Consider the following 132,270-nt stretch of genomic DNA (forward strand, 5'->3'; position numbering starts at 1 on the left):
CGAACACGGTATGTTTGTAAACAGCGAACAGGTCTATAGGTTAGTTTACCTTTTTGGGCAGAGAACCTTGACAGTGGAACCTTGTCCAACTATCTGCATAGGAGTGTGATCAAAACCGTCCCCGTCCCCCCCATGTATGCCGTCATTCGGTCCTCCCCGTCAATCCCATATGCAAAGTTGTCCAGTAAACTCATAACACGTTTGACAACGTCGGGTCTGATGCTTGGTAACGGTAGAATCTTTTCTAACATTAGCTCTAATGTTCGGTAGCTAACGAGATGTTGAGGTGCTTTGCACTGTGGGTAGATGAGCTGAATGACATCACGTGCGGGGGAAGACATTTTTAATACTGTTAATTGGAAACGCTTTACTTGAAGTGTGGCTCAGAAGGCATAAGCATAATAATGTATAATATATTATGATCACAGATCAATGGTGATCAGAACATGATATAGTTAATGATATATTGCCAAGTACAAACATGCTACTGGGTTAATAGTTTCTGGGTAACTACTGTACATAGCAGTCATGACAGTCATAATGTCCTATTATTATGCATGGGTTTTTCTGAAGTGATTATAAGGTAAGAGCAGTACATGCTTATACACAATGCCTCAAGATGCAACTCAAGTAAAGTGCTGGAAGGGTCGTCAAGGTTATGAAGGACTAGTAGTTTCCTGTTGAAATGGTTGTCATGGTTGTAATGGTGATGAACGATGCTCTGAGTGCCCAGTTGCAGCAATGCACATTGATGCTATCGGGCGATGTTACTTTCAATGGAGAATGAGATTATGTCGAAATATATTTTTGTGTGCACTGTGAAGTATCAGGTTTATACTGTAGGTCTTGTTTCAATCAGGTTTATACTGTAGATCCAGTGTGGTGCCAAATCCTTTCAGCTTGCAAAATGTGTTCATACATACTTCCAGGTTGAAGATGACATTGGAAACTAACACTGTATATAAAGTTCATATTTGCATTTAAAAAATGTCAATCTGTTGTTGTGTGTACAATCAGTTTCCACTGTGTTTAGAAAAACAGACTGCCTTGATAGAAAAGCTAACGTCGGCTACCTAGCTAACAATTTGCTAATGCACACCGGCCACCTTTGACTAGCTAGCCGTGTACAGTGCTAAGCTAACATCATGTACTGTAGGTCCGTCAAGCTAACATCATGTAGGCCCGTCAAGCTGACAAACTGAAACTATATGCAGTGGAAATGGTTGTATATGTTCATGTTTAAGTTCAACTGTATTTGTCCCCGAAGGGCAATATAAAAACAAATCACATTAACTCATTCAGCGCCAATCACGAGTAAAGTCAGGTTAACTCGCCAACCGTTCAGCGCCAATCATGAGTTTAGTCGGGTTTTAATCGTTATTTCTTTCATTAGCTATATCCATTCATTTTTCATCCATCCAGCCTGATGTTATCATTGGGAATGGGTCTGAGCTCGCAAAAGGGCAAATACCGCCACCTACGCCTTCCAGCCGGTATTGCACTCTATTGGAAATGGTGTAGTTTCTTTTCTGGGCCGATCTGAGCTGTGCGGGCGGGGTTGAAATACTCCGGCAGGATTAGCGTTTACAACATTTCATATGCAATGCCGGGCAATGTGGGACGGACCTCCATGAGCAGTATTTGGAATGGCGATCAGATAATTGGATTCGTTCTTTTGCATTACATCAGAGACCAGGTAAGGACTCTATATATAAAATCTTGTGTTGATTTGATATTTCTTTCTACCACGATCGAAGCCGTCTGTGTGTGTGTGGCTGTTTACCGTTGAGTGCAGGAGGTGGCGTGCATTTCATGTATGCACGAGGAAGGATAATGATAATCTAGCGTTGATTTCAGGAAGATTCCATAATCAGGCGAAAAATTACTGTTTAGTGTATTCCACTAAAGGGCTATTGCGTCTTTTCCTGGGATTAGTAAGAATCACAAACTATACTCGTATTCAAAACGGTATAAAACGGAAATGTACGGATGAAAAAACAATCTGTTTTGTGCATGTTGACTGGAAGCAACTCACTGACAATCGACGGGTGTATTAGACCCATAGCTATAATATAAAACATATTTTAAGCACTTGCAAATCTCGCAGTCTCCCCATTGATTACAGCGATGGCGTTCTAGCGCCCCCTGGCTCATTAAGCGATGGCGCTGAATGAGTTAAGAGTAACATACTCTGCAGCACTGCATCAATGAACAAACATAACCATCAGAACAGCAATAACAACAATACAATGGATATGTCAATGATTATGTCATGAGCTGATTATTTTCAATTAATTTCAAACCTTTATTTAAAATCTAAAGGAAACTTGAGGTTTCCCTCATTTACAGTCATGTCGAGTGTACATACTAGGGCTGTCCCCGACTAAGGATTTGTATAGTCGACTTGTAGTAGACTAAATTAGCCGATAGTAGACTATTAGTCGACTATGAAAAAATAAATAAAAAGTATAATATATATATATATTTTTTTATCATTCCATTTTGGCTGTGGGGGTGCTTAATGTCTGAAGGAGTCGACGGAAGGCTTCTTGTTCTCTGCGAAAGCATGCAATTGGTCCACTGATGGGTACATCTTGATATTCGTCTAGTCTATAGTGTTCATTAGATGGGTGAAATCCTCTTTCAGTGCCTCTGTGCCTGTTTTCTTAGGCAGTTAGCCTCTGGTATGTGTGCCATTAGCGTTAGCCACGCTTCTAGGCCTCTTTTCTTTTGGAAAGAATGATACAAAAAATATATATATATATTTTTTTGCATTCGACTAAGAGGTTGGCAGTCGACTACGGCTCCTTTCGATCGATTAGTCGACTATTAGACTAATGGGGTCAGCCCTAGTACATACAGAGTTAAGCAAAAAAAGGCATAAAATCACAACAATAAGACAAGTAAGGATAACAATAATTTAAAACATGTACAACTTCATTGACAGGTTGGAGATCAAGGTTTTAAACTCTGCAACAGAGGGGAGAATCTCGAGCTTTAGGGACTGTTGGAGTTCATTCCATGAGCTAGAGGGATAGCAAAATGCACAATGCCCTGTTCCGAGCAAACTCAACATTAAGGACCAGTCCGTCACTAGAACCTGTTTCCATAGGTACCAAAATTTCATTCCAATAATGATGTAGAATAAGGAGGTAGCTTACCAATAAGGCCCTTAAAAATTAACAAATACCAGTGTTTGTTGCGCCTCTCCATCAGCGAGGACCAACCAACCTTCTCATAAAGGACAGTGATGTGTGTCATATCTATCATTAGTGATGAATCTGAGGGCAGTGATATACAGAGTCAAGGATTTAACAATTTCACTGCCACACTACCAAATGGTTAACCCTTGCACTGCGACAATACAGAAGGTTAACCCTTTACTATCTATTAACCTGTAGTGTGGTAGTGAAAGGGTTGAGGCCACAACAGGCCTATAAATTACGTCACCATAGTCCAGGACTGCTTTGACAACTCTCTTCCTACCAATCAAAGGAAAGCTGGTTCTGTTTCTATACATGAGAGATTGATGTTACTGTTATGAAATGCATATAGGAACTTTATAGAGAGTCAGTATATAACCTGGAAGTAGGTGGCAACCAAGTTTAGAGGTGGAACAGATTTGGCACCACGCCAGATACAAACTGCCATTTTCTGCCTTAGATGAAATCATGTTGTCTAGCTGTACAGAGATCAATAAAGTTTGTTTAAATGGTTTAATTGACTGATTCTTGGCTTTCTGAGGAGTCCAGGCAGTTTTAATAGTTTCTCTAATGACTTAAACGGGTGGCGAAGCAGGATTGTGTGTAATACGTGGGTTTGAACCCAGGCCCCCTGAGGAGCCAAACGTCCACCGCTCGGGGCAGTTCCACCTAGACAACTGCAGACAGTCAACCCTAGGAGCAGGTGTGGCATAAGATAGGGTCCTAGAGCAGATGTGGCATACGATAGGGTCCTAGAGCAGGGGTGGCATAATATAGGGTCCTAGAGCAGGGGTGGCATAAGATAGGGTCCTAGAGCAGGGGTGACATACGATATGGTTCAGAACAGCCCAAATAGAAGCTTGTACAACCCTCTAAAAAAAAGAAAAAAAAAAGTATCTAACCCTAACTAACCATACTGTCATGCACTTGTCCTAATAAACTAACCTACACTGTAGCACTCAACACTTTGACGAACATTGTTACTCAGCTGATAGAGTTGTGCCCTTCCTGATGGCTTGTCGTACAGAACTTGTAAGTCGCTTTGGATAAAAGCGTCAGCTAAATGACTAAATGTAAAATGTCTGATCACTGACATTCTTTAGAGGGCCAAAAGTAGCCCAGTCCCTCCTGTAAGGTTTGGGTTCAATTTATAAAGCCTTGTAGCAACTGTAGGTCAACAAGTGACAAACATCTACTCTCTCTGCCTTTCATTTCCTCCCTGCTGTCTTTACAAACAACACTACTGCCCCCTGCTGATACTGAACACTCAACACAGGATGGGGGACAGCGTTTGACTGTTATAAAGTAATGTAATGAGTCATATATATTTATATTGTCATAAAGTAATGTAGTGTGCTATATATGTATATTGTTATAAAGTAATGTAGTGTGCTATGTGTATATTGTTATAAAGTAATGTAGTGTGCTATATATATTTACATTATTTTATAAAGTAATGTGCCATATGTATTTATATTATAATGTAATGTGCCATATGTATTTATATTGTTATAAAGTAATGTAGAGTGCCATATATATTTATATTGTTATAAAGTAATGTACTGTGCTATACATAATATATTATTTTATAAAGTAATGTTCCATATGTATTTCTATTATAAAGTAATGCAATGTTCCATATGTATTTATATTGTTATAAAGTAATCTAGTGCGTCATATATATTTATACTGTTATTAAGTATTGTATTGTGTCACATATTTATATGCAGTCAGGCCATCATTGTAAATAGGTTTGTTCTTAATTAACCTGCCTGGTTAAATAAAGGTTAGATAAATAAAATATGATGTGCTGTGAATAGAGCAAATGACAACTAGGGAAAGTCCATGTAATGGCTTGGAAAGACAGCTGACGGGAGGGAATAGGCCCCATCGAGGCTGGCATGAGTTAGCACCCCATTACAGTGGACTGTAAAACAGTTGCAATGCACCCAAAAAAGTCTGTAATAGGGGTGGAAAATGACTCGGGCAGATTGCACGGTTATAGACCACTATGCGTTGGATGAGCGATTCAATGAAGGACAGGGTCTCCTCTAGAACTACAACTATAGATAACAGCACTAAGAGTAGGATGGATGTATTAATGGAGGGCAGGGGTGGAGCAGTAGAGGGAAAGAAGCACCAGATCTCTCCTTGAGGCAGAAAGTAACAACAGTAAACGGTCTCTGGATACGAATGATTAGTACTTAAGAAGTCAGTCAAGTCCAGCAACGGGTAGAAAACCACAGTTCACAGGATATCAGGAACCTTATCGCTGAGGAAGAGGTGGAAAGCGCTGTAGGAGGGGATGTAGATGGTACCAGCCTGCCGCCAGTCAGAGAGAAAAAGCTAAAAGTTAAATGGCCTAGGTTCAAATGCAAGGGAAGAATGGGAGCCGGTTAACAAGGAACAATGGTAATACATTTGAGAAGGTGGGAGACATGAGTGTGATGCTGAAATATTTGGAATCATTTAGAGAAAGATGGTGGAGAGATTTCAGTCAGTTAGGTTCAGACGACTGAACTCAAACTAGAAAGAAACAGACTAAGAAATGACGTAAACTCCATGATCAAAACTGCTAAAAAAAATTTCATCAATGACAAAACCGAGGAAAACAAAAATAAACCACGTGAACTTTGGAAATTACTCAACAATCAACTAGGCTGCAGTAAAAAACTTAAAACCAGGTTCTCAAACATAAACATAAAGACGGACAACACGCTCATCACAGACAAGCTGGATGTAGCCAATTACTTAAACACTTTCTTCACAAACATAGCCACAACACTGGTAAACAAACTACCCTCCCACTCAGGGCAGTATGGGGTAGAACACATAGTAGCATACTACAAGAACCTAGGCGTCCACAAAGACGACTTCAAACTGGAAATGGTAACTACAGATGAGGTACTCAAAAAACTGAGCGCCCTCCAACCAAACAAGGCCACTGGCCATGACAACATCCCCTCCAAATTCCTCAGAGACTCAGCAGCAGCCATCACCCCAGTCATCACACACATAATAAACCTCTCCATAAAACAGGGACACGTCCCCAAGGACTTCAAAATTGCGAGAGTAACACCCCTGCACAAAAAGGGCAGCAAATTAGACCCGGGTAACTACCGCCCTGTTTCTATCCTTACATCCATCTCGAAAGTCATGGAAAAAATAGTATACGAACAGATCGAAAAGTACCTCGCGGAAAAAAATCTAATCTACGAATTCCAATCTGGCTTCAGAACATCCCACTCCACTGACACATGCCTTCTCTACTTGAACGACCACATCAAACAAGAGGTGGACGCGGGCAAATACTGCGGCATGGTCATGCTGGACCTACAAAAGGCCTTCGACACTGTCAATCACACCATTCTGATTGACAAGCTAAAAGCAATTGGTTTTGATAGTTTGATCAGTGAGCTGGATACAATCCTACCTGGAGGGGAGGGAACAGATGGTGGAAGTAAACGGTACCCTATCCCCCCCCCTCACAGTGAGCTGTGGTGTTCCACAAGGAAGCATACTAGGGACCGCTACTATTCCTAATTTATGCAAATGACATGTCGTCAGCTTGTGACTGCAACTTGTTCCTGTTTGCGGACGACTCAGCCCTGCTGGTCTCTGACAAGAACAAGTTACAGGTTGAAAAAGCCCTCAGCTCGGAACTAGGCAAAATCTGCATATGACTCGCCGACAACAAACTATCATTACACATGGGCAAAACGGAGTCCATTCTCTTCGGTTCAAATAACAAACTCAGCAAGACCGACGGCTTCTCGGTTACAGTGGGTGACAATATTATCACAAGGAAAGATGAAATTACCTACCTGGGTTCCATCCTAGAGGCTAATCTTTCCTGTGACAAAATGGCATCCAATGTAATAAAAAAAGTCAACCAACGAACGCGTTTCTTGTACCGGATCTCCTCTCTGGTAAACAAGAATACCCTGAAGACTCTAGCAGGAGCACTCATTCAAGGGTACTACGACTATGCTTGCACCTCATGGTACCAAAGCACCTCAAAGGCACTAAAAAACAAATTACAAACATCTCAAAACAAGCTAGTCAGACTACTACTTGACCTGACTCCTAGAACCCACCTCACCCCTGCCCACTTTGACAACCTAGGATGGCTTAGAGTAGATGACAGAGTACAGCAACTTGCAATGGGCCTGGTCTACAAGATACACTACGCGACCAAGGTACCCATGTACATGTCAAAATACTTCCCAAAGGTCAGTGAATACCACGATCACAACACCAGAGGGAGCTCCACAAATCATGTAAAACCCAGATTCGGCTCAAACAAGGGACTAAACACGTTTCGCAATTATGCCACATCAATGTGGAACGCCCTACCTAAAGCTGTAAAGGAATGTGAATCACTACCCACTTTCAAAAACACTGTCAAAAAACACCTACGTGAGACTGCAATTCGAAACTGGCCCCTACAAATGTCCTAACCTAGTTGTACAGTAAATTACCAAGTAAGGCTTTGTCAGTATTCCAATGTACAGTGTAAAATGTGTGTGTCCCCTACTCAACCCCCCCCCCCCCCCCCCACCTCCAATGTACAGCCCTCACCCAACCCCACCCCACCCATCCAACCTCCTCCAATGTACAGTTTCTACGCCAAATGTATATACACTCCTTTTCTGGACACTTTTGTATCACAAACAGTACTGTATTTGCAAATCTGATATGTCATAAATGTATAGATGTAGCAGTACTGTCTATCTGTATGTCATGTATGTCATATATGTTATGATGAATTGAAAATGGGGGACCCTGATGTAAACAAGACGAAAGTCTTTCTCTGGTCTGCATCCCCTTAACAATTGTATGTATTGAGCTGTACTGTACTGTACCCATTCTGCAATCTGTTAATAAACTTTTCAATCAATCAATCAATCACAGAAGGAAATAGAGAAATGAGTGGAGAGGAGACGGCTAAAGTGGATGAGAGAGGGAATTCATGTTTTGCAGGAAGAGCTAAGAAATCGATTAGCAGTACTCAGGGGGGCAGAACTTAGGAGGAAGAGAAAGAAGGAGTGAGTCAGTCAGGACAGTATTTTATAGGGATCCATACACGTTTGTTAAAGGAATGTTGAGCCAAGGAAAGGGAGGACAACTCAAAGCATCAAAGCAAGAGGCAGAGGAATATTTAAGAAAGACTTACTCGGATACAGGAAAGAAGAGAAATGGGCCTTCCTCCAAATATACCACCGTTAGGAGAGATAGAGTATACGGTAAGGCGTGCAAAGGCTTCTTCAGTCCCAGAGCCGAATGGAGTCCCCTACTGGGTTTATAAAAGTATGCCTGATAGGGCGGCTGGGTGGCGCAGCGGACATTGCGCTCGTCACAAACGCAAGAGACACCGGGTTCAACTCCGGCTGTTGGTGCTGCCTCCGGCTTGGGCCAGCCGTCATACTAACTCAATTGGCAGTTAGAGGGTGGAAGTCGATGGGTAGTAATCTGGACGTTGTGGACAGCGACTCCTACAGGTCGGTTGGGGACGCCTGCACAGCAGAGACAGGAAATAGCGGGGGTAGTGTGAGCCTCCCACACGTTACACCTCGCCAATGAGAGTCCGCGCTGGCAGGTGAAAAGATGTGACAGGCTGCCTCCTCGTGTACCGGAGGGGACACGTGATGCAAGGCTTCTATCCTCCCTACAACCGGCCTGTGGGGGGCATATGCGAGCAACGTTCAAGACTGGAGGGAAGAATTGGCACAATGGAATTGGGATGGGAGAAAAATAGAAAAAGGAGAACAAGTGGATCAAAAAATAAAAGTATGCCTGATGTAAATGGTAAATGCCATGGTTAGTTAGTTTCTTGTGGAGGTTGATAGTATGGGATAAACAGGTTATACCAAGAGCTTAGTGTAAAGCAATCCTAATTCCCAAGGAGAAAGAGACCTCAGTTTTAAGCCAGTTTCATAAACATCATTCAGCCCAGGTGAGGACTGCTTCTCCTATAATTATACGACATAATTTCTGAAACTCAACAGCAAAAAGACAGAGCTCATGGTTGTGGCCCCCAAGGCACTGCTCGGGAAGGTTGGAGATCTCGTCCTCCACGTTGACGGCTGTTCCATCTCCCCGTCTCTCGAAGTCCGTAACCTGGGCGTCACCCTTGACTCCACACTTTCATTTCACTCCCACATCAAATCCGTCACCAAGTCTGCCTTCTACCACCTCAAAAACATCTCCCGTCTCCGACCCTCACTCTCAGACTCTGTGGCTGAGACCCTGATCCACTCATTCATCACCTCCCGGTTGGACTACTGTAATGGAGTCCTGTTCGGGGTACCCAGCAAAGCCCTGGACAGGCTCCAGTATGTTCAGAACTCAGCTGCCAGGGTTCTCACTCACACCAAGCCCTGGCAGCACATCACCCCCACCCTCACCTCCACTGGCTTCCAGTCAAGTTCCGCATCACCTTCAAGCTCCTGCTCCTCACCTACAAATCCCTCCATGCCCTCGCCCCCCGATACCTGTCTGATCTCCTCCACCAGTACACTCCATCCCGGAACCCACGATCCTCTGATCTGGGTCCATCCCTCGCACCAGGTTACGGACTTTTGGGGACAGAGCCTTCAGCGTGGCGTCCCCTACCCTCTGGAACTCTCTCCCCCCCGAAATCCGCAACACCCCAACCTTGGACACCTTCAAATCCACTCTAAAAACACACCTCTTCACCAAGGCTTTTCCCCATCAGTTAGTTTAGATTAGATTAGGTCCATTATCCCTTACCTTCCCTCATCCCCCCCCCCTATTTTTTTTCCTTGCCATATTTTTTGTCCTGATTGTGAAGCGACCTTGAGTTCTATGAAAGGCGCTATATAAATTTGATTTATTATTATATCCAGTTGGTGTAGTTTACATTACACAAGTTTTTCCTGTAAAAAAATAAATCCAGTTTAAGTAGTATTCTTTACAGTACAGACAACTTCCTCTGAAAATCAGAACATTTGTGATGTCATCAAGAAGCAATTTCTGGAGTTGGTCCACTGACGCTGACAATTAATTATTGGCCGACTTTGTGGCTCATAGAAAAGTAGTTTGAACTATTAACATCCAAACAAGTTTTAATTAAATGCATGGCTTATAAATGTACCCATATCTCAGTAAGTCACCATGGTTACCATCATAGTGTCCTAGGAGATGTTCTATTATTCACTGTCTATGGAGCAGCTCCAGGATTTATCTCTTGATGACATCATCACTAAAATCTGGTGTTCAGCTTAAAAGAACACGCCAACATTTTGGGAAATTAGCTTATCTTCTCCAGGGAGAGACAAGAAGATATATACCAGTTTCCTCTCTGCGTTCAGTAGAAAGCTATCTGGCTGCATGTTAGCCTAGCTTAGCACAATGAATGGAAGCGGAGTGACGGGTTCGGGAGAGGTGTTAGTTGGACAATGCCTAGGCTACCGGTGACATGGTAACAGTAATATATATTTTAAGATGTCAACAGTAATATATATTGTAACATGGTAAGTCTAATAACTATCTTAACATGGTAACAGTCTAATAAATATTTTAAGATGTCAACAGTCTAATATATATTGTAACATGGTAACAGTCTAATAAATATTATAACATGGAGGTAAGAGTCTAATAACAGCAGGAAAGTGTGTGGTCATCACATCTTTTATTTTATTCTTGTGACTGATGACCCGCACCTTTTTGGGTGTGCACTCTTTATTCCATGTGTAATAAAAACAAAGGAACCCACTCTTCAAAGAACAAACCAGTCCATATGTTATATGTTTAGGGACATATAAAATAAATTTTATTATCCATTTTGTTTCATCTCTACAGTGTAGTTGCATTTCTAGACAGTCATGAAAGAGAACGCAGCTACAGGTGATCATTCCCACAGGCGGGGCCTGCATAGATTAATGTACAGAAACAAGGAAAAGGGAACCCAATATCTTTTCTTCTCATGTCGACTTCATTTCTTAATATAATCAACATAAAACGGTTGGTGTACCAGGATGGGTTCTACTCCCGTCTCCCGGGCCTGAACCCAGACCCAGAGCACATACAGGCACAACCACTGTACCTCGAGAGTGAACTGACATTAAGTCCACTATGCTGTTGGTTCGTCTACAGGAATACAAGATCTCAAATAAAAAATATAATAAGAGGCAGAAGTAGTGACGGTCCGCTTTAAGGCGCCAGTATACTCATGACGAAACAGCTTTTAACAAAAAGACGTGTTTCGAATAAGAAACTAACAAAAAGACTGTTTTTAGCTAAGTTATTAGCTGATCTTTCAAACCAACTGGGGCTCATTTGATTCATTAGTCGATATTACTTTTAAAAAGTGACTAAAGGTGGTGCTGTCTTTTAGCCTGTTGCTATGTTTACATTCATTCAAACCTTTATTTAAAAGTCGAAGAACCATTGAGGTTGCCCTCATTTACAATGACGTTGAGTGTACAGACAAGTTAAAATAAATAAGACAAACGCAGATGAAGATAAAGAAAGATAGATTAAAACAGTTACACATTGAAGCAGGATGGTTTGTGATCATGGTTTTAAACTGTCCATGGGTTAGGGCAGTATTGATCTTTAGTTAAAGATCGTTTCCAACAATTTGGAGCACTAAAACAAGTTTACTCATTCAGCCCATGCTCTGGGGACCTTAAGCATAAACCAATCATTTGAGCAAGTCCAAAGTTCTAATCCAGCATTATTGTGATAGTAAGGTGGTATCTTTCCAATACTCGTTTGTGCCAAAGAAGCCCAGCCCACCTCATCATACAGGATACAAAGATGAGTACAGTAGCGATCACCAGTAACAAATCTGAGGGCAGAATGATAAGACCGCCTAGGGGTTTAAGAGTGGAAGGAGCAACACTTCTATAAATTACATTCCCATAATCCAAAACTGATAAGAAAACTGCTTCAACAATCCTTTCTAGCTGATTGTTTATGTAAAAAGGGCAATTTGTTGTTGCAGTTTGCTGACAAAGTTGTCAATTGTTTAAATGTAAATTTCTCATTAAGCCAGATGCAAAGACATTCATATTCAGTAACTCTCCCAATGTTTCTGTTCCTTTCGCAGTGGATATATGCATACTATTATAATAATTGTGTCTGGCTTTAGTGCAGTATGAATTTGGTTTGTTTGCATTAGGTACAGTACCAGTATAAGAATAATAAGTGCATCTTGTAGAGCACTGAAGGAAAGTTGCACATTATCAATGGCTAGTTGTACAGAATCAGCATTACAATATGCAATAGTCATCAGCATAAAGAAGAATTTGACAGCCCCCCAATGAAGAGACTATATCATTAATATAAAAAGTGGACAGAGAGGACAGGACCCAAAATGTATCCTTGGGGAACACCTTTTGTTATCAGCAAGAACTCAGACTGACTTCACACTTAAGTCTCTCAAACAAATACTTCTGAAACCAGTGGCAAGCATTTCTTATCTTAAAGTATTCTTTTTCAAATAAATGACCAGCATCAGCAAAGTGTTCATTAAAAGTTAGGCCAATCTCTTTCTGTTCAGAAAGTCACCACATGTAACATGTGTGGGTAGATACATTGTGGTTTTGTTTTTGTTCGAGTTCACTGCCTTCCAAAATTTAGCAAGATTTGAGTCGGCGCTAATAATTAAGTCTAAATAATATTTTTATTTGCCGTTTCTCACAGAGGATGTGCATTCATTTCTAAGGTGTCTAAATGTAGAACAATGGGATGGACCCCCAGTGCATCTAGCAAGAGACCCGGCTCCATTAATTTCCCTAAACAGAGCCAATAGGGCAAGGATTGTATCTCTTTTATTCTAAGCTTTTTGAAGGGTTCATTTTTATCAACGATTGGTCATTTCTAGCATAGGCTATTGAACAATGATTGTTTATCCCCAAAATCAAAAACACCAGAGGAAGTAATTTTATCATTTCTATTATAATTGTTATAATTTACTTTGTATGGTCTTTTAGATTAGGCCTGTGTGGGGGGGGGGGTTGGTAAGTGGTTTGAGTGTCCATGTGGGAGGAGGGGTGTGGTTTGAGTGTCCATGTGGGATGAGGGGTGTGGTTTGAGTGTCCATGTGGGAGGAGGGGTGTGGTTTGAGTGTCTATGTGGGAGGAGGGGTGTGTCCATGTGGGAGGGGTGTGGTTCGAGTGTCCATGTGGGAGGAGGGGTGTGGTTTGAGTGTCCATGTGAGAGGAGGGGTGTGGTTCGAGTGTCTATGTGGGAGGGGTGTGGTTCGAGTGTCTATGTGGGAGGAGTCAGGAGTGACTCACTGAAGCAGCAGTAGGTGTTGGTTAATTGACACAGGTGCAGCTGGTCTGTGTAATTAACTTTCTCTCATATATCACAGTGTGACTAGAGCAATAAACTCCAAGCATGTTGGCACGGTGATAGTGTGCAGAACCATGACAGAGAAACTTGATTTTATATTATATATTCTGGACACATTGTAACCATTTAAAGCTACATCAGAATCACTGATACTATTTTTTCACCTAGCACCAAGATATCAGGGTCCGTTTGTGAAACCAATATATTTACCAACTTCTGTTGCTGAAGCAGACCTCTGCTTTCATTTGAATGAATAATCCCTCATATGAACCACAGTTGGATGTGGCTCTGGTAATAGCTGCTTCGTAATCATTTTGTGCCCCATGGAGTGACAGAAAACGAAGCACATTGAGTTGTGATCGAGTATCCAGAGTAACGTAGACTAACTGTGTTCCGTACACTGCAGCGCACGGCAGAGACCGATCCTCCGCTCCTCCTCCATTCCTCCAGACAAGTGTGTTTGTGTGCTCGTTCTCCGGGGGGAAAAGCCCATTCTGCCATCTACACTTTGATGTATTGTGAACCCATGGTATTCGAGAAAAGTGGGAAAAACTACCTCCATCGTCGGTGTACGGAAATACAAGTAAGACAGGAATTGACCAACAATCTTCTGTACAGTGCAAAAATAACTGAATTTTACGCTGTGAAACTGTATATACATTTTTTCTTTTAATAATCCAAAACATTTGTATTACTCGTAAATTGTTAATTTATGTAAAAGTTTTTTTGGATGATGAGCAAACAATGTTTCATATTCTCTCATCCTCAGTCAGACAGTGGAGCAAGATCAATCATCTTGATTGATATTTAATTAAAAAAAATCTGATTGAAATTATTGAATAAAAGCGGACATATTTAACAAATGATGACCACTTAATAATGGTTTCATACAGGCTAAAACACTGTGAGAAGCAACATTTAATATAAATGTACCACTTTGCTACAGTCGCCCTCTCCCCCCCGGTCCCCTCTGTCAGTTTTGGGAGCACCTCGCAAAAAACTCACAGTGGTGGAAGAAGTACACAGTTCCTTTACTTAAGTAAAAGTAGAAAAACTCATAAATAAGTACTCTGGTAAAGGTCCTCCATTCAAATTCTACTTAAGTACAATATCAAATACTTCTCTACTTTTACTTAAGTATCTAAAGTAAAAGTACACATTCTACATGACGTTTGTGTATCCATTGACCTCTATAGGTTATGTTAAAGCGGTATGTGGTCCAGTTATGCTGCTCTGATTAAAGGTTATGTTAAAGCGGTATGTGGTCCAGTTATGCTGCTCTGATTAAAGGTTATATTAAAGCGGTATGTGGTCCAGTTATGCTGCTCTGATTAAAGGTTATGTTAAAGCGGTATGTGGTCCAGTTATGCTGCTCTGATTAAAGGATATGTTAAAGCGGTATGTGGTCAAGTTATGCTGCTCTGGTTACATCATCTTGAAGTCGACAGGCTTCAAATGTGAAAGTATATAATCTTCATACATTTTCTATTTTGTATATATTGTGTTTTCTATGCAAAATCCTTTTCTTCAAAATAACTAGTAACTGATGGGTTCAGATAAATGTAGTGGAGTAAAAGTATAAAGATCCCTAAAATGAAAATAATAACGTAAAGTACAAGTAGCTCGAAATTGTACTTGAGTAAAAAATACTTAGTTACTTTCCACCACTGCAAACTCATCAACTCTTGATGAGACAAATGCCTCGTATGTCTTGTCCTTGGTTGGGAATGAAAGAGGAGGGAATGAACACAGATATATATTTTAATCCACAACCCATACGCTTTCCTTTAACAAGCAGCGGGGAAACTGTAGTATACGGAACAGTTAGTCTACGGTTAGTCTTCTTGCTCCGTCTACGTGACGTAGTTGGTATAAAGTGTGCTGGTAATTTGACGGTGGTTCCGTTTCATGAAGTCGTTTCTTGGTTTGCAGTCTACTGCCTACTTTAGACTCTGGGTCGATACTGGCCTCCGTATCAATGACATCAGCAATAACAGCTTCTTCAGTTCAGACACTGCAGCCTGTTTCGCCCCCCCAGCCTCTCAGAACAGGAGCCTGATTTAGTCAGCTTTGCTTTCCGAGGTCATTGTGAAATGAGAAAGTCCAGAGGTGTGGGAACTGATCCTAGATCAGTGTTCCTCCGCTGGGATGTTCCAACAGACCCAGAGCCACGTATTATACCAGAGTTGGACGACGAAACAAGTAATTTCGACACTGAATTACAGAGGAGTGGACGTTCCGTGGATCAGTAGGGCAGAGGGCGCACGCAGTGTGCTCACAATGCTGTGAGTTTGAGTCTGACTCACGATTCGCTGTTGCGTGCCACCCTCTCTCTTTCTGACTACTACTGTTTGCATTCTACCGCCAATGTCCGTACGCTGTCAAATAAAAACACAAAAAGCCAACAACAACAACTGATGTTCTAGAATAGGGTGTATTGCATGTATATAAAACAGAAATGCATAATCCATGATTGTTGTAAGAGGCTCATCAATATAAAATCCTGTCCATGTGTTGATCAAACTCTAGTATAATTTAAGACTCTGCCCTGACCTGAGGTCAGTTCCACCCCCCCTCCCTCCAGACACACGGGGCCTTTAACCCTTTCAAGTGTACTGTCAGACCAGCGTGATTAAAATAGTTTTGAGAATTGCACATTCCAATGATGATGTCACAATGGCAGCATGGCTACTGGCCGTTGAAAGCTATAGTGTGGTAGAATTCTAAGATATGATTCTGAGATTCTTTTTTTTTTGTACACCTGAAAGGTTTTAAACATGTAGAGACCAGTAGGATCTCAACCCAGAAAGCCAGAAACCAGCTGTGTGTGTCTGGAGAGGGACGTAGAGGAGTGTGGGTATGTGTGGTGTGTGTATGTGTGTGCGTGCGTGTGCGTGTGCGTGTGTGTGTGTGTGTGTGCGTGTGTGTGTGTGTGTGTGCATGTGCGCGTCTCAAGGCTGGGCTCCAGTAGTGGCAGGAGGGACCTGTGTATTGATGGTGGTGGGAGGAGAGATGACAGGAGAGCCTGAGGGGACATTAGCCAATGGCTGGCTGGACGACATGGAGCTAATACCTAGAGGACAGGAAAGAGGAGAGAGGAGAGATGAGAGAAGGAGAGAAAAGAGGAGAGAAGAGAGAGAGGAGAGAAGAGAGGTGGGGAGAGAGAGGCGAGGAGAGAGAGGCAAGAGAATAGAGAGGGAAGCGGGAGGAGAGGAGAGGCGAGGAGAGAGGAGATAAGATTAAAAAAAAAAGAGGAAAGAGATGAGGAGAGAATATGAGAGAGGAGAGGAGGGAGGAGAGAGAAGAAAGAAGAGGAGAGAGGGAGAGAGAAGAGGAGAGTAAAAAGAAGAGAGGACGGAGGAAGAGAGAGGAAAGAGGGAGGAGATGAGAGGAGAGAATAGGAGAGAGGAGAGTAAATGAGAAGTGAAGAGGAGGAATGAGGAGAGGAGAGGGAATGAGGAGGGGAGAAGGGGAGGAGTTAGATTGGTTGATTTGCAATAAACATCAGCTTAACACCACAACACCATCACTGAACTACAAGGCGATACATTATAATACACACAATATCACAGCAGGGAGAGGAGATAGGATACATTATAATACATACAATATCACAGCAGGGAAGGGAGGGGAGAGAAGAGAGAGGAGGACAAGGTTGGGAGGGAGAGAAGAAAAAGGTGAGAATAAAGGAGAAGGGAAAGAGAGGAGAAAATAAAACCCCAGTACAGTAACATATAAGTGTATATTATATATATATATATTAGTTATATATTATGAGGTGTATATTATATATATAAGGTTATGCATTATGATATATATATATATATAAGGTGATTATTATGAAGTGTATATTATATATAAGTTAAATAGTATGAGGTGTATATTATACTGTATATATAAGTTAGATATTATGAGGTGTATATTATATATATAATTATAAATAATATATTATGAGGTGTAAACAGTTCCGTTACCAGTCATGATGTTAGTACAGTGTGTGTGTATGTATATATATAAATAAGGTAATTATCATATATATTAGTTGTAAATGATGAGGTGTAAACAGTTCTGTTACCAGTCATGATGTTGGAGGAGCTGACAGGAGTCGAACCAGGATTTAATCCTGATGTAGAACCCATCCTGGGCTGGTCCTTCACTATGGGGTCTGTCACAGAGACAGAGAGACAGACAGAGGGATAGAGAGAGCGAGAGAGAGAGCGAGAGAGAGAGACAGAGAAACAGAGAGAGAGAGACAGAGAAACAGAGAGAGACAGGGGGAGAGAGAGGTGGAGAGAAACAGAGACAGAGAAAGACGGAGAGAGAGAAACAGAGAGACAGGGGGAGAGAGAGACAGAGATATAGGGACAGAGACAGATAGAGAGACAGAGAAGGAGATTTAAGTGAGGTCAGTCACTTGATTTAAAGACCAGATGTAGTGGGTAGTGTAGTATGTGCACTGTGTTCTTACAGAAGTAAGGGTGGTCCATGGCCTCTCTAGCAGTCAGCCTGGCGTGGTGGTCGTAACGCAGCAGTTTGTCCAGAAAGTCCAGGGCCTCGGTGCTGACTAGATGCTGGTTCTCACTGTGCACGAAGCGCTCCCATCGCTTACGGGAATGTCTGGAGGAGACATGAGGACACACACACACGGCTGAGAGGTGTCTACTGGTGTTTATTCTGAGATGTGTCTACTGGTGTTTATTCTGAGATGTGTTTACTGGTGTTTATTCTGAGATGTGTTTACTGGTGTTTATGAGATGTGTTTACTGGTGTTTATTCTGAGATGTGTTTACTGGTGTTTATTCTGAGATGTGTTTACTGGTGTTTATGAGATGTGTTTACTGGTGTTTATGAGATGTGTTTACTGGTGTTTATGAGATGTGTTTATTGGTGTTTATTACATTATTATATATTATAACATTCACCAAAATGCTTGATTGTGATTGGTCAATAGCGCTCCGTTGCCCCTAGCAGCGGTCAATTATTTCTCGATAATTCACCGCTGCTAGGGGCAACGCGCAATAATGACCACTGCTAGGGGCAACAGAGCGATATTGACCAATCACAATCAAGTATTTTGATCGCAGTCACGAAAGCTAAGCTTTACCATATGGCACTACATCAGGTGCAATCAAACTAACTACATCAGGTGCAATCAAGTCCACACACCTGCCGATGACAGAGGAGCAACAGAACAACTGCGTCTGCATTTGATCTCGTCTTGTCGATGGTGTAAAATGAATTACGTATATTGTTAGTAAGTTAGCCCTGTAATAAGCGGGATAATGTATAGCTATACTCGGTCATTGTCGCAAAATAATTGACCTTAACTGCGTTTAGAACACCTCGGCTGCACCTCTGTGTTCCAGAACGCAGTCTCTGTCAATTTTTTTTCCGACAATGACCTCGTAGCTATACATTATTCCTTACTTATGAGATGTGTTTACTGGTGTTTATGAGATGTGTTTACTGGTGTTTATGAGATGTGTTTACTGGTGTTTATGAGATGGTCAGCCTACCTTCCCAGTATGTCATTGAACCGCGGGTCCAGTTCGATGTTGTATTTGTCGATGTAGTCGTACAGATCCTCTGTGCCCAACACCTTGGCTATACGCACCAACTAAACACACACAAGAGTTGTAGATTATATTACCGTTATTACAGATGTACCATGTACGATTAAAAGCATCAACAAATGTCTAAAATGCTGTAAAGTCATAACATAAAAGGCATTTTAAGAATTTATATGTTCTTCCTGTGCCCCAGGACAGTTCAGTCAGTATGTTCTTCCTGTGCCCCAGGACAATGTAGTGGAAAATGTATGGTTACTATACCATAAAATCATAATTACAATTAATCTACAATTCTGTGATATTGAAGTCATGTAAAGACACTACCCTTCCCTCAAGCTCTATAGTAACCATACATTTTCCACTACATTAGTTCAGTCAGTATGTTCTTCCTGTGCCCCAGGACAGTTCAGTCAGTATGTTTTTTCCTGTGTCCCAGGACAGTTCAGTCAGTATGTTCTTCCTGTGTCCCAGGACAGTTCAGTCAGTATGTTCTTCCTGTGCCCCAGGACAGTTCAGTCAGTATGTTCTAAATATAAAACTATGTTTAGGATGACATGTATGACATGTAACAACATTCCATCATAAAGCTATGTTTATGTGGCTGAAACCATCACTGTGGTCCAACCCTGTCGTGACAGCAGTTGGCCACTTGAGGGCAGCAGTTGATACAGAAAAACTATGAACTGGTGAGACCTTCTACACTGCTACTGCGCCATTAGAGACAAATTCAGAGAACTTCAACTGTTTTCAACACTGCTTCTTCCTCATTTGAGATCGAGTGGTGGTTGGAACACTGAACTTTACTCTTTACTTCTGTAGTGGTTAACACTGTCGCATTCAACAGCAAGAAGGTCCTGGGTTCAATTCCCGCTTGGGGACCAGGTTGCCGGGTTGCCAGGTACCCAGGTGGGGTATCTCCCGGCCCTTCTGTGTGAAGTTAGCATATTCTCCCCGTGCTCGCAAGGGTTTCCCCCTTAAAAGAAAACAATGGAAAAACATGCAGAACAGATCACTAATGCGGTCGTGTCCCTGACGAAGACAGACAGGAGCACTTGGATTGGTCCCTGGGTGTGGTCCCACACCGCAACCCATGTCTGCTCCCGGCTGCCCTTGAGGGGAAGGACGACGCAATGGGTCAAGTGCAGAGATGACATTTCAACAGTGACCCAATAAATAAAAATGTGTGTGTGTGTCCTATGTGCTGCCCATCTTGCATGCGTTTGTACGCTGCATGACGATGTAGCAATGTCGTACAAATAAAGACTTCTTCAAAGTCCAGTTTCATTACTGCTACTTAGTGGAAAGAGTGATGGGGAAACCAAAGCTAACCAGGCCTTAGCCATTAGATAAAACACTGACCCTAGATCAGATACAATTTAAACCAAAGCTAATTAGGCCTCAGCCATTGTGTGTGTGTGTGTGTGTATATATATATATGTGTGTATATGTACGACTGCTCTACCTCCTGAGCCACTGTTGCCACATATACAGGTGCAGCTCGATAAATTAGAATATCGTGGAAAAGTTTTTTTATTTCAGTAATTCAATTCAAAAAGCGAAACTCTTGTAGATTATAGATTCATTACACACAAAGTGAAATATTTAAAGCCTTTATTTGTTTTAATTTGGATGATTATGTCTTACAGCTCATGAAAGCCCAAACTTCTGTATCACCAATAAAATTTTTAAAATAGATGTATTTTTCTGTTGTATATAGAAATGTCAGCCTTCTGAAAAGTATGTCCATGTATGTTCACTCAGTACTTGCTTGGGGCTCCTTTTGCACAAATTACTGCATCAATACATCTAAATATATAGACTTTTCCACAATATTCTAATTTATTGAGCTGCACCTGTATATATGTACAGTATGTGTGTGTGTGTGTATATATCTCTACCTGGTCGTAGTTGTCGTGTCCATGGAAGAAGGGTTCCTTTCTGAAGATCATACTGGCCAGCATACAACCTAAACTCCACATGTCTAGACTGTAATCATACATCTACATCACACACACGCACACACACACAGAGTATATTAGTAATATTTCAGAAGGTCATACTGGCCGCATACAAACTGGACTCCACATTAACTCAATCTGCGCCAACAACGTTTATATAATTATGTGTTTGCTCGCCAACTGTTAAACGCCAACCGTATATACCTTAATTCCTCTAATAGTAACCCCGGCTTGTATTTGTTTCAACTGTAGCGGATACCAGGCTTGTATTAGGAGGAGGCATGTATAAGAGAGAGGCCTATATTTCTAATTTTCAAACAGATCATAATGAATAAATCAACATTTTGTGTCAGTTTGAACCCAGTAAAATGTACTGGGTTCATTTATTGAAACCAAGTACTGTATGAAATACGGTAGTAAACAGTGCAATTACAGGTGGTCAAAAAAAGTAAAATAAAGTAAAATAGTGCAATCACAATACTGGTATAATAATAATAATAATAATAATAATAATAATAATAATAATAATAATAATAATAATAATAATAATAATAATAATAATAATAATAATAATATTATTATTATTATTATTATTAATAATAATAATAATAATAATAATAATAATAACTTCGTTTTATACAATTCTGAGGTAGGCTTACTCTCTTGGTAAACATTAACACCATACCATTATATGGTATTTACTGCACAGCCAGGCCAGCATATAACAACAATAACAAAATATATTGCCTATGGTAAATCCGTTGAGGGAAATACCGTAATTCCTCTAATATACATGAAACCCGGCTTGTATTAGGAGGCCGGCTTATAATTGCTTAGCTCAACAGCGCACCCGGTCATTAATAGAGACCTGTTTTTAATTGAATACCGGTTACTATTAGAGGAATTACGGTATACGTTATTTGGTCCGTTTTCCTTTTTTTAAATGTTTATATTCTATTCAATGTCACAGACCTGCATGTTGCCGTTAACCTGTTCCACCCGTGCGGTCCATCGGCGGACCGCAAATGACATCTGGTCATAAATCAATATTTTGTATACAAGTAGCGATTTTAATTTCAAACATATTCAAGTATTAACATCATAAACATGTCACAACAGCATGTAGAATGTATATTATCATCAATACGTTAGTTTAACAATAGGTTAAAAGTGTCATTAGATAGATTTAACGTTTCGATTTGGTAAATTCTATCCGCGATGGCGACCATTTTGGATATTTTGAACTATTTTGAATTGGGAATTGTAGTCTTTTTGCGGCCATTTTGTAGCAGAGTTCCACAGATATGGTTCTGCGTTGAACGTTTTTAAAACTACACTTCCTGGATGATTCTATGGGGTTCAAGGTTCAGAGTTCTGTATGAATTATTTCAATAACTGTTATTATTCGGGATAATAAGCCACAAAAGGTAAAGTTTTTGACAAATATTGAAAGGCTTTCAAGTTTCTCTTCCCTATTGTTAACATGTAGGAACAATTAGATCTGAAATTAGTTTCCAAACGGTTGCACTGTGGGGAAAATAAAAAAGTACAGTAGATTACAGTAGATTTCATTATCTGTTCTATGCACGCCTGGTGATACTAAATCCAAATTGAACTCGGGCATTTGAAAGATAATATATGTATATATATTAGTGCTGTCAGGCGATTAAAAAAATGTATCTAATTAATTACAGGATTTGTAATTAATTAATCTAATTAATCGCATTTTAATCGCATAACCATTTTAGGCCTGATATTCTATAATCATATTTCAAATTGCATGTGTCCGGCTGGATGACGTTGGCTTCATTTGCAAACGTTATAACGTTCGCTATCTATATGGCGTTGGCAGGCGGAGCTGGCGTTGTCCAGTTGACATTACAGATCATGATGCTATGATAGCTTTAGCTAAAGCTATTGCCTGCATGTTATGGCTCTGGACTCAGGTAGAGTCGAGAAGGGAAGGTACCACACGCTAAATTGTCCGTGCGGGCCCCGCAACCTAGTATAGACAGTTCCAACTTCAGTGTGTGAATTACATTAATCCACCACAGTTTCACAATTACTCAACTGCACTCAATATTTAAATACCAATGCTAGTCTAAATAAATGTAGACAGACAATGTACGTATTAAAAAATAGAATGGATTATGTCCATGTGTAATTCTTTTTTAATTAAGGCCTGCCTCTTATATAAGCCTCTCTCTAATAAAGGCCTGGTGCTCTTTGAAGCTGAGGTAAATACAAGACCCGTCCAATATTAGAGGATTTAAATTGTAAAACAATTTATTAAACACAAGTACATTATTTTGATATTTCATTACCAATTATCATAGCAAAACAGCTTTTTCAAACAGTCTGTAATGCATTTTGGAAACGGGAGATGGGCTCATGGTGTAATGGGCCACCTGGCCTGAGAAACGTAAGGAGGAAAGAAAAAGTAAGGACTTACTTCTGGTCATTATTTGGGTAGAACACACATATTTTGAATGCCTTCGGCAGACTTCAAATGAGCCATTTTAATCTAGATTAATCTAGATTAACTTCAGGATTGCAGATAGATTAATCTAGATTAAAAATAATTATCTACGCCCACCTCTAATTAGTATTATACCATGGCCTGACCAGTAGCTCTGGGGTGTATGTATTAGTATTATACCATGGCCTATTGGCCTGACCAGTAGCTCTGGGGTGTATGTAATAGTATTATACCATGGCCTGACCAGTAGCTCTGGGGTGTATGTATTAGTATTATACCATGGCCTGACCAGTAGCTCTGGGGTGTATGTATTAGTATTATACCATGGCCTATTGGCCTGACCAGTAGCTCTGGGGTGTATGTACCGTAATTCCTCTAATAGTAACCGGGTCTCAAATACAAGCCGGGTCTCTATTAATGGCCGGGTGCGCTCTTGAGCTAAGCAATTATAAGCCGGCCTCCTAATACAAGCCGGGTTAGTTCAAGTTCAAGTTCAAGTTCTTTAATAGTTGTCATACAGAAGTACAGAATACTTTCATACAAAATGCTTCTTACTGTTACGCTCCAGAGACTGTGCTAGACAAGATAGTATCAATAACATAATAACATAATATAGCATGAATTTAGAAGAAGAAAATGAGGTCACAGTGTTCGGTATAGACATATGTACAATGTTCTGAGTTACCATATAATATACAATACACAATACTATGCAGTGTACTAATGTACAGTACTATCTAGTGCAAAGCAGAAATGGGATGAGGTACAATTTTAGGTACAATTTACAGTAAGGTGTACGAGTTGTAGTGCAATCCTTCATCCATAAATATAAAGTGTGGGGAGTGGGTGCTACAGTGTGTTTGTTTAAAGTGGGTGTGTGCTATAAAGTGTGTGGAGTGGGTGCTACAGTGTGTTTGTTTAAAGTGAGTGTGTGCGTGTGGATGTGTGTGCTATGTGTGTTTGGTGGTTGTTGTTGTGTAGTGTTCATTCATTGTTCGTTTAGCAGCCTGATGGCCTGGGGATAGAAGCTACTTCTGAGTCTTTCTGTGCTCGCCTTGAGACTCCTGTATCGCTTGCCTGACGGCAGCAGTTCAAAGAGGCAGTTGTTCGGGTGGCTCGAGTCCTTAATAATTCTCTTAGCCTTCCCCTTGCAACGCTTGTAGTAAATGTTCTGGAGGGTGGGGAGCCCCCCTCCAATTGTGCGTTCGGCTGAACGTGTCACTCTTTGTAGTCTGCTTTGGTCTTTTGCAGTGCTATTCCCAAACCAGGAGGTGATGTTGCCGGTCAAGATGCTCTCTATTGTACATGAGTAGAAGTTCTTAAGGATCTTCTGGCTGACTTGGAACTTCCTTAGGCGCCTGAGGAAGTAGAGGTTACTAATATACTGAGCTGCATACTGAGCTAGTTACTTGATTTCACTTTGAAAACGTTGAAATGACCAGTGACCACCTGTAATTGCACTGTTTACTATTTCATACAGTACTTGGTTTCAATAAATGAACCCAGTACATTTTACTGGGTTCAAACCGACACAAAACGTTGATTTATTCATTATGATCCGTTTGAAAATTTGAAATATAGGCCTCCCTCTTATACAGGCCTCCTCCTAATACAAGCCTGGTACCCGCTACAGTTGAAACAAATACAAGCCGGGGTTACTATTAGAGGAATTACGGTATTAGTATTATACCATGGCCTGAGCAGCAGTTCTGGTCCTTTGAAGTAGCGTGATGCCACTCTGACATTGTACTTTTGAGGAGTATATTAGTAGTGTATTATATAGGGGTGGGGAAAAAATCGATACGTAGTAGTATCGCGATACTTTGCGTGGCGATACAGTATCGATATTTAATTATTCATTAAACATTTTTAGTTTTTCAAATATATATATTTTTTTGTATAAGGAAGTTGCATTGTTAATTTCAATACCTGTAATAGTACAGTAGTCCACACACACACACACACATGTGCATTCAGTTAAGTTGGAATATGACTGTAATACAAACAGTTCAGTTGGTCAGGTACATGCAACACAGATTACAGTGTTTACATCTGTCTGCTTGAGAAAATACCATGTTCTGCAATAAAAATGATTGAAGTGAGATGAACAGACTGAACTTTATTTTATTAGATAAAACATGTTGACAAAGTTTTACTTTGCAGTTGAGAAAAAGGTAATAAATGAAATGTGATAAAAAAAAGAAAAAAAATTATTACACAATACTCAGCGTATCGCGATATATTTAGTATCGCAATACTATCGTATCATGACGCAAGTATCGCGATAGTATCGTATCGTGAGGTCTCTGGTGATTCCCACCCCTAGTATTATATACCTGGTAGTCGACCAGCAGCTCTGGTCCTTTGAAGTAGCGTGATGCCACTCTGACATTGTACTCTTGAGCAGGATGGTAGAACTCTGCCAGGCCCCAGTCTATAAGACGAAGCTGGGAGAGAAAAATAAACAGTTAGGAGGAGGCTGGGTGGCGTTATGTCTCGCATCAAAACGTCACAAGGAAAGGATGATAAGGACAATGTGCTGCTTTTACAACATTAGTTTCTGTCATTTCTGTTCATCAGGTTTAGTTTAGGGATGTCCGATATTATCGGCCTACCGATATTGGCATTAAAATGTGATATCGGAAAATATCGGTATCGGTTTAAAAAAAAAATATATATATATATATATATATATTTTTTTTTTTACATTTCTATAACCTTTATTTACCCAGGCAAGCAAGTAAGAACAAATTCTGATTTTATTTATTGTCAAAAGTATGCATAATGTTAATTCCACAACAAGAGATATGTAAGGGATAATGTATAGCTACGAGGTCATTGTCGCAAAATAATTGACCGACAGAGTTTAAAATACCGAGCCGCCTCGGCGAGGTGTTTTAAACATCAGTGAAGGTCAATTATTTTGCGACAATGATAGAGTATAGCTATACATTATCCTGCTTATTACATGGCTAACTTACTAACGATATACCTAATTCATTTTACATCGACACTGGTTCTGGCTCCGCTCGTCGCTCCGCCCCCTGTCATCGCCGGCAGCTTCCCCGGCAGCAGAACACCGGCAGTGTCTGATTGCACTGATGTCAGTGGGCTTGATTGCGAACAGCTGCGCACGCTACGCTGACGCGCGCTATTGACCAATCACAAGCAAGCATTTCGGCGAATGTGAAAACGCCATGTAATAAGTAATGTTAATTACCTGAAATTATTCCATTTTGGGGGGGGGAACCCTGCATATATCGGTATCGGTTGATATTGGTATATGAAATTTAGAGTTGGACAATATCGGTATATCGGTATCGGTAAAAAAGCCAATATGGAGCATCCCTAGTTTAGTTGGTAGGTAGTTTAGTTTAGGGTAGCAAGTAGCAGGTTTAGTAGTTGGTAGGTAGTTTAGTTTAAGGTAGCAAGTAGCAGGTTTAGTTGGTAGGTAGTTTATTGAGGGCAGTAAGTAGCAGTTTTAGTTGGTAGATAGTTTAGATCAAGGTAGCAGGTTTAGTTGGTACAGTAGGTAGTTTAATTTAGGGTAGTGAGTAGGTTTAGTTGGTAGGTAGTTTAGGTCAAGGTAGCAGGTTTAGTTGGTAGGTAGTTTAGTTTAAGGTAGCAAGCAGCAGGTTTAGTTGGTAGGTAGTTTATTGAGGGTAGTAAGTAGGTTTAGTTGGTAAGTAGTTTATTGGGGTAGTAATTAGGTTTAGTTGGTAGGTAGTTTAGTTTAAGGTAGCAAGTAGCAGGTTTAGTTGGTAGGTAGTTTAGGGTAGTAAGCAGGTTTAGTTGGTTGGTAGTTTATTGAGGGTAGTAAGTAGGTTTAGTTGGCAAGTAGTTTATTGGGGTAGTAATTAGGTTTAGTTGGTAGGTAGTTTAGGTCAAGGTAGCATGTTTAGTTGGTAGGTAGTTTAATTTATACAATGGCATGCACATTTCTTGATTCTGATTGGCTGAAACAGTCAAGTTCTGTATCGTATCGCTCTCGCTCGGCATCGCTCTCTGCACTATCTCGCATACGTGCACGCGCACTGAATAAAGACCACAATGTACCTTTAATCCCAATATTCGTCTGACCACACCCCTATCAGTTTACCCATATAAGCAGGGGTGGGGCCACCCACTCTCCTCCTTCTCGCTTTCACCACAAGGAAGAAGTGCCTCGGTAGATCCCCACACTTGACACCATGATGGAAGAAAGGTTTAGGAGCAGCTTTGGGAAACAAGGATACGTTGACATTATATCTTTATTTTCTCTCTCACTATTTTCGAGAAAATACGGCGATATTGTCTTCGTACTGGAGTGTCTGGAAGATGATGATCATTCTAAAAACCCTCCACCGGTTTTCGTATTGGGAGCACGCCGCTGCATGCTTCTCAACTGCAGTTCCTTGCTGTGTTTGTTGGGGTGAAACCTGTCAGGCCACAGCTGAACTGTCGGACATGCCGCTGTTGTGAGAAGCGGTGCGTTCCAGGTTGGGTGAGTAGTGTTTGCTGGCGGGCTCCACTTGTCTGTTAGTGCTATGGGGGCTACTTGACAAAGTTTATGGAAACCGGCCCCAGGCTAGGGTCCTTTGTTCAGCCACCTAGGCGACAGAAGGCCTTGGTCTGAAGACCATTATAATTTTAACTAGTGGGCCGCGACCATTGACACTGGTGATCCCTGTGTGTTCTGGACGAGTGGATTCTCTCTGTCACCGTGTTAAGGCCCCATCTTTCATATCCAAATGAGAGTATTCCTTCACGAGGGGATATGTGCATGTAATGTGCGATAGCGGCAGATTCATGTTCAAAGTCAGCTACACAGGCCAGTTGGTACTGTGCTGATTCCGTCAGATGTGGTAAAGTCACCGTTGTGAAGCGGTGTTGACATCTTGTTTTCTCTTTTCTCTTAAAAAGTGAGGAGAGGTTCAGAACGGCGGCCTGTCTGGGTGAGTGTTATGTCATTGTTTACATGTTCATAGCTTACGGTTAGCCAGTCAGCTGTTAACTGCTGCGTTAGCCTGCTGGATCGCTGCATGGCCTGCTTGGGGCCTACTATTAGCCAGTCAGCTGTTAGCTGCGGGGCTAGCATGTCGTGGTCGCTAGGTAACGTTAGCTTGCTGCTATGGCCATGGCCTGGCGCGGGGTAGCTTAGCTTCTCGCGCGCCGCCGTGAGCTCGCTTCTGATCGCGTGCGTCGTTAGATCGGCGTCTCGCGAGCAGAAGCAGTAGCACCCGAACGGTTGGAGCGGCCGTTAGCTTGATGCTAGTCTGTTGAACGTGCTTTGATTTTAACATGTTTTACACTCTTGACCACGACGTCATCCTTGACAGGGGATGTTTTCGTCGACCCTGCCCTGAGCCAGGACGGCAAGGTTGCATCAACAGGGGACTGTAGTGCGGGTTGGGGCGGTGACGCTGCCCAGTTCGGACAACACAGGAGCGGCTGTGTTTCCTACGGTGTCTGTGACTGCACTTCGCTGATCTGCGTTCCGGGTAGGAACGGGGTTGACCAGACCTCATAACACGTCTTCTGGTTTTACTTTGCTAAATGTATTGTGAATAACGGTGTTTTTCCCAAAACGTGTGTTGCTACAATGCATTTAGGATACGTTGCGGGTTATGTGTGAGCTGTTTTTGTCACTGGCAGTTAGCTTCTCCGTGCAAACGGGATGTAATGATCTGGTTGTTGTGTGAGAAACACGGCCGTGTACTCACAACTAAGGTAACTAACCTATGAAGCTATGCTTGGTGACAAGTGAGTAAAAGAATGTTCTTTCTCAGACTGTAATGACAATGAACAGTGTGTTCACACATTAACAGGTTTTCCTGTTTTAACTGGCCGTATTGAGGGTAAAATAGGAGGATTGTGTTTCCCCCCCGGTTCCCTGGGGACTTTTTCATCCTCCTATCAGACATGTTGTGCATTAATTGTGTCTTTTGTGTGGTAGGGATACGATGTAACTCTTAGCTTGATTGCTGAGGTTGTGCTAAATCTGCTGGAGAAACTTATTTCCTAAAGGGAAATTGGTTTGGTTGCTGTCATGTGTGCTTAGCAAGGCCTGTGGTCGATACTAATCAAGAATGATGTATTCTCTCATTGTGAAAAAAACGGCGTTCCTCTGTTGAGTGTTTTTGCCATTTTTTGTAGGTGATGATGGGTTGTGTGTGTCATGTGACCTACAACTGGGTTGTACTGGCCACAGAAGCACATGTGTATGTTGGACCGGGGTTCTTAGAGCCCTCTCTATTCTGTGTTTTTCCTTAGTAAAAATCAGATAGCAGGTTAGCTCATGCGCTGTGTGGAGCTGTGAAACGCTTCATAGAGCTGACTATGACTGTGTCATATTCTCTTTTTGTCGTTACATCGTATCATGGGTGTGGGGTCGTAAAGGGGTGAACTGGTAACCTTTCCTCTCCCCATTGTTCTGTCGGTCAGGGGTACACCCCCTGTCCTTCAAGGTTCCCGTCACGTGGCGGTTCGGCACGTTACGGGGGGGGGGGGGGGGGAGGGAGTTCCTGGTCCCACGGCCTGGTATATTGGGCGTGTGCACCGCAGGAATTCCCCCGCCATAGAGTACGTCACCGTGCGCGTCTCTGTTGGTAGGACTTCCGTGTGCTGTTCAGGTCCATGTGATGGATCTGTTTTCAGGGGGGGTGATCAGGGCTCCTCCTCACCAAGCGCCTATTCAGGCCTTCTGTGAGTTCGGACTCCTTCTTCCATGTGAGGAAGCCTCCATCAGAGTACAGAGCCTTCCTCCTCAGATTGTCAAAGTGAGTGGACCCTCTAGAAGGGTCCTTTTCTATTGTATGTATATTCGATTCAATTCGTTTATTGAGTGTGTATGGGTTCAGTGCCTCTTCCCCGGAGGCCCTAAAACCAGTTTTTTACATGGCTCAAGGTGCAATATATTCTTTTCAATCTGTACAGCTCGCGTGGGAAGTCTCTCTGGGGATCCCCGTCTCTTTCCTATGGGAGGGTGGTGGGATGTAAAAATGTGAACATTTTTTACCCCGGCTGTGTAGACTGGGATACATACTGTTGATGCTTCCTTCTTTCTATTCCAGAAGTGTTGGAGTTAGGGAGTGTCACACCCCTCTTGTCGTTCCCCTGGGCGCCTTGGGGATTCAATGACAGGTCTAAATAGCCTGTTCATTGATGGGGGTGTGTCCCGACGCACGTATAGTGCTAGCTCGCTGTAAACAGGCGATTGACTGGCACGCCTTGGTTGCTTGTGGTTGAAACAGCGTTTTTATAAAGCAACTGAGATGGGGGTTTTTCCTCTTCCGACGACCACATCCCATGACCTGGGTGGGTTGTCGACGGATTCTCGTTCATGTCTGGGGGATGATGACGGGATGGATCTGAACATATGTGGTGGGGTCTCACGCCCTTGGGGTGGGCCACCAGGCGCGGTTCGTCCGAACGTCTGGGTGGCGCCTTCTTTTCATGTTAAGATCAACACGCATATCTGCCCTTCTCCTGGAGTAGGCATGTCGGCGTGGTTAGGGCACGGGACTGGTTCTGGTCACGCTGGTCCAGATCAGTTGAACCCGTTGTCCGCCGGGGATGCAGATCTGCTGTTCTGGTACCCTGAGGGACTTGGGCTTTTTTCAGGGGGAAAAATGCCAGGTCGGTCTGGGTGTCACAGGGTTAAGCGCTATGGAGACCCTGGTTGGGTATGTTTTTACTCAGCACTGTCGTCATGGCTTACAGCCATGCCATTCTGTACGCGCTCGATCTCGTCGGATCTCGGCCGCTACACAGGTTGGTCCTGGTTAGTACTTGGTTGGGAGACCGCCGGGGAATACCAGGTACGGTGTGCTTAGGGGCTGGTTCTCCATTATTTTTCGCTCCTCTCTCACGCATGGCGAAGAGGGGCCTGTGGGGGTGGTTTTTTGACCTCCTCTGGTGACCCTGTGCTTCCCGTACCGCCAGGCCCGGTCCGAAGTGATGTTTGCGACCCGTAGGCCTGGGTTAACCCTTTTTGGAAACTGAAACACTTGTACTGCGGTATAGCCGGTGTATACCCGCAGGTGTGTTTGAGTTTTTTCTTGAGGGGTTATAGGAACAACCACCGCATTGGGTAACACCGAGGTGGTTGATTCCCTGGTGTGTTGGAGCAGTGTCAACTCCCGGGTTCACCGTTGAGGGTGCCCCTGCACGTTCATGACGTCTGCCAATCGTGTCAGCCTTCTCTGCCTCGACCCCTCTGGGTGGGGGTTTTTAAATGGAGGCTTGGTCATGCAACACCGCCAGCTTACGCTCCTTCCGCCGGGGCGGCTGTGTTCAGCTGTCCCCTCTGGCGCCTGTCTCGTCCGCAGTCTCCAGGCTAGGGTTAACAGCCTGTTGCCTGGTTTTTCCCCGGTGCGCTGCCTGCTTCCGTTGGTTAACCTTTTTTGTGTGCTTACGGCCATGCTGACTGCCTGTTCTGCAGGGTCAGTGTGCCAGGCGGTGTACTATTGGGGGGACAGGGCCCGCTCGGCTTACGGCCATACCAACCTGAACACGCCCGATCTCGTCCGATCTCGGAAGCTAAGCAGGTTCTGGCCTGGTTAGTACTTGGATGGGATTCCGCCTGGGAATACCAGGTGCAGTAACTGAGGGGCCTTTGTCCGAATACGCTGGCGATGTGGGGGGCGGGGCACTACGTGCCCACCTGGTGGGGTCTTGATGCTGGCATCATGGACTTCTCCGGGCCCCCATTCTAGGGAGTCCAGTCCTTTTGGTGGGTCTGGGTCTTCCTTCGTGCTCCGCTGCTACGGCCTTGCCACGGGGTTGGGTTTGCCCTTGACCCCGTGATTCTGGGGGCAGTAACGAGGTTGTTCCTCCGTTCGTTCCCGGGTGGCATGCGGGTTGTGCGTGTGTGTAGTCGTGGGGTCAAGCCACGGTCTGCTCACCCTGTGCGTTGAGTTGCTTGAGTGCCTCTTCGCACGGTCGGGTCCGTCGCCCTCCCGTGAAGCCCCTAATAGGGGGGGTGCCCGCCATTAGGGTGGGTCGGGGGGGCTCGGCCCTCCCTGTTCTGATGGTTTGTGGGGGGCTGTCAGCGGGGTGTATTTGTCGGCCGTTGGCTCTCGCTCGGCCTCCCTTGTGCAGAGAGCGATGCCGAGCGAGAGCGATACGATACAGAACGTTAGGTTATGACTATAACCAAGTTCTGTTAGTATAGCGACGCTCGGCATCCGACGCCGCTGCAGCCTTTGACCTCGCCTTGTGGCGAAAGCTTGGGAAGGAGGAGAGTGGGTGGCCCCACCCCTGCTTATATGGGTAAGCTGATAGGGGTGTGGTCAGACGAATATTGGGATTAAAGGTACATTGTGGTCTTTATTCAGTGCGCGTGCACGTATGCGAGATAGTGCAGAGAGCGATGCCGAGCGTCGCTATACTAACAGAACTTGGTTATAGTCATAACCTAACGTTACCGGTGGTTATTTCGTATAACGCACTCCACGTGACCCCAGATCCCTCCCACAACCGAATTACTTTTTTTTTCTGTCTGAATCAATCTGCCATAGATAGAAAAATGGAAGTATGAATAGCTTTTGAACGAGGGGTGGGGGGTAACTGTACATTGGATTATCGGCGAAACCTTACTTGGTCCCAAGAAAAGAAAAGGGTCTTGTGTATTATTGGGTTAGGACATTTACTGTACATTGGAGGGGGTTGGGTTAGGACATTTACAGGGGCCAGTTTAGAATTGCAGTCTCCCGTAGGTGCTCTCTTTTGGTTTTGAAAGTGGGTAGTGATTCAAATTCCTTTACAGCTGTGGGTAGGGTGTTTAGTCCCTTGTTTGAGCCGAATCTGGGTTTAACATGGTTTGTGGAGCTCCCTCTGGTGTCTACTAGTGGATCTACTATTGGATCTACTTTCTCTGTGGATGGTTTTGTGAATAAATCTCCATTATGCTTCAATTACTGTGTTTATTGTATAGCAATAAGGTTGGGTGAATTCGGTCATTGTATAAACGCATTACATCACTTGAAGTCGTGTGTTATACAAATGAGATCACGCATATGGGGGTCTAACGACCCTCGGCTGCGCCTCGGGCCTAACAACCACCCATAGGCGTGATCTCATTTGTATAACACACTCCGTCGCGTGATGTAATGCTTAATTAGGGTAGTAAGTAGGCTTAGTTGCTAGGTAGTTTAATTTAGGGTTGTAAGTAGGTTTAGTTGGTAGGTAGTTTAATTTAGGGTAGTAAGTAGGTTTAGTTGGTAGGTAGTATGGGTAGGTTTAGTTGGTACAGTAGGTAGTTTAGGTCAAGGTAGCAGGTTTAGTTGGTAGGTAGTTTAATTTAGGGTAATTAGGTGTAGTTGGTAGGTAGTTTAAGTTCTAGTTAAATACCTTTTTGTGTTCATGGTCGATCATCACGTTGTGTGGTTTGACGTCTCTGTGCATGATGCCCATACTGTGGCAGTAGTCCAAAGCCTGGAGGAAAGAGAACCATGTTTACAACAGAACAATAGAACCATGTTTAAAACAGAATATAACCATCTTTACAACAGAACCATATTTACAACTAGGGCTGCAACTAACGATTATTTTATTATTGATTAACTCATTGGACGCCAGACCCGAGGTCAGGATAGTCGGGTTATCTCGCCATGCGTTGAGCGCCAGGACCCCCGAAAACCTGAGTATACTCGGGTTTTCATCGTTATTTGTTTTATTTTTTATTTTTTTTATCGCCCACCCTTTTAAACCTTTTCTTCACACCCGGTCAGGGGAGGAAATTAGGCCACTTTACTCGCCAAATGCGAGTATTTTTTACGTTTGGCGAGTAATTCATGAAGAGCACTCGCCAGTCTGGCGAGTACTAGTAATTACAAAACAAAACAAAAAAATCATTCTGCAATCTGCTGATTCGCTCACTGGCACAAGCCGAACTCTGACTCCCCCCTTGATTCCTCCCATTTGCGCCTCATAATAATCCAACCATAACCAATGAACATCATCGTTGTACAGATGCGCTCTAAGCTCCTCCAATGAACACTCATTTTCTAGAAGATGCCGCCCATCTAGGGGAAGTGGACAGATCACTGTGCGCGGACCTACAGACTCCTGCCACCGGCTTGACAACGTAGACAAACTTAGACAAAAACACATCAGTGGATGAAAATAATTGCATGTAGAGTCGTCGCTTTCGGATATCAGTGCGGTCTGACATGGGGGCGAACAACAGCATGCGACGCGTCTCCTTCGAGTCGGATGAGAATGACAAGTCAACCAGCATTAGCCGGCTAGCTACTTAGCATGTAACAAGCTACCATAACGCGCGTTCAACATAGTGGACTATACTGAGCGGCTTTGCTTAAATGCAGCCGAGTGACATTTTATTATTACCGGGTTTCCCCCCATATCACCACTCGCCCATATGCCCTTCACAACGGTGATGTTGTCATACTTGGCATTCAGAATACACCTGCTGAACCCCTAGCGTTGTCGATTCGGTTCCAATGTATTGTCATCTTACAGCACAAGTACAGTACAACCAGAATACATTTGGCATACAACCAGAGTGCAAATGTAACAAGTCAAGTTGTTTTATTTAGCTATTACATTACAGTGAAATGCTTGGTTCTTTCACTGCCCAACTCAGTCCAACCTAGACCAGCCCAGCCCAGCATCTTTCACTGCCTAGTTCAGCCCAACCCAGTCCAGAATATTTCCCTCTTTCATGTTAATATGTGATATCCTAATATTTTGAAGAGTAGAGACAGTGTGATTAATACATGTTGTATGCTAATATTGTGAAGAGTAGAGACTGTTATTAATGTTTTATGCTAATAAATATTTTAAAGAGTAGAGACACGGTGTGATTTTTACTATGATTGAAAATCAATTTTGACGAAGACATACAAAGAAGTAATTATCACAATTAGCGATTTTTTTTTGGCTGGTAAAAAATCAGTTTGTCTGGTAAAAAAAATCAGATACTCGCCAGTTGGCTGGTAAGCCAAAAAGTTAGTTTCCTCCCCTGCACCCGGTGTTACATTTAATTCCCTCCGGGCGCAGTATTTTGGGTCAGGCAAGTCTAGCGGTTCACCCGATCACATTGAAACGCGTCCAATGCCCCCGATGCATTTGTTGTGCCGGATTATGTTGGGGACACGATGGACACCAATACTGGAAATCAGAGCACTGAACACTGAACTCTCCACCCACAAGTACACATAAACACACACACAAACACACATGCTGCAATCGCTTTAAACAAAATGTCACTTTAAACAAAATGGAAAAGTCACTTTAACACATTCATGGCCAACTACGTATAATAATACGTGATTCGACGCCATGCTTAAAGGGCCAACCACGTATATATACGTGATAAGCTTGTTTTTGCTTTTATTGCATTTTAATAACCTACTCAATGTCACGGAGCGGCACTGCAGATATACCCTACTCTTGGGATTCGGAAAAGTGCATTACCGGCCAGATCCTGGTAGTGGCGCTGTCTCGAGAATGGAGTACTCCTTGTTTTCAGACCGGATGTTATTTGTTTTTCATTCTGGCCTACTTTTTCTGTTAGCCTGAAGCTATGCCTTCATCAGATCGCATGGAATAGTTTTTGCTACAGCGAATTCAGTATGCAGTAAAGGAATATAGCATCAGCCAATGTACATATCGATCTACCAGATGGCGATCAATAACTGGGAAATCCTTTTTGGGATCCAACCGGCCACAGGTAAGAGCTATTTGACTTCAATTACAGCCCGATCGGGCCTTGCTATCATAGCCAAGCCTCTCATCAGTGTATGAGGCTTCAATAACGAATGCCGTTATTGGTAATCAATAATTAGAAACAACCCCCCCCCCCCTTTCATGCATTCATGGTGGAACATGATATCGATCATATGCATTTTGTTTTATCTCTAGCTTGTGTATGGCCGAAACGCCAATCGATTTAACGTTATTAGCTTAGCGCCCTGTAACTCGTTTTGCAGGAATTTGCCTAGACCAATCGATATAACGTTCATATTCACGATGCTATAAAATGGGAACGTATTGATGAAAAAAATAATTCTTTATGGCATATTGAAGGGAAGGTTTATAGTGTCAATTGACAATGACAATAGACACATAGCAATAATTTTAAATATAGATTTAGCTCTACAAACAACCTCACGCATAGTTAAACCTTGTTATGAGAAGCTGGCCTTATAGAGTGGGGCCCGTCTAATCCCAGTGGCCGTCAATGTTTTAAAGGAATGAGGAATATAAAAGTCACTTTAAGGAAGAACAGATGTGGTTCTTGTATAGTATAGTTTAGATATAGTAAGTATAGCAGAATGACGGAGTTAAAATTGTATATTGTATAGTAGTGTGCATAGGAACCAGTGCCTTCTCAGGAATTTAGCATGTATATTTTATCATGCACATCTTATGCACATCTTACCTGTTTTTTATGTCTATTTTAATATTGTATTATTGCACAATCGATGCGGGCATGACCACCCGCATTTCACTATATGCCCTGGTATGTATGTGACAAATAAACCTCTTGAATCTTTTTTTTTTATCTACTTTTTCTCCTCCTTTTTCTGTGATTTTTCTCCCCATCCCAATTTACCTCTCGTGCCAATTCTCCCTCCCCTGTCCTGATCGTTGCTCGCATATGCCCCCCACTGGCCGGTTGTAGGGAGGATAGAAGCCTTGCATCACATGTCCCCTCCGATACATGTGGAGGCAACCTGTCACATCTTTCCACCTGCCAGCGCGGACTCTCATTTGGCGAGGAGTAACGTGTAGGAGGCTCACACTGCCCCCGCCATTTTCCTGACTTTGCTGTGCAGGCGCCCCAACCGACCTGTAGGAGTCGCTGTTCACAACGACCAGACTACCACCCTTCGACTTCCCACCGCTAACTCTGCCAATTGAGTTAGTATGACGGCCGGCCCAAGCCGGAGGCAACGCCGACAGCCGGATTCGAACCCGGTGTCTCTTGCGTTGGTGACAAGCACAATGTCCGCTGCGCCACCCAGCCGCCCCTTGAATCTTGAATCCATTCCTTACAGCTGGAGCAGATGGCAAAATCTAAACTTAAGTCGCGATTGAAACGTTCACACTGACGAGTCCTGGCTTCAAGCTGAATCTCGAATAGTGATTCATTCATCACTGCACACTAGTTAGATGACATGTTGCACATGTTATGACTTTGAACGTCTGCCATTTCCACTCCAAGGCACATGTTAGGCATGTTAACAATTAATCGAAGATCGATTGATTGCTCGCTAAGGATTTACTCGAACACGTGACATTTGCTCTATCTACCATCAAACAATGATATGTTACAATGTTGTCTGTCTCTTATTACATTGTAGCTGTCAGTAGAATGGTGTATTTTCAAAGCATGTTTCAATGAACAGATAGAGGGTGCAATATAACTGACGAGGAGGCAACTACATCTGCGTCTGGAAAATAAGCGAGGGAAAAAAACACGAGCGACAGCTAGGCCTGTCGTGATAAGCAATAAATCAATTTATCGCGCGATAATGAAAATTAATGCAATGATTTTGACGGGCGCGATTAATTGATTTTTGTGTGTTTGTTTTAATGAGGCGGGAACCAGAACCTGCGGGATGCAGTGGGCACGAAGAGGATTTATTTGGAAAATGTCAACTGCGCCGACTGTCAGTGCACATATCACTGCACTGGCAAACGGTGCGCGTCTTCTGAGTGCTCGCTTTGTTGACAGTGCCACGAGAGCACTGCACAAGACCCGCGGACATATAGAATGTTTAATAAAAGTTCCTGCGGTACTGGCCAAACCACGAACATATAGAATGTTTAATAAAAATTCCTGCGGTACTGGCCAACCCACAAACATATAGAATGTTTAATAAAAGTTCCTGCGGTACTAGCCATCAGTCAAGGGAGCACTCACAAACAGATAACGTTAAACACAGCAGAAGATGGAAAACAGACAGACCGACCAACGGGGAACTGCATCCAACCCTAGTACAACCCTCGAGTATAAGTTACTAAGGACACATTTAAATCACAGAGGTGTATGTTAGTCTATTGGAACTCTATACAGTAGTTAGCTTCTAGTTAGCGTTTTAGCTATATAGCTGCTTGCTAGCTAACGTTAGTCCTGTGTGTGTGTGTGTGTGTGTGCGTGTGCTCAAAGCAGCCCGCCCCAATGGCGCCCCATGTTAGCTAGGTGTATCTGTTATATTGACGAGGCTTGACAACCGAGGTTCAAAGTTAACTTCACATTTATTGGCTGTTGGTTTACATGTCTGACTCTAGCTCATATCTATGCTCTAGCTTACAACTGTGTGTCTTGACTTCCTGGTGTGACAAAACACAACTATGTAATCCCAGAGGCTCAAATGTCTGTTGTAATGACTATGCTGCCACCGAAGATGTTCAGTTTGGAATACATTTGTATTCCTTACAGTATCCATGGAATTGGACACTTTGACTCCCTTAGATATGTCAGATGATTTTAGTTTTATTACTTCTTAAACTATCCTATCAGTCCTTAAAATAATAGTTACAAATATCCATAATAATCTACAAGACATCATTAACACTAACAATATATATATATATTTTCTCTTTCTCTACAGAAACAAAGACTGAGGCAACTGAGACTGAGATTTCATGCTTGCTCATTCATTACACTCTCTCACACACACCGACAATAAAATAAGAAAGGTCTTTCAATATTGTTATTGCTTTGGTTGTTGTTTTGTTGTTACCTGTTGATATAACGTGCCTATTGTTCAAATAAATAATTATTTCAAATAAAAAATTATTTATTTCCTAATCATTTGAATGGTGTCTTTATGGCAATAACAACTATAGACGGAAAAACCAAAGTAAAGATACGACATTTAGATTTTTGGGACGGTTTACATTCACTTTGGGACGGTAACAATTGTATTTCGGGACGGTGGTAAAAAAAGTTAGTCTGGAGCCCTGGTAAGTATACTTGCCCTGATGCCTCAGTGTATATGTGTAAAAAGGTCATGGTGCAAGATGAGGAGATATACAGTATGCCCTCTCAGTTATATTTGCCCTATATATGAAATGCTTCAGTTTAATTAAATTCATGATATACCATCCGTTGCCAGCTCTATTTAACATGGAGAAGTTCCCCTTCTTTGCAGGGCTATAACTTTTTAAATTCTATTGCTAGATTGCCATTATTAGGGCCCATTCAAGGTCCTATATGTATTGTTCATGGTGTAGCAACGTTAAACTTTTTCATTCACATATTCATACTAAAATATGATCTAAAGTATAAGTATGTTTTCATCTCTTTCTGCAGCTTTCTCCAGAACGTGATTTATAGCCCCAAATGCATTATATTGATGATGAAATACAGTTTGATAGCAATCAGCGCGATATAAAAAATTCCAACTGGAAGTACTTCTGGAAGTTACTACACGTCATCTGATGTTGACCGGATGGGCGAGGGGGCGTTTATAATTCCGTGGGCAGCGTTATACCATTCATCTAATGTGGGACATATGTTCATCAGATCAGTTAGTATCGAACACGGAAATATTACACGCCAAAACTCACCCCAGTCTCCGCGGGCCGTTGGGCGATCAGCGTGGGGTAGACAGTTTTCCATTATGGGATGTAAAAATACCCGGTCCATTTACAGGTTGTATAATGGTATATACGTCCAAATCATGTTGTTTATCGAGTTATTGGCAACGGATCGCTATGTATTGTGTCAAGATGGAGTCGCGGGAGCTATAGAGAGTGGCCGGAAGTAATATGGGTGAACAGCACTTCAGCCACATCACTTCCTGTTTGGCGCCTCTGCCGATCGGCCACCAGATGGCGCTCTTGAACCGCTAGAGGATTGAGAGGAGCTCTGAACTGTGTGTGAAGGCTGCGGATGGAAAATATGATTCCGATCACAGATTTTTGAAATATTGATATCAAAGACGAGTTACGGCGTCTTCGGCAACTTGAGCATGGCGGGGAAGGACGCCTAAACTCGTCCTCTGGCAACTAAAGTGTTAACACATTGAGTGCCACGGACACGTTTTGTCGTTAGTTCATGCCGACCTTTGAGTGCCCCCGACGCTATATAGCGTTTGTTTGTCGTTTTTCTTTTTATTGGCAATTTGAATTCATATTTCATCAATCGAGCCTCACGCTAGTGTTGCAGACTCTCTCTGAGCTCAATTGGGAAGATACCGCCCCCTATCGTCTCTCCCTGTGTAACTGCACCCCATTACTTTACACTGACGAAGGGGGGGTGGCCAGTTTCCTCATTTTACTTTTCCCTCAAGCCAACTGAAGAATCCATTGTGCTCGCCGGCCCGGAAAACGCGTGGATTATGTATTTACAGTACCCAACACTGTAATCAATAAGCGTGATCGATATTTGGAATGGCGATCAGGAATTGGAATAATCTTTTTGGATAACATCTGATCTCAGGTAAGGAATTTATTTTACCAGTCTTAGGATAATCAGAGCTATTTTCACAGAGATATAAGCGTTTGCCCTATGCGTGTGTGTGTCTGTGTGTGTGCGATTAGGAAATGAGAGAATCGATATTTCAGCCCGCCTCTATAGCGTGCATAAGTACACATATACTATCGATAATCTAGCGTTTATTTGAAAACTATTCATAAATAGGCAGAAAAATTACAAACGTGTTTGTGTATTCCAGAATATTCCAGTAAATGCCTTTTATCACGGAATCTATATATTTTCCTTGAAAACGAGGGCTTTTCAAAATGCTATAAAACGGAAATGAACCGATTAAAAAACAATCCGTTTCGACAATGTTGACTGCAAACAAGTCATTGATAAGCGACAGGCAGATTAGACACATAGCCATAATTTAAGACAGAGATTATGCGTTTACAACGCTATCATTGAAGTGGGTGGTGGCATTTAACCATGCTTTACCATGTTAATGGCCGGTAATCAAAGTGTTAAAGTCATGCATGGCAACTATGACTTATCAACAACAACTACCCACAGCGCCCCCAGCTGGATATTTGCTGTAGATGAATTGCCACTGCTGTATTACTGCACTGTGTGTGTGTGTGTACCTTTAGGATCTCGTACATGTAGAACCGTATGTCGTAGTCTGATAACGTCTGATACAGTTGCTGAGGAGCGAACACACACACAAATACACAATTCATGACTATTAAAGTAAAGTAAACTTTATTAACACAGACATCTTCCCATCAGCAGCACTGGGTGAAAGATAATCTGTTGATTATAATTACTGGTTACATTATCTATGAAAAGTTATTTGCTACTGATCCTGGCCTGACTACAGTTGCTGCATGGTTGTAATCCCATTATATTAAATCAAATCAAATCAAAGCAAAATCAAATCAAATCAAAATGATCAAATTATTTGATTTATGGTTGTAATCCCATTATATTAATGTCAATACATTAGCTAGGTATTACATCATCAACAAATCTTGAAAATGCTAACCTCATTTTCGATTGTGTTGAGTTTACGGCAAAATAAATAAAGGTGAGGAAAAAAGGCGATTATAAGGATATGAGAAAAAAGATTATAAAAGTTCATACAAGTAAAACAATTTATAACATTAAAATGGGCATTGATAAAAGGACAATAGAAACAATACAAATAGATTTAAAAGTTAGTTAAAACAATTACAGGGAGTACCAGGAAGGTTTAAAAGACATGGCCGTGAACTGACCATAGGGCAGCAGAGAATTGATCTTCAGCTTAAAGGTATAATGAGTAGAATTATCCATAAAATACAATGTATAGACATATACACATAGTACCTCATAATCATCATTACAAACATAATCCCTCTCAATCTCACTACAGGTGTATGGAGGTGTGTGTTTAGCTGCAGAGACCCCTCCCTTTACCTGGATTTTCATTCTTTCTATTTTGCTGTTCTGGATGTCTCTGGGTGTCATGCGTGATGTATCCCCTTCCTACTTGGCATTTCCCCATGTGGAATGCACCGGATTGGATAAACACACTGCTAGTATGCAGTCTCCGGTTCTCTGCTCCCATTTTCAAAAAGAAAATGGTGGCTTGTTCGCTTGTCAAACCATCTCTCTTTCAACCTAAAGTTGAACCTAAAATATGTTTCGGACAACTTTGTTAGTGGTAAGTTTGATATGATATTGCTAGATCTTGAATGGTATTTGATCTGCAATGACTAGTTTGAAAGCCTGTCAAGTCTATATAAAGCCACATTGTTTTGGTGGCGATTTAGTGGCACCTAGTGGCTGAAACGACTTATTATTGCCTTTAAACTGAAGCTCATTCCACGAAGTTGGAGCATCAGACTGTACATGTACATTTCACTACCAAAGGGTTAACCCTTTCACTGCGACAATACAGAAGGTTAACCCTTTCACTGCCACATGACAAAGGGTTAACCCTTTCACAACCACACTACAGAAGGTTAACCCTTTCACTACCACACTACAGATGGTTAACCGTCTGTAGTGTGGTAGTGAAAGGTTAACCTTCTGTAGTGTCGTAGTGAAAGGGTTAAGCATAAGCCAATAGCCAAGTGTGACAAATGCGCTTACCTCCCAACGCAGCTTATTATACAATAGAGAGAATAATGTTTTAATTACCTTGAAGTCTGTGTTGTTGACATGTTCAAATACCAAGGCTGGGGTTCGTGACTGAAACAAAGAAAGACTTATTAGATCTGATCACTCAAATCACCCATCATAATATTAACATATCATAATAAGCTAATCAAGGCAAGAAGAGCCCCCCCCCCCCCCCCCCCCCATCACCATCCGAGGGGAGGAGGTGGAGGAGTCATATAAGTTCCTTGGGGTACACCTGAACAATAAACTGGACTGGTCGGACAACACAGAGGCCCTCTATGGAAGGGGAGCAGGCTGTTCTACCAGTCTGTAGTGGCCAGCGTCCTCTTCTATGCTGTGGCATGCTGGGGGGGCTACATCAACTCGAGGGACACCAACAAACTGAACAAGCTGGTGAGGAAGGCTAGCTCCGTGGTGGGAGTCGAGCTGGTCAGACTAGAGGTGGTGGCAGAGAGGGGGATGAGAAGGAAGCTAGCTGCTATCCTGGAGAATCCCTCCCACCCCCTCTACGACGAGCTAGTCAAGATGAGAAGCACGTTCAGTCACAGACTCATACCACCCCCCCGACACTCAATTAACCGCCTCGGCCAGTTCTTCATACCAGTGGCCATCAGGCTCCACAACAGTGGGCAGGGACTGCTGCCAGACATCCAACTACAACTACTAGGAACCTAAAAAGGACAATAACACTACCATATGCATACTGCACCTTATGTGAATACTGTATATTTCAGTGAGTTAGTTAGTTAATTGTATTAACTTGTCATATTGTTTACATTTCTTGTTTTTACTACCTGTACCTCCCCTCCCCATCCGCCATGCTATTATGATGCCTGAATTTCCCCAAGGGGATCAATAAAGGAATATCTTATTTTATCTAAAGTGTTAACTTCAACTTAACAGATAATGAAGCAAACCACTTTTGAACGTTTGTCTACAGGCTTACTACATGAAGGCAAAAAGACAAATGCATCTGATCTTCCTCTTCCTCACTACAATATCTGCATAGAGGAAATTGTTTAATATGAAAATCTATAGAGAATACCTTTTTTTGTTGTTGCTGTAAGTCTATAAATATTTTCAGTCGAATATTTCTTGAATAGGTATCATTTGTCATTTTATATATCATTAGAATATTGAATTCATCTTCCCAATAGGAAGGTGGATACATTTCTGCTCTTAAATATGTAAATGAGTCAAATTGCATGGTCTGTGTGTGATGTCTGTGGATTGGTCCATCTGTAATGCATAGTGAGCACTTGCCTTGATGCAAGCTGTCTGTTTGATGTCATTGGACATTTCTTCAAATCGACCTAACTTATGGTATCATTGGACAGTGGTATGGTCTCCAGCTTAACTGCTACAGGGTGATCCAGCACCTTTCTGACCATGTCAACGGCTGTAGGTAAGACATGGTCTTCTGCAATGGGTGCAGGTAAGATAAGGTCTTCCACAATGGCTGCAGGTAAGATAAGGTGTTCTGCAACGGCTGCAGGTAAGATGAGGTCTTCCTCAACCGTAACAGCTGCAGGTAAGATAAGGTTTTCTGCAACGGCTGCAGGTAAGATGAGGTCTTCCTCAACCGTAACAGCTGCAGGTAAGATAAGGTTTTCTGCAAAGGCTGTAGGTAAGATAAGGTCCTCCGCAAAGGCTGCAGGTAAGATAAGGTCCTCCGCAAAGGCTGCAGGTAAGATAAGGTCCTCCGCAAAGGCTGTAGGTAAGATAAGGTCCTCCGCAAAGGCTGCAGGTAAGATAAGGTCCTCTGCAAAGGCTGTAGGTAAGATAAGGTCCTCCGCAAAGGCTGCAGGTTAAGATAAGGTCTTCCTCAAAGGCTGTAGGTAAGATAAGGTCCTCCGCAAAGGCTGCAGGTAAGATAAGGTCTTCCTCAATGGCTGCAGGTAAGATAAGGTCCTCCGCAAAGGCTGCAGGTAAGATAAGGTCTTCTGCAATGGTGTGGGGCTTCTCAGACTTTGCAGTATGGTGAGCTACATGGTAGGATGAACAGAGTGCCTGCTCTTGCTTTGAACACGAAGATGTTTAACGATGGCACTTTTGTGATGCCCTCAGCTCCTGGAGTCGTCTTTTGAAAGTACTCAACAGGTTTGTCTTTATAAGTGAGTGTTTTGTTCCTAAATGGTATTTCATTTTTGACGACGTGATGCGTTCATGTGCCAGACTGCACTTCACACAACATAGTGAGCTCCCTCTCTTTTGTCCTCAATGCAAGAAAACACATATTTAACCTCTTAAGCCCGAGCGGTCCGGTGGTGGACAGCAAATGACATCAAGCCATAAATCCATCTCTACAGACTGTATGAATTAATGTTGCGTTTTTTCTTCTTCAAATGTAGCCAAGAGTAAAGACCCTAACCCTGTCAAAACAGCAATCAACGTGTATATTTTCAGCAATATGTTTGTTTACCAATAGGTTAACACTTTAATCGCCGAAGACGCTGGGCAGCGTCTTTCCCCGCCATGCTTATTCTGCTGAAGACGCTGGACAGCGTCTTTGATATCAATATTTAAAAAATCTGTGATCGAAATCATATTTCATTATATGTACTGGTGAGCCCCTCTCAACTCTCCAACGGTTCAAGAGCGCCATCTGGTGGCCGATCGGCCGATCGCCCAAACAGGAAGTGATGCGGATGAAGTGGTGCTCACCCATATTTCGTCCGGGCACTCGCTATCGTTAGCAGGACTCCATCTTGACACACTGGATGTCGATCGGTTGCAAATAACTCGATAAACAACATGATTTGGACGTATATACTATTATACAACCTGGAAATGGATAGAATATTTCTACATCCCATAATAGGAATATTTCAGTTCCACGCTCATCGTCCAACGGCGCGAGGAAGATACGGTAAGATCCAGCGTTATTTTTCAACGTGTTCTTTACTAACTGCTCTAATGATCATATCACCCACACTAGATGAATGATATAACGTTGCCCACGGAATTATAAACGACCCCCCGCCCATCCGGTCAACATCAGATCATACTTAGTAACTCCTAGAAGCACGTCCAGTTGACATTTTTTATCTCGCACAGATTCCTATCAAACTGTATTTCATCATCAATATAATGCATTTGGGGCTATAAATCAAGTTCTGGAGAAAGCTGCAGAAAACGATAAAAACATACTTATACTTTAGACCGTATTTTAGTATGAATATGTGAATGAAAAAGTATAACGTTGCTACACCCTGAACAATAGATATAAGACGTTGAATGGGCCATAGTAATGTCAATTTAGCAATACAATTCAAAAAGTTATAGCCCTGCAAAGAAGGGGAACTTCTCCATGTTAAATAGGGCTGGCGAGGGATGGTAAATTATGAATTTAACCCCGGCGATCAAAGTGTTAAAGTGTTATTAGTGAAATATGAGTTTTGGAAATCTAGTCGGAAACAGGAGAATATAAACACTAGGAAATGCGCTTCGCCATTTTGTTTGTAGTCATATGAGGAGAGGAGACCCAGGGCTTTTGGACTTTGGAATTTCGAAAAACTACACTACCCAGCTCAAGTCAATCATCTGACTTGTGGATTTACTTTTTTATTTATCTTAATTTTCGGGATCATCTCCCACAAACCTGAATGCTATTGGCATAAATTAGAACGCAGTTAGTTTCTCTACCTTTCTATGAACGTCTAGCAAAAAACAGCGTTGCAATCTGATGAAAAAATCTGATGAGAAATTTCCATACTTTTTTTTGCTAGTTTTTGCTGCATGCCTAGTGATACTAAATCCAGATTGAACTCTGCCATTGGAAAGGGGATATTTGGCCCAATCCATAGATGTGCGACTTGGCTATAATAAGGTCATTTATAGGCCTGATATTCTATATTCTATAATCATATTTCAAATTGCATGTGTCCGGATGGCAGAATTCCGTACTGTATCTACAAAACCTTCTGTTTACTCATCTTCCCTTTATTAATTTGCTTAGGTTTTTGTACACGTGATCTCAAGAAGGTGCTGAATGAGCTCAAATGAGGCAATCTTTCATGTCTGGTAAAATTTAGCATGGCATTCACCGTCAAAGATGAAAAAAAAGGAAAGTTTATATTGTCCTTGGGTTCATTACAATTTACTCAAGCCTAGTAACAGACACAGTATTTATGACACTGGGAATACATTCCCTGAGGTACATAGATGTCCCTAGATACCAAGAACATGCAAAAGGCCTTGTAGAAGTGGACCACTAATGATCATAGATTATGCTAATTACTCAATTAGATCAGATTATTATACGAGATATATTAGATTAACACAGGTGTTTTTTGATATTGTGAGTGGTGATAAACAATTTTGTTGTCTAAATTGACAATAGAAATATAAACATTAAGTCAAATTAGGTAGTGTGTGTAAAAATTGGGATATGGGACATAATGATGGTACATACCACAGGGTCTTTGACGATGTCGAGCAGTGAGATGATGTTAGGTCCTCCTCTCAAGTTTTCAAGAATTTTTATCTCGCGCTTAATTTTTTTCTTTTTCACTGGCTAGAAGAAACAAGGGGTAGCAGTATTAAAACCAGACAACAGTACAGACATGAACCAGTATTCAAATCAAACGGGACAGACATGAACCAGTATTAAAACCAGACAACAGGACAGACATGAACCAGTATTAAAACCAGACAACAGGACAGACATGAACCAGTATTAAAACCAGACAACAGGACAGACATGAACCAGTATTAAAACCAGACAACAGGACAGACATGAACCAGTATTAAACCAGACAACAGGACAGACATGAACCAGTATTAAAACCACACAACAGGACAGACATGAACCAGTATTAAAACCACACAACAGGACAGACATGAACCAGTATTAAAACCAGACAACAGGACAGATATATGAACCAGTATTAAAACCAGACAACAGGACAGATATATGAACCAGTATTAAAACCAGACAACAGGACAGACATTAACCAGTATTAAAACCAGACAACAAGACAGATATAAGAGACCCATTTTTGTTTAATATTTGTAAAGTTGGTAAACCAAGTCTTTGTGGTCAGAAGAACTACAACCCACCAATACTAGACATGGCTATATCACCAGACACGCCTTGGGTCTTAATTTTACTCTACCTCTACCAAGAACAAATGCACTTAAGAGAACTGTAATGTATAGAGCTGAATTGTATACCTGTGGATATAATTATTATCAGCAACAAATTTACTTTCAAGAAAAAGTTGAAAAACGCTATTATGAATAATGAAATACAGTTGAGTTATTGATTTATTTAGTTAGTATTGTATTTGGAGCCTTTTTGTGTTGTGATTTTGCAGATATTGAGAATGTACTTAACACATTCGTGGCCAACCACCATGCTTCCCCAAATATATATATATATATATATATACACGTGGTAAACTCGTCCCCAATATATATATATATATATATATACACGTGGTAAACTCGTATTTGCTTTTATTGCATTTTAATATCCTACTCAATGTCACAGAGGAGCACTGCAGATGTACCCTACTCTTGGAATTCGGAAAAGTGCATTACCGGCCAGATCCTGGTAGTGGCGCTGTCTCGAGAATGGAGTACTCCTTGTTTTCAGACCGGATGTAATTTTTTTTCATTCAGGCCTACTTTCTCTGTTAGCCTGAAGCTATGCCTTCATCAGATCGCATGGAATACCTTTTGCGACGCCGAATTCAGTATGCAGTAAAGGAATATAGCATCAGCCAATGGACATATCGATCTACCAGATGGGGATCAATAACTGGGAAATCCTTTTTGGGATCCAACCGGCCACAGGTAAGAACGATTTCACGTAGATTTCATGCTGATCAGGCCTTGTTAGCATAGCCAACCAGCCTATCAGTGAATGAGGCTACAATAACGAATGCCGTTATTGGTAATCAATAATCAGAAACAACGTCCCCCGAAACGGCAATCGATTTAACGTTATTAGCTTAGCGCCCTGTAACTCGTTTTGCAGGAATTATACCAGACCAATCCCATATAATGCTTATATTCACGACGCTATAAAATGGGAACGTATGATGAAAAAATTATTTCTTTAAGGCATATTGAAGGGAAGGTTTATAGTGTCAATTGACAATGAGAATGGACACATAGCAATCATTTAAAATATAGATTTAGCTCTACAAACACCCTCACGCAGATAAACCGTGTTATGATAAGCTGGCCTTATAGAGTGGGGCCCGTCTAATCCCAGTGGACGTCAATGTGTTAACACTTTCTATGCCACTCACAAGTTTTCTCGGAATTATTAATATCTCGTTGAAAGCCACTCACGAGATTTCTCTGAATTTTTTATTTATTTATTTTTAGCGATCTGAAATCATATTGAATCACGCGAGCCTACCCTAGTCTACCCGAGCGCCGCCGGCGATCAGATGTGGAAAAAAGCGCCCCCTATCGTCTCCCAGATGACATAAGGGATTTTGGAATGGACTCAATGAAAATGGATGGGGGAAAAAATCCTGTACTCCACATTTTCAAGTCCACTGATACAGCCGGGGTTATCAGAGTTCATTCTGATCCTCTGAGCCCCGCGGAATCATGTGTACTACTGTATCACGTTGGATCTATACACTTATCGATTTTTTCGAATGGTGATCAGGAATTGGAATATACCAGTTGGATACCATCTGATGTCAGGTAAGGAATCTATGTTATCAGTGTTAGGATAATCAGACTCATTTTGATGAAGATATAAGCTGTTTTGTGAAATGGGCTCTATCGGTTTCACTGTAAAAATCCAAGAGGAAATGAACACGGCGATTATCCGTGCGAGGCTCGAATGTGCGTGCGTGCACGTATAATATTGATCATCTAGCGTTTATTTGAAAACGATTCATAAATAGGCCGACAAATATCAACGTTCTGGAATATTCCAGTAAAAGACGATTATCATAGAATGGTCCAGAATGGACAGTTTTTACCTCAAACGGGTGCTTTTCAAAATGCTCTCAAACGGAAATGAAGCGATAAAAAACCAATCTGCCTTGACAGCACTGACTGGAAAAGGATTCTTTGATAAGCGACGGGCAGATTAGACACATAGCCATAATTTAAAACATAGATTAGGCGATATTAAGCGTAACATTGGCGCCGATGGTGGCATTCAAGAGCTAACTCTGGCGCCACCTCGTGGCACTGAAAGTGTTAAGCTAAAGTGTTTTTTATGTTTTTATTGTTTTGTTATTACTCCAATGTTTTAAGTTACGTATGTGTTCGGACCCCAGGAAGAATAGTCTTTCACCCATGGGTGTGTACTAATGGGGATCCATATAATAAACAAATAAGTGGCCCATATTTATGTTTAGGTTATATAAAATGCCTCTTGGTTTGAGTGTTGTGTGGTTGTGTGTATGTTAGTGTGTGAGTGTTAGTGTGTGTTAGTGTACATATACTAGTGTACCTTTAGTATTTTGACGACTACTTTCTCATTGTTTGTGATGTTGATGGCCTCAAACACCTCGCTGTATTTCCCTCTGCCGAGCTTCCTCACCAACTGGTAATCGTCTTGGTTACTGTACACACGCACACACACGCACACACACCACAAGTGTCAAGAGATCTGTATGAAGTTCCAGTCCGTTTAGAATAAATATACAACATTGGAATCGCTTCATTTGAATCTAATCAAATTGATTCTTAAATCTTTTTTGAATGTGTGAAGATTTTCTCTATAAACGCTATTTTTAGCACGGCCGTCTTGCAGGTATCTCTAGTTTGCTTTGCGCTGAGTTTCTGCTGAACTACTATGGAAACTCAGTTGACATCAATGGCAGGTACCGACCTCCTGAAACCAAGGCTAATTCAATCAATATCGCTACCCAACCCTAACTACATGGGATTTGTAGTTCTAGTATTCTTACCCTACTCTACTATGTGGTAGTCTATTAGTCTATAGTCTACTATTTGTAGTCCTAGTATTCATAGTTCATACCCCACTCTACTACATGGGATTTGTAGTCCTAGTATTCTTACCCCCACTCTACAACATGGGATTCGTAGTCCCAGTATTCTCTGGGTCTCTGTGTGTTGACGTCAGGGTAGACTCTGGAGCGGCTGGTGACTGGACCAGACATGGTGATGGAAAACTACTGGGCCTGGGAGGTGGGAGGGGGAAGAGAGGGAGAGAGAAATAGGGAGACAGACAGACAAGACATTTATTTAGTAAAAGCCGGCCCCCAGACTGCGACCAATTTGGTCACATTTGCCACCGTAAATCTGTCCAGTGCTACTAAAAATATGTATTGGTCATGGCGTTGCGACTTTACTTTCATTGCGACTTGACTTTCGTTGTTGTGTGTTTAGTTTAAAAAAATGTATTATCATTATTCAAATATTAAAGTCAGACTTGGTCAAACAGTTGGCAGATTATTTATTATCCTCCTTTGAACTGCCCAGAGTCCACTGGCGCCGTGTCTTTCTGTCTCTCGAGCGCAAAGCAGCACCTAGAGCATTCAGGCTGGAGATCATCATTCATTGCCCGTCATGAACACTGTGTCATGATTCACGAAACAATGTAAAATAATGAAGCGTATCAACTTGAATACGAAAAAGGTTAGACCAGACCCAGCAGAAACAGATTCCGACCCAGAACAACCGTCATACATGGCTATGGTCTGACAAAACACCAAACAACATGTACTATGGTATGTAGGGATGCCCCGATCGATCGGCCACCGATCGTTATCGGCCGATACTCAGTATAAATATGCAATCTGTGAATTCCGATAATTAGTCATATTCGCTGTCTGTCACGTGGCGTCGCGGGGAGGCTTTACGTCTGTGACTCTATTGGAGGGTAAGAAACTGGACTGAAAAGAAAGTCCTACTTTAGTAGCGCAGTATATATACGCACTATGAACAAATAGTCCCATTAGTGGTGCGGTAGCCAGATTCCTACGCGGAACTAGGACTTGTTCGTACATGTGGAGCGGTACGTTTGAACTGGGTCTGAGGGGTATGGCAGCCTGGCACCAAGGTCTCGACCAATAGTAGAATGGAGACTATTATGGGATGTTCAGTAGGCTAGAATGGATATTCAATGCATATTGTACAAGGAATATACAAGGGATATCAGGGAATATTAGAGAATATACAAATACAATTAAATATATATATATAAATAAATATATATATTCGGTTTAATCTGGCCCTTCACAACAGCCACCCCCTGAATAGGTCCCAGACCTAATCAGTTAAACAGAGACAGATTAATCGCGTTGTCTATTTACACATAAGGGTTTGCTGTAGGGGTCAGTCAACTTCACAAAGTCATAGGGTTGTAGGGTCATGGTCATCATCGATTGTGTCTGGGAGTCGAGGCAGTTCTATGAGCCTTGCCACGGGACGGGTGTAAGTGCGACCCTGGACGAGCACTTCAGCTGCTCGGACCTTGCCGTCGGCACCGGTGATCACTTTGCTTACGCGGCCGGCCGGCCACATAGCTCTGGGCAGTGATTGATCAATAATCATGACGACTGTTCCTTCTGTCAAATTGTCTCTCTCCTTTACCCACTTCTGGCGGGTCTGTAGAGACGGTAGGTAGTGCAGTAGGAAACTGTTCCAAAACTTGTCGGCTAATACTTGGCTGTACCTCCACATTCGTCGGCCGTTCGCTTCTTCAGGCCGGTACATTGTCTGGGGTAATGCAGGATCTAGCCGCCCCATCAGGAGTGTGTTGGGGGTAACTGGGTCGATATCCGCCACATCACTGGAGACATATCCGAGGGGCTTCGAGTTAAGTACTCCCTCAATCTCCGTGAGGACTGTCATTAGGACTTCTTCCGCCACAGTCTGGGCCCCAAGTACTGCGTACAGGGCTGTCTTTATGGAGCGCACTTCTCGTTCCCAAGTGCCACCGAAGTGGGGTGCGTTTGGGGGGTTGAATTGGAAATCAACCTGTGCTGGAGCGAGGTGGGTCTTAAGTTCTGGGCCCATAGCTTGGAAGATCTCTCTCAGCTCTCTTTCGCCGCCTTTGAAGTTTGTCCCATGATCGGACAATAGGGTAGACGGTCTTCCTTTCCGTGATGTGAATCTTCGGAAGGCCATAAGGAATGAGTCTGTGCTCATGGTCGGGAGAAGCTCGATGTGTATCGCTCTGGTGGTCATGCATTTGAATACAATACCCCACCGCTTCTCGGTTCCTCTTCCTTTCTTTATGTGCAGCGGGCCAAAGCAGTCCATACCCGTTGAGTGGAATGGCTTGTCACCGATTCGGAGGCGACATGGAGGAAGGTCAGCCATCCTTGGTATGCTGGGCTGCGCGCGCCACTTGCGGCAGTCTAGACATGTTCGCTGGAAGCGTCGTACCGCCTCTCTTCCTTGTAGGATCCAGTAACGACGTCTGATTTCCGCGAAGACTCTTTCTGCTCCTGCGTGATGTACATCCTCATCGTATTTCTTTATAATCAGCTCTGTGACCTTGTGTCGGCTGTTCAATACGATCGGGTATTTAATGTCATCCGGTAGATTGGGGGCTCTGCGTAGGCGACCACCCACTCTGATGAGGGTATGAGCGTCGCTCTCGGGGGCCAGGTGAATTAATCTGCTGTCGGATGGGACGGGCTTTCCTCCCTGTAGACAGGCCAATTCATCGGGGAACGAGTCTCTCTGGGCTCGCTGCAGTAGAAGCAATTCTGCTTCCTCGTAGTTAGCTGCTGACATATCAGCGGGGGACTTGCACTCCGGGTGGTACCGCAGGAATGTTCTTTGTTGTGCACTCTCTATGGACGTGCAATCGTCTATGTTAGGGTCGGTGGAGGCTACGGTGCTCAATCCACAGAACACAGACTTCTTATTTTCCACCTCCTCTGGACTTGCTTCCCTCGGGATAGGCATGGGCCACTGTCCTTCCGGGAGTCTTAGGAATGCGGGGCCGTCACTGTAGACATTGCGACGGGTGAGGTCATCCAGGGGCATCCCCCGGGTGATGACGTCAGCTGGGTTCTGTTTTGTATCAACGTAGCGCCACTCTGTTTCTCCGGTTAACTCTTCGGTTAAGTCTTGAATCTCGGTGACTCTGACTCCCACGAAGACTTTGTACTTGCATGAGTCCGATTTGATCCAGGCGAGTACCGTCGTGGAATCTGACCACAGGATTGTTCTAGACACCGGTATGGTGAGCTCACGTTGGATGAGCGTGGCTAGGTGCGCTCCGGCTAGGGCTGCGCAGAGCTCTAGACGTGGGATAGATTGTTGCTTGCGTGGGGCTATTCTCGAGCGGGCGAGGACAAATGCTGTGTAGATCTCTCCCCCCTGGTCTTGGGCCCGCAAGTAGGCTACTGATCCGTATGCGACCTCTGAGGCGTCACTGAAGACGTGTAAGTCCATTTTACATGTCTCTGGCCTCACCGTGGGTGGGAAGTAGCTTCGGCGCATATTAACGCCTGGGAGTGAGTGGAGCTCCATCTCCCACTCTCTCCAGGTGGATGCAAGGTGTGCGGGAATGGGGTCGTCCCAGCCCTGGTCCTTGTCCCACAATGCTCGTACAATCATTTTTGCCCTGGTGGTGTACGGTAGAATACATCCTAGCGGGTCATATTGTCGGGCGAGTGTTGTGTACACACTCCGTCTGGTGGTCGGCGCCGCCGCCGGCCTTCCCTGCTCCGTAGTCAGGGGCTTGTGTCTGTAGTGAAGCGAATCTGTTTTGAATCGCCACACCAATCCCAGGGTCATCTCCTGGGCTTCTCCCGGGATTGTAGCCATCCAGGTCTCGCTGCTGGCTGCCTTGTCCTCGGAGGAGAGGCTGCGCAGTACTTGCGGATCGCTGCTGGCCCACTGCCTGAGATCAAAGCCGCCTTTGATCAATGAGGCGCGGAGTTTAATCAGGAGAGCCTCGGCTCCTTCCTGGGTTGAAAGGCTTTGTAGACAGTTGTCTACGTAGAAGCTGTTCTTTACGCTGTGTCGGACCTCTTCGTCCGCTGCTGGGTCCTCTGCTACATGTTTCTGTAGTGCAAATGTCGCACAGCAGGGGCTGCACGTCGTTCCGAAGGGGAGGACTTCCCATTGGTAGATGGCTGGGTGCTCATCTCCTGGCTTCTCTCTCCATAGGAACCGTAACAGGGGCTTGTCCGCCTCTACTAATCTCACCTGCAGGAACATTCCTTTAATGTCCCCGCTGATGGCCACCTTTTCCTGGCGGAAGCGGAGTAGAACGCCGAGTAGGGAGGGGCCGAGTGTGGGACCGGGCAGTAACTCTTTATTCAGATTTTGGGATCCGATCTGGTAGCTGCAGTTAAATACTATGCGGTCTTTACCGTTGTGATGGACCTTGTGGTGGGGCACGTACCACGATTCAGTGGTCTGGTCAGCCTCTTTAATGTCCATCTTTGTGACGTGTCCCGCTGTGATGAGCTTCTCAATCTCAGCGCGGTATACACTCTCTTGGGCGGGGTTCTTGGCTAAGCGCCGCTCCGTGTTCAGCAGGTACCGTTCTGTGGCGTCTGTCTTGGCGTGGAAAGTAGGCATTCCTTCTCGCCGCAGGAGTGGCGTGGCGTATCTCAACACGCCGTTGACCGGGACTCTCTTGGTCCCTGTCTCGAGGAGGTGAATTGCGTAAATGTCATCTTTAGAGCGAATGTCTTTCTTTCCGTTCTTAAAGGGCATTTGTTCCAAGGTCCATAGCCGCTCTACGTGTTGCAGGAGTGCGGTTTCTCCCTCTGTGACTCGGGAGTGGAGACATCTAGTGGCTGTACTTCGGTTGAGAGATTTGGCGAGCGGGCCTTGGAGAGTCCATCCCAAACGGGTCTCGACTGCTGCAGGACAGCCTCGGGGTCCGGTATGAACCCGGTCTATCGGGACAATGAGGTCTGCATGGTCGGAGCCTATCAACAGGGTCGGCATAGCATTGTCTATGAGCGGGATCGGTAACTTGCGCAGATGTGCATATTTCTCCATCAGCTTGGCGACGGGGTATGTGTACCGCGACAGTCCTATTTCTTGGCTGGTGAAAGCGTCTGCAATCTGGTACCGTCGCTCAGACTGGCCGCTTGCTGCGATAGAGAATGAGACATTCTCGCCCTTTATCGTCTTCAAATCTCGTCTTATTGTCCGAATTGTCATTTGGGTTTCGCTTCCCCGCAGCCCTAGCTGGGCCGCAGCGGAGGCGAGCAGCAGGGTCTTCTCTGACCCGTCATCGAGGACGGCGTAAGTGTCCAGGACTTTATTCTGGTAGCTTAGTGTCACACGCACTACTTTTAGGAGTACTCGGGCTCCACTGCTGCTGGCGGGATCGATGTACATGACGCTCGCTTTGCGGCTGGATGGTGCAGGTGAAGGGCGCCGTCTGTTACTGTCATGAAGTATGTCCAGATGGGCTCCATCGCACTTGGTGCACCTTTTCTTTAAGCGGCATTCGGCTGCCATGTGTGAGCGCGCACAGCGAAAACAGCGCTTGTTGGACTTTATCCATTGACCTGCTTCCTCCGCGTTCAGCTTGGGGAAGGAGTCACATTGCGCTAGCCAGTGTTCTTTCTCACAGTAGGGGCACACTATCTTCCACTTCTCCGTTCTGGAGGGGGTACTGTGGCTCCTGCTGCTCGGTACTGACTCCGATTGGTGCATCACAGTCACCGATCTTCTTCCATCATTTAGTCGTCTGGTTCCTTCTCTGGAGCCAGGGGTGCTCCGTCCGAATGTATCTAGCCGTAGGCTGCTGACTTCTCTCGCCAGGAAGTCTGCTAGATCGAGGAGGTTCGGTTCAGGGCCATTCGGGTCTCTGTGGTCCCTCTGCCGCCTAAAGCGCTCCTGACGAGCGGGCGGCAGCTTCTCCAGGATCCTTTCCACATTTGAGTTGGCGTAAAGTTCATGCCTCCCCTTCTCTCTTTGCGCTCCCAACATCCCTACCAGGGACTGCACTCTGATGGACAGGTCGTCCAGTGCTCGATTGTCTATTGCTGGGGGTAAGCGGTCGATGTGTCGGATCTCCTGGATCACGTAATCCCATATGCGCCCATACCTCTGGTCCAATGCTACCAGCGCTGCTGTGTATGGGGTGGTGGAAGTCGCGTAGGCGAGCGCTATATTATGTGCGCGGGGTACCTTTAAGTGCTTCAGTAGGATGGCGTATTTGTGGCGTTCATCCAATACATCCACCAACATGGTCTCCAGACACATGCGGAGTTCTGTATACTGGGCCCGGTTCTCTTGGGTGAAGTCGGGTACCATAGGCGTGCCAATGTATGACGCTGACTGTGGATACATCGGCGAGCGTTGGGGGAGAGGCCTCCTAGGCGAGTCTCCTCCCGCTCCTTGGTATGGGCTGGTACCGGCAGTGTACCATGGCCCGCTTGTCCAGGTGCTGTTCCTCGGTGCGGGTCGTGCGTCGTGCTCACCCGGGTATAGAGTCGGGGGTCTGTAGCGCAGCTCCGCGGGAGTATAGCCTGGGCTGTACCGGACCTCCTGGTCCGGTAGAGTACTGTGCTGTCTTCGGGCGTGGTTCTCCTCCTCTTCCTCTTCGTCTTCAGTTAGGTCATCCAGTGCTTGTAGTCTCTGGTTTAGCCTCTCCACAGGATATGCTGCTCCTTCCCGGTTGCTAGGTCTCGCTTGGACCGGTGGGGGGAGGTGGTCTGTGGGGGGTATAGACCTCGTCTGTTGGTCAAGTTCAGGGTTGTTTACTCGGCTAGGGGATGCCGCCCTGGAGGTGTGTCTAGACGAGTTCCTGGAGCCTCTGGCGGAGGGAGAGGGTGTTGTCCGTTTGATCAGCTGTTCTATTAGTTGCGACTGCTGTCTGTCGCGCGCTGCGTCCCGTTGAGCACCGGCTCGTTCTCGGGCCACATTCTCTTCCATCTGAATGCGTCTTATTTCTAGACGTATCTGCTCGTGTTCGCTTCGCTGCTGGATCTGCAGTCGGTCGCGTTCAGCAGCGGCGTTCAGGCTGATGAGGAAGGCCTGCTGTAGGGTCCTCTCTGCCTCGCTGGGAGAAGGCGGTTGTATAGGGGAGCCTTCCCTCGGGGTACTCCTTGCGGAGCCTTGGAGCTCTATCTCCACGGTGCTCTCCCCGTCTTCTTCCGTGCCGAGTTCTCTCTCGGTAGCGTTGTATTCCTCCCGGGACTCATCGGGGACTACTTCTTCAGTACTGGCGGGGTGTGAAGTCATGTCTGGTTCCCACTGGTCCCCACCGTGAACTTGGTCAGTTACATTAGAGCCCGTAGGGGCCTCTATGGTCGGGGTAGTCTGGGCGTTGGGGTTAGACATACTTTTACTTTCTAGTTTTACCGCGTTTACTGTTAGTAGAAGACTAGGTTGTTGACTGACAGCGTAAGCCTCTAAGTACTGAGGGAGCCGTCGTTCGCGCTGCGGGCGTTGGTTAGGAGGATCGTTTCGTGGAGTGTTCATCATAGGCCATTTCAATATTAATAACACTATATTAATATTACACTGATTACCCTCCGGCTCGAAGGACCAATTGTAACTGAGGGGTACAATTCCCTGACTGTATTACTAGATATGATACTTACTACCACTACCTTTGTACTTAATATTCGGCCACCCAGTACACGGCATAAATATATTATCATAAACACTCTCACGTAGATGAAACGGATCCAACACAAATGTACGAAGTCGAAACAGGTCTTTATTTCTACACAGCGATGGTGTGTAGAACAAGCACTTAATCACTTAATTACATTTATGAATTGAAATAGTATGCACTTTTATGGCAAAGAGTATTCGTCGGTATATCAATAGAGAATGTCCAATCTCTGAAGGCGCAGGTGGTAAATATACGACCTGGAATAGTTAAGGAATAACAGCAATGATACTTTAATGATTATATACTAGATACACTAGAGGGGGTTAATCCGGTCGCTTGTAAGCCGACAGGAGTAGGAGGGGGGGGGGGGGGTAGAATCCGGCTGCCTCGTCCGGCCAAGGGTATCCCAGGTGAACCCACTGTAGTGCCGTTCAATGCGCCGGCGATCCTTGGACCACAGATGAAAGCAGGTGGACTCTTTGTGGGCCGGCTCTCTCCGGTCCACGGGGGAGAGACGTGAAGCGACCTCGTCTTGCAGAGCGTCTCCTCACCTTGCGTCCTCTCCAGGGGGGGGGGGGTTCCAACACACGGCAGTGTCGGGGGTCTTTATCCATGGAATAATCGAAGTATACAAAGCATAATCCGTGCCTGGGAAGGCGGGCTGTCGTCGGTAGAATAATCCGGTATACAGGTCCACTCGCTCGTCGGCTCTGGGGCTCCTCGGGTGCAGCTTCACATGGGGTCAACCACCCTGGGTAAGCAGCCAGTTCTCTGCCCGAAACGATGGGGTACTGACTACGGTAGTATTCTCACCGCACGAAGCACTATATATTAACAGACTATTATTAGCTTAATAGACTACGTCCAACTCGACGATATAGTGCCAAATATGACTATTCAAATATTAATATACACGATGTCTCAATACCGATGGTAGGCGAACTTGGCCTTACTCCCACACGTGGCGTCGCGGGGAGGCTTTACGTCTGTGACTCTATTGGAGGGTAAGAAACTGGACTGAAAAGAAAGTCCTACTTTAGTAGCGCAGTATATATACGCACTATGAACAAATAGTCCCATTAGTGGTGCGGTAGCCAGATTCCTACGCGGAACTAGGACTTGTTCGTACATGTGGAGCGGTACGTTTGAACTGGGTCTGAGGGGTATGGCAGCCTGGCACCAAGGTCTCGACCAATAGTAGAATGGAGACTATTATGGGATGTTCAGTAGGCTAGAATGGATATTCAATGCATATCGTACAAGGAATATACAAGGGATATCAGGGAATATTAGAGAATATACAAATACAATTAAATATATATATATAAATAAATATATATATTCGGTTTAATCTGGCCCTTCACAACAGTATGACAAAACACCAAACAACATGTACTATGGTATGACAAAACACCAAACAACATGTACTATGGTATGACAAAACACCAAACAACATGTACCATTAGCCTCTATAATGCATCACTGTGCCTCACTGCATCACTGAGCACAGGGCGACAGTACAGACCGGCGAAATCTTCCTGGACACTTAGAAGAATTGTACACTTCTCACAATCTTCCTGGACACTTTACATTTTCACACTTATTACTGTACAAGTTACTGTATATTTTTGTCTGGATAGTTGTATATTTAAGATTTTCGAATGTATATATATATACATACCAGAATGTATATCCCGGACCGGTATTTTATTCTATTCTTATTTTTTATATTATTCTATTCTTATTCTTATTTTAGTCCTATTGACTAACTAAATGATTATTGTTGTTCAATGTGAGCGATCTGTAGTGGCGAATTTCCCTCGGGATTATTAAAGGGGACATGCATTGCTATTCCTAGCACTATTTGGGCAACTTTACACAATTCCTGTGAGTCTATTGAACACATCTGTAAGCTTTTATAAAAAAAAAAAAAAATGCATTGTTTTATATTTCTAATCAAGTACTCAAAAGCCACATAAGCACTTTGAGTGACAGTCATACACAGAGTCTGCGACTGGCACAGATAGCCCTTTCACACCGCCAGGGCTCCGGTTCAAGCTCCAGCTCCGTTCTGAACCCTCTGAACCTTGATGCTCTCTGGCGAATCAGCCCACGTTTACACCCATTTAAGCAGAACCAACATTCCACCGTCTCCGTCATCAACGGGGGCGTTACTCAGGCGGAGGTAAAAATTATGCGTGGAGAAAGGCTTAGCGAGCCTCAACGCGCGAGCGCACACACAAAAGCACACACACGCACGTTAGGGCTGGGCGATATGGCCTAAATATGATATCACGATATTTTCTGACCTTTCGGCGATACACATCACGATGTTTTTCTTTTTTACCCCAAACAATTCATTATGAGGCTTACCAAGACAGTATTTGAGTTTGCAAGCTAACATTAAAGACAAAATAAAATACCCATGCATTTAGCATTTTTATATTAGATTTAGATTATTAGATTATATATTGCATATGAGATATTATATGATTTAGATATGAAATATGATGAATTGAAAATGGGGGACCCTGATGTAAACAAGACTAAAGTCTTTCTCTGGTCTGCATCCCCTTAACAATTGTATGTATTGAGCTGTACTGTACCCATTCTGCAATATGTTAAAGTTTTAAATCAATCAATCAATAAATAAATAGCATTTTAGCATTTTTATGAAACTACTGTATATATGTATGTCTCTAAATGTTTTGATGAATTGAAAATGGAGGACCCTTATGTAAAAAAGCCGAAAGTCTTTTTCTGGTCTTCATCCTCCTGTACTGTATTGTACCCATTCTGCAACCTTTTAATACAGTTTTCATTCATTCATTCTGACAGAAACATAATCATTTTGATTGACAGTCGAGTCTGCCAATGACGTCACACCGCTTGCACCCGCCCTGCTGTTCTTAGCACCAATCGTCAAGCGTTATTATTTTTTGACTTCCTGAATGTCCCGTGTGCTGAACATCAACAAAGCTACTAACGTTAGCTCCCCGCGGCCGTCGAGTAGGAGACCAGTGCTTCACAGGATGACTAAATGAGGCATAATGATTTTACTACAACGAATGTTATAATAAAAGCCTTTCCATACATCTGTCTGATTGAAAACTTTATTAACAGACCGCGGAATGGGCATATCTCAGCACAGGCTGAGATATGAACGAGTAACGTGTGGACAGATTGACGCGACACAATCCTCTTGGGCAAAACATCACGATATCCACGATACGTTGAAAAAGTGTATCGTTAATGAACTGTACCCGATATTTATATAATATCGTCATATCGCCCAGCCCTAACGCACGTGTTTCCCCTACCATTGCCTTGGCGGGGCGGCCCGGATCCGCAATAAAGATAAAGATCATCATTTTAAATATTTGTATGTAAATCTACTTTTTTCTAGTTAAAATCAAATCAAATGTATTTGTAGAGCCCGAGATCACATGGAATTGCCCCCATGGGTTGTACAAGTCAAGAAGAAACATCCCAATGAATGGATCAAGAACAAAAAACACCATAAAATCCAAATATGCAACACTCCCAGACTTTTCCCAATGAAGATGAGGAATGACTCACTAAAACCTAGCATGAAAGAAAAGCACCACAGACCGCGACGCAGCTAACAATATACTCGTTATTATCACCATACATAACGCTTGCTTATATAGAAACACGTTGAGATTAGGGCTTTTCTTTCAACCTGAAAGTGCACTTTCTTCAACCTCGAGGTAAACAAATCACAGAAGGTAGCCACTGCCGCCACCATCCAGGTATCGACGTGAGCTAATGGTAGCTAGTTAGCCCGGCCGGCAGCCCGCCCGGCACCATCGTATCAATGTGAGCCAGTTGCATTAGGATTAAAAAATTTCAACACTCACTCACCCCGTTTTATATTACATTCCCAAAGAAGTGCCTCCGTCTCTCGTAGTCTCGTTGTGCTGGATGAAGTCACTGGCGACTCGTGGAGGCGAGGGTTTTGCTTAAATCCGAACAGACTCCAGTCCTTTAATTGTCCAAATGAGACAGTGTGTGCAAGTTTAGCTCTTGTTTGACAAAACGTTAGCCATCTGTGGTCAGGGAGCTCATCGTGGGCTGGAGTGACGGTGGTTAACTTCGACGCTTCATCGTTCAATGGTAACGTATTATTATTATTGCTTAAAGGTCAACCTCCACGTTGTATTTTTGTTCAATAAACAATGTGGACTAGGCCAACAGTGACTTTCATGAAGAATTGTAAAAAAAAGTATTGAAATTGACCCAGTTTTAGCGTTTTTATCAAAACATTTTGTCTGCCCAACACAATCAACATGCACTTGCATATTTTAATCAATGGTTTATAACGTGCACGTGTAATGTCGTCACAACAGGTATTGGTCACCAGGGGTATCACCAGGGGGCGCTGAGAGTCACACAGCTAGTGGCAGGCAGAGAGCCTTGCTACCATAGATATATGCTTGCTACTACTAGCCGAATGGAAATGTATCTGTTTCACCTCACTATTGCTCCGTGATTATAGCCATCCATCCATCTCTAAAGCTAACCACGTTACCATATTTGTAATAATGTAAATCATTGTGTCGTTGTACACATTGTGTTTATAACGTTAGTAGATAACATAGCTTAGCTTGGTAGCTATTGTGCTAACAACATATCCCGACATCCGGCTCGCTGGCCGGCATGAACGGCCGACCCAAAATGGTTCTCTCCTCTCTGTACACCCCGACCCGACCCCACGGGTGCCCTGCCGGGGGGCCCATGGACGCGACGGCGGCGGCAGCCGCAGGGCGCCCGAGCCCGCAAAGGCTAGTGTTACACGATAGCTATGAGCTAACTAGCGCTGCGGGCTCCGGCGCCCTGCGGCCGCCGCTGTTGTCGAGTCCACAAGCTTCACTCGGTGCATCAGTCACGAAAGGGGCTATGATGAGCTTGGCAAGCCAGAGTAAAACACAGTTTTCATTCAATCAATCAATAACAACATTAACCAGACTCTCGTTGTGTCTATTATGCTAACGCTAACGTTACCTCATTGTGTCTATTCTACACAGATAGCCTCTCGTGTCTATCTGCTAACGTTAGCATTAGGCTAACTAACGTTACGTCCCTAACCCCCAACAACAAGCGTAACTAATCAGCGATCTTTTTGTCAGACTAAACTCTCCGCTCGGTGGCAAATTGTGTTGATGTCGGTTTTGTTTCATCAATAAATGAGGCAGAATACACAGTGACTGTATCCTTTTTTATTGCACTCGTTTCTTGCTGCAAACGTACAAAAGATATCCTACGCGAGACATTAAAGATGGCGGCGCGGACATTCTGTTTTCGTTCAGACTCCCCAAACAGTGACGTCACGCGTCTCTCTTCTGACCAATCAGTGGTCTGCAGTTTTTCACGTGTCATTTCTGGAGCTCTCATGCTGATCACCAGCAGCCCCGCCTCCCCACACGGAGACAAACTGAGTACTTTATTTTAGTGGAAAAGCAACATTAGATTCGGCTCATTAATATGCAAGCCACACCTGTTGTGACGTCGGCGTTTTGATAAGCTTTTTTGATTCGCGCGTGCATGTTATTCGTGCGTGGACCTTTTTAACTCTTTCAGAGTGGCATTTCCGGTGTCAAATGGAAATAAATAAATAATGAAATTATATACCAATGATGTAAACTACCCATAATTGATCAGTAGGGTTTAACCTAGAGGTTGGCCTTTAAGCTTTAGCAGTCTGCTCAGAGATAGAGGAAATGCATACAGGTTAGTGTGACGCACCTCTGTGTTCTCCTCACGTGACTCACAATAGCCAATCAATCATTAGGAAACTGCCCTCTGCTGGCCGTGCTGTGTGTGTGCAGTCCCCGTCAAAACTCAGTTTCAGTGTAAATATAAACTGAAACAACTGTGATTTTTCAATACCGTCGGTATCTCTAAATACCCCGGTATACCGTAATACCGCCCAAGCCTACATGTAATGAAACATATATATACATACATAGGTTATAATACATATACAAATAAAGGTTTGAAATGAAATAAGGGTCAACAGTATTCCATAGAGTCAAATAAGCGACCAACGGTGTTCTGTACAGTGGGGAAACAAATATTTTACACTGTTGAACTGTATATAAAAAAATCTATACAAAATGTTTGTATTAAATGTTAAAAATCCGAAGCAGTGAGCAGTGTTGCCATTGTGATTACTTTACGACAGAACGTTTGACCTCACTGCCTGCGATATTCCTGATTTTAACATGTTTTTGTGTGAATGAACGTTCCGAGCTTCGTTCGGGAACCCCAATTAATGTCCCTACTGTGGTTCCTCTACACAGTACAGGAATTTGAGTTGTAAATATTCAACATGTTTGATATTCTCAATTGGCTTATGAGCAGAACGGTAGGCTTCTGATCTAATCTCTCAACACTTTGGACTACAGGATAATAAAAAAGCGAATGGGTTCTGACCAGCCTGAACTCTCTTCTAGTCAACACCTTGGACTACAGGATAATCAAACAGATAATGGGTTCAACTTCTGACCAGCCTGAACTCTCCTCTAGTCGACACCTTGGACTACAGGATAATCAAACAGATAATGGGTTCTGACCAGCCCGGACTCTCTAGTCGACACCTTGGACTACAGGATAATCAAACAGATAATGGGTTCTAACTTCTAACCAGCCCGGACTCTCCTCTAGTCAACACCTTGGATTAGAGGATAATCAAACAGATAATGGGTTCTGACCAGCCTGAACTCTCCTCTAGTCGACACCTTGGACTACAGGATAATCAAACACAAACAGATAACAGGGCTGTACAGTGCTACGAGGGCGTTGCATATTGCCCCTAAAAATAGCCTGTGCTAGTAGAAAAAAATAATTTGGGGGCACCCTTGCTAAGTTGCTAGTACTGATTTCAACCCTTTCATTCGCATTTCACTCCTTTTCTTCAAGGAATTTAAACATTGCGAACTAATCTTGTTGGCCGTTTTCTATATCTCTCCTCCCTCGGTCTCTCTCCGTCTGCCCGAGGAGCGGGGCTGTTACTTACACACTCGCGCGACTGACACTCACACATGCACATACGGGTACTTGAGAGGTGCCGTCCGTGCTAGAGCAGAGCTCATCATAGCGGAGAGAACAAAACGTTCGAAAAAAGCATGCATAGCGCGACATTAAGTTATACTGCTATCTCCTATCTTAACGTTAGCAAGCTGACTATTTCCCTATGCCTTGTTTGGTGCGAGTTCAGCCGACACTGTTGACACGCCCACTACGCAAAGCTTGTGCTCACACACACACACGCACCCACTCAACTCATGGAAAATACAGCATCAGGCTTTGTGTCCACCGGGGACGTTTTTTTTCAAGGCGGACCGCTTTGAAAAGGAAAAATATGCATGCTCATTGCTCAGAGCGTTTTCCTGAGTCTCGCGACTGCCGCGGCTCCGCCACTTGCTCGATGTTGATTGGTCGGTCGAAAAAAAGTTACCTTGATGAGCGCCGCTCCTCTCCAAAAGTTGAACTAGTTTCAACTTTATGTGCTGGGAGCGCTCCGCCCAAAAACGCTGGCCGCCGAGAGCGCTAAAACGTGAGGCGCAGCGCTGGGGAAAGGAGCGCGCCTGTCACGTCTGTAGCATAGAAATTAATGACGGAAAGGAGCTGACAACTCATAAAACGTCCCCGGTCGACACAGGCCCTTCAGGCTATTTTTCTAAAAGTATCTCTACTAATAAAATGGGAGTATTGAACCGTTTTTAACAGCTGGGTTACATTCTGATTTAAGAACTTTCTAAATAAAATAGAAAGTCCCAAAACAGTTAATTTATCTGACTGCTTGTATTAATTGATCAAAAAGTAGCCATGTGCAGTAATATAAAATAATAATAAAGCAATGTCGATTATGTTCTTAATAAATAAAAAAATAAAATTGCAAAAGAGTATCGATAAAGTACCGAACCGTTAAGCAGTATCGAATCGATAAGAGTAGTAGTATCGATAAAATCCTAACGATCCTAACCCATCCCTAATGAACACTGTTAATACACTGTTATCAATGAGAAGAAATGTTTGCAGCTGTGGTAATACTTCAGTTGGACTTGGTTCATTATAAAAGATACAAACCTGAAAACAAAAGCACTTAAATATTAAATAAAAGGACCACAGTAATGAGGCAGGAGGAACATGTTTTTTTGCACTATAATGGTAAAATTGTTATTTAAAAAAGATTCTGTGCCCCTACAGTTTTCATTTAGGGGCACCTGTGCCCCTAGTGAGAAAGCTTAGCGTACAGCCCTGGATAATGGGTTCTGACCAGCCCGACTCTCCTCTAGTCAACACCTTGGACTACAGGATAATAAAACAGATAATGGGATCTGACCAGCCTGGAGCTGTTCCATCCCTAGTTATAACCGTTAGTAATAAGGTACAGTCAATAGGGGCCCCCTCTCAATACACAGTGCTCTTCGCAAAACAATATTGCTGCCCATTGAAGAGTAACAGCAATTGTTTGAGCTATGCACCGGTATGGCAGTATACTAAACATTCCTATCGTACCGGAAATTAAAACCGATGGACCGGTGTACTGCCCAGCACTACATGACTGAGACCCAGGTTAAATATACTGCTTGTCATGCGAGGCCCCATATGAAACCAGGCTATGCCTGCTGCAACACAGTGTGACCCCTGACCCCTAAGTGAAGAATCCAGATCACCATAGACTATTGTCCTTCACAGTACTAGATTGTGCACTGGCCAAACAAATCACAACACACAGGCTTACAATAAGATTGTTACAATAACCAACAGACTACAAACAAAACACACAGCTAGGTCATTTGAATATGGTTGCTCTCCCATATATTCATCATAGAATTACTATCAATTCTGTTCACTTTTTTTTGTTTTTGTTTTTAAGCTTAGTAACTTATAGGCTACTGTGAATTTCTCCAAACCTCTCTTGGTAGAAGGCGCCTCGGATCCCTATTGAAATCCAATCCACACATCAGACAAAAACGAGAACTGTAAACAAAGTGCAGTATCACATTGTTATCTTTTGACTAAAGGCCGTGGTTTGAAAACATTACAGATTCTACCTTTAACAGCATGATGATTGACTTTGCCACAATAGCATTGTCTAACTAACTAACTGCATTATGGTATGTCCCTTAATAACTAACCATGGAATACCTGCAGGATGCTTTGTTTAACATATCTAATTGTAATAACTTCTTATTGATTGATTGATTGAAAACTTTATTAACAGATTGCAGAATGGGTACAATACAAGTACAGCTCAATACACACAATTGTTAAGGGAATGCAGACCAGAGAAAGACTTTCGTCTTGTCTACATCAGGGTCCCCCATTTTCAATTAATCAGGACATACAGATAGACAGTACTGCTACATCTATACATTTATGACATATTGCAAATACAGTACCGTTTGTGTGATACAAAAAGAGTCCAGTCACTAACCATGGAATACCTTCAGGATGCTTTGTTTAACATATCTAATTGTAATAACTTCTTACTAACTAGCTAGATAACAGCTACATTACTAGAGAACGTCAAATGACTTACTAGCTAGAGTTACTGTTAGACTGCTAACTTAAACTAAGAGCACCTTGTTTAGAGACCTGAGGTTTGATGGTGATTTGCTGCTGATGTCTGACCTGCTCAACTGGTTACCTCGGGCTAACGTTAGCCCGGCTACCTACTTAGCATACATGTAGTTAACCTAGCTGCTTCACTTTGATTTACCGGACAAAGTAAAGCCAATTCTAACCGGGTTGTATCGTAAATAGTCCCGACTTTCATTCATTAGAAAACGTCCATCTATAATAAAGCACCAAGAGGCCACGATAAAGCCGGGATATCTCCTAGCTAGCATTAGCTTGGGGCTAACTAGCCGTGGTGTTAACGGGGCTCACCGCCCAGACTGAGCTGCCGGCCAGCTGTCACTCTGCTGGGGCTCCGGGCGCCGACTAACCACCGGTATAAGAACCGGTTTAACCCTTTTGAAACGACAGTTAATCGCCACGTAATCGTTTGTATTATCATTTCTAAACACACGTGACAATGAAATCCCCACGTGTGTGTACACTTGATCCTCTTTACAGTCGTTAATTAAAACAATGTTACACATATGATTATAATGATCTCATCTCCAGGACATAGTCTGACCCTCACAGGCGGCTCGTCTCGGAGAATCTCTCGCTGCTCATGTCGCCGTAAAGAGAAGCACTGCCGTGTATCCTGGACACAACGGGTCAGTCACAGGGGGTTAACGTCGATTAAAATGTAGAATAGAATACCTCTCGGAGCTTAGGATGACAATGTGGCGACACTAGACTCCAGGCAGGCCAGTCTGTGGAACCGAGGGAACTGGTTCTACGCGCGTAGCTCCGCTCCGCCAGGCGGCGCTCACACCGTGGAGACGAACAGACGCCAGGTCGTTGCCGTATGGTCCAATAGGGTATATCTGCAGAGCTGCAAGCTCAACGTCTGGGCGGGGCTTCGGGGCTTGTACTCTGTTTGCGGCGGTCCTTCGGGGCTTGTACTCTGTTTGACTGTGCAGTAGTCAGTTTGTGCTGTTTATTTTTACAAGCAGTGAGGACTCGACAGCATTTGCATTTCTGTGTTCCGTGTTGCAGGTTAGGGTTAAGGTTAGAGTTAGAGTTAGGGTTAAAAATAAACAGCACAAACGGACTACTTCCGGGTTTTTACAGGAAACAAGACAAGCCCCGACGTCCCGCCCAGACGTTGGGCTTGCGGCTCTGCAGATATACCCTACTCGACCAAAGACGACGGTGACGTCAAACTGGTGCGCGCAGCATAGCATGCTAGCCGCATAGAACCAGGTAAACCAGGTAGCTGTGTTTTGATCATTTACAAAAAATGTCTACAATACGAATGCTGAGGTCGTTAGTCAACGAGAGACTGACGGCAGCTGTTGAAGATATATTCGGAGTGGTTGAAAGAACTATAGAAGAATATGAAGGAGAGATCGACCGCCAGCGTCAACTGCTGGATGCTCTGAAGCCTGAGATCAGAACAGGTTTGTAAAATCAAAAGGTGATGACAGTTCATCCAAGAATAATTAAACGTGTCACACGTTGGCCTGACTGACTCTGACTTCTATAATTACAAAAGTAGAAAAGTAATCAGACGATGTGAAAGGGAAACTTTCAAACCAGGCCCACATACATGCAGGCCCCCTCATAGCCCCTTTCGTGACTTTCGGTTTGCAAGCCTGTGGCTTTTGTGACCGGAGTCACTTGCCCACCCGCCCCGATCACCCAGTAGCGAAACGACCAAGCGTCGTCAAGGGGCTCGCGGTGTGTCAAGAATACATCAGATCTGAATTTCAAAGATACCCAGCGTACAATATGGGTCTAACACAGCTTCACGATGGGGTCTGGAAGCTCGGAGTTGCTAATAAACAGTTTAAAACATTGTTACTCGACGAGTGGTATTTACAGACCGAACGTCCATCTCCGCCGTTGGTGTCACAGCGCATGCGCACCATGTCGCGTTCACGTTACTGGGAAGAAGCGGAAGAACCAGTTTCCGACTGGGAAAAACCATTCACGTCAGCCTCCTAGTGGTAATTCCTACTAGGACATATGGGATTCTTTTATAGACCCCATATCTCCCACTTCGCGTCACGAATTGCGGAAGTATGGATGTGGGCGTTTCATCCATAGATATATATAGAGTCAAAGCGTGAAGGCTTCCTAGTTGCAACGAGATGTCCTCTGGTTCTTCCGCTTCTTCCCAGTAACGTGAACGCGGCATGGTGCGCATGCGCTGTGACACCAACGGCGGAGATGGACGTTCGGTCTGTAAATACCACTCGTCGAGTAACAATGTTTTAAACTGTTTATTAGCAACTCCGAGCTTCCAGACCCCATCGTGAAGCTGTGTTAGACCCATATTGTACGCTGGGTATCTTTGAAATTCAGATCTGATGTATTCTTGACACACCGCGAGCCCCTTGACGACGCTTGGTCGTTTCGCTACTGGGTGATCGGGGCGGGTGGGCAAGTGACTCCGGTCACAAAAGCCACAGGCTTGCAAACCGAAAGTCACGAAAGGGGCTAGCCCCCTCACTACCATATCTGATTTTAAAGTTCAAATTAAGGGCATTTTAAAGAATGAGATGGGAGAATGTCGATGCTTCACTCCATAATGTGGTGTTATATTTTATATTTTTAACCTGACCTTCTCTCCCCAGCAACCTCCTGCAAAGCCTCACCTTCCATCCTCTTTCTACCTTTTTACCCTACCCTCCAATCTCCCCCAATCCCATTCAATCTTGTTTGCTGCAGCTCAAATGTATCCCCTTGCCCCACTTTGCCTTTTATGTCTCTGTCTGTGTTTTGTGTATGTTTGTTTTTGTTTTGCTGCCATTTTGGCCAGGTCTTGCTCGAAAAAGAGATATTTGATCTCAAGTGACTGGTAAAATAAAGGTAAAATAAAAATAAATAAAATACAGTAATACATATAAACATACGTGGGCCACATACGATTCAGGGACGACACATTTCAATACGGAACGATTCAGTGATTTTATGCAATACGATACAATCTGATACCGTTTGTAACATTTGTTTCATGTAGACATTTGTTTTCCATTTACCGTTGATAACAAATTCAAGAGTGGTAGTAGTAGTGTGCAGTATGGTTAAATGTACTGTACTATCAGTAAACAGTGCGGCATGGTTAAATACTGTGTACTGTCAGTATACAGTAAACAGTGTGCAGTATGGTTAAATGCACTGTGCTGTCAGTAGACAGACAATGACAGTAAACAGTGTGTGCACTGCAGTATGGTTAAATGCAGTGTACTGTCAGTACTGTAGACAGTAAACACTGTGCAGTATGATTAAATGCAGTGTACTCTCAGTAGACTGTAAACAGTGCAGTATGGTTAAATGTAATGCACTGTCAGTAGACAGACAATGACAGTAATCAGTATGCGGCATCAGCAGTCACAGAATACAGCTAGTGATAGCAATAGATTCAAAAGCAGACTGTTAGCAACTGTAAATGCCTAAATGTCTAAAAATGTCCTGACTTCAAATTGTCTAAAAATAATCTTTGTCTGTGAAAAAGTTAAATATCTTGGGCATTTTATTACAGAACAAATGACAGACGATGATGATACAGGCAATGCCGCAGGATGTATGCACAAGCGAACACTCTCACGCAGGTTTAGTATGTGTACAGAATGGAGTGAAAGTGTCTCTGTTCAGAGCATATTGTACACCACTTTATACTGCACACTTGTGGTCAAGCTACAAAAAAGCAAGTTTGCAGAGACTTCAGGTAGCTTATAATGATGCCATGAGAATATTACTCAAAAGACCTAGATGGTGTAGTGCAAGTTAAATGTTTGTGGCTGCACGTGTCAATACCTTCCAAGCTATTTTAAGAAATCTTATGTATAAATTCATCTGTCTGCTAAATTACTCTGTAAATGAGATCATTCTGTTTTTAACAGACATTAGGCTCAGTGCCACACGTTACCACTCATCGATGTGGAGACATTGGCACAGCTGTCTATTTGTGGGACGTTGATGTGTATTTTAACTTAACTCATTCAGCGCCAGGGATTAGCCTGGTCCCGTTCTAGCTATGCCACGTTTTAAAGATAGGAGTGCGTCACCTTGTTTGTAGAGCTATATCTATATTCTATATTATAGCTATGGAGACAATACTATAGTCATTTGTTTCTTCCGTCGAACATGCAAAAAAGAGATAATTTTTTCATGCATACGTTTGCGAGTTATCCCGTGGTGAATATAAGTATAGTTTAGGAGTGATCCGGGATAATTCCTGAAAAGCGAGTTATAGGGCGCTACGTGTATTCTACTATAAGCGTTGGACGTCACGTCATCAAATCCGTCAAACAGCGCATCTCCTCATATATTTTAAACCCAGTTACAATATCACAATAACGTGTGAGTGACAGACAGTGATACAATCCACAGATTCAGATTCCCCGTAATTCATATCCACAATCCACGCATAAAGACGCTTCAATTTATGCTTTAATGAAACACAATTCGGGCGCTCCATTAATAAGCAAATACATCCACAGCGAAGAATATGAAACTAATCAGAGCCAAACGCCCGATATTTCAGGAAGCGAGCTGCATTTCTTTGCGAGGGCGTGGCCATGCAGGTTATCGAGCTAACTGAACTAAACCCTGCGCTGGAGTAGGTTCAAACTTTTTGATATGTTGCCATAGTGATTTAGACAATCTGATGTCGGGAACGGAAAGGTCTGGCTTAAGTCAAGTTATCCTGAAAATTATCCGGCTAACTCAGTTAGCCAGGTACGAGGAACAGGGCCCAGAGAAAGACTTTCGTCTTGTTTACATCAGGGTCCCCCATTTTCAATGCATCATAACATATATGACATACATGACATACAGATAGACAGTACTGCTACATCTTGTTTAAGAAGCACAGTGAAGTTACCGGTTGTTATTTGATTGATTGATTGAAAATATTATTACCAGATTGCAGAATGGGTACAATACAGTACAGCTCAATACACACAATTGTTAAGGGGATGCAGACCAGAGAAAGACTTTCGTCTTGTTTACATCAGGGTCCCCCATTTTCAATGCATCATAACATAATATATGTAGTGCTGTCAATAGATAATTTTCTTTTAACTATTTAATCTCTCAATTTTCTGTAATTAATCTAGATTAAAAATAGCATTTTTCTACTTAAGACCGAAGCTTGTAACAGATATTTACTTGAGTAAAATCATGGAATTAATGTAAAATCAACACAAAGAAAGTATATTTAGATTCAAAGACTATTTTAATAGGGGGTCAATAGGGGTTAATAGGGGGACTTACCTGACCCCTAGACGATTGCACTTAATGGGTCTCAGATCGGACTCTCGATGCTCCTTGTGTTCAAACGGTGCTATTGGTACATATATGCATATGTATTGGGAATGCCCTCCTGTCAAGACTTTCTGGAAAAATGTAACCACTCAATTATCAGAATTTTTGTCTCTGACCATACCTACACCTACACTGCCTTCTGTATTGTTGTTGAATGATGTTTCTCAGTTATCGACCTCTGTACATGTAAAGAGACTCATTTTGGCGGGTCTTACGGCTCCCAAAAAGTTGATAGCGTCACGCTGGATTCAACCGCATAAAATGTGCCGGAAGGCATGGGTTCTTGCCTATCTCGATGTGATTTATCTAGAGATATCCACTGCACGAATTGTAGGTGTTAATGAAGCCAGCATAGCAGTCTGGGTAGCTGTGGTGGAGAAGATAAAGGAACGCATATACATTTGTATTTTTCTGATGTTAAATGAAGTAGTGGATGTATAGTCCATGTGGGGGTCCTGAGGGGGGGGGGGGTGGGGAGGGAAGGGGAAGAGAAGAGTGAGGAAGAGTGAGCAAGAGCCCATGTATTGTATTTATATAAAAAAAAAAAAAAAAACGTCTTTTTAATCTACATTCATTCTGATTTAATTACTGGACTGTCATTATTGTTATTATTTCTGTTATTGTCCTGTGATTTATCATTGATTATTACTGTTACTGTATTGTTTGTCTTGTTTCATGTTAAAAAAGGGAAAATAAAAAACATTTGTTCAAAAACAAAAAATACTATTTTAATAGCTTTCTTTGAATACAGTTTCTCTCCTGTGAAATACAAATGTTCAACAAAACCATCAACATTGACTCAGCTAGACCTCTTTCTTATATCCGTGGCGCTAAAATTGAAGATTTTTCACTCAGAGTCCATAGATTAATCTAGATTCATTTATTTTAATGCTTTAAATAATTTAAATTAATCTCAAGTTAAAGCATTAATTTTGACAGCCCTAAATATATGACATACATATAGACAGTACTGCTACATCTATACATTTATGACATACCAGATTTACAAATGAGTACTGTTTGTGATACAAGAAGAGTCTAAAAAAGAGAGTATATACATTTGACGAATAAACTGTACATTGGCGGAGGTTGGTAGGTAGGAGATTGGTAGGTGGGGGGGGGGGGGGGGGGGGGGGGTATTTCATATAACGCACTCCACGTGACCCCAGAACCTCAATGTAAATAAGCCATAATCACCCTACAAAAACAGTACTGTATTTGTAAAGCTGGTATGTCATAAATGTATAGATGTAGCAGTACTGTCTATCTGGGTTTAACATGGTTTGTGGAGCTCCCTCTGGTGTCTACTAGTGGATCTACTATTGGATCTACTTTCTCTGTGGATGGTTTTGTGAATAAATCTCCATTATGCTTCAATTACTGTGTTTATTCTATAGCAATAAGGTTGGGTGAATTCGGCCATTGTATAAAAGACATTATACCACTTGTAGTCGTGTGTTATAGGAATTAGATCATGCTTAGGGGGGTCTAACAACCCTCCGCTGCATGTCGGGCCTAACAACCACCCCTAGGCATGATCTAATTCCTATAACACACTCCTGCACGTGATGTAATGCTTAAATACAAGACATTTTCTTAATCCAAATAGTTTACAAGTTTCATCCAACTCTTTAAAGAAAGTCCAGAGGAGGAGTAAGGGGGATCATAGAAAACAAAAAAATTACAGTATACAGGGAAAAAGATAAATTTTAACCAAGATCCTGTCATGGAGTGAAAGATTAAGTGGGGCCCATCTAGTAAGATCTGCGTTGACCTTGTCTAATAAAATGTTGTTGTTATTTTCACATGTGCTACAGATACTGGGATACATTTCTAATGCCCAAGTATGAAAATTAGAGGTGGGCATAGATTAATTTTTTTAATCTAGATTAATCTATCTGCAATCCTGGATTTAATCTAGATTAATCTAGATTAAAATGGCTCAAAAAAAAAAAAAACCTGCCGAAGGCATTCAAAATATGTGTGTTCTACCCAAATAATGACCAGAAGTAAGTCCTTACTTTTTCTTTCCTCATGTTTCTCAGGCCAGGTGGCCCATTACACCATGAGCCCATCTCCCGTTTCCAAAATGCATTACAGACTGTTTGAAAAAGCTGTTTTGCTATGATAATTGGTAATGAAATATCAAAATAATGTTCAATAAGATGTACTTGTGTTTAATAAGTTGTTTTATTCAGAAGTTAACACAAATAAATAATATTACCAGTACTAGTACAGTATCTAGCACACTCAGGAGCAAAACAGAAAGAATCATTTCAAACTTGAACTATGTGACATGGCTTGAATCAACTGCTCCAGTGGAGTTGCTCAGTGGCCAATGGTGTCAACTGTGGTTGTACTGGGCAGCTCCCAGGTGTGAATGGAACTGTGTGAATGTGAAGCAGGGCGTTCCTGAAAAAGAGCATCTGTGCTCAGCGAACCTACCCTGGGTAAATAAAGGTAAAAAAAATAAATTATAAAAAAAATAAAACATTATTATTATTATTTTTTTTTAGATTAATGCGTTAATTATATTATCGCGTGATACTAGTATAGCGTTAACGCAGCACGTTAACGCCGTTAACGGCCCAGCTCTAATGAAAATCCATATTTATGTATCTGTACATGGGGAGCAGATGCAGAGATAAGTTTGAGAGTTGTAACAAACTGCAGAATAGATATCTGAAAGATACAAAATAATATCATCTGCATATAAGGAAAGATGGTGCAAAGTATTTTTAATGCATATAGGTTTTATAAAAGGGCAAGTGGCTCAATAGACAATGCAAACAATATAGGGGACAGAGGACATCCTTGTCTCGTCTCCCGATTGAGACAGAACTATAACAGCAGCTGTAGGCTCACAGTATAATGTTTGAATCATATAAATGAAAATTATAGTTGAAACCATATTTCTCAAACCTGCCCACAAGTACTCCCACTCCAGCCTGTAATCAGCTGAGTTAAATGTCAAGATTAAAGTCACCCAAAACAATCATTTCAACATCGGAATACTGAGAGAGTAAATCTGCTATCTTGTCAATGGAGCATCAGCAGATGGAGGTCTACAGACCACAACCACATTGAATTAACTATTAGGCCCAACATCAATCTTCAACACAAGAAACTCATTCATGACCGAGAAACATGATTTCACATAAATAGCCACTCCACCTCCTCTTCCAATTATGTGTATTCTATACATGTAATGGTGAAAAGTGATCTACTGAATCTTTTATGTTAGCTATTTATAATGTTTTTTATTCCTCTCGCTAGACTCCCCTCAGCTCTCTGACTGTGAAGAGGAGGTTCTCTCTGAGCAGCAGGAGAGGAGCCCCAGTCTGGCCCAGGAGGAGCCAGAGCCTCTACAGATTAAAGAGGAACAGGAGGAACTCTGGACCAGTGAGGAGGGAGAGCAGCTTCAAGGTCTGGAGGAGGCTGACGTCATACAGTTCACATCCACTCCTGTCCCTGTGAAGAGTGAACATGGTGAAGAGAAACCTCACTCCTCATGGTTTAACCAAACCCAGACTGAGCCTATAGCCAGCACCTCAACTGAACAGATGAAAACAGAACCTGATGGAGAGGACTGTGGACTATCAGAACCAGCCAGTAACTTAGATCCAGCTGGTGGTTTAGAATTAACTAGATATGTCCAGCTCCTCTCCTCAGACTTTTCTGGAACTGATACTGAAGACAGTGATGAATGGGAGGAGACTAGTGAACCTCAGTCAGGTTTAAAAACACTAAAGTTAAAGACACAGAAAAACAAAGGACAGAGTTTGTCTAACAGCAACAAGTTCAAGAGCTCTGTGGGGTCGTCCCATGAGCTGACATCATCAAAACAAATTCTATCTGAAACTTGGAGCTGTAAAGTGTGTGGGAAATGTTTTCCTAGTAGAGTTTCTTTAATGCGCCATCTTAGAGTCCATCCCAATGAGTGTGGTTTGTGTGCAAAACATTTAGAGCCCAAAGAGAGCTTGAAACTTCACCTTCAAACCCACTCAACATGTACCGTTTGTGGCAAGAAATTTACGAATACTTCAGATCTGGGCAGACATATGAGAAGTCACACTGGCGAAAAGCCATATAGTTGTACCCTGTGTCACAAAAGATTTGGTCACAAACCCCATCTGGATTCACATATGATAAGTCACACGGGGGAAAAGCCCCACAGTTGCACACTGTGTAACAAAATATTTGGTCACAAACGAAGCCTGAAGGCACATATGAGAAGTCACACTGGGGAAAAGCCATATAGTTGCACACTGTGTCACAAAAGATTTGGTCAAAAAGGAAACCTAACAAAACATTTGAGAAGCCATACTGGGGATAAACCCTATAGCTGCACATTGTGTAACAAAAGATTTGGTGAAAAAGGCAACCTTACAAAACATTTGAGAAGTCACACTGGGGATAAGCCCTATAGTTGCAGACTGTGTCACAAAAGATTTGGTGAAAAGGGAAACCTGACCAGACATTTTAGAAATCATACTGAAGATGCGCCCTATAGTCGCAGAATAGAAGCCCTATAGTTGCAGACTAAAAGCCCTATAGTCGCAGAATAGAAGCCCTATAGTTGCAGACTAAAAGCCCTATAGTTGCAGACTAGAAGCCCTATAGTTGCAGACTAGAAGCCCTATAGTTGCAGACTAAAAGCCCTATAGTTGTAGACTAAAAGCCCTATAGTTGCATATTAAAAGCCCTGTAGTTGCAGACTAAAAGCCCTGTAGTTGCAGACTAAAAGCCCTATAGTTGCACTAAAAGCCCTATAGTTGCAGACTAAAAGCCCTATAGTTGCACTAAAAGCCCTATAGTTGTAGACTAGAAGCCCTGTAGTTGCAGACTAAAGCCCTGTAGTTGCAGACTAAAAGCCCTATAGTTGCACTAAAAGCCCTATAGTTGCAGGCTAAAAGCCCTGTAGTTGCAGACTAGAAGCCCTATAGTTGCAGACTAAAAGCCCTATAGTTGCAGATTAAAAGCCCTATAGTTGCAGACTAGAAGCCCTGTAGTTGCAGACTAAAGCCCTGTAGTTGCAGACTAAAAGCCCTATAGTTGCACTAAAAGCCCTGTAGTTGCAGACTAGAAGCCCTATAGTTGCAGACTAAAAGCCCTATAGTTGCAGACTAAAAGCCCTATAGTTGCAGACTAGAAGCCCTGTAGTTGCAGACTAAAGCCCTGTAGTTGCAGACTAAAAGCCCTATAGTTGCACTAAAAGCCCTATAGTTGCACTAAAAGCCCTATAGTTGCAGACTAGAAGCCCTATAGTTGCACTAAAAGCCCTATAGTTGCAGACTAGAAGCCCCATAGTTGCAGACTAAAAGCCCTATAGTTGCAGACTAAAAGCCCTATAGTTGCAGACTAGAAGCCCTATAGTTGCAGACTAAAAGCCCTATAGTTGCAGACTAAAAGCCCTATAGTTGCAGACTAGAAGCCCTGTAGTTGCAGACTAGAAGCCCTATAGTTGCAGACTAAAAGCCCTATAGTTGCACTAAAAGCCCTATAGTTGCACTAAAAGCCCTATAGTTGCAGACTAGAAGCCCTATAGTTGCATATTAAAAGCCCTGTAGTTGCAGACTAAAAGCCCTGTAGTTGCAGACTAAAAGCCCTGTAGTTGCAGACTAAAAGCCCTATAGTTGCACTAAAAGCCCTATAGTTGCAGATTAAAAGCCCTGTAGTTGCAGACTAGAAGCCCTATAGTTGCAGACTAAAAGCCCTATAGTTGCACTAAAAGCCCTATAGTTGTAGACTAGAAGCCCTGTAGTTGCAGACTAAAGCCCTGTAGTTGCAGACTAAAAGCCCTGTAGTTGCAGACTAAAAGCCCTATAGTTGCACTAAAAGCCCTATAGTTGCAGATTAAAAGCCCTGTAGTTGCAGACTAGAAGCCCTATAGTTGCAGACTAAAAGCCCTATAGTTGCACTAAAAGCCCTATAGTTGTAGACTAGAATCCCTGTAGTTGCAGACTAAAGCCCTATAGTTGCAGACTAAAAGCCCTATAGTTGTAGACTAGAAGCCCTGTAGTTGCAGACTAAAGCCCTGTAGTTGCAGACTAAAAGCCCTATAGTTGCAGACTAAAAGCCCCATAGTTGCAGACTAAAAGCCCTATAGTTGCAGACTAAAAGCCCTATAGTTGCAGACTAAAAGCCCTGTAGTTGCACTAAAAGCCCTATAGTTACAGACTAAAAGCCCTATAGTTGCAGACTAAAAGCCCTATAGTTGCAGACTAGAAGCCCTATAGTTGCAGACTAAAAGCCCTATAGTTGCAGACAAAAGCCCTATAGTTGCAGACTAAAAGCCCTGTAGTTGCACTAAAAGCCCTATAGTTACAGACTAAAAGCCCTATAGTTGCAGACTAGAAGCCCTGTAGTTGCAGACTAAAAGCCCTATAGTTGCAGACTAAAAGCCCTATAGTTGCAGACTAAAAGCCCTATAGTTGCAGACTAGAAGCCCTATAGTTGCAGACTAAAAGCCCTATAGTTGCAGACAAAAGCCCTATAGTTGCAGACTAAAAGCCCTATAGTTGCACTAAAAGCCCTATAGTTGCAGACTAAAAGCCCTATAGTTGCAGACTAAAAGCCCTATAGTTGCAGACTAGAAGCCCTATAGTTGCAGACTAAAAGCCCTATAGTTGCAGACTAAAAGCCCTATAGTTGCAGACTAGAAGCCCTATAGTTGCAGACTAAAAGCCCTATAGTTGCAGACTAGAAGCCCTATAGTTGCAGACTAGAAGCCCTATAGTTGCAGACTAGAAGCCCTATAGTTGCAGACTAGAAGCCCTATAGTTGCACTAAAAGCCCTGTAGTTGCAGACTAGAAGCCCTATAGTTGCAGACTAGAAGCCCTATAGTTGCAGACTAGAAGCCCTGTAGTTGCAGACTAGAAGCCCTATAGTTGCAGACTAAAAGCCCTGTAGTTGCAGACTAAAAGCCCTGTAGTTGCAGACTAGAAGCCCTATAGTTGCAGACTAAAAGCCCTGTAGTTGCAGACTAGAAGCCCTGTAGTTGCAGACTAGAAGCCCTGTAGTTGCAGACTAGAAGCCCTATAGTTGCAGACTAAAAGCCCTATAGTTGCAGACTAAAAGCCCTGTAGTTGCAGACTAGAAGCCCTATAGTTGCAGACTAGAAGCCCTGTAGTTGCAGACTAGAAGCCCTATAGTTGCAGACTAGAAGCCCTATAGTTGCAGACTAGAAGCCCTGTAGTTGCAGACTAGAAGCCCTGTAGTTGCAGACTAAAAGCCCTGTAGTTGCAGACTAAAAGCCCTGTAGTTGCAGTAAAAGCCCTATAGTTGCAGATTAAAAGCCCTGTAGTTGCAGACTAGAAGCCCTATAGTTGCAGACTAAAAGCCCTATAGTTGCACTAAAAGCCCTATAGTTGTAGACTAGAATCCCTGTAGTTGCAGACTAAAGCCCTATAGTTGCAGACTAAAAGCCCTATAGTTGTAGACTAGAAGCCCTGTAGTTGCAGACTAAAGCCCTATAGTTGCAGACTAAAAGCCCTATAGTTGTAGACTAGAAGCCCTGTAGTTGCAGACTAAAGCCCTGTAGTTGCAGACTAAAAGCCCTATAGTTGCAGACTAAAAGCCCCATAGTTGCAGACTAAAAGCCCTATAGTTGCAGACTAAAAGCCCTATAGTTGCAGACTAAAAGCCCTGTAGTTGCACTAAAAGCCCTATAGTTACAGACTAAAAGCCCTATAGTTGCAGACTAAAAGCCCTATAGTTGCAGACTAGAAGCCCTATAGTTGCAGACTAAACGCCCTATAGTTGCAGACAAAAGCCCTATAGTTGCAGACTAAAAGCCCTGTAGTTGCACTAAAAGCCCTATAGTTACAGACTAAAAGCCCTATAGTTGCAGACTAGAAGCCCTGTAGTTGCAGACTAGAAGCCCTATAGTTGCAGACTAGAAGCCCTATAGTTGCAGACTAGAAGCCCTGTAGTTGCAGACTAAAAGCCCTGTAGTTGCAGACTAAAAGCCCTGTAGTTGCAGTAGGGCTGGGCGATATGGCAAAAAATCATATCGCGATAACGATGTGATAATGTTATCATATCACTCGATATCGATAATTATCGATTTTTTTTTAAACAACAGATGTATGTTTATTTTGCAGCAATTCTTTGTCGTTGCCGCCATCTTTAGTGTTACATCCCCTCACACTCCAGTTCTCAGGCTGCATCTGGTTTAAAAGCTAAAGTAAACCGGCTTCTCTGCTGGCTGTGGCTCCAGGGGAGTTGAATAGTTCTGACTCTGCTAGTTTCTTTTATATCTTTTGGCGCTTTTTTGGTGGACAAACCACCGCACATGTGCACCGTGACTCGTGACTGGAGTCTAGTTCTGCTAGCACACATAGCCTACTGTGTACAGACGGTTTCAAAATGTATTTTAAATTAGAAAGCAAACAAAATAAATGGACAAGAGAAAAATAAATCTCAATTTGGTCAGTATTGTCATTTGGACAAGCAAAGCCATTACTTTAAGTTGCAGGCAAGAAAGACAAGTCTGTCCACTGTCTCTGGTTTTAAAACGGCCCTGTTGCAGGTCACAAAAAAAGAAAAAAAATTCGATATTTAATTTTCTTCTATATATATTTTTTCCGATATCGATTATTAAAATATATCGCAATATTTATCGTTGTCGTTATATCGCCCAGCCCTAAGTTGCAGACTAAAAGCCTTGCCATTGCAGACTAGAAGCCCTATAGTTGCAGACTAGAAGCCTTGCCGTTGCAGACTAGAAGCCCTGTAGTTGCAGACTAAAAGCCCTATAGTTGCAGACTAAAAGCCCTATAGTTGCAGACTAGAAGCCCTATAGTTGCAGACTAGAAGCCCTGTAGTTGCAGACTAAAAGCCCTATAGTTGCAGACTAAAAGCCCTATAGTTGCAGACTAAAAGCCCTATAGTTGCAGACTAAAAGCCCTATAGTTGCAGACTAGAAGCCCTATAGTTGCAGACTAGAAGCCCTATAGTTGCAGACTAGAAGCCCTATAGTTGCACTAAAAGCCCTATAGTTGCAGACTAGAAGCCCTATAGTTGCAGACTAAAAGCCCTAGAGTTGCAGACTAAAAGCCCTATAGTTGCACTAAAAGCCCTATAGTTGCAGACTAAAAGCCCTGTAGTTGCAGACTAAAAGCCCTATAGTTGCAGACTAGAAGCCCTATAGTTGCAGACTAAAAGCCCTATAGTTGCAGACTAAAAGTCCTATAGTTGCACTAAAAGCCCTGTAGTTGCACTAAAAGCCCTATAGTTGCAGACTAGAAGCCCTATAGTTGCAGACTAGAAGCCCTATAGTTGCAGACTAGAAGCCCTATAGTTGCAGACTAGAAGCCCTGTAGTTGCAGACTAGAAGCCCTGTAGTTGCAGACTAAAGAATCAAGAGGTTTATTTGTCACAAATAAATGTTGTATGTTGCAAAATACAATAATAAAATAGGCATCGAAAAAATAAAATAGATAAGACACAAGATATGCATGGTAAAAAAAAATACATGCTAGGTTCCTGAGAAACTGGTTCTTATATACACTACTATGCAATATAAAATTTACAATGTTAACTCTTAATGTATCTAAACTATACAGTACCTCCTTCTTGTGTTTCTAAAGATTCTATTTTTTAAAGTGACATAAAAGCCCTATAGTTGCAGACTAAAAGCCCTATAGTTGCAGACTAAAATCCTTGCAGTTGCAGACTAGAAGCACTGCAGTTGCAGACTAAAAGCCCTGTAGTTGCATAGGGCTGGGGGGGCTCCAGTAGCTCACCGCATATCTCGGCGCTATTTCAGCGTCGGGGAAAACCGTGCTGCGTCACGGATCTGGTGGACTCCGAGTTCGATTCCCGGACCCGCCGTCATTTATCAGAATGTCTTCCCCTGATCTATATCCCGTTTCACCCTGTATCTGTCGGTCATGCTTGGCCAGAAAAGCGATAAACGCTAAAAAAAAATAAAGAAAAGTTGCATAGGGCTGACCCGAATGCTTTGAAGCTTTGATCGTTGCCATGGTAATCGACACCAAAATCTGTAAAAAAAAATCCCACGATAGTTAAATAAAAATGAATGGGTTGTGTATCAAATTAATATCTGCGTTATCTTTACTCCCGACCAAGGACAGGACAGGACACACAAGGCTTTTGTCTCGTGAAGACGCGAGTCTGCGAGGTGCGCTCAATACGCTCTAAAAGGGACAGCGGGGGGAGTGCACCTGGGGTGTGGAGAGTGAGACTGCAGCAAAGTCCTACATTTAGGGGGACAGTTCAGTCGGACAGGAGGTCGTCTGGTAATCAGAAGGTTCCCGGTTCAATTTCAGCTCCTTCCGGCAGCATTTCAAAGTGTCCTTGAGCAAGACACCCCTAACTGCTCCCAATGAGCAGGTTGGCACCTTTGCATGATCGCCTCCACTGTCTGTGTTTGAGTGAATGTGAGGCATAAGTTGTAAAGCGCTTTGGATAAAAGCACCATATAAAATGCAGTCCATTTATATTAAATGTTTGCTTCTCAGTGTTTTAGCCTGTATGAAATGATTATTATTATTTTTTTTTTATATATACTTTATTGTGTCAAAGAAAGTCATTTTACATTTAGGTTTAGTATGTGTACCCACATACACATACATAACTGCACATATACATACGTACATACACACACAAAATTACATACGCATATTTTAAATCTTGAATTTTTTTTTTACCAATCACCCATACAAAAAACAAGAGACAAAAACACAAACAAAGGGGTGAGCACCAGTATAGATCCTGGACCGGTACACATCCAACATCCATCCCTACTCGTCCCCACATACACACACAAGAAAAACAATAATAATAGCAAATAAATAAAAAATGTATAGAAAAAAAACCAAGCAAATTTTTTTAAATAATAATAAGTAAAAAGGCTTGAATTTTCATTGTAGGTGTAGCTGTAGGCCTAAGGGGTGTTCCCCAACAATTGAACAGTAGATTGAGCAAGACATCACTGTTCACTATGAAATGATTATTAAGTGGTCATAATTTGTTAAATAGATCAGCTTTTGCTCAATAATGCTTTGAAACAGGACATTTTTTAAATATCAAGTCAAGATGATGCTGGCCAGTTTGCTCCACTGTCTCACTGATGAGAGATATGAAATACTGTTTGCTTTCAGTGCAGCATTCAGAGCACATTTATTTTTAAATCTGGATTTATTGTAAGCAAAATGATAAATTCCCTGTTGTGGACACATTGGTCCTTCTGTCACAACCTAGAGTGGGTTGAGCACTAATATGCTCATATTATTCAAAGCTCCATGTATGCTAGCTTGTGTTAAAAGTGCTATAGATAACATTTGTATGTAGAGTAATCATTTTCTTATGTGTATATATATATATATATATATATATATAATCATACATCCACAGAACTTTAGAAAGGTGCAGAATAAAAGTATTGCTTTTCTCCCCCAAAAAATATTGATTAATTTATAATTAAAAAAAATCTTGTTGCATGCATGTATCCCCTCCCTACTTCAGGAATGCACCTGATTGGATAAATTACATACTGGTGCTCTAGTGTGACATCTTGTGGCTGAATGTTATCTATAGTACCTTTTAAGGCTTAGACCAGATGCTATTTTCCTGTAATTCATGTTTTTGCTTTGATTGGCTATGGTTGTTCATTTAATTTGATCAATGCACACTGAACATGAAGGCACAACTTTATTTATTGTTTTCCTATTGTGCTTTTATTAGCCTCAAATGACTTGTGTAACCCAGGTTTCAGATTCATAACTATTTAGTCATAGGGACATAAATAGTTAATGCTATTGAATAAGAACATAAATAGTTAATGCTATTATGTAAGAACATAAGTAGTTAATATTATTGGGTACCAAATCCTTTGAATTACAGCACTGCCCTTTAATTTACTTCATGACGTGAGATAGATGCCACGACAGCCACGCCTTGCTTTACAGCAGGTGAGTCTAGCACTACGCAGATGAGACACACACATCCACGGAGATGACACAGCTGTATGTTGCTGGATAACGAGATGAAATAGCATGATAAAAACAGTTATCAAACAGTTATAAAAGATTCCCCCAGTTGCAAAACCGAAGAAGCGTTGCAGTTAAAGTAGCCTGCGGTTTTGGTGAGTTTCATCAATATTGTGCTGTTCATTTGTCGAGTGTGCAAAGTGGTTAGCTCTATGCTACAAGCTAATAACGTTAAGCTAATTAACGTAGCTTCATTCTGAGTCATGCTAGCGAAGCTCCAAGCCCAATTTGGTTAAATGAAAACTAGAAAGAAACCATTTCAGAAGTACTTATAATTGTATTGATATGCTGTACGATAAGAACAAGGTCTAGACCCACTCAGTCCTCCTCAAATGCCTCTCCGACAACCTAGGCATCACCGGTACAGCTCTGTCATGGTTTCATTCATATCTCACAAATAGATCTCAGTTTGTCAGCGTCAGCGGCTCATCCTCCCCCCCCGGCCCCAGTCAACCACGGTGTCCCCCAGGGCTCCGTGCTGGGTCCCCTACTATTCACCATTTACATGCTCCCCCTCGGTCAGATTATACGTCACTACGGACTCAACTTTCATTGTTATGCTGATGATACTCAGCTCTATATCAGCACCTCACCATCCTCCCAGCTCCCCCCACAGTCTGTAGTCAACTGCCTCCACGCCATAAAAACCTGGATGTCAACCAAATTACTGAAACTCAACAGCAAAAAGACAGAGCTCATGGTTGTGGCCCCCAAGGCACTGCTCGGGAAGGTTGGAGATCTCCTCCACGTTGACGGCTGTTCCATCTCCCCGTCTCTCGAAGTCCGTAACCTGGGCGTCACCCTTGACTCCACACTTTCATTTCACTCCCACATCAAATCAGTCACCAAGTCTGCCTTCTACCACCTCAAAAACATCTCCCGTCGCCGACCCTCACTCTCAGACTCTGTGGCTGAGACCCTGATCCACTCATTCATCACCTCCCGGTTGGACTACTGTAATGGAGTCCTGTTCGGGGTACCCAGCAAAGCCCTGGACAGGCTCCAGTATGTTCAGAACTCAGCTGCCAGGGTTCTCACTCACACTAAGCCCTGGCAGCACATCACCCCCACCCTCATCCACCTCCACTGGCTTCCAGTCAAGTTTTGCATCACCTTCAAACTCCTGCTCCTCACCTACAAATCCCTCCATGCCCTCGCCCCCCGATACCTGTCTGATCTCCTCCACCAGTACACTCCATCCCGGAACCTACGATCCTCTGATCTAGGTCTCCTCGCCATCCCTCGCACCAGGTTACGGACTTTTGGGGACAGAGCCTTCAGCGTGGCGTCCCCTACCCTCTGGAACTCTCCCCCCCCCACCCCCCGAAATCCGCAACGCCCCAACCCTGGACACCTTCAAATCCGCTCTAAAAACACACCTCTTCACCAAGGCTTTTCCCCATCAGTTAGTTTAGATTAGGTCCATTATCCCTTACCTTCCCTCATCCCCCCTCCCCCCCCCCCCCCCTATTTTCCTTGCCCTATTTTTTGTCCTGATTGTGAAGCGACCTTGGGTTCTATGAAAGGCGCTATATAAATTTGATCTATTATTATATACATTTTGAATGTTTTTGAGAGTTTAATATGAACGTGGGGAACGTTCCACATGCTAGCGCACTTTAGCCTAAATTAGCATGGGACATATGATATTCCCACGTGCCATGACAAGGTAGCCTACGTTAGCTTGGCATAGCTAAAAGTAGCCTGATTGATTATTCATTCTGAAAGCAATGAAAGGATGATGAAGCGATAAAAGATGGTAAATAGCTTTTATTTTCTGAATGCCTGCTTGACGCAGGCCAGGTTTTTCCAGCACCCCGTTCCACCCTGAGAGCAGTTCCAGACCACCCATCACCACGTGTGCCCACGCGGGGCGAGGCGGTGTGCCGGACCGATACAAGATGGCGAGCCAACCCACTGAACCTCTGATATAGCTCAAGGCTAATGCCAGCCTGATGTGAATACCCCTGTTGCTCAACTCCTGTTACACCAACAGTCCGGTAGGATTTAACTGATTGAACTTGAATCATAAGAACTTCCAAGGATTGAACTGACCTATATCCTTTTCTGATACACGAACTGATTGAATGAGAATACAAGGATTTCCAAGGGCTTCGACCCTGTTCACCTTTTGTTATTTTGATATTGTATTTTGTATTTGATTTGATTTAATTTGATATATGGGTACTGATATTCTCCTATAAGAAGGGAGAATTAAAGGGTAAATACACCCAGTAAGATACTTGAACCATTGATATTTCTCCTATAAGAAGGGAGAATTAAAGGGTAAATACGCCCAGTAAGATACCTGAACTACTGATGTTCTCTTGTAAAGAGGACGAGTTAAAGGGTCAATGTACCCAATAAGATACTTGAATCCCATTGATGACATTGATTATAGTTGAATCACTGATGGTTTAAAGGGTAAATGGTTTAAAGGGTAAATTCACCTAATAAGGTATTTGTATTCCTATAACCTGGAATATTTCTATTGGTACTTTGTTTGTGTTACACCTTCAAAGGAAGAGTTTAAAGGAGCATTTCACCTAATAAGGTATTTGCATTCCCTGCACATTTAAAGGTTTAAATTAATATGTTTAAACATTTACCTATTGAAATGATAAACTGATATAGTGTTTACTAATGATAAAAGGATACATCCAATATCCAACCTTGAACCCATGGAACAGCCCTATGTTTGTTAAATCAAATCTGCCTGAGATCACAAGGTAATGCCCCCATGGGCTGGACAAGTCTTCTTTAAACAGGCCAAGAAGAAACATCACAATAAATCAAGAACAAAAATCACCATACAATCCAAATATGCAAAACTTCCAGACATACCCCAGCGAAGGTAATAAAACAATATATGTACATGCAGTAGCAACTGGGGTACATAAGAACATTTTGAAAGATTTTAATAGAATAGAGCAACAAAAGAAAAAGCATAGAGGAACAAGCGCTAGTATGAAAATAAGATAAAGGCTAAATGTCAAGGCTCGGTGCTAAAAATATCAAGTCATCTTCCATTTGGATGAATGTATGCGTATTCCGCTCTGATCAATTTGAGATATGGGGGCGACGTAGAGAAGATCGCACCACCTTGGCCATCACCACGAGACATCCACCACCTTGGCCATCACCACGAGACATCCACTCATAGGGAGACAGGGGTTAGAGAGTTCCCGTGTTTGTAATGGGCGGACATAGGAGCAAATAAATACATGTAGTAAGCATATGTGAATAGAATAGAAGTACTTAGCCCAGCAATGAAGTAGAACAGGCATGGTTTAGATGTTGTAGGTCAGACAGAAGATGGTATGAAGCTGATCCATGAGCTCAGTGGTGCTAACCAATATGGGGTAGAACAGTGCAGTCTGTATAATTACATACTAACACTTGAGTCAATGACAATGAGAGAGGGAGAGGGGTAGAGAGTTCCCGTGTTTGCAATGGGCAGACATAGGAGCAATAGATGTAGTAAGCATATATATATGCATACATAGTAGCAATAGAATCAAAGTATATAAGAACATGAAATGAAAGTAGTAAATAAAACTCAGAACTACAAGCGCTAGTATACAGGATGAGATACAAGACAATGGCTCAGGGCCATTTGCCCCGGGGGTTTGATTGATTGAAAACTTTATTAACATATTGCAGAATGGGTACAATTCTCCACTTGCACAATCTGAATGTAGCCATTTCCGGCTGACTTCCGGTTGCCAATAGCACTTCCTGTCCCATCCAAATACATTGGTTTTAGCTACTTTTCTCCCCTTATTTAAACAACTTTGTCGTCACAGAGAGGCAATGAAACGTTTGTATTATTATAGTATAGAATGTATTTAATAAGCAAACGTTTGTCAGCAGGGTTTTTGGGCTGTATTTCATGTAAAAACGTTTACTGTTAGTTTCCTTGCTCAGCCAGCATTAGCTAACCGAAGCTAGTGGTTAAACAGGCCGGATTAGCTTTGAGCTAACTATCTTTCCCGACCCATGTATTCATTCCATTCTAAACATAACGTTAGTTTACAAAACATGACCGTCTATATAACGTTGAGGAACAAATTATATAGACGGGTAATGTTTTGAACAACTAACGTTACGTTTAGAATGGAATGCATCGGCAAAGATCCGTTAGCTCAAAGCTATTCCGGCCAGTTTATCAACTTCCTGTCATTTAGAAATATGATTTTATAGTGAAAATCATTACCAAAACGTCCGGAAAAACCTAACGGGAGCATTATAGACGGTCATACAAATGTACAAATGCTATAAGGTGGCAAGAAATGCACTATAAACAATACTTTGCGGCGTCGTTTCTTGCGCTAGCCACTTGTTAGCCAGCATTAGCCTTAATAGCTTTGAGCTAAGGATCTTTGCCGATGCATAAAGTATTGTTTATAGTGCATTTCTTGCCACCTTATAGCATTTGTACATTTGTATGACCGTCTATAATGCTCCCGTTAGGTTTTTCCGGACGTTTTGGTAATGATTTTCACTATAAAATCATATTTCTAAATGACAGGAAGTTGATAAACTGGCCGGAATAGCTTTGAGCTAACGGATCTTTGCCGATGCATTCCATTCTAAACGTAACGTTAGTTGTTCAAAACATTACCCGTCTATATAATTTGTTCCTCAACGTTATATAGACGGGTCATGTTTTGTAAACTAACGTTATGTTTAGAATGGAATGAATACATGGGTCGGGAAAGATAGTTAGCTCAAAGCTAATCCGGCCTGTTTAACCACTAGCTTCGGTTAGCTAATGCTGGCTGAGCAAGGAAACTAACAGTAAACGTTTTTACATGAAATACAGCCCAAAAACCCTGCTGACAAACGTTTGCTTATTAAATACATTCTATACTATAATAATACAAACGTTTCATTGCCTCTCTGTGACGACAAAGTTGTTTAAATAAGGGGAGAAAAGTAGCTAAAACCAATGTATTTGGATGGGACAGGAAGTGCTATTGGCAACCGGAAGTCAGCCGGAAATGGCTACATTCAGATTGTGCAAGTGGAGAATACAGCTCAATACTAACAACTGCTAAGAGGATGAAAACCAGAAAAATACTTTAGTCTTGTTTACATAAGGGACCTCCATTTTCAATTCATCAAGAGCAGGAAAACTACTCAGAATAAGTTGAGGTAGAGCAAAATAATTGGTCACAAACTAAACCTGAATATATTTGAGAAGACATACTGGAGGAAGCCCTATTAACTCATTCAGCGCCGGGGATTAGCCATGGCCCTGTGGTCGCATTGAATGAATGAATGAATGAAAACTTTATTTAACAGATTGCAGAATGGGTACAATACAGTACGGCTCAATACATACAATTGTTAAGGGGATGCAGACCTGAGAAAGACGTTTGTCTTGTTTCCATCAGGGTCCCCCATTTTCAATTCATATAGACATATATGACATACATGACATACAGATAGTCAGTACTGCTACATCTATACATTTATGACATACCAGATTTGCAAATACAGTACTGTTTGTGATACAGAAGGAGTCAAGAAAAGGGAGTATATACATTTGACGTAGAAACTGTACATTGGAGGAGGTTGGGTACATTGGGATATTGACAACCATACTGGGTAATTTACATTGGAGGTGGTTGGGGGGGGGGGGGGGGGGGGGGGGCGGGGGGCACACTGTATAAACAAGTAACACTGTACATTGAGGGGGGGGGGGGAGGAGACACTGTACAAACAAACACAATTGTACATTGAACTATTGACAAAACCATACTAGGTAAATGACTGTACATTGGAGGGGGTTGGGTTAGGATATTTACAGGGGCCAGTGTTGAATTGCAGTCTCCCGTAGGTGTCCCTTGAGAGAGGTTTTGAAAGTGGGTAGTGATCCACATTCCTTTACAGCTTTGGGTAGGGCGTTCCACATTGATGTGGCATAATTGCAAAACGTGTTTAGTCCCTTATTTGAGCCGAATCTGGGTTTAACATGATTTGTGGAGCTCCCTCTGGTGTTGTGATCGTGGTATTCACTGACCTTTGGGAAGTATTTTGACATGTACATGGGTACCTTGGTCGTGTAGTGTATCTTGTAGACCAGGCCCATTGCAAGTTGTTGTACTCTGTCGTCTACTCTAAGCCATCCTAGGTTGTCAAAGTGGGCAGGGGTGAGGTGGGTTCTAGGAGTAAGGTCAAGCAGTAGTCTGACCAGTTTGTTTTGAGATGTTTGTAATTTTGTTTTTAGCGCCTTTGAGGTGCTTTGGTACCATGAGGTGCAAGCATAGTCGTAGTACCCCTGAATGAGTGCTCCTGCCAGAGTCTTCAGGGTGTTCTTGTTTACCAGAGAGGAGATCCGGTACAAGAATCGAGTTCGTTGGTTGACTTTTTTTTATTACATTGGATGCCATTTTGTCACAGGAGAGATTAGCCTCTAGGATGGAACCCAGGTAGGTAATTTCATCTTTCCTTGTGACAATATTGTCACCCACTGTAACTGAGAAGCCGTCGGTCTTGCTGAGTTTGTTATTTGAACCGAAGAGAATGGACTCTGTTTTGCCCATGTGTAATGATAGTTTGTTATCAGCGAGCCATATGCAGATTCTGCCTAGTTCCGAGCTGAGGGTTTTTTCAACCTGTAACTTGTTCTTGCCATGCTTTAAAATATAGGACTGAGTCACCTTGTTTGTAGAGCTATAACTATATTCTGGATACAATACTATGGCCCATTTGACATCACCTATCGTTCAATATGTGAGAAAGAATGAATTTTTCCATCCATACGTTCCCGTGTTATACCGTGGTGAATATAAGTATGGTTTTAGAGCGGTCTGGGGTAATTCATGAAATCCTGAGTTTAGTAGTAGTATTAGTAGTAGTTTATTTTTTCAGACATCATCTCACACAATACAATATACACAATCATTTATCAATATTTGATTTTTTACAGTGACTGAAAAGGTACAGACTGAAGCATAGTTCTTATATGTGCCTGTCCTAGAGTTAAAGCCCTATACGTCAATTCCACTATAGATGTTGCCATTTCTTGCCTGTATATGCTATTATCCCGAAATCAAATCTACATCATAGCTATTATGTTCCATCATGAATGCATGAAAGGGGGGGGGGGGGTCGTTTCTGATAATTTGATTGTCAGTAACGGCATTCACATTGAACACACTAAAAACGGTTATCAGCCCGATCGGTATGAAAGCATTGCAGGATCAAGCTAATTGTTTGATTGCTGGTCTTGATCTGGTATAGCCAATGTCCATTTGGTCGACGGAGCCGCATAATCCACCACAACATATGGATCGGAGATATTTGACGCGCTTCGATGGAACCGGCAGAACGGCTGCCCTCGCCCGACAAGGACACATGAAACCGGAGACCTGTGGCCATCCCACAGAGAAAGATACAAGGGTATGAAGGGTGCCCGATACCGCCGTCTAGCGTGATGTGGCCGGTATTGCACTTTCACATTCTCATGATGATTCCCCATGTTAACCCCGAGTCTGTGTGCCTGTAATGAATAGAAATATCGAATAAAAGAAATAACGATCAAATAACGTATATACGTGGTTGTCGGACAAACACGTAAATACTAAATAATCGTTGTTGGAGGCCATTGAGTTAAGGAAACCTAAGGCATACTGGGGAAAATCTCTAGTTGCACAGTATGTCACAGAATATTTGTTTATATATATATTGTGATGAGCCTGGTGGGGTTCAGACTCGCCACGGTTCAAATACAAACTAATTAAAATGTCCACATAAGAGCAATATCAATCAATACCAGTATTTATTGAATTAACGCAGAATCCAGTTGGAAAGGCAAAATAATGGCTGTGATACAGTCCGAGGGTCAAAAACACAAAACAGGCTCGCCGACAGCAAAAGGGATTGTTCAATACTCAGGGTAGTCGTCCGGTCCAGGGTCAGTACACAGGGGGTTTCTCAGCCAGTCCAGGGTCCAGTACACAATGAACACCTACTCGCCTTCACCTCTCCTCTCACTACCTCTCACCTTCACAACTCCGAATAACACAATCTCTCTCTCTCTCAATAACAACAACTCCAACCTCACCTCCGCTCAACTTACTCCTGACTAACCTAGTGGCTTTGTAGTGTGTGGGTCTGGGCGTGTGCACGTGAGATGTGGGTGGACTAATGATGCGCAGGTGTGTTCTATCAGTACTAATCAGCTACCTAATTGTCTCTACTCCTTCCATGGCAATAATATCTCCCATCCTTCATATATCTATGAGAGGGGGGGGGGGTGAGATCTGCCACAATATATATATATATATATTTATTTACTTCTGCCAAGGTGTGTCTGATGCCATAGCAGTGACAGTATCAGTATATATGCATTATATTTATGAATACATGAAGATGGATACCAATTTCCTTTCTCTGTTCAGTAGAAAGCTTAGCACAAATTGGACTCCCAAGATGCAGCACTGAACGTCACAGGAAGTCCTTTCATACCAACAGCCATCAGACTGTACAACGCCTCACTGTGCCTCTGCCTCACTGTGCCTCACTGAGCACAGAGTAACAGTATAAATCCCTATATCTTCTTGTACATTCCTGTACATTTCACATTTTACTGTACATCTTTACTGTATATTTCAGACTGTGTACTCTTGTTCTTATTTTAGATTTTTGACTACCTGAATGTTCATTGTGAGCGATCTGTGGTGCTGAATTTCCCTCTGGATCAATAAAGTACTTCTATTCTATTCTATTCTATTCTATTCTATAAATGAATGGACCAGCTAGCCTAGTTGTTGGCCAAAAGCGTGGCTGTATCCGCTTCCATTAATTTGTGCTAAGCTAGGCTCGCGAAGACTAAGCACATTTCCCATAATGCTGGCGTGTTCCTTCAACAAGGGCTGTTGCACGCTACAGTGTAAAGACGACCATACCGGGTAAAATGTGGATAAACAACTCCAGTGGAAATGGATCATCATTCATTCTCCCCCGGGTCTCTGCTACATTCAACCCGGCTCTGCAGTGTAAAGATGGCCTCCTTAGGTCACAAACAAAGGTTGATACCGTAATATATCACAATATTTAGAATGCCGATATCATCGATACAGTGACGGCAAGTATTATTTTAATAATTTTAATAATAACATGTCAAATTTCAGATTCATGAGGAACTGTTTAACATCTACTGCTGCTCTTCTCTATAAACGCAATGATCATTTCCCACCTCATGTACTGTATGACTAGCTGGACCCATGCCCCCCTCTCCAAATTTTGGTTAATAACATAAAGGGGGACTGTTTTTGTTTAACAAAACGTGTGTTTACTTCACTGTAATTTGGGGGATACGACATGTGCAATATAAACCCACAGCTAAAAATGCTAGGGTCGCGTTCTTGCTTGGGAGTTTGTGCAAATCTCTGTAGTTCTCTGAAATTTGCTTTGTGTAACTGAGGGGTACAATTCCCTGACTGTATTGATAAGTATGGTATCATTAAACCACTACCGCTTTATGTACTTTAATTACTGGCCATACAGTACACGATATCTAAGTATGATGAACACTTTCCCACATATGAAATCAGGTCCACACAAAGGTAATAGTCAAATATTTAATATATAGCAAAGGGTACATATAATAGTTACTTATTACATTTATGATTTGATTTGAATGCTCTTGTAAGGCAAATGAGTACTCGTATGCAAATCAACACTGAATGTCCAATCTCTGGTTACACAGGAAGCAAGTATACAACCTGGCTCTTAGGGAATTATAGCGATGGTCACTTAATGATTATAGCTGGATAATATACTGAAGGGGTCCCGCCGGTTGTAAGCCAGTAGGGGGGGTAGGAGAGCCGTCGGCTGTATCCCGTCTGGTCAACGATTTCTAGGGAGAGTCCAGGTACAGAACACAGTGCCCGTAGAACCTTGATCCGCAGATGAATACACTTGGGCTCTCTTGTAGACGATAGCTGTAGCTGTAGCTTTAGGTCCACAACGAAGAAGAAGCGAGGCGACCTCAGTCTGGTCTGAGCGCCGTCTCACCTTGGCTCCTCTCGGGGTAAATCCAACACTCACCGGTGTTGGCGATTATCCACTCCACAAATCAAAGCACCAAAGCAAATAGATGTTCCATGCCGTATAGGGCTCAGCAGTCGTCGGGGTAGGTAATCCAATGTGCAGGTCCACTCGTCCTCGCCTAGAACTCCTCGGATGAAAGCACCACGCGTGGTCTGCCCAACCTGGTTAAGACTCTAGATAACGCGAGGAAACGATGGGGGATGCTGCTCACTTTAGAACTCTAACCGAACGATGCACCATACATAATAGACTATTATTACTTAATAGAAATACGGTGCCAAACTCTGGCAATTCAGCTATTAATTCGCACGAGGTCTCACTGCTATTCTAAGGCCAAACAGGCCGTACTACACCGCACGCGGTATCGTGGGGTGAGGCTTCACGTCTTGTTACTTAGTTGGGTAGAAGGGTAAAGGACTAAGAGGAATTCTACATTTCTTGCGCCATATTTATATGCACGGTGGACAAGTAGTGCCGCTCTGCTTTCGGTAGCCGTATTCCTGCGCGGAGCTGAGGCTAGTAAGGGCATGTCTCGTCGGTACCTTTGAACTTGAACGCCAGGGGCTTGTCCCTGGCGCCTGGGCCCCGTTCCATGTACGTGGTTCAACTAAGTCGATCAACATGTCCATTATCCAGCTTCAGTTAACCCGATGTTCAAAGCCGGGATTTTCCTGTTTCACAAAGGAGGATTCAGTCTCGTTAACTCAAGCCAGACTTGAGAGTCAGGCTCAAGTCAGGCTAGATGCGCGCTCCCGTTTTAGGTGGAAAGCCAGCACGTATCGATGGCAGAGACCCTGATTCTCAACGGCATTGATTGATTAATTGATTTAAGACTTTATTGACAGATTGCAATAGGCTCAATCGCCTCGCCGACAAGTTAAATGCGTTATCTATAGGCTAATTCTAAGTCCCTCATTACCTCAATCAATCAGATTATATTTCTTTAAACTTGCCTGCTGGATTGAATAATCAAATGAGATCTTGCTAGCGAAAATTATTAGTTAACTGTTATACAGAATTACGATACGGCTCTCTTACCCATTGATTGATGTATAGTCAATCTTTTACTTATCTTCTCTGTGGTGTAACGGGTTCTTCTTTTGACTTTCACACGGACGACCGGGGTTCAAGGCCCTAGTCTTTTCCTTCTTTTTGCAATATAGGAATAATTCAATTTGGTGCACGTTGAGAGCTATATAAAGAATGACATCCTCAATGCATGTAGATTTATAATATTTTAACTTAAAACCAGGCTACTTTGGCGTATAATCATTAATATTATATTCCAAAAAATCATATTGGAAACACGGGGATTTGAACCCCGGTCGCTGAACTGGCAGGGATGAGCACTACCGCTGGGCCACTGGGCCAGATGGGATAAATTCATTGTTTATACATTAATGAACGAGAGACCCGTGTTTAGAATATCCGTTGTTTTGAATGAAGTTTATCTCTTTATGCTCATTCATTAATGTGACGTCAACGGCTCATTCAATTTCTCAAATCCGTCAAACAGCGCATCTCATCAGACATCTTAATCCCAGTTACAATTAAAATAACCACATCATGTGTACATCGCACGAGCGAGCGCCACCGTCGCCACGGTATATATAACGTGCATTATTTAGGACAAAGTGAATTTAATATCAGCATTTTGGGTCTATTTTACATTTCAAAAGCCCCCTCTGGAAGAATGGAGCACAAAAACGTAATTCAGAATGGTATAATGCAGATCGTAGACTGTGGGAATAGTTTCAGGAAACGGGCTGTCACTTCTTTGCGGGGGCGTGGCGATAGTTCAGGCTAACTTGAACTTGAACTCTGCTTTCGAGCAGGCTCAAACTTTTGGATATGTTGTCATGGTGATTTGGGAAATCCAGGTACATGAAATCGGAAAGTCAGGCTAACACAGTTAGCCTGATAAAGTTATCCGGCTAACTCGGTTATCCCGGTACATGGAACGGGGCCCTGGTCCTTTTGTCCAATAAGAGAATGAACTATTATGGGCTGTAGTAGAATAAAGGGATATTCCGTGTATATGTACAAGGAATATACAAGGGATATCAAACGATATACAAATACTATTAAATATATATCCATAAATAAATATATATATTCGGTTTAATCTGATCCTTCACAACAGCCGCCCCCTAATTAGTCCCACCTAATTAGCTGAGCAGAGACAGATTAACCGCACTGTCCACTACTCAATGTCCGCTGTAAGGTCAGTCAACTCACAAAGTCATAGGGTCATGGTCGTCATCAATAGTATCGGGGAGCCTTGGCAGTTCTATTAGCCTCGCCACGGGTCGGGTGTAGGTCCGTCCTTGGACGAGCACTTCAGCTGCTCGGACCTTTCCATCGGCACCGGTGATCACTTTGCTTACGCGGCCAGCCGGCCACATAGCTCTGGGTAGTGACTGGTCGATGATCATGACGACTGTTCCTTCTGTCAAATTGTCTCTCTCTTTTACCCACTTCTGGCGGGTCTGTAGAGACGGTAGGTAGTGGAGTAGGAAGCTGTTCCAAAACTTGTCAGCCAGTACTTGACTGTACCTCCACATTCTTCGACCGTTCGCTTCTTCAGGCCTGTACATTATCTGTGGTAGCGCGGGGTCCAGCCGCCCCATCAAGAGGGTGTTGGGGGTGACTGGGTCGACATCTGCTACATCACTTGAGACGTAACCGAGGGGCTTTGAGTTCAATACTCCCTCGATCTCCGTGAGGACTGTCATTAGGACTTCTTCCGCCACAGTCTGGGCCCCAAGCACGGCGTACAGGGCTGTCTTTATGGAACGTACTTCTCGTTCCCAGGTTCCACCGAAGTGAGGTGCGTTCGGGGGATTAAACTGGAAGTCAATCTGGGATGGAGCGAGGTGGGTCTTAAGTTCTGGGCCCATAGCTTGGAAGCTCTCTCTCAGCTCTCTTTCTCCGCCTTTGAAGTTTGTCCCGTGATCAGACAATAATGTAGACGGTTTTCCTTTCCGTGATGTGAATCTTCGGAAGGCCATAAGGAATGAGTCTGTGCTCATGGTTGGGAGGAGTTCGATATGTATCGCTCTGGTGGTCATGCATTTGAATACAATACCCCACCGCTTCTCGGTTCCTCTTCCTCTCTTTATATACAGCGGGCCAAAACAGTCCATACCGGTGGAGTGAAAGGGCTTGTCGCCGAGTCGGAGGCGACAGGGAGGTAGGTCAGCCATCCGGGGTATACTGGGCTGCGCGCGCCACTTACGGCAGTCTAGACAGGTTCGCTGGAAGCGCCGCACTGCTTCTCTCCCTTGCAGTATCCAATAACGACGTCTGATCTCCGCGAAGACTCTCTCTGCCCCTGCGTGGTGCACATCCTCGTCGTATTTCTTTATGATCAGCTCTGTGACCTTGTGTCGGCTGTTCAAGACTATCGGGTACTTAACGTCATCCGGTAGGTCTGGGGCTCTCCGCAGACGACCACCCACTCTGATGAGATTATGGGCGTCGCTCTCGGGGGCCAGGTGAAGCAGTCTGCTGTCTGATGGGACGGGCTTTGCTCCCTGTAGACAGGCTAGCTCATCGGGGAACGAGTCTCTCTGGGCTCGTTGTAGTAGAAGGAGTTCTGCTTCTTCGTAGTCAGCTGCTGAAATGTCAGTTGTGGGCTGAACCTCTGGGTGGTGCCACAGAAATGTCTTTAGCTGCGCACTCTCTAGGGTGAGGCAATTGTCTAGAACCGGGTCTGTGGGGACGAGTGTGTGTGTCAACCCACAGAACATAGGTTTCTTGTTCTCTGCCTCCTCTTTGCTCGCCTCCCGTGGGGTGGGTGTAGGCCACTCTTCTTCGAGGAGCTTGAGGAACTCTGGCCCGTCACTGTAAAGGTTGGGACGGGTGAGGTCATCCAGGGACATTCCCCGGGTGATGACGTCAGCTGGGTTGTGTTTGGTGTCCACATACCGCCAGCTGGTTACTTCTGTTAACTCTTGAATCTCGGTGACTCTGACTCCCACGAAGACCTTGTATCTGCACGAATCAGACCGGATCCATGTGAGTACGGTCGTGGAGTCTGACCACAAGATTGTTCTTTGCACCGGGATGGTGAGTTCACGTTGGATTAACGTGGCGAGCTGCGCTCCTGCTAGGGCTGCGCAGAGCTCTAGGCGCGGGATAGATTGTTGCTTGCGTGGGGCTATTCTTGAGCGAGCCAGGATGAAAGCAGTATGTATTTCTCCTTCCTCCTCTTGGGCACGCAAGTAGGCCACCGAACCGTAGGCTACTTCGGAGGCGTCGCTGAATACGTGCAGGTCGATCTTGCATGTCTCTGGCCTCACTGTGGGTGGGAAGTAGCTGCGGCGTATATTAACACCTGGGAGTGAGCGGAGTTCCGTCTCCCACTCTCTCCATGTGGATGCAAGGTGTTCGGGTATGGGATCGTCCCAGCCCTGGTCTTTGTCCCATAGCGCTCTTACAATCATCTTTGCCCTGGTGGTGTAAGGTAGAATACATCCCAACGGGTCATATTGTCTGGCAAGTGTTCTGTATACACTCCGTCTGGTGGTCGGTATTGCCGTCGACCTTCCCTGCTCCTTGATCAGGGGTTTGTGTCTATAATGGAGCGAGTCTGTTTTGAAGCGCCAGACTAGTCCTAGTGTCATTTCTTGGGCTTCTCCTGGGATGGTCGCCATCCAGGTATCGCTGCTCGCGGCCTTGTCCTCGGGGGAGAGGCGGCGCAGTACTTGCGGGTCGCTGCTGGCCCACTGCCTGAGATCAAAGCCGCCTTTGATCAGGGAGGCGCGGAGCTTGAGTAGGAGAGCCTCGGCTTCTTCTGGCGTCGAGACGCTTTGTAAACAGTTGTCCACGTAGAAACTATTTGTCACACTTTGTTGGACCTCTTCATCTGCTGCTGGGTCCTCTGCGACGTGCTTTTGCAGTGCAAACGTAGCACAGCATGGGCTGCATGTGGTTCCGAAAGGGAGGACTTCCCCTTGATAGATGGTTGGGTGCTCATCTCCGATCCTCTCTCTCCATAGGAACCGCAGCAGGGGCTTGTCCTCCTCCACTAGCCTCACCTGCAGGAACATCCCTTTGATGTCGCCGCTGATAGCCACCTTGTCCTGGCGGAAGCGTAGTAGCACGCCTAGTAGGGAGGGGCCGAGTGTTGGGCCGGCCAAGAGTTCTTTATTCAGATTTTGTGATCCGATCTGGTAGCTGCAGTTAAACACAATGCGATCCTTGCCGTTGTGGTGGACCTTGTGGTGCGGCACGTACCATGATTCGGTCGTCTGATCGGCCTCTTTAATGTCAATTTTCTTTATGTGTCCCGCTCTGATTAATTTGGTAATCTCAGCGCGGTACACAGCTTCTTGAGCGGGGTCTTTGGCTAGGCGCCGCTCTGTGTTCAATAGATACCGCTCCGTCGCCTCTTTTGTAGCGCGAAAGGTGGGCATTCCCTCTCGCCTCAGGAGTGGAGTTGCATATCTCATCACTCCGTTGACGTTGACTCTCTTTGTCCCGTGCTCGAGGAGGGCTATAGCGTAGATATCTTCCTTAGAACGAATGTCTTTCTTTTCGTTCTTAAAGGGCATTGTCTCTAGTGTCCATAGCCTCTCGACATGCTGCAGGAGTGTGGTGTCTCCTTCTGTCGCTCTGGAGTGGAGGCAGCTAGTGGCTGCTGTTCGGTTAAGAGACTTGGCGAGGGGGCCTTGTAATGTCCATCCTAGGCGGGTCTCGACTGCTGTAGGGCAACCTCTGGGTCCTGTATGGACCCGGTCTATCGGGACTATGAGGTCTGCATGGTCGGAGCCTATCAGCAGGGTCGGGGTGGCACCGTCTATGAGCGGTATAGGTAGTTGACGCAGGTGCACATATTTCTCCATCAGCTTGGCGATGGGGTAGGTGTACTGCGATAGTCCTATTTCTTGGCTGGTGAAAGCATTAGTAATCCTGTACCGTCTCTCTGGCTGCCCGCTTGCTGCGATAGTGAAGGAGACATTCTCGCCCTTTATCGTCTTTAGATCTCTTCTTATTGTCCGAATCGTCATCTGGTTCTCGCTCCCCCGCAGCCCCAGCTGGGCCGCAGCGGACGCGAGGAGAAGGGTCTTCTCTGACCCGTCGTCAAGGACGGCGTAAGTGTCCATGACCTTATCTTGGTAACTCAGTGTTACACGGACCACCTTTAAGAGCACCTGGGCGCCGCTGCTGCTAGCGGGGTCAATGTACATAACACTTGCCTTTGTGCTGTTGGATGGTGCAGGCTTTCTTTTGTTACTGTCGTGTAGGACATCCAGATGGGCTCCGTCACACCGACTACACCTCTTCTTTAGGCGGCACTCGGCTGCCATGTGACTGCGCGCACATCGGTAACAGCGCCTGTTGGACTTTATCCACTGACTTACTTCTTCAGCGGTCATCTTCTTGAACTGGTCACATTGTGACAACCAGTGTTCCTTCTCGCAGTACGAGCACACCATCTTCCACTTCTCTTTCATCGAGGGGGTACTGTGGTTCTTGCTGCTCGGTACTGATTCTGATTGGTGCATGACAGTCACCGATCTTCGGCCATCGTTTACTCTCCTAGGTCCCTCTCTGGAGCTTGGCGTGCTCCGCACGAACGTATCCAGCCGTAGGCTGCTGACTTCTCTCGCCAGGAAGTCGGCTAAGTCCAGGAGGGATGGCTCGGGACCGTTAGGATCACGGTGGTCTCTTTGCCGCCTGAAGCGCTCCTGTCGGGCGGGCGGCAGCTTCTCTAAAATCCTCTTGACGTTCGAGTTTGCGTATAGTTCGTGCATACCCTTTTCTCGTTGCGCCCCCAGCATCCCTACCAGGGATTGTACTTTTATAGACAGGTCGTCTAGTGAGCGATTGTCTGTTGCTGGGGGTAGGCGGTCAATATGCCTTATCTCCTGTATTACGTAATCCCATATACGTCCATATCTCTGGTCCAGCGCTGCTAGAGCCGCGGTGTATGGGGTCGTAGAGGTGGCATAGGCCAGCGCTATGTTGTGCGCTCGGGGCACTTTCAGGTGCTTCAATAATATTGCATACTTGTGGCGTTCATCAGCGACATCCACCATCATTGTCTCTAAGCACATCCGGAGCTCCGTGTACTGTGCTCGATTCTCATGGGTGAAGTCTGGAAACGTCGGTGTGCCAATGTATGACGCCATGGATGGCTGGCACATCGGTGAGCGTTGGAAGAGAGGCCTCCTGGGCGAGTCTCTTCTTACGCCTCTCGGTGGGCTGGTACTGGCAGGGTACCATGGCCCGCTGGTCCAGGTGCTATTCCTCGGGGCTGGTCGTGCGTCATGCTCACCCGTGAGTCGAGTCGGGGGTCTGTAGCGCAGAGCCGCGGGGGTATAGCCTGGGCTGTACTGGACCTCCTGGTCCTGTGGAGTAATGTGCTGCTGTCGGGCTTGACTCTCCTCTTCTCCCTCTTCTTCTTCTGCCAGGTCACCTAGATCCTGTAGTCGTCTATTTAGCCTCTCCGCGGTGTCCGCTGTTCCTTCCTTGTAGCTGGGTCTCACTTGGACCGGTTGGGGAATGAGTTCGGAGGGGGGTGTAGACTCTCTCTGGTGGTCGAGTTCAAGGTCGCCTGCTCGGTTAGGGGAGGGTGCCCTTGACGTGTGTCTTGACGAGGCTCTGGAACCCCTTGTGGAGGGAGGGGGTGTTGCCCTGGTGATCAGCTGCTCCATTAGCTGCGCTTGTAGTCTGTCGCGCTCGCCTTGTAGTCTGTCGCGCTCGGCGTCGCGCTTGGTGAGATCTGCTTCTCTTTGGGCACCGGCAGCGGCACGCTGGGTGTCGGCCCGGTCTCTTGCCATATTCTCTTCCGTCTGAAGGCGTCTCAGCTCCAGACGTATGTGCTCTTCTTCACTCCGTTGCTGTGTTTGGAGTCGATCGCGTTCACCCTGAAGTCGATCGCGTTCACCCTGAAGTCGATCGCGTTCGGTAGAGGCTGTCAGGCTGGCGAAGAACGCCTGTGACAGCATCCTCTCCGCCTCGCTGGGGGAAGACGCTTGTGGAGGTGAGCCGCTCCTGGCTGTACTCGTTGGGGAGTCCTGGAGCTCTATCTCCTCGGCGCTCTCCTCATCTTGTTCCGTGCAGAGTTCCACCTCTGGAGGGTTGTCTTCCTCCCGGAGCTCTGGGGGGACTACTTCTTCGGTATTGGCGGGGGGTAAAGTCGTGTCAGTTCCCTCCTGGTCCCCACCGTGAGCTTGGTCAGTTACATTAGAACCCACTAGGGCCTCTGTGGTCGGGGTATCCTGGTTGATAGGGTCGGACATAATTTTACTTTCTACTTTTACTGCGTTTACTGTTTGTAGAAGGCTAGGTAGTTTACTGACAGCGTAATCCTCTAAGTACTGAGGTGGCTGTCGTCTACGTTGCGGGCGTTCTACTTTAGGAGGACCGTTTCGTGGAGTGTTCATCATAGGCCATTTCAATATTAATACCACTATATTAATATTACACTAATTACCCTCCGGCTCGAAGGACCAATTGTAACTGAGGGGTACAATTCCCTGACTGTATTGATAAGTATGGTATCATTAAACCACTACCGCTTTATGTACTTTAATTACTGGCCATACAGTACACGATATCTAAGTATGATGAACACTTTCCCACATATGAAATCAGGTCCACACAAAGGTAATAGTCAAATATTTAATATATAGCAAAGGGTACATATAATAGTTACTTATTACATTTATGATTTGAATTGAATGCTCTTGTAAGGCAAATGAGTACTCGTATGCAAATCAACACTGAATGTCCAATCTCTGGTTACACAGGAAGCAAGTATACAACCTGGCTCTTAGGGAATTATAGCGATGGTCACTTAATGATTATAGCTGGATAATATACTGAAGGGGTCCCGCCGGTTGTAAGCCAGTAGGGGGGGTAGGAGAGCCGTCGGCTGTATCCCGTCTGGTCAACGATTTCTAGGGAGAGTCCAGGTACAGAACACAGTGCCCGTAGAACCTTGATCCGCAGATGAATACACTTGGGCTCTCTTGTAGACGATAGCTGTAGCTGTAGCTTTAGGTCCACAACGAAGAAGAAGCGAGGCGACCTCAGTCTGGTCTGAGCGCCGTCTCACCGTGGCTCCTCTCGGGGTAAATCCAACACTCACCGGTGTTGGCGATTATCCGCTCCACAAATCAAAGCACCAAAGCAAATAGATATTCCATGCCGTATAGGGCTCAGCAGTCGTCGGGGTAGGTAATCCAATGTGCAGGTCCACTCGTCCTCGCCTAGAACTCCTCGGATGAAAGCACCACGCGTGGTCTGCCCAACCTGGTTAAGACTCTAGATAACGCGAGGAAACGATGGGGGATGCTGCTCACTTTAGAACTCTAACCGAACGATGCACCATACATAATAGACTATTATTACTTAATAGAAATACGGTGCCAAACTCTGGCAATTCAGCTATTAATTCGCACGAGGTCTCACTGCTATTCTAAGGCCAAACAGGCCGTACTACACCGCACGCGGTATCGTGGGGTGAGGCTTCACGTCTTGTTACTTAGTTGGGTAGAAGGGTAAAGGACTAAGAGGAATTCTACATTTCTTGCGCCATATTTATATGCACGGTGGACAAGTAGTGCCGCTCTGCTTTCGGTAGCCGTATTCCTGCGCGGAGCTGAGGCTAGTAAGGGCATGTCTCGTCGGTACCTTTGAACTTGAACGCCAGGGGCTTGTCCCTGGCGCCTGGTCCTTTTGTCCAATAAGAGAATGAACTATTATGGGCTGTAGTAGAATAAAGGGATATTCCGTGTATATGTACAAGGAATATACAAGGGATATCAAACGATATACAAATACTATTAAATATATATCCATAAATAAATATATATATTCGGTTTAATCTGATCCTTCACAACACTTTGGTTGCTGTTTTGTATAACTGGCAAGGTCTGTATTCTAGCACTTAGCCAAGGGCTTATGTCCTTTCTCTCTACCTAAGCCAGTGTTCTTTCTTACGTGGTAAAAGTGAACTTGACGGCTTTGTTGTACGATGAGGGTTGTGTGTTTTATGTAAATACATTTTAGGATAAAACGTAGCATTTGAGTCCGCAACTGGTGTGCTATTGTTAGCTTACAGAGTTGTACATATGTAGCATGTAAACCAAGGACTTTTTGAGTCCCTCTCTTCAGTCAGGTATTTTTCTTTGCTTTAGGGTAAAGATAAAAAATATAGCGGGTGGCGAGTTTTTCGCACGTAAGCCAGAGCCGTGGATAAAACCCGTTTTTTACACAAACAAGGTTATCGGCTGTGGTTGGTGTGCAGGATGTAAAGCTATTACACTACAGTTGTATGTGCTCTCATTTAGCACACTATACAACTGGTGTCACGGCTCTGCCTTTTTTATTGCGTCGTATCAGGGGTGAGGTGGTTGAGGGGGGTGGACAAATACCCCCCCCCCCCCCCCCCCCGGATATAGTTATATCCTTTACGAAACTGATTGGCCGAGAGGTTGTGCCTTTCTACCTATATCAGTCTCCCTGACGAAGGTGTTTTCCCTCTCGTCACAGGGAGGGGGGGGGGATTTCCCTGTCTCCCACACCAAATTAGGATAGTGGGACATCGGATTTCCCCGGCCATTGAAGACGTCACAGGCACGTTTTCTTATTGGCCAAGAGGCATGTCAATGGATCAGTCAATGGATCAATAAACGCGATCAATATTTGGAATGGCGATCAGGAATTGGATTCATCTTTTTGCAGAACATCTGATCTGAGGTAAGGAATCTATTTTACCAATTTTGGGTTAATCAGATGATTTTTCACAGCGGTCACAACGTGTGTGTGTGTGTGTGTGTGTGTGTATATGTGTGTGTGTGTGTTTGCGTGTATGACGTTAGCGCTGACCAGGTCATGGATAATCGATTTTTCAGCCCGCTTCTCTAGTGTGCATAAGTACACACATAGCCATAATTTAAGATATAGTTTAATCGCTCACAAATGTGCCTGTCCTCCCATTGATTAACGTGCTGGCATCCAAGCGATAAATCGTCATATCCGGCTGGCAACCAATGTGTTAACAGTGGTGTACATTGGTCCATACTATGTTGTACCTTTTTGCACAATGTTAGGTGGGTTGGTCCTTCTCCATTCATTTCACCCCTTCCTCCCTGCTAAACCGGGGATAGGAGGGGGCTGTCAGGGAGGCTGCTTCTGTCAACTCCTCTATGCATCCCTGTGTAGATCCCGGTCCTCCAGGCCCAGGTCGGGCCCTGCCCTCGTTGACCTGTTGGCCTGGGTTAACCCTTTTTAAACCTGAAACACCTTGAACTGCATTGTATAGCCTGTGTATACGCACAGTTATGTTTCCGGGGTTTCTTAATGGGTTAAGGGAGCAACCATTTTCTGTTAATAAACATAGGGGGGTGGTTGTCTCCCCGGTGTGTTGGTAGCAGTGTCGACTCTCCGGTTGAGCCCGGGTCTGACCCCGGCTGCCCGAGAGTATGCCCCCGCATGTTTCTTGACGTCTACCAATTGTGTCAAACTCTTTCTCTGAACCTCGACCCTGCGGGATTAATAAATTGGCAGGGTCAGGGTTCGTGGTGGAATCTGTTCGCTGGCGGAGTTGGCTAACTCCGACTCCGCGAGGTTCGTGACCCCATGAGATTGTGACATGGTGCACGGCATACCGAACACCCTTTCCGCCGGGATACTGTTCCTACAGTTAGCCCCTTAGGCGTGCCTGTCTAGTCCGCAGTGCTCCGGGCGCAGATCGAGTTCTGCTCTTGTTAAGACCTGTCGGCCTGGATTGAGGGATCAACCTCCTTGGAGGGTTGTCTCCCCGGTGCGCCAGCTGGCCCCACGACATTGTGGGGGGGAAGCCTCCTTGGAGCGCTTCGGAGCGGCGTGCCAGGTGGAGAAGGGCCTTCACCTATTGTAGGCCCTGTCCGATACGCTGGCGATGTGGGGGGTGGTGTCACCAGTGACCATCTGGTGGGGTCTCGATGCCGCAGCCTTGTTGACCTCGCCTGGCCCCCGGGATGTGGCCTGGGGCTGGGGCCTCCTCCGCGCCCTGCTGCTACGGCCTTGCCACGGGGTCGGGGCTTTTTGACCCCGACCCCGCGATGTTGGTGGCTGTGTCGTGGTTTTTTTGCTTCACGTCTGCTCCCTGGTGGCGTGCGGGATGCGTGACCGAGTAGTCGCGGGCCCTTCTAAACAAAGGTAAGTCCCACGGTCTGCTCACCCTGTGCGTTTGAGGTACTGTTCCCTCCCGTCCCTCACTAGGGGGGGCGGGGGGGCCCGGACCCTCCCCGGATTCTGATGGTTGTAGGGGGACTTCAGCGGGTACATCTGTCGGGCTCTCCGCTCTGCTCCGCTCTTGTGTTCCAATAGAGCAGAGCGTAAAGCCATATGAAATATAACGAAGGTTATCCTATAACCCTAGTTATATGAATATGGCAAGCGCTCTGCTCTGACTCATTGAGGACCCCATGTGTCTTCCGTTTCGGCGGTGAAAGACTGGGGAAGGAGCTGGTAGTATGGCCATGGCCCCGCTTATATGTGAGCGGATGTGGGCGTGGCCAGGCAGGTGTAGGTGCGTGCAAGTGGTTGAACGTTTTCATGATAGCATATGATTAAAGGGACAGTTCCAATAGAGCAGAGCTCTCGCCATATTCATATAACTAGGGTTATAGGATAACCTTCGTTCAGGACCGTGCACAACCGGACGTGGTCACTTGTCCGAACGGCTTGTCAAATCACGCTCGCCGGATGTTTCGTCTTGTAACTCGAGAATGGAATCAGGCAATAGGTTGAGTGTGGTGACGATCGAAAGGCGTCAAATTCAACTTTCCAACAATGTATTGGTTGATTGGCGAAAACGCAGCCCGGAGCTGACAGCAAAGTGCCGTGACGTGCGCGCGAGTGCGAAACCAATCCTTAAGTGGATAAACTACATAACCACATTATTCAATTATAATCCAGGTTATATAAACTACATAACCACATTATTCCATTATAATCCAGGTTATTAACAGCTCAGCAGCCATTCTCTATATGTCTCAACAATATGATATCTCTCAATACCCAGGTGGCCACCACTGGCCCCGGGACAGAGAGAGAATCCTCCAATCTGTGATGTCACCTAGTTGCAAAGTCTGGGGGAAATTTGTGGAGCCATAAAATGTTGAGTCCTTACACCCAAATGACATTTTTATTCTAGTATTGCTGAGAATTAACCCACATTTAAACCTCATTTGAGTTCACACAAACATTTTATGGGTCCCAAAGTCAGCACTGTATTCATCATGGAGCAGCCCTAGATGACATCACAAATTAAGGGGTAAACAAGGGGAAGCCCCCGCCCGCCCCCTTTCAAAATGTACAAAAGGTCTGACGGTGCGGCGTTTTAATTTCTCTTAGTTATTATTAATTATTTACATTCTGGTTTATCAAAACTGGTCAGAACCATAATTGGGTCATATTTGTATTACTAATAGGTCCCCACATTACAAGGGCAGGTTTTCCTGAAGCCCGTCCTGCTGTAGACCACTGAGATGCACAGAGAACGTCTGTGCCTAAGAACAATGGAGTATTATCTCCATCCATCCATCATCTCTTCTTCTTCATCGCTCCATCATAACAGACTCCGGGTCAGTTTACACCGTGGCACCTTGATTCTTCATATCAGACAGTCACTAGATCTGCTCCATATTTAAATCCTGTCTGGTATGTGGGACAGATCACTGAGCAGTAATTGACCCTGGTGATGGATAGGCGCTTATTAGCCCGCTGTGGTTATTAAACGGCTGCACACACTGACCACGACACTGACCAGACGCTGTCCGGAGTCTGAGAGGTCAGGCCTGGTCTGGGAGGCCTGGTCAGTCATGTGATCAGAGTCAGAGGTCAAGACTGGTCTGGGACGCCTGGTCAGTCATGTGATCAGAGTCAGAGGTCAGGGCTGGTCTGGTCAGTCATGTGATCAGAGTCAGAGGTCAGGGCTGGTCTGGTCAGTCATGTGATCAGAGTCAGAGATCAGGGCTGGTTTGGTCAGTCATGTGATCAGAGTCAGAGGTCAGGGCTGGTCTGGTCAGTCATGTGATCAGAGTCAGAGGTCAGGGCTGGTCTGGTCAGTCATGTGATCAGAGTCAGAGATCAGGGCTGGTCTGGGAGGACTTTAGTCTGGTCAGTCATGTCATCACAGTGATTAATCTGACTTGACCACATCATGCTCACAACACTGTTCTACTCAAAGTAGAGATTAAATAATAATTGAACAGTAAGCTTTAGTCTGGGGTCATTGGACAAAAATTACACAATCCATTTGCCTGCTGTACAGAGAGATCTAGCCTGTGTCTGTGTGCCAGCTGAGGTTGCTCTGATCTCTGTTACACACAGCCCATGGATTTTAATGTTAGGGACAATCAGCGCCTCCCTATCTGAAAGATATACAATTATTTATAAATTATTCTAAATATCTTCCCAACTGGTCCCAAAACAGACTTTGAAATGCAGTAGTGTCCAGAGATGGTGTAGTGGTTAAAACTCCCCTGCTGGCCTGGGATCAGAACCTTCTCTCATCTGTCTCCCTCTCAGCCTTCCTACTGTCTCAATAAAGAACCCTCTCTCCTGTGTCTCTCCTACTCTGTCTCCCTCAGACAGACACAGACAGACAGACAGACAGACAGACAGACAGACAGACAGACAGACAGACAGACAGACAGACAGACAGACAGACAGACAGAGACAGACAGACAGACAGACAGACAGACAGACAGACAGACAGACAGACAGACAGACAGACAGACAGACAGACAGACAGACAGACAGACAGACAGACAGACAGACAGACAGACAGACAGACAGACAGACAGACAGACAGACAGACAGACAGACAGACAGACAGACAGACAGACAGACAGACAGACAGACAGACAGACAGACAGACAGACAGACAGACAGACAGACAGACAGACAGACAGACAGACAGACAGACAGACAGACAGACAGACAGACAGACAGACAGACAGACAGACAGACAGACAGACAGACAGACAGACAGACAGACAGACAGACAGACAGACAGACAGACAGACAGACAGACAGACAGACAGACAGACAGACAGACAGACAGACAGACAGACAGACAGACAGACAGACAGACAGACAGACAGACAGACAGACAGACAGACAGACAGACAGACAGACAGACAGACAGACAGACAGACAGACAGACAGACAGACAGACAGACAGACAGACAGACAGACAGACAGACAGACAGACAGACAGACAGACAGACAGACAGACAGACAGACAGACAGACAGACAGACAGACAGACAGACAGACAGACAGACAGACAGACAGACAGACAGACAGACAGACAGACAGACAGACAGACAGACAGACAGACAGACAGACAGACAGACAGACAGACAGACAGACAGACAGACAGACAGACAGACAGACAGACAGACAGACAGACAGACAGACAGACAGACAGACAGACAGACAGACAGACAGACAGACAGACAGACAGACAGACAGACAGACAGACAGACAGACAGACAGACAGACAGACAGACAGACAGACAGACAGACAGACAGACAGACAGACAGACAGACAGACAGACAGACAGACAGACAGACAGACAGACAGACAGACAGACAGACAGACAGACAGACAGACAGACAGACAGACAGACAGACAGACAGACAGACAGACAGACAGACAGACAGACAGACAGACAGACAGACAGACAGACAGACAGACAGACAGACAGACAGACAGACAGACAGACAGACAGACAGACAGACAGACAGACAGACAGACAGACAGACAGACAGACAGACAGACAGACAGACAGACAGACAGACAGACAGACAGACAGACAGACAGACAGACAGACAGACAGACAGACAGACAGACAGACAGACAGACAGACAGACAGACAGACAGACAGACAGACAGACAGACAGACAGACAGACAGACAGACAGACAGACAGACAGACAGACAGACAGATAGATAGATAGATAGATAGATAGATAGATAGATAGATAGATAGATAGATGAAGGGATGGATAGAGAGGGGAGGGAGGATGGATGGATGAAGGGATGGATAGAGAGGGGAGGGGGGATGGATGGATGAAGGGAAGGAACTCTATCACTGTGAAGCACTCACAGGCTTCCTCTTTTCTATAAACATGTAAATTTGACCTTACCATCTTTCAAAGTCCCTCCGCTGGGCTGAAAAGACAGTCTGAACCAGGCTGGGAGGTTTCCAGGCCACTGTTTGTTTTAGAAAGCTCCTCTAAGCTGCCCTCCTACCTTGGGCCATAATGCCACTGCCTCCTCCAATGATCCTCTTACACTTAACGGGAGAAACCCTTTTAGCAGACAGACACAGAGGCTCTTTGATAGTAGGCCGAGTCAGGCCTAAATACCACAACCTTAGAGAGAGAGAGAGAGAGAGAGAGAGAGAGAGAGACAGAGAGAGAGAGAGAGAGAGAGAGAGAGAGAGACAGAGAGAGACAGACAGAGACAGAGAGAGAAAACGAGAGAGACAGGGGCAGAGAGAGAGATACAGAGAGAGAGCGAGAGAGACAGAGAGAGAGAGACAGAGACAGAGAGACAGTCAGAGAGAGACAGAGAGAGAATGAGAGAGACAGAGGCAGAGAGAGAGATACAGAGAGAGAGACGGAGAGAGGGAGGTTTGGTACTATTACAGCACCATATCATATACCAAGTGGTTTTTATACAGCTCTAAAATGGCAACTTCTTCTACTGTGACTCTTGGTACAGTGTGGCACGGTGGTGCAGTAGTAGAGCTTTCAAATTGTGCAACCACTTAACAATAACATTCTCAGTAACAATAACCAAAAACTGAGGAAATAAATTATGAAATTGTGCAATCCCTTTGCTAGAACAATAACATTCATAACAATACAGTTCAATAGACACTCAGACTGTGTGCTTTTTTTTTTTTTTTTTTTTTTGGGGGAAATCTCGCCAAGAGCGAGATAAGCTTCGTCATATTTTCTTGACTTGGTTTTTGGTTTATTGACGTTACCGTCACACGTTTGTTTCCGAAGCATGGCGGTAATTAATTTACCAGAAACAACATTTGATAAAATTTGCAATTGAACATTTCAAAATTATTTACATGTTTTTCAAGTGCGGTACTACTATCCTTAGACATACCCAGAGTAGGAGATGAGCCATGAAGTTTATCTGTCTGTAAATACTATGTAGTGTGGATGCCTACTGTACACGAGTAGGGTGAGTAACCTACAAGCCATTACTGCTTTTTATCTATTGACTCATTATAGCTACTTTATTATCTTGAAATAATGTAACACCCGCCCGTTACTATATCATTACATACCATGTATCAATGCCTGTAGCTAAATGCTGAAAAACAGGGAGATAAGAAAAACCACTCAGAGATAAGTTTGTAAAAATATGATATATGTAAATCAATATCTTCCTTTTTAATAAAATAGGCTCAGGAATCAGGATTGTTAAAGCTAATTAGCCTAATCCATGTAAAAAAGAGTAGCCTATAATAAATGTACACACACACACACACACACACACACACACACACACACACACACACACACACACACACACACACACATACACACACCTACACACACACACACACACACACACACCCACACACACACACACACACAGACATGCACGCACGCACGCACACACACACACACACACACACACGAGAGGGAGAATAGCTTATAGCAGACTTAAACATTTTTTTAATATTTCTGCTAATGAGGTGATATAATAACTGCACTTGCGCATGCTATGACTTTGCACAACCATTTCCACAGCAATGGTGGCACATAAGTAACGATATGATGCCTCGGTCATGAATATTCAAATCGACAACATTTCATCTACGATGTCGACTCATCGTTGCAGCCCTAGCAGCGAGAAACACGCCACCCCTCCCCCCTGTCATGCCTCTGTGTCCCCCAGGGGGCGCGCGCCCCACACTTTGAGAAACACTGCCTCGCTGCAAGAAGGTCCTGTGTTCAGTGATACGCACTGCTGCCTCACAGCAAGAGGGTCCTGGGTTCAGTGGTTAGCACTGCTGCCTTACAGCTAAAAGGTCCTGGGTTAAGTGGTTAGCACTGCTGCCTCAGAGCTAGAAGGTCCTGGGTTTCAACCTGACAAGGAGCCTTTTTGTGTTGACATTTCCTCCCTGTGTTTGCGTGGGTTTCCTCTAGGTATTATCTCCCACACCATAAAGCACATGCATGCTACTGTAGGTTTACTGCCCCTGTTAAGCTGTGTACCCTGTGTACCCTGCTGTTTTTATCATAAATCGATCAATACAGACCGTATTAATTAATGTTGTGTTTCTTTTTAAAATTTAGCCAAGAGTAAAGACCTTAACCCTATCAAAACAGATCTACCGAAAATAAGAATTTATCGAAAGAAATGCTAATTCTATCTCTCTTTTATCATAAAACCGCAAGGAAATGGGGAGCTCCAGTAGCTCACCACGTACCGCGAGTGCTATTTCAGCGCCGTGGACAACCGTGCTCGTCACGGATCTGGGGCTGAGCGAGTTCGAATCCCGGACTGCAGCCGTGCCTTTCCCAGAGTGTCTTCCCCCCCATCTGAACCCTTTCAGCCTGCTTCTGTCGGTCGAACTTGACCAAGTATAAATGCGATAAACGTATAAAAGAGCCAGGGAAATGGCCAAAGTAAAAAAAAAAAAAAAACGCAAGGAAATGACTAAATCCAGATTTAACACTGCCATTGGAAAGATGAGCTTTTTCCCTGTCCATAGATGTATAGCCATAATAAGGTCAAGTCCAAGGTCAAATTTTAATGTATAATTCAAATGGATTATGATTTATTACTGTATCTACAAATCCTTCTGTTTAATCATCTTCCTTTTATTCATTTGCTTAGATTTCTTGTACACTTGATCTCAAGAAGGTGGTGAATGAGCTCAGTGAGCGAGCTCGGTGGTTGCACAATTGTAACATGGTGTTATTCACCGGCAAAGATGCAAATAAAATATCATAATTTATATTCTCCTTTGTTTCATCACAATTTAATCAAGCCTAGTAACATACACAATATTTCTGACACTGGGAATACATACCCCCAGGTCCCTAGATGTTCCTAGATACCAAGAACATGTAAATTTACCTTGTAGAAGTGGAGCAATCTTCCATTTACTTGGACATGTACCTTTAGGCGAAATTTTGGAAAATAGGGCTACAGCTTAACGTACCAACTGGAGTTGGTCCCCAGGCACCAGTCTGTGATGCCCACTGCTCTGACACAGCTGCCCCACAGGTCAGACTCTGCTCCTCTGCTCTCAGACTCTCCTCTCCTCCTCTCAGCCTCTGACTCCTCTCCAGTGTGCAAACCATACCATGGTCTTCGGGGGAGCTCATTTTTGGGGGGGGGGGGGTTCAGCAGCGCTGCGCGTGCCTCACAGAGAGGACTTTACTGTGACGCTTGCTGACATAGGTATGAGTAACGTTACAGAACTACACATAGTCCACAACACACAGGTGTCTGCATGCATGATGAAGACGCACATATTGAAATACACATGCTCAGATTAACCCCTCTGATCCAACACAAAAATTCACACACAACAGTCCTATTTACACAAACACACTCTCAGCCTCTCCTCTTCTCCTCTCAGCCTCTTCTCATCTCAGCCTCTCCTCTCCTCAGCCTCTCTTCTTCTCTCAGCCTATCATCCTCTCCTCTCAGCCTCTCCTCTTCTCCTCAGCCTCTTCTCCTCTCATCTCCTCCTCTCCTCTCAGCCTCTCATCTTCTCCTCTCAGCCTCTCCTCTTCTCCTCTCAGCCTCTCCTATTCTCCTGAGCCTCTCCTCTCAGCCTCTTCTCATCTCAGCCTCTCCTCTCCTCAGCCTCTCTTCTCCTCTCAGCCTATCATCCTCTCCTCTCAGCCTCTCCTCTTCTCATCAGCCTCTCCTCTTCTCCTCTCATATCCTCCTCTCCTCTCAGCCTCTCATCTTCTCCTCTCAGCCTCTCCTCTCCTCTTTTCCTTTCAGCCTTTCCTCTTCTCCTCTCATTCTTTGTCCCACAGCTCATCCTCTCCTCCCCTCCTTTCTCCCACAGTTCATCCTCTCCTCTCCTCTCCTCTCATCTCCTATCCTCTCCTTGTCTCCAGAGGCTTTAAAACACATTGTTAAACAGTGGACAAGTTCTCCATTCATTGCATCTGAGTGCTGTGGGTTCTTTGTGTTCTGAGCAGGCAGGTGAGTTCACACCACAGAGGCTCTCATAGGTGTCTGTAACCAGAGCTTCAAAGACTCAGTCAGACCACAGAACGACAAAGGAGGACCAAAGCAGTGATTGAGCAATAAAAGACTAACTTCTCAACAGAACCACACTCCAGTTACAGCCACTCAGACAAGAATAGTAAAGACCAAAGCACCGATTGAGAAGAAACTCTGGGTACTTGGGGACAAGGATGTTGAATCTAACCCTTTGTAGACCCACAGTAACTGAATCCACCAAACATAGAACCATATACTGTAAGTCCATTTAAGGTTTTCAGGTGAACGTTTTCGAACATAATTATTTAAAGATGTTAAGTGTTGTGTACATTTCATATTTAAAGACAGTAAAGGACCTTTGGCTGACCAGTCACACTCAGATTTCTGCAGGTTTCAACAAGTTAAATTTAAGACCTTTTAATTTAATACCACATATGAGCTAGATACATTTTTTCAAGAAGAAAAAAAACACATATCGACACTCAAGGGCGCAACTTTAGTTTGAGAAGTGGGGGGGGGGACACAATTATTATGGGATGGGAAATATGTGCGTGCGATATATATTTTTTTGTCCATGTGAAGAACGCATGCGTGTGAAGCTCAAATTATGCCCACGGCGATAAATTATTTCTGGGAAAAAGTGAGAGGGACAAAAACAAGATTTTGAAAAGTGAGGGGGACATGTCCCTGTCCCTAGTGGAAATTTCGCCCCTGCCGACACTGAACTGAAGGCTGCACTTGGGCGGCAAGTAAGATTTTCACATGTTCCATACAAGCTACATTTCATATTAAATATTATTTAATCTCCAGACAGCCGGGCTGCCCCCCCCAACATTTTAAGACTTTTGAATACCTTTTAAGGCCTTAAATTGTGAATTATGAATTTAATATTTGACTGGCGCCGATCCGGCTCCGGGTTGTTTTAAGGACGATTTGCCCACCAGCACGAGATGCCACTTTGGCGACCTCTAGCGGCTTGGGTGTGCATATTTTTTTATACAATATAGATCGAATTAAAGCCCTAATTGTTTCCTATTGATTGCCCTTTGAACGACAAAGTCCGTTCAGCGGTTCTCGGGTTACATGCCGATATGTTACATGCCGAAGCATTTTTTCAAATACCACTCCCGACGTCAGAGCTCTACATGTACCTCTGTCAATCATTTGGCGATTTTGAAAATTATTAGACAGGGTTGTAAGGAATGAGTGTGGCTTTCCAATGGTCCCCCGGGAATGAGCGAATCAGGGATCTATAGTTGAAAACTCACGAGGCAAGCAAGAAAGAGAATTCTCTGTTGATAGCATTGAAGTCAATGAGGAAACGGTTTTCAGAGCTCTTTTTTCCCCCCTCACTTTTGACCAAAACCGCTTCTAAGCACTAATTTCTGAACGGATTTTTATGTTGATTTGGATGTACTACACAAGACTTCCGGCTATGGACCCAGAGTGTTTTTTCAGCCATCAATATCCACAACAAGTCCCTACCTCCCTAGCTTCCTGTTTTTACAGGAAACACAAACCGTACATATGCAGAATCAAATAGCATTCTGCTAGCAGTTTCATGGGGACTTTAAATACCTTTAAAGAAGTATGCATGCAGTCCTCAAAAACTAAAACTAAAATGGCCACTTTTGGGGGCGCAGAAAGGGGTCATCCCTATGTTCCCCGGGTCCTATGTTCCCCGGGTCCTATGTTCCCCGATTGATTGATTGATTGAACATTTTATAATTTTTTTTTATTTTATTAATTATTAATGTCCGCCTTGTTTCAAACTGGTTATGCTTAGGCCCTCTTTTGAAGTCGGTTAAGGTTAGAGTTTGGAATCAGGGCTGGTGGTCTGACTATCTATCGCTACCGGGGAACATAGGACCCGGGGAACATAGGACCCGGGGAACATAGACATGCTCCCTCTTTAAAGTCCTCATGAAACTGCTAGCAGAATGCTATTTGATTCTGCATATGTACGGAAGCTAGGGAGGTAGGGACTTGTTGTGGATATTGATTGACATTTACAGTAGTCAATGAATGTAGTCACTGAATGTAGTTGACCCATAAATTGGTTTAATTACTAAGGCAAAGTGCTAGCCTAGTTACAATGCTGTAAATGTCATTCTAGAAAGCAGTTCATTGGATGCTAAATTAGTATACGCCCCAAAGTGCAAGAAGAATACCTACAAAACTATTTATTGGGACAGATATAGATACATCTATTTTTATTTCATGGGGCCATTAATGGACGTTTTTGTGTTAGATTTTAACACGTCTAGGGCTGTACCGAATGCTTCGAAGCTTCGATCATAATGTTAACATTCGAATTCTAAATCAACATTCGAATTTTCTATTTTTAATAAAACTTTTTTTAATAAAAAAAATTATTATGTGTCTATTCATTCTGTTTAAACCAATGGGGTTTTTCTTCACAGTTGCAGATAAAGATTAGGCTACACTAATATTATAGTATTATACTATTATAGTATATGACTCGTTATAAAAATTTAAATAAAACATTTATCATAAATGATGTAGCCCAGTGGTCACCAACCTTTTTAAGCCCAAGATCACTTTTTTTTTTGGTGAAGGCACAGTGGCGGCCGGTGGGTACTTCGCCACTAGGGGCGCTATACCAAACATTTTGCAAACATGTACAAGGCACGCATTGGCGAATATTATCACCATTGCCATCGATCAATATATGATCAGTCAGTCAAATGCAACAACGTTTCCAATAGCCCAACACAAACACGCACAGCTCTCTCTCTCTCTCTCTCTCTCTCGCTCTCTCTCTCTCGCTCTCTCTCTCTCTCTCTCTCTCTCTCTCTCTCTCTCTCTCTCTCTCTCTCTCTCTCTCAGATGATGTCAGATCCATTCAATAATAAACACATTTGTAAAGCTCGTTATTTTAAACAAGTTACCATTCATTGTCTGAGTGGTTATGCCCCACATGCGGCGAAATTAGAGAGAGAGAGAGAGAGAGAGCGAGAGAGAGAGAGAGAGAGAGAGAGAGAGCATTTTAGTAAAGTTACATTTTCAACAAGATTGCTGCTATTTAAACACTTCATGGAAACGGGGTAACGTTAACCTTATGTCGACTGTAGTATTGTATGACCTCGACATAACGTTTAAACGTTAACGTTACTCCGTTTCCATGAAGTAATTATAAAAGTGGCCAGCTAAGATAACGGAGCTAACAGCTAGCAGTAGCTAACGTTAGCTGAAAGCTGTAACGTTACAACGTTATGCGGCATCAGTAGACAACGTATCATGTATTAAACTAGAGTTAAGATCGCTAATCTACCTTGTTGTTGGCTTGTTGATAAAGTATATCCACTCCATGGCATTGTCCATCCAGCCTGTGTTGATGTCCATCCATTGTTGTCCCTCCGCATCCATATAGCTTGTTGTTAGCCAACAAGCTGTGTGAGTGAAGAGCTGTGTCTTTGTCCATTTCCGCCTCGAACAGCCTGCAAACTACCTGGCGTTCTATCGCCATGCTCTAAGACAAACTCTAACCTTAACCAACTTTGAAAGAGTGCCTAAGCTTAACAGTCTAAAGAACTTGCAGTCACGGCACGCTCGTCTAAGACAAACAGCTGCCTGCATCATTCTCACAACAACACAACTATCTCCACCGACCAACCTAGGAATAACCTAGAATTGGAACATTAGAAATTGGATTCGGCCAATCAGAGATCGTCTCTGTGAAATTCTGCTACGGAAAAAAATACTGGCGTCGGCCAATCAGAGAGCGTCTCCGCGAAATGCGGCTACAGATATTCTTGACGCTACTGGCTAGACCGCTTCAAATCGCGCCCGGATTCCAACATAATAGTCATATTTCAACGCACAACGCGTTATGCACTGATTGGCTGTGACGGATACAGCGATCAAACTGTGACGCGCACTCAGAGCGCTATCGCGTATAGCCCGGGCCGAGAAATACGAAAAAAAAAAAAAAAACGTGATGTCACTTCCTGCTCTGGAAAACGAGTGTTTTTTAATTGCGATAATAACGTTATATTGTGCATTGGAAACACAAACATACTTAAAATGAGTAAATATTATTAATTTTAAACATGTTTATATTATTTATAGGGCTATAAAACTAAAAACTAAAAACTTATTTTTCTTGTTCTCTCATATAACCAGGGTAGGGCCTGAGGGGGGGCGGCGCCCGAGCGCCCCTAGTGGCGAGCCGCCACTGTGAAGGCAAGATCTACCTATTGAAGCGTTGAGAGAAAAAGACAGCCAAGATTGTACTTTAAACTAAATTACTTTTATCTGCCTGTATTCTAATTACATGCAATGCTTTGGTCCAACATTAAAACATCAAAGTAGAACTGTAATATGTACTTTCTCAGTCAGTGCTAAGTGCAGTCATCTTATGCAGCATCACTTTTCACATCAAAACAAAAGTAGAACTGTAATGTGGACTTTCTCATATTATTAACATTGACAAACATATTTACAATTAGCATTTTATAAAGTAGAACTGTAATGTGTACTTTCTCAGTCAGTGCTAAGTGCAGACATCTTATGCAGCATCACTTTTCACATCAAAACAAAAGTAGAACTGTAATGTGGACTCTCATATTATTAACATTAGAAAATGCTAATTGTAAATATGTTTGTCAAAGTAGAACTGCCATATGTACTTTCTCAGTCAGTGCTAAGTGCAGTAATCGTATGCAGCATCACTTTTCACATCAAAACAAAAGTAGAACTGTAATGTGGACTCTCAGGGAAAGATACAAAAAAAATAAAAATAAAAAATAAAAAAAAATTTCATGGAAAGATCTACAGGGAAGGTCTCAAAGATCGACCAGTCGATCAAGATCGACGGGTTGGTGACCACTGAGTAGCCTATCTGCATCCGCTTGGCACTCGGCGTTCCATCTAATGAAGATGTCACCATCACTTTCGTACCAACTGAGAGAAAACGGGGTTTATTCAATGTATGTGATGTATAGATTGGGGGAGATGACCACAGCTAAAACGGTGCCGGGTCAGAGAGGTCGAAATGTGCTTGGCTTAGAAGACGGTGATAAAACGGTGGTTCAGGATAGCAGCACACTGCCAGCGAGGGTGTTTGTTTTGAATTCCGATCGAAGACACAACAAAGATAGCACAGGGCACAGAGGCAGAGCATGATGGAGGTTTTGACAGTGAATGAAACGTTTTGAAATGTGTGTAAACGTTAAACGCGGTTGTCATGACAGCGCGGCACATGACAACCAGAAAGGGGTGGGCTATCATAGCTATGACGAAGATCCTATAAAGCTGACAGTGGTTCCGGGTAGGGCAGACTAAAATCTGACTGAGACCAAAGAAACGAATCCCACAGGAGGGAAGAGACCAAGAGACTCTCTCCTCTCATCACAGAGGGGGGGGGGGGGGGGGGGGAAGGATGCCACATCATCATTAGCTTCGGCTACCACGAGGATGGTCTTGGCTGACGACCAGGCCTGACCACCAGTGGACTGAATAGCAAAAGGACAATAGACTGAACACACCGAAAGATCATTAGAATAGACTCTTCAAGGACAATACAATCTGTTAACATCTGAGCTGAGGTTTCTGTTTATATCAATAAACAACGCTTTTCCTCATAAGGTATTACGCTGTGTCGAAGTGTCGGATTCTTACGGAGGTGGAGAATTATTATGGTTCGCGGATCGTACTAACGGGGAGAGATAAGGATTATATTCAGCCAGTATCTGAGACGTCAGGACCATTAAAATTACACAACGCAGAGGAATTGGATGGAGAGAGGATAACACAAGAAGACGTGATACTGGCCAGATTGATCAGGATCTAACAGTTGGTTGCCGATGACAGCCGGATTTGCAAGAGATAAGAGCAACAGAAAAATACTTTTCAATGCGGGGACAAGTGAACAACAGCCATCATGGACTCGAGCCAAGCCGGCAAGCGAGGACAGCCAACCATGGGAGAGAGTCGTTTCGAGCGGCCATGAGGAGCGAGCAAACAGTGGCTGGAGAAATAATGTGAGTTCACTTGCACGCACATGGTTGTTTGATCTTTAAGCCAAATAAAAAACGAACAATAGTGCATCCATAAACATATTTAGTTTGACACAGAGAGAACGCCAGCTGTAATAGTGTGTTTTGGGACAGGCAGAGCGGCACGGTTTTTGTTTTGGAAATCGAGAGTCTTATCTACAGAGCACAGAAGCCACTGTGTAGGAGATGAGAAGGGAGGCAAAGGGGAGATGTCTAGTGGAATTAAAGGGGCAACATCGTATTTAGTTGATTACTGTTCAAAACACAGAAAGCGGGACTGTGACGTGAAGGGAGCAGTGAACAAACGTTACGGGTGTGGTCGGTAGCGAGAGAATGTTTGAGGCATTAAAGGGACAGTGGAAAAAAAGGAAAAAAAAACACAGAGACAAGATGGCCGCAAAGTGGCCACGAGGAGGATGGTCGAGATAAGATGAGAGGAAATGTCAACAAAATTGAGCAGACAAAATGGCCGCAGAGCCACGAGGAGATTAGAACCAGGAAGTGACACGTCAGCTACAATCCTCTAGACTGAGTTTGGCCGCCATCTAGGGGGGCCAGTGGGATAATACAGGCAAATGGAGGAGGAGTAGGTCGCCACCTAGTGGCGGAGGGGGGGGGGGGGGGGGGGGTAGTGCTGGGGAGTTTCCATTACCCATAGGGGAATATTTAGAGTTTAATTTAATTAAGGAGTTTAATTTTTCCAAATTACCAACTGCTTGTGTGTATACACGGTGGTGTATGTGAGAACTTTGTAAAGGAACTCAAAGTGTAGAATAGAGCAACGGACCGCTCCAGAGCAACGGACCGCTCTGTGTAGAATAGAGCAACGGACCGCTCCAGAGCAACGGACTGCTCCGTGTTTAGTATAGAGCGACGGGACAGCTCCAGGGCGACGTAGACAGCCCCGTGTGGTATAGAGCGACGGGACAGCTCCAGGGCGACGGAAACAGCCCTGTGTAGTATAGAGCGACGGGACAGCTCTAGGGCGACGGAAACAGCCCCGTAGGGTATAGAGCAACGTACAGCTCCAGGGCGACGGAAACAGCCCCGTAGGGTATAGAGCAACGTACAGATCCAGGGCGACGGAGACAGCCCCGTTTAGGGTAGAGCAACGGACAGCTCTGTTGTATGTTAGATAATAGTACGAGTACGTGTATGTGAGTTAGGGGCAGGGAACCAACCTGCTCTGTTGTATGTTAGAGCGATGCTCGGTTGGATGTTATTATCATAATAATAATATCGATATACGGGTTAATTAAATAGTTTAATTATTGAATGGGTTAAATAAGAATTGCACAGAGAGATGAGATGCGGTTAATTAAATAAGTTTAATTATGAAATAAGAGGGAGTTCGATCTCCAGTGGGGCCTTCTCACACCTAATAAATAGGCAGAGTCTTCAGAAGACACGTCACCAGAAGAACTGGCGTGCGCTGGGGGTCAACCTGGGATGAACAGATAGGGCGACGGAAGTGGGAATCGGTTAGCTGCGGGTGTCACGCCGGAAGACAACAAACAGGGAACAGCCCTGTAGGATAGATATGGGTGTTGAGAAGGTGGGAGACTAAAAGAGAACAAATAGCGCCATGGGCTGTAGGACACTCACACCGTCCAACAGTCTGAAAGGGCGTGGCCATGGCAGGGGCTTGCAGAGGAAAAATATATAGAGAACTGGAGATAACTCCATGGAACGAGCTGCAGGCCCAAAGCCACGGTAGACTAATAGAAAACACAGGGTCGAGTGTACAAAAAAACTGCTGGCGTGGTGTTTCTGCTTTCAGAGTCTGGAGAGGGCCGACGGCGGTGGAGATGAGCCTCAACCAAGATGACAGATGGGGCGGGGGCGGAGACGGCCGACGGGGCGGAGACGGCCGACGGGGCGGAGTCCAGCGGTCGCAGGCGGTGTTGCCCAGGGGAGAACGAGGCGGACATTGGAGGGGGCTTTCCTGCGGAGACGCTGTTTAGAGAGCGTTTTGAAACAACAGAGCACGGGCGGTGAATCATGGACAAAAACAGGGACTTCCTTTCAGAGTCAATCAGGAGATCGAGAGACGAGACAACAGCGAGAAGTCCTGGGTTCATTGATTAGGAGTATGAGATATAAATGGAGGATTCATATATAAGATATATGTATAGAAGGATATATATATATAGAAGGTAGATAAGAGGGAAAACAGTAAAACAACAGGATATAATTATTGGGAGCAGACAGGGGGGCCCTAATTGTTATGAGTCGTTGGATGTTGTTGGTTTTGGTGGTCTGTTTCGGTTCCCTTTGTGCACGAAGGGGGGCGCAAACGGACATCAGCCAGCAAGATCACTGGGTTGACCGCGGGCCGTCTTAATTTCTTGTGCACAAGAGATGAGGTTGGTTTGCTTCAACCACAGTCTATTTTTGGGTATAATTAATTGAAAAACCAAGTAGTCTGTTGATTCTGAAGGTTGATTAAGAATCAAAGGGGGGAATGAGAGAAAATGGGGTTTATTCAATGTATGTGATGTATAGATTGGGGGGAGATGACCACAGTTAAAACGGTGCCGGGTCAGAGAGGTCGAAATGTGCTTGGCTTAGAAGACAGTGATATAACGGTGGTTCAGGATAGCAGCACACTGCCAGCGAGGGTGTTTGTTTTGAATTCCGATCGAAGACACAACAAAGATAGCACAGGGCACAGAGGCAGAGCGCGATGGAGGTTTTGACAGTGAATTAAACGTTTTGAAATGTGTGTAAAGGTTAAACGCGGTTGTCATGACAGCGCGGCACATGACAACCAGAAAGGGGTGGGCTATCATAGCTATGACGAAGATCCTATAAAGCTGACAGTGGTTCCGGGTAGGGCAGACAAAAATCTGACTGAGACCAAAGAAACGAATCCCACAGGAGGGAAGAGACCAAGAGACTCTCTCCTCTCATCACAGAGGGGGGGGGGGGGGGGGAAGGATGCCACATCATCATTAGCTTCGGCTACCACGAGGATGGTCTTGGCTGACGACCAGGCCTGACCACCAGTGGACTGAATAGCAAAAGGACAATAGACTGAACACACCGAAAGATCATTAGAATAGACTCTTCAAGGACAATACAATCTGTTAACATCTGAGCTGAGGTTTCTGTTTATATCAATAAACAACGCTTTTCCTCATAAGGTATTACGCTGTGTGGAAGTGTCGAATTCTTACGGAGGTGGAGAATTATTATGGTTTGCGGATCGTACTAACGGGGAGAGATAAGGATTATATTCAGCCAGTATCTGAGACGTCAGGACCATTAAAATTACACAACGCAGAGGAATTGGATGGAGAGAGGATAACACAAGAAGACGTGATACTGGCCAGATTGATCAGGATCTAACACAACCGTGCCCTTATTGGATTATTTATGTTGACGAAACTGATGAGTTATATTCATTAAAGAAAGTTGATTTACAAAAAAAAATACAAATTTAATCAGATGAATCACTTTATTCAAATTGAGGATTTAGTTTGAGGATATAAAAAAAAATAATTATAAATAAAAGTTGGATTATGTCATTAAATATGACTACAGACATTCAAAACTTTGTTCGAATACTTCAATAGAAGCTTCGAATGTTAAAAAATGACATTAACTAAACACGTCTAAACCTAACCATTACACGTCTAACCCTAACCATGACACGGCTAACCCTAACACCAAGAACAAGACACGTCTAACCCTAACCATGACACATCTAACACTAACCAAGACATAGAGAGCATCTTGACCGGAAACATCACTGCCTGGTATGGAAACAGCACGGCACAGGACAAGAAGGCCCTACAGAGAGTGGTGCGCTCAGCCGAGCGTACCACGGGTATTGCACTACCTCCCCTGCAGGTTCTATACAACAAGAGGTGCAAATCCAGAGCCTGCAGAATAATGAAAGACCCCCACCACCCCAATAACAGCCTGTTTCAGCTGCTGAGGTCAGGCAGACACATGCGAACCCCAGCTACTAGGACAGAGAGGCTTAGGCTCAGCTTCTTCCCCCAGGCCATCAGAGTCCTGAACAATGAACATTGAGTACCACAGAACACTGAACTATCCACACATAAGCACACATGAGCACACACACGACACGCACGCTGTGCACGCTCACACACTAGCAGCCACTTTAACATGAGCGGGCACACACTCATGCCGCACACACGCACACTTATGGCCAAAAGGAAAGGCCACTTTAAATTAGTATAACAGGAACAGTGTATTGCACTACCAAAGCTACCTAGCATGTCCTATATGCTCTGTAAATAACTATGTACAGATACCGAGATGTCACACCATGTTACCTGTTACCTGTTTATTGCACAATGTTTTTTTCTTTTTTTATTTGATTCTATTATATGTTGTACCACTGTATTGCACATCGTTGCGGGCAAGACCACCCGCATTTCATTGTATACTTGTATGCCGTGACAATTAAAACTCTTGACTTGACTTGACTTGACTTGACACGTCTAACACTAACCAAGACACGTCTAACCCTAACCATGACACATCTAACACTAACCAAGACACGTCTAAACCTAACCATGACACGTCTAACACTAACCATGGCACGTCTAACACTAACCATGACACGTTTAAACCTAACCATGACACGTCTAACACTAACCATGACACGTCTAACACTAACCAAGACACGTCTAACCCTAACCATGACACATCTAACACTAACCAAGACACGTCTAAACTAGGGCTGTCAGTTTATCGCGTTAATTCGATTAATTAATTACACAGCAAATAATCGCGTTATGAAAATTAACTCAAAATTAATTACAAAAAAAGTTTTTTTTTTTTTTTTAATAATATTTTTTTTGTATCTCATTCATTCCATAAGCATGTAGAATACACATTTACAGATTTTTTTTTAATATGGTCCATTTGTATGTTCTTGGTATCTGATTCTAGGGACATCTATGAATCTCAGGGAATGTATTCCCAGTGTCAGAAATACTGTGGGCTAGATCCACAAAGAATGGATTGCACGGTGCAAGTTGCACCCTTACTTACAATTCATTATGAATTGAAAATGGGGGACCCTGATGTAAACAAGACGAAAGTCTTTCTCTGGTCTGCATTCCCTTAACAATTGTGTGTATTGAGCCGTACTGTATTGTACCCATTCTGCAATCTGTTAATAACATTTTCATTCAATCAATCAATCTGCGCGGTGATTGATTGAATGAACATTTTATTTTGAGTAAATTGTAATGAACCAAATGAGAATATCAATACATTTTTTTTTTATCTTTGACTGTGAATAACACCATGCTCAAATTGACCAGACCTGAAAAATCTAAGCAAATTAATAGATGGAAGATGATTAAACAGAAGGTTTTGTAGATACAGTACTGAATTCTGCCATCCGGACACATGCAATTTGAAATATGATTATAGAATATAGAATATGAGGCATAAAATGGTAATGCGATTAAAATGCGATTAATTAGATTAATTAATTACAAATCCTGTAATTAATTAGATTAATTTTTTTAATCGCCTGACAGCACTAGTCTAAACCTAACCATGACACGTCTAACACTAACCATGACACGTCTAACACTAACCATGACACGTCTAACACTAACCATGACACGTCTAACACTAACCATGACACGTCTAACACTAACCATGACACGTTTAAACCTAACCATGACACGTCTAACACTAACCATGACACGTCTAACACTAACCATGACACGTTTAAACCTAACCATGACACTTCTAAACCTAACCATGACACGTCTAACACTAACAATGACACGTCTAACACTAACCAACACGTCTAAACCTAACCATGACATGTATAACATTAACCATGACACGTCTAAACCTAACCATGACACGTCTAACACTAACCATGACACGTCTAAACCTAACCATGACACGTCTAAACCTAACCATGACACGTCTAAACCTAACCATGACACGTCTAAACCTAACCCTAAACATGACTCATCACGTCTAAACCTAATTATAACCCCACAGATCCAACCCAAAACAACTTGTATTTGAATCCTGGCACTGTATGTCTAACCTCGTGATTGACAGAATGTTAGCTTACATAACCTCACCACACAGCCTGAAACAAAATCTACCCTGGACTTTGGACTGGAATCTAAAAGTATTGTAGGTTAGTAGGTGAGAGGGCTAGTAGGTTTTAGAAATGGAAAACCAGAGTTTTAGAAGGTTATGTTTAGACGCTGGTAGGGGGAGAACCAGAGCTTTCTGTTGAGAGCAGATAAACATCTTAACAAAACCGTGACTATGACTGGAGAATCACGCTAGGAGTCAACACAGGTTAGCCAAACTCTCTGTTCCAGAAAGAAAAGACGTGTCTCAGATACGTTGTGTCCAAGACATTCATCTGGTTGGAAGTAGGTGATGGTAAACATCTTGGGCTGAATACCTTTTCTACTGCATGATTCTAACCGGGAGTTAGGCATGAACAAGACACTGCTTGTTCTAATATAAAGATGGAGATGGTGGGGAACTCTAACTGTAATTAGTAATAAAATTAGTAATAAAACTGGGAAATTTGTTTACAAACATAGCTATAGATTAGGAAAGTTTGTCAAACCATGAAATATAACCAGTTTTGCAAGGAAATCTACCGTCCCTCATTGTCAGATTGATTTGTTTATATATTGTGACCTTCGCACAATGGCAGCACCCTGTGGCCATAAGAGGTAACTGTTCAATATTTAACAGGCGAACATGGAGGTTGAGAGAAAACTACAAAGAAAAGCCTCTGAGCAGGGTAACTTAAGGACACCATTTCTTATTGGCATTGTTCACATTTATGCTCTACATCTACAAACAAGACTGCAGCCTTTTTACGTAGTTATACTGAGTAACTTGCGTACTTACAGTTTGTAAGAGATTTCATTCGTTTATTTTGTGCCACTGGTCGCGCCCCAGTCAGAAGAGCTCATATGGGCGACTCCTGTGGGTTTCACGCATTGCAGATGGGAGGCGTTTCTCTTTGCATTGATATTACTGTAATACACCCTTAAAACTGTGCCACAGGCTTCCAACATGGCCTCCTGGTATCGCGGTTTATATGTGACTGTACAAACAGCCTTCCATCATGGCCTCCTGGTATCACGGTTAATATGTGACTGTATAAACAGCCTTCCAACATGGCCTCCTGGTATCACGGTTTATATGAGACTGGATAAACAGTCTTCCAACATGGCCTCTTGGTATCACGGTTTATATGTGACTGTATAAACAGTCTTCTAACATGGCCTCCTGGTATCACGGTTTATGTGACTGTATAAACAGCCTTCCAACATGGCCTCTTGGTATCACGGTTTATATGTGACTGTATAAACAGTCTTCCAACATGGCCTCCTGGTATCAGTTTATATGTGACTGGATAGACAGTCTTCCAACATGGCCTCTTGGTATCACGGTTTATATGTGACTGTATAAACAGTCTTCCAACATGGCCTCCTGGTATCATGGTGCATGTGACTGTATAAACAGGTCTTAAAGTTGAAACGTTGACCCTCATCCCCACCAAGCTGGTGTTAAATGTGCTCTTCTAAAGTCAGATATACAGTGTGATTTAATGAGCTGATTACTTAATGGCTCCACATCTGACCCAAACCGCCAGGGGAGCTGGGAGAGACAACGAGGAGGTTCTGAGGTTCCGTTGGAGCCGGACAGGAGGAGGGTTGTTCTGTTGAGGTCCGATAAACATCTGGTTACTTCCCCTCTATCAGCCGGATCAGAACATTCTGGGGTTGGAGGGATCGGATGGTTCTGGTGTAACGCAACCCGCTGCTGTGTCACCCACACGACTGGACAGCTATCACACAGCCTGTGTGTGTGTGTGTGTGCGTGTGTGTGTGTGTGTGCGTGTGCGTGCGCGTGCGCGTGTGTGTGTGAGTGTGTGTGTGTGTGTGTGTGTGTGTGTGTGTGTCTGCGTCAAGAAATGAAAGTGAATGAACTGTCTGTGTGTGAATGTGCGTCACTACAGGTCTTTGGACGGTGTGTGTGTGTGTGTGTGTGTGAGATCGTCAGAAGGGGGGGTTTCCCCTGAAACGGAGTCTCCAGCCAGCGTCACGACCAGCCAACAGAGACCACTGAACCTTCTCACATTCTCATCACATTTATTAAGGAATTACAGGGTGTGTGTGTGTGTGTGCATTTCAAAATAAAATAAAACAAAAGAAACAAGCACGTCATTGGTGATAAACTGTGACCAATCAGGCTCCAGGAAACCCTCCATTCTTACTGGTACTTGCTGTCTTGATATAATCTGTATAGAGTTCTAGCCATTATCTGTATAGTTATCTAGTGTGCTTCACCCTGAGTACTGTAGCCATTCTCTGTATAGTTATCTAGTGTGCTTCACCCTGAGTACTGTAGCCATTCTCTGTATAGTTATTTAGTGCTTCACCCTGAGCACTGTAGCCATTATCTGTATAGTTATCTAGTGTGCTTCACCCTGAGTACTGTAGCCATTATCTGTATACAGTTATCTAGTGCTTCACCCTGAGTACTGTATCCATTATCTGTATACAGTTATCTAGTGCTTCGTTACAGTCCAAAAACCCACAAGAACTAGCACTTTCCACACACACGGTCTCTTTTCTTTATTTAATTTAAATCACAGAATATTATCAAACACACACTAAAATGATACAATGACCAACAGACTGCGCTTCAACTGTCCCACTCACCACAAGCGCACAAAAGGCAATAGAATGGTCAGACAGTCCGGGGGTCGATACACAAAGGAGGTTTGTTGCCAGAAAAGGGGATTGTTCACTATTCCGGTTCGTCGTCCAGTCGAGGGTCACTACACAAGGGGGAATCTCAGCCAGTCCAGGGTCCGATACACACACAGAACACCTACTCGCTTTCTCCTCTCCTTCCACTAAACTTCTCACTGTCACAACTCTATATAAGGTGTAATAAGGTGTATCTTATCCGCTCTAATCAACTAGTGGGTGTGTTGGGCATGTGTGTGTGTGAGGTGTGTGTGAACTAGTGCTGCGCAAGTGTGTTTTCCATCAGTGCTAATCATCTACCTAAATGCCTCCACTCCGTCCGCTACGGATATCTGCGGGGAACGGGGAAATAAGGAAACGTTATAATCGCTCCCGTTCCTCGCTCTAATCGGCCAACCTGTCTTGCCCGCTCGCCATATCCCGGCCACCTCGCCATCAGACGTGATGCGTCAGCAGTGTCTCGCCAGCCGTGATTTCCTCCTTGGAGAGTGACGCGTTGCGGGTGCCACTTGCTGTCACTTCCGGGATTCCCCTCTGTCCGGATGACGCAGAGCCAGATTCCTGCGCCGCGACATCTCCTTCTCAGTGGCGTACCGCGACGGTCGCCACAATAGTTATCTAGTGCTTCACCATGAGTACTGTAGCCATTATCTGTATACAATTATATATTCATACTGGCCAATCGCGTCTCGCTCTGCCATTATGAGATGTTATCTCCTGCACCTACTGTGCGCGTGAAAAAATTGCACATGCACGTCACTTGCATGTGACCACGCCTACTCCCGTGTGTGCCTACAAGACACAGGAATTGGTCACGTCCACGCCCTTCCTTGTTTTTTTTCCATCCGTGGATTTGTTATATGCACTTCAACCAGGTGGAACGTTATTATGAAGCAAAGAGAGAAATTACGCAATGTTGGACTTTCGCCAGAGGTTCGCCAGCCCCCGGACCCTCCTCGGCGCGTCCGGACGGAACGTCGGTCCATGTGTCCCGCCGGGACTGTCTCCAGTTTTCCCTCCGCTTAACCATTTCATTGCTGACGGCCAATCGGTGTCTAATGTTGGGGGTTTGGCTGAGGCTTATTTACCCTTTACACAGGTGGATGGTCTGACGACAGGGCTCAGGACAGGTGTGCCAGGCTTAGAGAAGCTGGTGGCATCGGTCCTTTGCCCTGACATGGTAGAACGTTTTCCCCTCCAGAAGCTGACGCCAAGGGGCGAGTCGGCCCGGCAGGTGGCTGAGTGGGCTGATGAAGCTTATACCGCTGCAGTACAGAATTGAGCAGCAACTAATAACATTGCTCAATTGGCTGCTTTTCTGTCAAAAATGGTGTCGGGTGGTGGGGCCTTAGGGCCAGCCAACGTTAAAACTACAGCGCAAGGTTTTGAGGTTATTCAGCTTTTGACCCAGCCGCAAGCTATAACCGCTAGGATGCTGTCGACGCTTGTTCACAGGGATCTTTGGTTGGAGCAATCTCCCCTGGAGGAGGAGAGGAGAGTTCTCCTCCTCAGGGCTCCCCTCTCCGCGGATGGACTTTTTGGTCTGTCCACGGAGGCGCGGTCGGTATTTGACCGGGGGCCCCACGCCGCCCCACACCGCGCAGCCAAATGTGAGAGCGCGGTCTCGCCAGCGGCTGCAGCGAGACCCCCGACTGG

At 43.8% G+C, this 132,270-nt stretch overlaps 1 protein-coding gene across 4 annotated transcripts; it reads right to left on the minus strand.

The window, feature by feature from the left end:
• Window positions 1-10,977: 10,977 nt before the first annotated feature.
• Window positions 10,978-68,999, minus strand: LOC311227709 (casein kinase II subunit alpha). Of its 4 annotated transcripts, XM_084313470.1 has the most exons (14): window positions 68,890-68,956; window positions 67,527-67,593; window positions 51,087-51,208; window positions 50,515-50,626; window positions 47,497-47,598; window positions 43,101-43,151; window positions 41,561-41,620; window positions 33,869-33,952; window positions 25,873-25,983; window positions 20,998-21,099; window positions 19,046-19,146; window positions 17,998-18,146; window positions 17,605-17,694; window positions 10,978-16,602 (listed from the first exon to the last, which is right to left on the minus strand). In XM_084313470.1, the coding sequence occupies exons 3-14, from the start codon at window positions 51,185-51,187 to the stop codon at window positions 16,481-16,483; spliced, it is 1,185 nt and encodes a 394-aa protein (XP_084169596.1). In that variant the 5' UTR covers window positions 51,188-51,208; window positions 67,527-67,593; window positions 68,890-68,956; the 3' UTR covers window positions 10,978-16,480. The 4 variants fall into 4 exon arrangements, with proteins under 4 accessions (XP_084169596.1, XP_084169597.1, XP_084169595.1 ...); XM_084313471.1 differs by lacking the exon at window positions 67,527-67,593 and having other exon boundaries at window positions 41,561-41,608; window positions 68,890-68,999; XM_084313469.1 differs by lacking the exon at window positions 67,527-67,593 and having other exon boundaries at window positions 68,890-68,999.
• Window positions 69,000-132,270: the final 63,271 nt, after the last annotated feature.

Source organism: Notolepis coatsorum, assembly GCF_963971535.1.
Source record: "Notolepis coatsorum genome assembly, chromosome: 4".
Taxonomy (NCBI): Eukaryota; Metazoa; Chordata; class Actinopteri; order Aulopiformes; family Paralepididae; genus Notolepis; species Notolepis coatsorum.

Bases quoted from the DNA above. Each gene is read 5' to 3' on its own strand.
- LOC311227709 (XM_084313469.1), bottom strand. From the start codon at position 51,187: ATGTCTGGTCCAGTCACCAGCCGCTCCAGAGTCTACCCTGACGTCAAC. The intron at 25,984-33,868 runs GTATTTAACTAG...TTTCTCTCCCAG, and splicing joins TCGACCATGAACACAAAAAG to CTTCGTCTTATAGACTGGGG. The intron at 17,695-17,997 runs GTAAGAACACAG...TCTCTGTGACAG, and splicing joins CATGGACCACCCTTACTTCT to ACCCCATAGTGAAGGACCAG.